Source organism: Equus caballus, chromosome 2 (genome assembly GCF_041296265.1).
Source record: "Equus caballus isolate H_3958 breed thoroughbred chromosome 2, TB-T2T, whole genome shotgun sequence".
Taxonomy (NCBI): Eukaryota; Metazoa; Chordata; class Mammalia; order Perissodactyla; family Equidae; genus Equus; species Equus caballus.
In genome coordinates this window covers 53,697,621-53,840,297 of record NC_091685.1, presented here as the reverse complement: position 1 = coordinate 53,840,297, position 142,677 = coordinate 53,697,621, and the positions used below count along the sequence as shown (strand labels likewise).

General features: G+C 46.1%; 3 protein-coding genes and 1 long non-coding RNA gene across 20 annotated transcripts in view; 2 read left to right on the top strand and 2 right to left on the bottom strand.

The window, feature by feature from the left end:
- The first annotated feature begins 32,622 nt into the window (after positions 1–32,622).
- On the top strand, positions 32,623–112,820 carry LOC138923253 (uncharacterized). Of its 17 annotated transcripts, none has more exons than XR_011436618.1 (10): positions 32,623–32,771; positions 33,858–34,029; positions 34,177–34,381; positions 34,935–34,990; positions 56,046–56,140; positions 65,389–65,661; positions 90,951–91,106; positions 92,351–92,476; positions 96,948–96,997; positions 111,982–112,820. It is a non-coding gene; the product is annotated as an uncharacterized lncRNA (long non-coding RNA). The 17 variants fall into 17 exon arrangements; XR_011436611.1 differs by lacking the exon at positions 96,948–96,997 and adding an exon at positions 52,423–52,895 and having other exon boundaries at positions 65,392–65,661; XR_011436610.1 differs by lacking the exon at positions 96,948–96,997 and adding an exon at positions 52,069–52,895 and having other exon boundaries at positions 65,392–65,661.
- Positions 83,408–89,710, bottom strand: LOC138923252 (spermatogenesis-associated protein 31D4-like). The gene is made up of 4 exons (XM_070261189.1): positions 89,482–89,710; positions 88,690–88,735; positions 88,034–88,094; positions 83,408–87,755 (listed from the first exon to the last, which is right to left on the bottom strand). The coding sequence occupies exons 1-4, from the start codon at positions 89,677–89,679 to the stop codon at positions 84,947–84,949; spliced, it is 3,114 nt and encodes a 1,037-aa protein (XP_070117290.1). The 5' UTR covers positions 89,680–89,710; the 3' UTR covers positions 83,408–84,946.
- Positions 112,821–117,122: 4,302 nt separating the features above from the next.
- Positions 117,123–125,829, top strand: LOC102149785 (ral guanine nucleotide dissociation stimulator). Its single transcript, XM_070261190.1, has 14 exons — positions 117,123–117,313; positions 118,186–118,379; positions 118,981–119,088; positions 119,753–119,943; positions 120,090–120,370; positions 121,154–121,369; positions 121,714–121,817; positions 122,346–122,415; positions 123,194–123,262; positions 123,706–123,780; positions 124,367–124,399; positions 124,773–124,894; positions 125,100–125,191; positions 125,526–125,829. The coding sequence occupies exons 2-14, from the start codon at positions 118,228–118,230 to the stop codon at positions 125,585–125,587; spliced, it is 1,575 nt and encodes a 524-aa protein (XP_070117291.1). The 5' UTR covers positions 117,123–117,313; positions 118,186–118,227; the 3' UTR covers positions 125,588–125,829.
- Positions 125,830–138,073: 12,244 nt separating this feature from the next.
- Positions 138,074–142,677, bottom strand: part of LOC138923251 (ral guanine nucleotide dissociation stimulator-like) — a 9,272-nt gene continuing 4,668 nt past the window's right edge. The window contains exons 7-15 of the mRNA XM_070261188.1: positions 142,534–142,677; positions 142,086–142,189; positions 141,488–141,557; positions 140,641–140,709; positions 140,123–140,197; positions 139,504–139,536; positions 139,009–139,130; positions 138,712–138,803; positions 138,074–138,377 (exon numbers count right to left, since the gene is read on the bottom strand). The exon at positions 142,534–142,677 is cut by the window's right edge and continues 72 nt beyond it. Of these exons, the coding sequence (XP_070117289.1) occupies positions 138,316–138,377; positions 138,712–138,803; positions 139,009–139,130; positions 139,504–139,536; positions 140,123–140,197; positions 140,641–140,709; positions 141,488–141,557; positions 142,086–142,189; positions 142,534–142,677 (771 nt within the window). The 3' untranslated portion in view covers positions 138,074–138,315. The remainder of the gene's footprint in view (positions 138,378–138,711; positions 138,804–139,008; positions 139,131–139,503; positions 139,537–140,122; positions 140,198–140,640; positions 140,710–141,487; positions 141,558–142,085; positions 142,190–142,533) is intronic.

The window sequence follows — 142,677 nt, the reverse complement described above, 5'->3', positions numbered from 1 at the left end:
GAAGCACACAATAGAATTCAATCAGTATTATTCCTGGAGTGTTTTCTGGTGACATTCAACACACATTTATGCAGATACCTAAAAGATCCTTGAATTTTCATTTAAGTGCCAGGTACTGAGTTCATTAATTTTGTAGGCTTAATTTTCTTTAATCCTTGATGACTGTGTTTTTCTGTACTTCAAATATGCCAAACTTGTTCCTACCTAAGGACCTTTGCACAAATGATTCTCCTCAGGTGTTCTCGAAGGGCTCTGTTGAAAAGAACATCCACTCCTACTGTCCCTTTCTCTTCTCTTACCTGCTTCATTTCCTTGGTGGCACTTTTCATCATCTGAAGTTGTTCATTTGTGGTCCATCTCTCCTACTGGAATGTGAACTCCCTGAGGGCAGGGACCTCGTGTTGTTCACTGCTGTACCCTGGGGGCCAGTTCAGTGCCTGGCACATGGTGGGCACTCCCTGAATACTTAGTGAATGGACGAATGAAAGTTCTGTCATCACCATTTTACACATGAGGACAGCATGTCTCAAAAAGGTGAAGTCACTTGCCCACTATATATAAGCAAAGGGAGAGAATTAGGATTTATAGTCATGATTCCGAGGTCCGGGCTATTTCCACCACACCTATGTGACTTAATGTGTTGGAAACTACTCCTGGCTGTTACAGTGAGCTAAAGCTCTTGAACACAGCCCTTCTCCCAAAGGAGCTATGCTGAGCCACCAGAGAAAAGATTTTTAAGACAAAATTAATAAAATTGATGGTTAAAAATAGATGACCCTATTACACCTGTACTTGGAGTTAGCCAAACGGGAGGTTAAGGATATAGTCTTCTAGATGCCCAGTCTGCCCAAGATTTCTGACTCCAGCCCCAAGTTCAGGGATCCTCAGGGCCACTCTCACTTCAGACCAGCTGGTTACAAATTTGGGGGTTCCCACAACTACCCTCGGGTGCAATATTTCACCAGAATGACTCTCAGAGCTCTGGAAAGTGCTATACTTATGATTGTGCTTTATTAAAGCAAAAATATACACATCAGAACCAGCCAAAGGAAGAGGCGTATAGGGCAGAATCAGGAAGGCAGTTCCAAATGCAGAGCTTCTGTCCTCCTCAGAGATGCCTCATCCTCCGGACATCAAGTGTGGCCATTCGCATGTGGTATTGCCAAGGCAGGACGTTCCTCCAAGCTTTGTTGTCCAGAGTTTTCATTGAGGCTCCATGACTTCGGCATGACTGATTGAATGATTGCCCATGTGGTTGAGCTCCATCTCCAGCCCTCATCCCCTCCACCCACGTCAGGCTGCTGCTGCAAAGCTCAAAGCCTCTGAGCACAGGGTTGGTCTTTGTGGTCCGGGCAGGGCCAGCCCCCTCTCAGGCAGTTGGGTAACAGTTTATAAACTATCTCTGGGCCCCGCTTTGAGGAACTTCATTAGCATAAACTATTCGGGTGCGGCCCCTCATGAATAACAGAGACATTCCAGTCACTCAGGAAATTCTCCCAAGAGCGAGGACAAAGGGCAGACCTCTCTCTAGAGGCCAAATTCCTTACTCCTCAAGCTGCCTCTCCAATTTTTTGGATTTAAGTTAAACCAACATTTCTCAGCTAAGAGTTCTTGGAATCCCACCCAGGGACATTGTCAGGTAGGAGAGACGTTTTTGGTTGTCACAACTGTGGTGGGAGGTGGTGCGACTGTTACCAAAATATGAACAGACCGATTTTGCCCTCTCACACGCTGTCTTGCTCCTGCAAACACAGCAACTCTGATGAGGCTGTCCTTATAGGTAAGGATATAGGAATCTGCCTACAAATGTGGTAGTCAGACCAGGCCCCAAATATCTGATTCTGTTCACCTAGACATGCTCTAAGTCAGAGCAGCTCACAGGTGTGAGTACGGCTGGTATATACTACATCATTCTAGAAGCTACGTGGACAGGGTGTTAAATAACACTGAGTCACATAATTAGGACATTACTCACATTTTACTTCTCTTTCTGTCTGATTTTGCCAAGGAGAGTGTCTGAGTTTGGGGCTAGTGTATCTTTAACACCTCTCTATTGTTAGCTTACCTCCTTGTTTTTTATAAAGAAAGAGTGGTTTTCGACTTGGACCCTTTATTGACAATATCTACGTAAAATTTTAAAGTGTACTTCGTTTCTGTTTCTGATATATTTGTGCTTACCAGATCATCTATTTTTGGCAAATGATACCAGTTATGTTAAGTTTCCTTATACATATAATTTCTCTCAAGAAGTACAAGTTCTAATTTAAATGAGAGCTTTTTATGTAAAAGTCATTCAATTGAAAGACGATATTAAGTAAATGTGGTAGAAACTTGTGGTGCTCACTTATATCTGGTCCTCCCTTTGGGCATCCAAGGGGACTGTCCCGTTTTCCTGCAGGTAAACAGGGCCGGGACATTAGTCCTGGCTCAGAGGCAGGCTGAGGCAGGGAGTAGCCCGCGTGATCTCCCCACTGTCACTCAGCCACCATCCACCCAGAAGCCATGTGCTGAGAGGACCGTAAGCACTTTCTGGTGGAGCCTCCCTGAGGTGGGGGCAGAGCACAGCTCCTGCCAGCCAACAGTGGGCACGTGGCATGAGCAAGAAGTAGGCATTGTCTGCATTAGACAATTGACACCTGAGGATTCGTTTGTTATTACAACATAGCCTAGCTCTCTTTGCAACACAGAAATTAGTACCAGGAGTGGGGTGATTTTATAACAACAACTGAAAATATGCAGCATTAGCTTAGCAGTTGGAAGATGAGGCGCCTGGAAACTGCTGTCAGAGGCCACTGGCATGGTTCTCCCTGGTGGGCAGCAGCAAACATTTGGTCACACTGTCCCTTGTGATAACTTGGGAGGCAGACCATGCACCTTATTGACTGATGGCTCTAAGAAAGAATTGGAAAATAAGATACTAGGAGTGTGTGTTGGCTGCATGTGGCAATATATTGTGTGAAAGCAATGAGCTAGGAAAAAATTGGTCAGTTTGTAGTCAGAAATAAAAAATAAATGAATAAAGAGATTCCAGCAATTGTTTGCATAATCATAGTCATAGAACAGGAGGTATGTAGTTCTGGCAAAAACGGAAACCCTTCATGGCAGCACTGTCCGGAGCTGACTCTTTCTGTTGAGGAGTTACTGTTTAAATGAAGTCCCCTGTGTCAGGAGGGCACGTCTCCAGGATCAGTCATCAGCAGAATCATGGAGTTCATGTGAAATCAGAACTAGGGTTCTTCAAGTTGGAAAGAGTCTTCAAGGAACTCCCTTGATGAATAAGGCTAAGATATAGGTTTAGGATATTTAAGGCTGAAGGGCTGAGGGAGGCAAGAGCCTTGAGAAGAAAACACAATTTGGAAGGAAAGGCAGGCTCCATGGATGGTACCCAAGGGAGATTGGGACAGCCAGGATTATGCTGAGAAGGACTGTCAGGAGGGAGCAGAGAGGGACTTCTGACATGAATTTTCAGAAGTCAGGGAGCAGCACCAGGATTCTAGAATGTGTTTTCTAAGGTAGGATTATCGGTGAGTTAGACAGCTGAGTCAAAAAGATATGCCAAAATGGCTCCTTGCACACATCTCCACTAGAGAGTTGATCACATGGCATTCTTCTTCCAGGCTCACTTGTTATTTGACCTCTCTAGTTTGGGTGCTGCTTGAGAGCAGAGCTAAGGTCGTTGTCTCTATGCCCAGTGCCCAGCACGGGACCTAACCTAGGAGAGTGGGACTACGTTAATATTTCATAGATGAATGACTAAATGAGTGAAAGTGGATAAAGGGAAATATAAATTGAGCAAGCAGCAGAGTTGGGGACCAGGGTTTATGTCTTGGTCAACAGGACGAGGAGTTGCAGAGAGAAGACTGGTCAGAACTGACAGTAAGGAACCAGAAGACTGGATGTTAGGACCCTCACTCATTCTTTCATTTATTCAGTCATTCAATAAACATTTTCTGTGCACTAGCTATGCTCCCAGCATGTTGCTGTGCTCTGGGGGGATGCTGGTGAGCAAAAGAGACATAATAATTGCCCTCAAAGTTCTTACAGCCTAAAAGACTCTATTTTACAAATGAGGAAACTGAGTCCTAGAGAGGGAAGGGTAATACAGCCAGCTATTGACAAGGTCAGGAAAGGACACAATATCCTGACCTCTGCTTTTAAGTATTAGAAACTACACCAAAGACCGTAACTAGTGCCCCAGGAGCCATATCTGGTCCTCAAAAACATTGTATTTGGCTCACATAGTGTTTGGAAAATTGGGAAATTTAGACATACATCAAGTTTTCGACTTTCTCTTGAAAATCAGAAGATCTGGCAACACTGGGCCCATGCTTCCTTGTGGCAAAAAACTGACAGGAGCTGAATAGCAAGCAGGTGTTTACTTTCAACACTGTCACCCCATCTCCATTCCCTTTGTGGCGCCACCTGTCTCCCGTAGTCATGTGACTTTGCAACCCCTGCTCCACACTATCTTTAATTTCCACATCTTGGTGCTAAGGATTCTTCCAGCTGTCTAACAAAGGGTGGCAAACATCACATTCTTATCCTGCAAGTGGAAGCTGCCAGCTACTCAACTTTTCTTTCTCATCCGATCTCCCCTCCATCTTGCCTCTCAAGCCTGACTTCTACTCGAGCATAGGAGCAAAACGGCGGGGTGAGCTGACCCAGGATTCTCTCCCCTCCAAAATACAACAAAAGATTGGAAGAACTGAATTTCAGAGAATAAACATAATGCCAGCTCATTAGAGACCTACAATACCAAGAAGGTGGAGATCATAAACCTAGCTTTACCCCTTTGGAGGCGCTGGAACGGTAGGAGAGAACATCGCTCCCTCCCCTAGAGTCTGTGATCGCTGCGGGGTGGGTCGGGAGGGAGCGGGGGAGGGGCCGGGCGACCAGGGTATCATCCAGGACTCCTGCCAGTGATTCAGTGGAGACCCGCTGACGGGGGGAAAGCTTCCGTCCACAGGGACCCCATAAATCAAGGGCCTTGGGAGACCAGAGAACAGAACAGATCTGAACCCAGACCGGCGAGTGTGAGTAACAGCCTCTCCCCTCCGGCAAAGCCAGTGGGCGCAGCCATCTTGCCCCAAGGCGGAGAGCTAACACACCGCTCTCAACCCCCATCTAGTGGCGACAGGCTGTAACTGCAACTGAATTCTACCACCATGCGAAAAAACCGCTCCTCTACCATCCAGCAATTTATAAAAGCCCCAGACCAGAAGGAAAACAATAAAAACACAGAATTAAGTCCTGAGGACTTGGAATTAGGTAAACTAAGTGATAATGAATTCAGAGCAGCTATAATAAAAAAACTCAATGAGGTAGAGAGAAAGATAGAGAAACAACAAGCCGAGTTCTGGAGTTACTTTACAAAAGAGATTGAAATCATAAAGAAGAATCAAACAGAATTACTTGAGATGAAAAACACAATGGACCAGATAAAACAGAATACGGATTCCCTGAATGCCCGTGTAGACAATATAGAGGAGAAAATTAGCATAATCGAAGATAATCTGAATGACACCAGGCAGAGGAAGAAAGAGAACTAAGAATTAAAAAAAATGAGGAAAATCTCCGAGAGATAATGGATTCAATGAGGAGTAAGAACATAAGGATCATAGGAATTCCCGAGAATATGGAAAAGGAAAATGGAGCAGAAAGTGTGCTTAACGAAATTATTGAAGAGAACTTCCCAAATCTAGGGATCAACGGAGAAATGTGTGTAGAGGAGGGTTTTAGCTCTCCTAGATTTGTCAATGTAAAAAGACCTACTGCAAGGCACATAGTAGTAAAGTTGGCAAATAGGAAAGATAAGTAGAGAATACTCAGGGAAGTAAAGGAAAAAAAGAGAATAACCTATAAAGGAACCCCTATCAGACTGTCAGTGGATTTCTCTACAGAAAACCTACAAGCTAGGAGAGAATGGAGTGACATATTCAAAGCTTTAAAGGATAAAAATCTTCAGCCAAGAATACTCTATCCAGCAAGAATTTCCTTCAGATATGAGGGAGAAATTAAGTCTTTTCCAGACAAATAGAAGTTAAGGGAATTTGTAAGTAAAAGCCCTCCATTACAAGAAATCCTCAAGAAGGCTCTCATACCTGAAAAAAAGAAAAAAGGGAGAAAGGGGACACAATCCACAGACTAGGGAGACTGATGGATAGAACCAGAACAAGATAGCAAATATTCAATTATAGCATTAGGGTAAAGGTAAGGAAACTACCAAAGCAAAGACGATCTTAGCATTTGAACTACAAATTAGTAAGACGAGTTGGAATAAAAAATGAAAATAATTATTTAGGAGAGGAAGAGCAAAGGGTCTAAATCAGTATTGGTCAAGTAGGTAAGAGACCACCAGAGAATAGACTATATTATACACGAGATTCTAAATACAAATTTCAAGGTAGACACTAAAATAAAGTACAGAACAGAGTCACAAATCATACATAAGGAAAAATCTAAGAAACCCAGCATGAGAAATTGCAGTATTAAATGGGTAGTCTAAAGCAAACAGGAAAAGAAACACAGGAAAACAAGATAATGAGTGACAGATTAACAGCATTAAGTCCACATGCATCAGTAATCACTCTCAATGTGAACGGATTGAACTCTCCAATAAAAAGACACAGAGTGGCAAAATGGATTAAAGAACATGATCCAACAATTTGTTGCCTCCAGGAAACACACCTCAGCCCCAAGGACAAACACAGACTCAGGGTGAAGGGGTGGAGGACAATACTTCAAGCAAATAGCAAGGAAAAAAAGGCAGGTGTTGCAATTCTCGTATCAGACCAAGTGGATTTCAAAATAAGACAGGTAAAGAGAGACACAGAGGGACAATATATAATGATCAAAGGGACACTTCATCAAGAAGAAATAACGCTTATAAATATCTATGCACCCAACACAGGAGCACCAAGATTCATAAAGCAACTATTAACAGACCTAAAGGAAGATGTTAAAAACAACACAATAATAGTAGGAGACCTCCACACCCCACTCACATCAATGGACAGATCATCCAGACAGAAAATCAACAGGGAAATAGTGGAGCTGAATGAAAAACTAAAACAATTGGACTTAATAGACATATATAGATCACTCCACCCTGAAAGAGCTGAATACACTTTCTTCTCAAGTGCACATGGAACATTCTCTAGGATAGACCACACGTTGGGAAACAAGGCAAGCCTCTACAAATTTAAAAAAATTGAAATAATAACAAGCATCTTCTCAGATCATAGTGCTATAAGGCTAGAAATTAATTACAAGAAAAAAGCTGAGAAAGGCACAAAGATGAGGAGACTAAACAACACACTACTGAACAAGCAATGGATCATTGAAGAAATTAAAGAAGAAATAAAAAAATACCTGGAAACAAATGAAAATGATAGCATGCCATACCAACTCATATGGGATACAGCAAAAGCTGTGTTAAGAGGAAAATTCATCGCAATACAGGCACATCTTAACAAACAAGAAAAATCCCAAATAAGCAAACTTAAAGCACACCTTACTGAACTAGAGAAAAAAGAACAAGTGAAGCTCAAAGTCAGCAAAAGGAGAGAAATAATAGAAGTCAGAGCAGAAATAAATACTATTGAAACGAAAAAGGCAGTAGAAAGGATCAGTGAGACAAAGAGCTGGTCTTTTGAGAAGATAAATAAAATTGACAAACCACTAGCCAGACTTACAAAGAAAAAAAGGGAGAAAGCTCAAATAAACAAAATCAGAAATGAGCGAGGAGAAATAACAACAGACTATGCAGAAATACAACAGATTATAAGAGAATACTACAAAAAATTATATGCCAACAGAATGGATAACCTAGAGGAAATGAATAAATTCTTGGACTCCTACAATCTCCCAAAACTCACTCAAGAAGAGGCAGACAATTTGAACAGACCAATCACAAGGAAAAAGATTGAAACAGCAATCAAAAACATCCCAAAGAATAAAACCCCAGGATCAGATGGCTTTCCTGGGGAATTCTACCAAACTTTCAGAGAGGATTTAATACCTATCCTTTTCAAGCTATTTCAAAAAATTAGGGAAGATGGAACACTTCCTAACACATTCTATGATGCCAACATCACGCTGATACCAAAACCTGACAAGGACACCACGAAAAAAGAGAACTACAGGCCAAATATCACTGATGAACATAGATGCAAAAATTCTAAACAAAATTTTGGCAACCGGCATTCAGCAATTCATCAAAAGAATCATACGTCATGATCAGGTGGGATTCATACCAGGGACACAGGGATGGTTCAACATCCGCAAATCAATCAATGTGATACACCACGTCAACAAACTGAGGAATAAAAACCACATGATCATCTCAATAGATGTAGAGAAGGCATTTGGCAAGATCCAACAGCCATTTATGATAAAAACTCTGAACAAAATGGGCATAAGAAGGAAACTACCTCAACATAATAAAGGCCATATACGACAAACCCATAGCCAACATCATACTCAATGGGCAAAAACTGAACGCCATCTCCCTGAAAACAGGAACGAGACAAGGATGCCCTCTATCACCACTCTCATTCAATATAGTACTGGAGGTCCTGGCCAGAGCAATCAGGCAAGAAAAAGGAATAAAAGGAATCCAAATAGGGAGGGAAGAAGTGAAACTCTCACTATTTGCAGACGACATGATTTTATATATAGAAAACCCCAAAGAATCCATTGGAAAAGTGTTAGAAGTAATCAACAACTACAGCAAAGTTGCAGGGTATAAAATCAATTTGAATAAATCAAGCCTGACTTCTAAACAGTGATAGGAATGTCCAGGGGTCCTGTGGTCTTCACACATCCTTCCATCCCCAGATCCCAAGGCATGGTGTTGGTGTGTGAGGAAGGACACCATCATCCATCCTATCATAGGGCACCATCATTTTTATATCCTAATCCTTCTGGTCTGTAAGTTCATTCATTATGTATGCAAAAATGGTAATATGCTGGTACTTTAATGCTCTTAAGCATCAATATTATTTAAAAAAGTGCCGTTTTTTCATCCGTAATTGAATGGTTTGCTTTATTATTGCTTTATAGTAGTGACTTTCCATTTCCATTTTCTATAGAGTGCCTGATTTTACCAGGAGGGCACCCAGAATCAGGAGGGCTGGCTGTACTTATTGCCTTCATTATAAGAGCAGCTAGCATTCAGGCACCAGAGCGATAATGTTCCTGGGACCAGAGTGAAAACACACAAGGAGGGAGGTGGATCCCTCTGGCTCCTGGGAATCCAGTATGCCATTTCTTATCAAAAAAGATCCTGGATCTGCAAAATCTTTTCCTTAGTGGTGACAGTTTGAACATTAACATGGATCGAGGGTTACTTATATCAGTTTGTACATTTAATCAGGTATTTTTTGCAGTTTTCAGCGAGATGTGAACTCTATCTCTGTCCAAGGCGTTTGGTTCAAATCAGCTGAGACAGAGAATGATCAAGATTTATGAATCTCATTCTGACTCCCATCACACAGTCACTGCAATTGCTACTTGCCAGCTGCACCCTCCCCCCGCCATCCCCAGTCTGACTGACACCCACTTCACTTTCTCTCCATCAAGTGATTTAATGTCCATCTTGAAAACTGTCAAAACACTTCTGGTGCTCCAGATAACAGCTGTGTGGTTTCTGTGGTCCCCCGACACCCCGCCTCCAATTATACCCAGCTCCCACCAATCTTCCCTTCCAAAGGCTATGGACATCTGAAGCCAGGGCATGGGGGCTTCTGAGAGGGGGTGTCAAGCCCAGAGCACACGGTGGCAGTCACCTTTGACAGGTGGTAGTGGAAACAAACAGGTGACTTGAGTCAAACCAGGATAACTTCCTCTTTCTTGATCTTGGCCTGAGTGGAGGGTAAATGTGCAAAACAGAGACGTTCTAAGGCCACAGCCCCTGCTTCTATTTAAAGAAGTGCTGCTCTTCATGAGGCGTCAGGAATTATAGATACACTAAGAGCCATTGGCACTCTCTGCTGTGTCTGCGCTACCCAGGCGAGAGTCAAGGTCCTAAGAGAGGGAGATCTGACACGGGTTACTTCCACAGGCAAGCTGGGCTCATCTGAAAGGGTGGGGCTGTGGGAGCCCTATGACTGAGGCTTTGCATTTATAAGCACTCCAGCTTGCATCAGAACCATCTGGAGGGCGTGGCAAACAGATTGCTGGGCCCCACCCCAAAACTTCAGGTCTGGGGTGGGACCTGATGAATTGCATTTCTAAGGGGCTCCCAGGGAGCGGAATCTGCCCTTAACTAGATCTTCAAATGATCCATGTCCACATTAAAGGGGGAGAGTTTCCGCTAAGAACACAAAGTCTGGACCCACGTTGCCTGGGTTCACACCCTATCTCTACACTTATGGGTTTTGTTATCTTTGGTGAATTACTTAACCTGTCTATGCATCAGTTTCCATGTCTGTACAATGGTGTTGGTGAAGATGGCCCTTGCCTCGTAAAGGAATAGATGTGTTCACATATGTAAAGCTCTTACAACAGTGCCCAGCATGTGACAAGCACTCATTAAACGTAGTTGTTAATATTTATCTGAGTGTCTGGAGCTTTAATACTTTGAAGTAGACCTTGTGTAAGGACGTGAATATCCATCAGGTATTCAAATCCATGTCTGTCAGGTATACGTCTAAGATCGTTGCGAACTCACACATTTGTGAATTTAATTTTAGCAGACTTGGACAACTTTTCAGCCTACGGACCAAACTGGTCTGGCAAATTTCTATTGTTCCGTGTGGTGATTTAAAAAAATAGTTGCCAAGTTTTGAATATGGGGAGATTTTATGTCTCCTAATATCTGGATTTTCAGCTTCCTTAGAAACATTAAAAGATCTGGCCACTCTGGCTCTTCATTCCCACCGAGCAGTGACCAGCCGGGGGTGGGCAGCAGCCTCCGTCATTAGACGGATGGGATGGGCATTTTCTCCCATTCACCTCTGTGTCTATCACTGCCTGTTGTCTTACAAGCAGCCCACTTTCCTCATTTGCATGATGTGTCTAGCGCCTATAGACATTTGAGTTAGCAGTGCCTGCACTTTATTATATGAGTTTCACTGACAGTGATATAAAGTGGCCATTCCTGAGTCTGCAGCAGAAACCCACAGAGCTGCAAGGCAGTGCTCGAGGCCTCTGAACACAACCCATGGAGGTTCTCATCTCAGTAAAACTGGGAATACACACCTCACAGGTGAATCTCGGCTGGATTCAAGAAAGCCAAATCTAAATGTGTCAGTGGGAGGTGATTTCTAACGGTACTGATTTCTACTCTTTATCTACTGTTCCCACAGGACTAATACTGAGCAATGGGCAAGGGGACATGTTTATAATTGCAGCCCTCTAAGTCTGGGGTCAGCACACGTTTTCTGGAAAGCACAGATAGTAAAGATTTTTAGGCTTTAGGGGCTAAGAGGCCTCCTGCTCTAAACCTTTGTAGCATGAAGGCAGTGACAGAGTATACGTAAAGGAAGGCACGTGGCTGCATTCACACGCTCTACGAAACAGGCAGCACGTCAGACCTGGCCTGTGGATCTCAGTTTGTTCATCCGCTCTAAGTCGATAAGAAGGCCCTGTTTGCAGAGTCCTTTCTAGTCTATGAAAATGCTTTCTAAATCACTGTGGTCATTTCAGTGCACATACCTCTTGGTATTTTTTCTTTTTCGTTATCTCACTTTATTTCTCAAGCATTTTCCTATGTTTTTAAAACATCTTAATGATTTTCATGGTTTATGGCTACAGATTATATCATATTGATGTAAGATTTGTGCCACGTGCTTCCCTATAAAGACAATGTATATCCATGGGTCATATGTATGCGGACCAGATATATATATGTGGGTTTTTCTCCTGCCTCAAACATTGGCACAGCTGTTTTGATAAAAGGAAAGGTATTTAAATGAACAGAAGGACAGAATTTTAAAAAACAATTTTTTTTAAGACTTTATTTTTTTTCCTTTTTCTCCCCAAAGCCCTACAGTACATAGTTGTATATTCTTCGTTGTGGGTCCTTCTAGTTGTGGCATGTGGGACACTGCCTCAGCATGGTTTGATGAGCAGTGCCATGTCCGTGCCCAGGATTCGAGCCAACGAAACACTGGGCTGCCTGCAGCGGAGTGCGTGAACTTAACCACTCGGCCACGGTTCCAGCCCCTAAAAAACAATTTTGATTGCATTGAAAGTCTAAGATGCGTAATAAAGGAGCCATCGGACTTCCTAGTTGATATGGCTCAATAGAGCAGAATGAACATGAGGTTTGCAGCTGGTCATGTAAAAGTCTGCACCCTGGCTTTGTCACTTACAAGTCGTGTGATCTCAGCCAGTTGTTCAACCTGAGTCTCCATGTCTTCATCTGAAAATGCTTTTCCTGCAAGGTCATTCTTGGTATTAGAGGCAGTGTATAGAAAACACTTGGCTCAGTGCATGGTATCCAGAAGGTGTCTATAAATGAGATCTCTGAGTATTATCATAGGTCACTCAGTGTTATATCATGACCCAATTTAATAGTCCATCTTCCCTTTAGAACTATGACACAGTCACATGTAAGAAGAGCGCCCTAGAACTATTTTGTCTGTTTTTGTTTTTTTAAAACACGTCTTGTTTCACATAGTGCTTCATGGTTTATAAAACACTCTCAGTACCTCTTTAATTGATCTTCGTATAATCCTAGCCTTAGCCAATTGACAGAATATAATCTAGCACAGGCCGCAAGTCAAGTGCAGCATTCCCATTTTTGTGGGTAAACCAAAGGCCAGATTATCTTAGTGACCTGCTTAGAGTTGTGTGGCCAGCTAGGAGCTTATCTGTAGGATACGACTTATCTTGATTTTGTGGACCCCCCTTTCCCCTTCCATTAGTAGTAAAGTTGCTAATGGGTAAGATTCTAATTTTATTTTTTTACTTAATTCCATCCTATCCATTCCAGACTGTGGGGTTCATGTTGCTCTTTTATAGATTTGCAGAGAATAAAAGTGACACTCCTAAGCCACCTCTGATATAAGAAACTACGTGTAGTGTTGCTTTTTAACAAAAAGGTCAAATTTTTCCAACAGGAAAGTACTACCCTATCACCTGGTGTTCAGATCGACCCCACTTGTGGGTGTGGTTGGTCACCAGGTTTCTCTGATTGTCTCACTACCTGTTACTATTTCATTCTCACCCCGAGTTCCACATCTAATATCCAAAATGCTCCCCAGGACTCAAAGTGGTCTTTGGTCACCTGGCGATGTGCCATTGGGTCTTCAACTGTTAGCTAGCAAAGAGAGGGTGGTGAAGTCAACTCTTTAGCAAGAGTTTAAGGCTAGGATTGACTACTACTGCCTCTGTAGTATGGATGGATGTCACATGCAGGATGGGCAATCACAGGGAATCAAGTTTCCTAAGTAATGAAAGGCTTAGAAACAACAGTTTTTGTTGATAAACTTCCTTATCTCTCCTTACGTTTACAGCCAGGACCAATTCTTTGATTTCAAAAGCAGCTATATTAGAGCTTCATCAGAAAGCGTGCTTTTAGCCACACGTAACAAAGAGCTTTGATTCTTTCAGGTTACACAATAAGAACAGTTCGTTACTGCACATAAGGAGAAGTTGGAAGGTAGGGTGGCACCAAGGTTGGATAATTCAGCAGCTCAATGATGTCACGGGTGATCTGGTTATTCTTGGCTTTCTCCTCTCCTGTTGTGATAGGTCAGTTTTCTGTACAAGCTAGCTTTTCTTCATGGTCGTGAAGTAGATTCAGTAATATTAGGCATCACACCCAGAATCAACACCATCCAAAAGAACAAGAACGTGAAAAACAAGATATGACACCACATTTCTGGTGCCATTTTTTTTTTTTTTGTCAGAGAGGAAACCTTTCTTGGAAGCCACCCAGCTGATTTCTGCTCAAGTCTGTTCTCCAGAATTGGGTCACATAGCTCCCCTGCATGAATCACTGGCAAGAGAAATGGGATCATCATAATTGTTTTGGATTAATCAGATGTGTCCTCTAAGGCAGATGGGGAAATGGACACTGGTGCTCAAGCCATTAAAGAAGGAGCCACAAGAACCTGCTGCCAAGGGCAAAGGGGGGAGTAGATGTCGTTATGGGTCACTTCAATGATAAATGACAAACCTTTTTATGTGCATACATCTGTGGGCTAAGCATTTAGAAAATATCCTGCGACACATGATAGAATCCTTACTCCTAAGTCATTGTCTTCCCTCCTCGTTCAAAGGGCCCCTGTTTATAAATTTCTACTGCCTGAGTCCCAACTATAGACCTTTGGAATATGAAAAAATACCCTTTTTAATTTCAGAAGTAAAATCTGTTTTACCTTTTCAAAAGTGAAAGTCAAACTCTGAGCTGGAGAATATTTGCATGCAGCCATGCCGTCAGGGAACTATAGAGAGGTCCATTCTTAAGAGGTAGTGTGGCTTTCATTGGCCGGTAATTGAAACACTACCTACTGAGTGCTTACTGTTCAGTCTAACAGCCCAGCTTAATATTTCCTCTTCCAAGAAGACTTCCTTAGTTCACCCAGTCTGAGGTCCTGTTTCCAGTTCTCTGTGAACATTGTCTTCTCTGTAGTCTAGTTATTTAGGTCCATGTTTACCTCCTCCTTGCTGACTAGTCTGTGAGCTCCTCTGGATCTGGGCCTCAATCTCATTCTGTTTCTGCAAACTGTGGTGCAGAGCTGGACATAGGAAGTATGCAGCAATATTTCTATATGTTGATAAATGAATGAATACGTGACTGAACCAGCAGAGGAGTTAGCTGAGAACAACTTAATAACACTACTGCCAATCACGCCACTACTAATTGTTAACACCCATGAAGCACGTTACCAATATGCTGGGCACTTAAGAGTCGCAACCTTGTGAACTGGGCATTCCTTTATTACATGATGAAGAAACTGAGGCTTAGGAGAGGTTTGATACTCGCTCGAGTTGACACATCTGGTAACACGAGGGGCTGGGCCTAAACTCAGTTATGCCTGACTCCACGGTCTTAAGCACTTTGCACATCTAAGGATGTGGTTGGATTATGTTCCATCACACGGGAAAGAAACGACCTGGATAACAGAGTCTTCTTAATTTTGGTCTAAATGGACTAAATAGGGTAAAAGAGTGAGTGGGTGTGAACTTGGGGTTCTGTTTTTAAACCCCCTTAAAAATTGTGATAATTGAATAGAAAACTCTGATGCCTTGAATGGATGTGTTTGGTTATCAAGGAGAGAAGCTTCTCGATCTGCTTGTTGAGTGCAGCGTGGAGGCCTGGTCCCTGGGATAGCCCAGGGATGAGGTGGCCTTGGCAGCAACAACAGTTTGTTAAGAAGTTCAGGCTACCCGGCGTCTCCACTTGGGTTTCCTCTCTAGGCTTTGGGAAGATGTTCATGGCACTGGATCGTTGTTAACATGTGTTGATTCCATCTCTCAGCAAAGCCTAACTGGTCCAGGCCCTTTTTACAATCCAGGCACAAAACCGTCTGAAGTCGGGATTAGACACAGAAGCCCTGAGCTGTGGGCAGGAGGCACAGTAGCAGACTGTGTAAGAACATGGGCTTTGGCGTCAGAGGATCTCAGCTTTGAGCCCTGGGACTCCACAAATGTTATGCATTAGTTGTCATTTCATTATTATTCTGATCTTGACATGGTTACTAATTCCGAGAACTTGATCAAGTCATTCTTGGCCTTACAGATTTAGTTTCCTCAGCTGGAACTTGGGCATGACAATACTCAGTTCCCAGAATTGTCATGAAGGAAAAATGAGATAAGGGAGGTGATGTTGTAGCTCAGGGAGACCAGGGGCAGGCCTGGCTTTGTGGGCATGTGGCCTGTGCAGTTGCACAGGGCCCTGTGCTTAGGAGAGCTCCATGCTTGGTTTAATGATCTACTGTCGCCATCTTGAAATTCTTAATAATTTCTGAACAGGGGTCCTCACGTTTTCATTTTGCACTGGGCCCCACGAAGTCTGTAGCTGCTCTGCCTGGAGATCCCCTGGACATGTTACAGCACCAGTCCCAGGAGGAAAAAGATGCTCCCCAGAAGGAGCTGGCCAGGGAGGGGCTCTTCCTGGTTGGGAGAGCACCGTTTCCACATCTGGTGTCAAAAGGATTGAGTGATCATCTGGCCCATTTTTTGGGGAACCAGGATGTGCTCTTCCTTACCCCTGGACCTTTGCACACCCTTTCCTCTTGCCAGTAACACTTTTCCCCTGCATGCCTGTCAAGACTGAACTCTTAGTCCTCCACATCTTTTGCTCTTTATGAGAAAAGACCTTTCAAACTTGCGAGCAAGTGGCATGATAGTATAGCCCTGGGGACGTTTAGGCTTCCTTTAATGCAAAATCAATTTGTATCTCATCTTTGAGGAGTGAGTAGACATAGTGGGGAGGAATTGGACCCGGCACCAGCCAGCCTGGGTTCACATCCCAGCTCTGCCCCTTCCTAGCTCCATGACTTTGGGGGAGTTTCATAAACACTCAATCCTTCAGTCTCCTCATCTGTAAGAAGGAAATAATACTAAAATTACCTACATTCATAGGTCAGCTAGGAGGAGCAGATGAACCCATGCAGACACAGCAGCTGGAGCCATGCCTTTGCAGAGTGGGTACTCTTGTCCATAAGCTAGAATTATGATGCTTTTCCACGCTCTGTGACCTGATTAACTGAAAGACCTTTAGAATTAGTAAGAACCAGTTTGCAACTGCCCCTGGGAACTTGCTAGCTGTGCAAACCCAGGCACAAGCTGTTATATCTTGATCTTACCCCTTCAATCATAGGAATTCTGGGAGTAAGACCTGCGATCAGCTGCAAGAGGTAGGATGTAAGGGAAGGAGCATAGGTTCGGGTCTTAGAAGCCAGCACTTACATTTCATCTCTTCTCTTTACCAGCTGTGTGAAATTCCAAGTTATGAAAACTCCCAGAACCTTATTTTTCTCTTTTAAAATGGGGGTAGCAGTATCATTTAGAGAGGTGCTTCTCCACAAAAGAACACGAGTTCCACAAGGAGAGGGGTTTACTTGCTTTGTTCTTTGCTGCATCCCTCGGACAGTGCCTAGCACTCAGGAAATGCAAAATAAATATTTGAAGAAAGGGATTGTTGAGAGAATTAAATAGCATGATTTATGTAAAGTACCTAGCATGGAGACAGGCCCCTACATAGCAGACACTCAGGAAAGCAATGGCTGTGGATATTTTCAAGTCAGGTGGGTGGGAACACTGTGGGTCTAGCCAAGGGCTCCATTTGGAGCAGGACTGCCTGTCCCTGCTCCTGCCCAGGCGTGCTGCTGGGATTGAGAAGAGGGATCTGCCAAAGCAAGGATGAGCAGAGTTGCTGAAGTGAAAACCAGGTGCATGGACCTCTCCAGCAGAACAAGGGGAATGAGATGGCTGTAGGTCACGTGGCAGTTTCCACTTACGCAGCAGCAGGAAGAATGCCCCCCGACTCCCTCAGGCAGAGATGAGGCTCTCATCTCACTCTTTTCTATCAGAGTAAGCTTAGAATCATGGTAGAGCTTAGCTTACCTGAGGAAGGTGTTTGTATTCCAGCCAGGGAGGGGCTGGGGAAGGCTGGCACCCACTGCAACACGCTGCACAAAAGCAAGCTCTGATTATCACTCCATTTGTTTTGACTAGGCAAGTGTTAGATCCTAATCAAGCAGAGAGGAGCAAATTGGTTCCAAATTTAAAAAATGAAAGAGAAGAATGATCATTTAGAAAGCGTGTCAACAAGGGGCGCTGGCCTGATTCACCGGCAGCATGGCCCAGCGGAGAGTAAGGTGTGGTTTGAGTTCTTATTTCGACTCTAAGCCAGAATATCCTCATAATACATTAGGAGAAAGTGGCTCTAGCTCAGGTGTTCTCTTTACACTCACTGGAGAGTGTGTATGAGGTGAGACCCCCTCATCAAGACCTTGAAGAGAGGCTGTGAAGTTGAGTGGAATGAACACAGGCTGTGGAATTGGGCTGGTCTCGATTTGATGCATGCTCCACTGCTTGCAGGCTGGACAATCTCAGCCTCTCTGAGCCTCAGTTCCCTAAGCAAAAGTAATAAGAACGCCAGTATGCAGTGAGAATTAAGTGGACATTACATATAGTCTTGCTTAATAAATGTTCCCTGGGTCCATACCCCCGCAATCCAGAATCCCAGGTTCCACAAACAGATTTCAGCTCTGGCTGATTCTAGGAAAGCCAATGAGAGCTGCAATAAATGATTGAGAGAGTCTCACCCCTGATCGCCTCTTCTCTAGGACCTTCCTGGAGTCTCTGGTGTCTGACTGAATTCCACAGGTTCTTGGGAGGAGGGTAGGGTGAGGGAGGTACGGCGGGAGGCAGGCCCATGGATATCTTGATATCAGGGGCAAGACTCTGCTGGGTTCTAAGTGCAGATGCCCAACCACCGAGGCAGCACTTAAGGGTAATATATGCCAGGATGTCTGAATGACATCTTCAGCATCCTCAGCCAGGCCTCATCACTGCTCCATATATTCATCATCTGCAGAGTTATTAACACACATTTATTGAAGCCCGCTTTGTAACAGGCCTGTCCTGGCCCAAGAACACAAGAGGTGTAAGTCATGGATCCTGCCCTTATTCTTGGGACCACATGGAATAAGTCAGATAATATCCCCAAGTTACCTTGCTCCCCATCCTGCATGGCTTCCAGCCTGCTCTCTGTGCCAGACCCTTGTCCACAGGACATAAACTAGTTCATCCATTCCTGTTCTAATGTGTAATCTCCCAAACTGGAGATGCTTCATGAAGTATGGAATAGGAGGTCTGGACGCATAGAGTACAGGGTTTCAGATTCCAGATGCCTGGTGTCTCCATTTCAAGAACAAATAAAAGACAAAATAGAATTAGCCTCATCGTCTGCCCAGATCTCTTTTGCCATCTCTATGCAAGGCATTGCTATGATTCTGCCATGAAAAATATTTAACATAGTCAAAATACCATCTGCAGAAATTAGCAGGGGGGGAATATTGGGTTTAAGTAGGAACAAGTCATGGGTGCGTGCATTTTGAGAGGTAGAAAAACCAAGAGCATAAATGTAAGATGGAAAGAGTTGTCGGAGGGAACACAGAGGGGACAGTTATGAGGTTGGTCTCTGGCTCGCTCTTCTCCCCTCACTGATATAATGCACGTCTTTGGCTTTCTACGTGGACTGGCAAGTTAATATCTCCAACTCAGATACATCCTCAGTGTTCCATATTTGTATATCCAATTGCCTCTTAACACTTTCTCTTAGGTGTTTCAAAATACTCCAAACTGAAGCCATGCTCTTCATGACTCCCTTCCTCGAGTCTGCTTCTCTTTCTGATTTCCCTCTATCGGTGAAGTCACCATGATCCATTCACTTGCACAAAGCGCAAACTTAGGAATCATTTGTGACATCTCTTTCTCCCTCCATCCCCCATATCCAATTCATCACCAGCCTGTTGACTTTAATTCCTGAAAGTCACTTGAGTCGATCTACTTCTCTTCCACCTCCTGCCAATATGCTAGTCCAAACTGCCATTTCTTTCCTCAAAACTCCCCACAGTCTTCCATCTGGTCTTCTTGCATGCAGTTTCTTCCTCACCCTGCACCCAGAGGGATTCTACCCAGATGCATCTCTGATCACATCATCCTGCCATTGACTCTGTCCTCATAGGGACATACTAAAACTCTTCAGTGGCGGCTCCTTGCTCATATGACAAAGATAGGCTCTAGAGCTGGAGACAAAGTGAGCTCCCCCGAGCTGAGCACGGAAGTGGGAGTGGAGGAAGGGTCCTTTATCAAGGCCAGATACGAAGCTGTTACACAAGGGGAAGTGGATGCTGGTCATGGAGAGACAGCAGACATCCACCCCAAGGGCAGTCTCTCAAGGGAGAGTTTTCTCAAGGAAGAACTTTGCAAGGGATTAACAGGATTTCAAGACCCTGTACAGGTGGGCTGAGATAATGGTTTCAGCAAGAGACTAAGAGACCTTATAGGCTTAGGGAAAAGCTGACTGAGTGGAATCAGGGCACGTATATCAAGTTTAGGGCAGCGTTAGTAAGACCACACTAGTGGTGAGGCCAAGGCACCTAATATGCATCTGACTGCTGAAGACTTCCAGTTCATGGAGCTATACAGGAGCAGGCTGGGGCTGACAGGACTCTGGCATGACTTGGTCATACTGAACCTCCGTTGGCTTCTCCCTGCTCAGAAACCATCTGTTCTATAATGTCTTCTAGAATTGAACTGGGATTTGATGTTGTACTGCCCGATCTCTAATTCCTGGGAGTCGGCCTTGAATCTTTGTTCTTGCCTGAAAATGAGCTCAATTGCTCATCGCCAGTCTCCTGGTGTCTCTCTCACCTACCTACCCTGAAGATTTCTTCTTTCCTTCTTGAAGTTGAACTTATATTTCATAATAGGTGCCTCTGTTTAATCCACCGTTTGAAGTGCTGGAGGAGCAAGGAAGGCCAGACAGAGTTTCTTCCCTTTCAGCCCATCTTCGGTGTCTCTCTAGAGACATTGAAAAAAAAAAAAAAGCCAGCTCTCTGTTTAAAAGCCTCCAATTTTCTGCAGACTAAAGTTCAACCACCCTAATGTGGCACATGGAATTCTTTGTAACACAGCCTGCATCTTGTGGGGTTTCTTGGTTACAGGCACAGTAACTATCTCTGAATGGTGCAAGCCTTAGAAAGCTCATGGAATGGAAGGCATAGCTGATCAAAGAAGCCTAAGAAAGGACTGGAACCAGGAGACCTCCAATAATCCAGAGAATAGGACTTAAGCGACAGTCTCTTCAAGACCCTGTGGCTGGTACAAACCAGCTCCAAGACATTTCCCTCAGCCCCTCTGTTCATGATTTAAATTCCTAAGAACCACCTCCCACCACCATTGTGTGGCTTCTTAGAGGAAATACCAACCAAGGTGTCCCACATCCCTTGGGTAAGCAGCAGTGACCTAAGCTCAGCCAGCTTGACTGAGGAGGGCAGCGCCATTCTTAAGCCCATGCAGAAAACATCCCTGCACTGAGTCATCCACCCTAGAAGTCTCCACTCTAGTCCTTCTCCCATCACGTCTTCCCAGGGGATAAGGAGGCCACAGGCCAAGGGCACTTGCCCACCTCAACCTGCACCCTCCCTTCTGGACCATTCTTTTGGTCACAGAGACCCTGGACTTCCCTGCCCAAGTTGGCTCTTCCCTGGATCTGTCCTCCCGAGGGCACATGGCACATTAAAGCCAGAGGGGATGTAAAGACTGCTGTCCACCCATTTTCACTGTGCAGATTATGATGTACTCACACACGTACAAAAAGCCACTACAGTGATGGGCAGACCTGGGAGTAGGAAGAGAAGTGGGGAACAGGCTGAGGGTAGGGATCCGGGAGCCATAAGCCAGGAGCCAGCTCTCCCCATGCTGCTATATTCTGGCAAGAAAATCTGAGAAGTCAGAGGATTCCAAATTTGAACTTGGCCTTCCGAGTCATTATGAAGATAGGAAGATAGTACATATTTTAAATGACACTTTAATAGATTGCTTTATAACTTTCAAATCCCTGGGCATGTGGTATATGGCCCTTCATTTGTACTCTTCCTCTGGGTCCTGCAAGGGTATAGGCAGGTCGGTCAAAGAGCATCAGGATGCTGCTACCCGAGGAAGAGGCCAGTGATGTCCACGTGCTGTTGAGATTCCGTGTTCCCACCCCTGTATGTAGTGACCCAGTGCCCCGTGACTCAGCTGCCCAGGCCCTGAGCAGACCCTGCAAATGCCAGAGGCTCCCAACTGTCTCCCTGCCTCCACGTTAGCCCCCTGGAGTCTTCTCAGTCAAGCATTCAGAGGTATCTTTGAAACATATAATGAATCAAGCCACTTCCCATTTTAAAAGCCTACGGTGACTGCTCCCCACCCCCACCTACCCCGCCCAGAGGAAAAGTCAAAATCCTTTCCACATTTCACAAAGCTTTGCACGACACCTCCCAGCCTCCATCCACCATCTCTCTGTCCTCTTGCTGACCCACTCCAGCCATGCTGTCCTTCTGGTGGTCGCTGGGACACGTCAAGCTCAGCCCTGCATGGGGTCCTCTGCACCTGCTGTCCTTGTGGCTGGAACATTCTTCCCTTGGTTGTCCCCATGGCTAGCTCTTTCAGCTCCTTCAGCTCTCTGTTTATGCTACTTCCTAGCACAATCTTCTCTGGTGACCCCAACTAAAGTAGGGGACCCCGTTCCCACCGCAGCATCTCCCACCTCCTTTCCCTGCATTATTCTCCGCACAGCACTCCCCGTCACGCTATGCGTCTTGATTGTTTCTTGCATATTATCTATGTAGACAAACTAGAAGAGAAGCAACGTGCGGGCAGGGACTTTTGTCTGTCTGTTCCCTGCTGTCTCTCCAGCACCTGAAACACTCCTGAGCTCAGAGGTGACACTCCACAAATGTTTGTTGAGTGAATAATGGGATGAATGAATGAAAGCATACATGCCATGCCCCTGAGCCCCTGCATATGGTCCCCTCTCTTTCTGGGATGCCACCATCATCTTCTCCTTCAAGGCCTAGCTCAGCATTACCCTATCTCTGCGGCACCTCCTCCTCTCCATCCCACCCCAGCAGCATTGTTTTTGGTAGCCCCATCATACTTTACACATACTTCTGTAATAATGCTCACTGCATTCAATTATTGTCTGGTGGTTTTTTTCTTTTAAAAGATGTACATAAGCAGTACATGAATACATTCACTTTATTAAATATTCAAACAATATAGTAAGTGAAAGATCTCCTCTAGGCTACTCTCAAAATCTACCTTTCCTTTCCAGAAGGAATCTTGTCTGGGAATTTACATACACATACATGGATAAAAAAGTAAAATTTTGTTTTGAGTGTGCATGTGTGTGCTTTATTATACCTATGTTCTGGCATTTTCTATGATTTGCATCTTTGACACAGAGTACTTTGTGTGATTGTCCGTTTTGTACCGGTATGCATTTAAATCACTTTAAAAAATACTTTAGCATTGAATTAGATAGAATGGAGGCAAGAAGATTTAGTTGGCCATTCCCCATCTTATGGGTATTTAGATGGTTCACATTGCTGCAGCCATGCCACAGTGAAAGTTCCTACACAGGTCTGTTAGAGCATATGTGTTTCTCCAGACTACATACCTAGAAGGGAAATAGAGGATTTGAAAAGTGTGCAGATTTTAACCTGCCAATTCACCCTTTAAAAAGCCTGTAAAAATTATGCTTCTGTGAAGGTGGGATATTTTTAGTATTTGCCTATTTGCTGGGAGAAAATGTCTCATTCGAGTTTTGTTTTTCATTTCCCTGATTATTGCTGAAGTTTACATGTTTGTCTATATTTATTAGAATTTAGTTTCTCTTTTGTGACTCGTTTTTCCATCTTCTTGGCCCGTTTTTCTTTTCTCTTGCTGTCACTATCTTAGGTACCTGTTTGTTTTACTTGACTGTGAGCTCCTTCAGGTGGTCATCACATCTTATTTATCAAGGTTTCCCCTTCCAGAGCACACAGACAGTGCTTAATGAATGTATATCCAATTGCATTATTGAAGCCATAGGCATTACCCTCTATCGTGGTTATCATCATTATCATCCTCCTCATCACTGCCAGTACCATTTATTTAGTCTCACAGGATGCTAAGCCCTGTCTCGGGAGGTGTGCATATATTGTCTCTCATCTTCCTAATACCTCGCCCAACAAAGTGACTATTGGTAGCTCTGTTTTACAGATAAAGCAGTTGAGACTCATGCAAGTTACACGGGCTGCCCAAGGACACTCAGCCGGATTATGAAGGGAGGGATTACGGAGCAGAGTCTTTTCAGCCTGGTTCCAAAGTATGTGCAGTCTCCCTTAGAGCAATTGGCCTCTTTCTGGCCACGCATTAGAATCACCTGAACAGGCTTTTAAATGATAGCTATATCCAGTCCTACCCCAGGCCAATTGATTCAGAAACTCTGGGACTAGGTCTGGGGGAGTGGTGTTATAAAAATCCCTACATGATTTTGATGTGCAGAAATGGTTGAAAACCTTTGGTCTACATTGGGAGTGAACCAGCTTTTTTTGTAAAGTGCCAGATAGTAAATATTTTAGACTTTGCCTGCCATACAGTCTCTGTGGCAACTATCCACCTTTGCTGTTGTAGGGTCAAAACAGCCAAAGACAAAAATGAACGAACATGACTGTGTTCCAATTAAAACCCATTTACAAAAACAAATGGCAGCCAAATTCGGTCCATGGGCTGTAGTTTGTGGACCCCTAGTCTATATCATAATGCTTCGAAGATCTTGGAATTTCGGATTGTCCCAGTCAAACCACGACATCTGGTCACATTAATTACCTTGCTAAGTCTCAAGGACAGTGGCATGAGAATCCTTGCCCCACCTCAAGAGATTCTGCTTCAGTAGGTTGGGGCCTGGGCATCTGCATTTCAACAAGGGATGCAGCTGATTCTGATGTAAGCAGACTTCGTGGGTCCTTACTGCAAGAATCACTGGGCTACCGAAGCATAATGTTCTTGGCAAGTAGCGAAAGCTTGGCTGGAGAAGCAGAACTGGTTCTTATCCAAAAATTCTTTAAGCTCACAGATAGACATTTTGTGCGTCCCTGCCTGCCTTATGTTCCAGCATCCTGCCTCCAAGGTTCTGGAACCTTTGATGCCCCAGCATCACATCTTCCCAGTCTGCACGTTGGCAGAGAAGGAAGCCGTCCTGCCGCTTCAACTCTGAAATTAGTAGAAGACCAAAGTCCTTGTATATTTCAAAATATTGAAGAAGAAAGTGACTGTTTAACCACCTACGTGATAAAACTGATACTGGCATTTATCAGTCTGTGTGTGTGTGTGTGTGTGTGTGTGTGTGTGTTTTAATAGTTCAGTAGTTAGAAAATGGAGCCTCCATTTTCCCCTCATCCGCTTTGAAGCTATGTAGTGGGTGAATGCCATCATTTCTGTTTCCGACCTCTTTAGCATCCATTATTTCTCTGTTGGCCACATCTAATAGTCTGGATCCTTTTAGTTGTTGATGGCGCAGCGATTACTGGGGCTGCTGCTTTAGGATGACATCCAAATGCCTCTGAACAGTTGAATTTACTTACTGCTTCCCTCCTGAAAGCTTTTCAGCATGATCCAGCTGGGGTGGTTTCATCGGGAAAACCATTATTTGTGGCTCTCTTGTTTTGAGGAGTAGAAATAAATTTCCCAAAAGATGAAAGTGGATGCTGTTCATTGTGGATCTGCAATCTTACTTTTTCTTCTCTCTCCTTCTTACATTTCATTTGCACAGTTTTTCTCAGGAATGACTTCTTTCTGGGGAAATGGAATGTTCTAACTTGCATGATTGAGTCAAATCAATGTTTAGAGTGGTTTGGACTTTTAAGCCTTTTGCTGGATTTTGGCAGTATCATTTTATACTGTAAAACCCCTTTTTCCCAGGTAACCTATAATATTCATATTGAACATTATACACAGCTTTCTAACACCCCCTCATTTCACTTAGCTATCAGCTAAGCAAATAGTGCTCAAGAGTTAAAAATATGCCATTCTTCCTCTACAGCACGTGCACTTTTATGTGAAAGGGGAACCGCTCTATGTTCCTAATCTCTATATACATATCTATCTGTGCATGTAGTAGCTTTCAACACTGTAATTAGACACAGAAACCACACCGTGCCAACACAGTGCACACATGCAGGTTTATAGATCAGCTGTGACAAATATATAATATGTTAAAACACCTTTTCACTAGCTGGGACAAATTCTAGAGTATACAAGGAGAGTTTCAAATGAAAATTAGGTAGAAGAATCTGAACTATTTCATGCAGGAGGACTGCACAGATGAAAATATCTAGGACGCCTCTCTGGAAGAGTGTATTTGAGAGGCAGTGTGCAATACTGGAAGGCTGATAGCTCAAGGAGTCCAATCCTCCTGGATTTAAATCCCAGCCAAGGTGCTGTGTGATCTTGGGCAAGTTGCTTTACCTCTCTGAGACTCAAGTACCCTGTTATGTCACAGAGATAATAGCAGCACGTTTACCTCATGGGGCTCATGTGAGGATTAAGTGAGGTAACAAATGTCAGGCTGCAGACACACTTTCGTCATCTGAGGATCGGAACCACAGTGTGGTGATGAAGATGAAAGGAGATATGTCATCATTACAACAGAACTCTCTGGAATATGCCCCTCCCTGCCACACACACAGCAAATATGAGTCTCTTTTGTGAACTGTCAATGTTAATAGCATCCACATTTACTCAGCTACCCTCATAAAAAAATTAGGAGCTACACTTAAATGGTTTCTCTCTCCTCCTACCTGTCCCCTTCTTCTCGTGCCTGATCCCCCATGGTCACTTGGTACCAAATTGTGCCATTCAGCCTCCGAAATAACTTTCTAATTCGGTCTCCTCAGCTTCATCCTCCCTGTCACTGCCTCAGTTCAGACCCTTATTGTCTTTTGTCTGGATTAATGCAAGAACCTCTTAACCAATTTCAGTATCTTCGGCTTGGATCCTCCATGATCCATTAGTAGCCCCATTTTACAGATTAGAAAATTGAGACAGAGAGAGGTTCAATCAAGAGCCCCAAATCACACAGCTAGTAAGTGGTGTTATAGGGATTCCAACCTCAGCAGCCTGGCTCTAGGATCTCTGCCCTTTCCTACCTTGGAGCTTGGTGCAGTGCATTATTTGGTTGTGGAAATCGGCAGTACCTCCTACGTCTGGTAATTGCCTCGAGTGAGTCCTGTTTCCCCCTCACCAGATGTTTCCTTAGAGCTGCTCTAACTGATACATCGATCCTGCAGGAGCTCCAAGGAGCAGCCAAGCCATTCTGCAGGAAGAGAGCGGGTGAAGGAGGAACAGGCAGAAATGTACAAATGAGTTCTGGTGGGAGACCATCAGTGCATCGTGGATGCTGTCCAGAGGCTGACGTGGGCCACGTATAAAAAGGGGAGGCTGAACTAGGGATGGAGAAAGTAGGGATTCAGGTCCATTTCAGCATTTCAGGAGTCTGGTCCAGTGGGTGGGGCCTGGCATGAAGAACTGCCAGGGGGGATGATGCTCGGATTCTGGCAGTAACAGAGGCTGCTGGTTTAGAGCAGGATCGCAGGCAGACGTGATGCTGTGGTACCACAGGGACAGATCATCCATGTTCCCGTGAAGCCACAGCCACTCTGAAGCCGTGGCCAGGGCTTTCCCACGCCCTGTGGTCATAGGCACTAGAGTGGCAGGAAAAGTAAACTGAGAAACTACAAGTTTCTCCTTGTAGAAACCTTACTCATTCTTTAAAGCTCACTTAAAAATTAATATTTATCTAAGGAATCCATACTTGTGCCTTTAAAATCAAATAGTACTGAAGGCTTTATAAAGAACTGTGACAGGCCCTCCCCAACCTCACAACCGCAGTCCTTTCTATCCCCCCAGTTCCATTCCCCATGGAAACCACTTTAGCCATTTCTATCATAGCTGTTCTTGTGTTTACCTCCATTTATATAACTAGTACGAATACTTGTATTTAAAAGTAATTTTAAAATATTAGATACTAACTTCTTGCCGTGGTAGATAAAATTTGAGTAGGTAAAATTGCAGGTGGATGAAATTTGGTCGACACCCCATTCCCCTCTTCACTCTTCTCAATCTGTCCTCACTTAAATCTTTATTCATGCAAAGTTCATCTTGGCATGGAAGGTGACCCCTTTCCTGGAACGTGTTCAGAGAGTGCTCCTCCCCTGCTCCCACAGAGCTGTGTATCTCTCTTAGTGCACTGTTCCCCTTGCCCTTCCACGTTGGGGTTATCCATAGAACAGGTCACACAACTGTGGTCTTTACTGCTGTGTGCCCGATATTGGTAAACCCTGCTCTTCTTCCCTGTCCCTAGCCATCTCTATATCTCTCTGCTTTGCCAGTCTCTGGGTGGGGGGAAACCAAAGTGGGTACTTCATGTGTGCCCTGAAAGGCTGGGATGCTGGTCGTTCACTCTGCTCTCTCTTTCCCTGAAAGGAGAGCTCTTTCTAGCTGAGGAGTTCCCTCTTAGCACTGAGTAATGCCAGCTTAAAGGACGGGGTGATGCAGGCAAAATGAAGCTGTTCTTCTTTCTCTTTATGTGTGGTTATTCTCACATTTTTTGTTCTGCTATGTTGCTAAAGTTTCTTAAGAGGGATTTAGAGCTCTCCCAGAACTCTTTTTGATCGTGGGTAGGTAGCAGTCTAATTGTTGATCTTTCTGGGAGGACAGAGGCTAAGATCTCCTACTCCCCCGTCTTGGTGACATCACTCACTAACACATCGTTAAGGATTTTTCATTTATATTCATGAGGGATAGTGGTCTTGTCTTTGCATGTGATGTCTTCACTTGCCATTGAAATCAAGGTAACTCTGGCCTAATAGAATGATGTGAGACCAGCTCTCTCCTTCGATATTTTCTGAAATAGATGGTGGGAGATTGGGATTATTTGCTCCATTAATAGTCAATGGAATTCACCAGTTGAGTCATCCGAATCTGGGCTTTTCTTCCCTGAAAGGGTTTTAATTACTAATTTAATTTTCTTGTTTGTTACAGATCTATGGAGATTTTCTATTTCTCTTTGAGTCAGTTTTGGAAATTTGGATCTAAGAATTTGCCAATATCTTATAAGTTGTCTAATTTGTGGCATAAAGTTGTTCATAATATTCTCTTATAATCCTTTAATTTCTCTGTGGGTGGCCCTTTATAATTTCTGATTTTGGTAAATTCTATCTTCTCTCTTCCTTGGGGATGCTAGCTAAGGGATAGTCAACTTTATCTGGTAAACAGCCAATTTCTGGTTTTATTGATTTTTGTGTTTTGTATTTCACAGACATGTGTTCTAATCTTTTGTATTTCCTTTCTTTTTCTTGTTTTCAGTTTGGTTTATTTTCATTTCTTTCCTTTCTTAGGGTGGGAACTTAAATTATTGATTTGAGACTTTCCTCTCTTCCACTATAGGTGTTTAATACTATAAATTTCTCTCTAAGTACTGCTTTAGGCACATCCCATAGACTTTGATATTCTATTTTTTAAATTTTCATTCACTTCAAAGTACTTTCAAATTTTGTTCCCAATTTATTCTTTGACTCATGTGTTATTCAGATGGATGTCATTTAAGTTCCAAATGTTTGTGGATATCCCAAATATATTCCATTCTTGACAGCTCACATTCCATTGTGGTTGGAGAACATATTTTATATTATTTCATTCTTGCTAAATCTGTTGAATTTATTTTATGGCTGAGTACACGGTCTATCCTGGAGCATGTTCCATGTGCTATTGAAAAGAATGTGTGTTTTGTAGTCATTGAGTGCAGTGATCTATACACGTCACTTAATTTAATTTGGTTGATAGTGCTGTTCAAGTCTTTTATAACCTTGCTGATTGTCTTTCCTCTTTTTAATCCATTATAGACAGGAGGCAGTTGAAATTTCCAAGTATTCTTGTTGAATTGTCTCTTTCTCCTTTCATTTCTGTCAAATTTTACTTCACATATCTTGAAGCTCTGTTGTTAGATTTGTAAGCATTGATAATTTCTATATCTTTCTGATGTATTGACATTTTGTCATTTGGATATGTCCCTCTTTGCTTCTAATGATATTTCTTGTTTTAAAATCTACATTGTCCAGTATTAATACAACCCTCTAGCAATCTTTTGGTAACTATTTGTATGATATGTCTTTTCCATCCTTCTAGTTTCAACTTCTGTTTGTCTTTGAATCTAAGATGTGTCTTTTGTAGATCACATAGAGTTGGATCTTGCTTTATTATTCATTTTCCCAATCTCTGTCTTCTAATTGTTTTTTTTTAGATCATTCACATTTAGTGCAGTTATTGATAGGATCAGAGTTACATTTGCCATTTTGCTATTTGTTTTCTATGTCTTCAGGCTTTTTTGTTCTCTGTCCTTCCTTTATTAACTTCTTTTGTGCTAAATAAATCTTTCAGTATATCATTTTAATTCCTCTATTGAATATTTTTTACTGTTTTTGAGCTATTTTCCTAGTGTCTGTGCTAGGGATTCCAATATGCATTTTAACTGACTATGGTCTATTTCAAACGAATATTAACTTAATTCCTATGAAATATAGAATGTTTCCTCCAATGTAACTCTATTACTTTCCCCTTTTGTGCTATTATTTTTATATATATTATATCTATATATGTTACCAAACCAATACTACAATGTTACAATTATTTCTTTGTACAATCTCATGTCTTTTAAAGAATTTAACAGAAGAACTGAGAAAATATATTTATAGATTCTTTTTTTTAAAACCCAGAAATTTATTACTTCTGGCTCTCTTAATTTCTTACAGCTGATTCGAGGTACTGTCTGATGTCATTTTCTTCCAGCCCAAAGAATTTCCTTTAGTATTTCTCACAATTCAGTTCTGATATCAAGAAATTCTTCCAGTCTTTTTAAATTTAAGAATGTCCTTATTTCACCTTTATAATTAGTGGATAGTCTTGCTGGATAAAAAAATTCTTTGTTACCATTTTTTCTTTCAGTATTTTGAATATGCCATTTCTCTGCCTTCTAGGGTCTATCTTCTCTGATGAGCAGTTAGATATTATTTATGTTGATGCTCTCCTGTATATGTTCAGTTGTTTTTCTCTTTCTTCTTTTAAGATTTTCTCTTTGTGTGTGGATTCCAACAGTTTGACTATGATGTGTCTAGGTAAAACTATATCTTTGTATTTATCCTACTTGGAGTTCAGTAAGCTTCTTGGATGTGTAAATTAACATTGTTTCATCAACTTTGGGAAGTTTTGGACATTATTTCTTCAAAAAATTACAATAGCTATTAGATCCACAATTTGAGGAGGTATATTAGATGAGATTTGGGACATTTACTGGGAAAGTCTAGGAACCTGGAAATTGGAATGATTACATGTATTTGGATTCAGATATAGCTGAACTCATTGGGCACAATGAGTCTCCCTTGATTTCATAAGCAGTTGTTTCTCCCTGTGTGAGGCTGTTCCTTCATTGCTGGTATTCAACTATAGGATGAATCTCAAAATCGTTATCCTGAGTGAAAAAAAAGCCACACAAAAATACACTGTATGATTCCTTTTGCATGAAACCCTAAAAAGATAAAACTAATCTAATATTGACAGGCATAGAGAGAAACAGTTCCCAGATGGAGGTGTCTGAACACTTTGAAAAGTGATCCAATATACTGGGGCTCTCAATAGATTGCCTCAATTACTCAGATAAGGCTTGAATACAAGAATATCTTCAAGAGGGACATTAAGTTCCTCAATATTTTATAAAATGATCACTACCCATATGAGGGTGAATGCCAGGTAAGTACACCTCCCCCAATTACTGCTAGAATGGACTCAGTGTGAGGTCAAGATTAAGGTGAATAAATTGTATTCCTTCACTTACATGGATTTACTGAGCATCTAGGAAGCCCAAAGTTATTATCAGAGGAGAAGGATATGGTCAAACATATACTACTACTTGGTCAGAACAGATATTCTATACTCTGTGCACTTTGCCTGGCAGGTGTACACTTGCCTCTGCACAGCTTTGAGGCTTATTAGACAGTTCAAGTTTGTTGTACCTGCCACACTCTCTGCAATTTTAAGGCCTTTAAGGTATACTAAAAGTCACTGCTTTGAGGAGCTTAGGAAAAGAAGTGAAGAGTAATTGAATTCTGACAGTGTCTCTCTCACTTCTCTCTCTCTCTCCAAATCCTAAGGGGTGATCCTAGTATAAGTTACCCCTGAAGGAGATACACACTATCCTCAGGCCCTGTCCAAACTTCCTTACTGGCTCCAGGCCCATAATGGGAATAAAAAAACAGCTATGTTCAGAGTAGAATTGCAAGAAATCCAGAAATTAAAAAACCAAAAACACAAAAGGAACTCAAGATCTTGCCCAGTAAAGCAGAAACTAGGTAGCACATAAGGGGGTGGATCCTTACCATATTAGATTAGGAAGGATGAATTATGTTTGGATAGGCTCAAATTAATCAATATGAGTATACTCCCTGTGGACTCAGGAGCAGCCCATGTTGCATTTCAAAGCAATGAAATATGTATTTCCTCTAATGGGATACTGACAAATGTTTTCTAAGACTCTTAGAGTGTTTCTCATGTGCAGCCATCTTTTGTGGTGACATGGAGCACCTGTGCAGACCCTCAGTAGAATCTGCACGCTGGGCCCCAGGCGCGCCAGGATGGGGCTCAGGGGTTGGTGGGTCCGGCGGCTGTAAAGGAACAGGGTGGAGGTCCCAGGTTGAAAAATTGTAAAATTATAATTTTACAGCTATATAATTTAACTACTTCAGTCATCATGTCTTTTTCTTTTTACAAAGTCAATTTTCCTACATAACTCCAAATTTTTTTCACACCATCTAAGTAATATTTTAATATTTTCCATATCCAATCCGTATTCAAATTTCCCCAATTACCTCCAAATGACTTATGAAAAAAAATGCTATTTTAATCGGGAGCCAATAGCGGATTACCCTCTGCATTTGACAGCAGAGTTCAGGCTTAACCCTTAACCTCTTCAGGCTCGGAGGACCCTGGGCAGGAGAGATTTAAGGACACCGTCCTCCCGCTTTCGCAGAAAGGCCAAGAGTGACTTGAAATGTAGACGCGGAGGCCTATGGGAAATGTAGTTTTAAATAGGTGAGGTTCACCGCCTGGACTCTGGGAAGGGGACGCCACGCTCCTTCTGCGCATGTGCAGCCGTAGCCTCCTCGTTCGTCTTCTCAGGACTCCAGAGAACCGTTGGGGAACTTTGGCGTGTGCTCGGAAAATGCAGGGTGCGCACCTAGGGCGAGGGACTAGCTGGGAAGGGTGTGCCTGTGCTTGGGGATGGGAGCAGAAAGTGTCTGAGACCTCGTCGCCCCCCGCGGCGGTGTATAAACCCGGGCGGGCCGTCAGAGCGGGTAAGGCCGATGGGGGAGACCCCGGCCCTCGGGCTCCCGGGGCGCAGGTGTTCGGGGCGGTCCGGGGTGCCCGAGGATCGTGTGACCAGCCCGCCTGCAGCCCGACCGGAGAGAAGCCCGTGTTGGCGGCGGTGGGTGCGGGAGGGAGGAGTGCGTTTATCAGGCGGACGGTGACCGTTGGTCTGCGGTGGAGCCCGAGCTCTGGAGCACTACAGGCCCGGTCAGTGCCAGCTCTGTCACCTGTAAGCAGGGGCGACAGAAGGAACCTGGGCGAGAGTCAGGGTTCTCATCTATAAATATTAATAATGATTGTTTCACGGCGGCGTTTGGAAACATAGATCACTATTTTAGACAAGTGCCAGGTAGGAAGCCTTAAGTAATTGACAACTGCTGTTATAGTTAGAGGATGCTTTGTTTTTTTACTGGATAGTTTAATGTACCCTGACAACCACTTCACCAGAAACCGAGGCTCGGGTCGGTGGCCCGATGTGCTCGAGTGAGGAGCTCCCAGCCAGGGAATTTGGATTCGAGGGCAGGTGTGCTTCGCTTCAGTCTCAGGCTTTGTCTGATTGTCACACCTGCCCAAGACTGGCATTACAGCCTTCACCGCATTTAGGAACATGGCCTGTCCCTGTGTCCCCAGGGATGTAAAGGAAAGGATGTGGATGGAATCCCACCGTATGTCACATGTATCCTGGGATCTCTAGTGTCTCTTCAGGTCCCTTGGGTCAGACAGAGGTGCCTGGCCCCCTCTGCATTGTCAGGCTTTCTGTCCTTGAAGTCTAACGTTATAATGAATTCCAAGAGTCAGGCTTTTTGCCCCTAAAGTGAATTTATTTCTCAGATCCATGTCCCAGTTGCCTTGAAACAAACCAGCCCTTGTGAGGCAGGAAGCAGGGGGCCTCTGTGAGGGAGTCTTACCTGGAAAGAGCGCCCCTCTGACCTTAGACCTCTCTCCAGAGCTTCAGAGCAGAGACAAGAGCCCAGAAAGGAGCAGATGCTAGATTTGCAAGATCAGAAGCAGGTCTTGATCCTCCTGCCCAGAATGAACCAGACTTGATGATGATGCCACCTTCAGGAGCCACCACACTGTGTGACAGTGGGGCATTTGGGCCGTCCCTGGGAAGTACAGGTGAGCTGGGGTGGCCCACGGGCAGGCTGCTCAGGAAAGGCTGCTTTGTTGGAGAGCCGTGAGGGCAAGGTCTGGGGGTAAGGGACAACCAGGCAGAGGGAGGAAGTTCTGTCTCCAGTCCCCTTAAATGGCCCCCGCTATTTACAGATGCGCTGCTGTCACACATGTCCACCACCACATGTGACATTAGTGACGTTATCCTGATGTCACAGGATCCAAGAACGATGATCTGTGAAGAGTTTTCCGAGGTCACCTACTTCTAACTCTTTTGAAAGATTTAAAGACATTGGGCCTGAAAATTTCAGTGACTTGTCCAGGGAAACACAGTTTGTGACAGTTCACTCTCTCACAGGTAAGTTACCAAAAGCATCTATCAAAAGGGCCTTTTGAGAAATACTTCCCAGCTGAAATGAACAATTAAAAATTCCTGCCTTAAATCCTCCCATCTCTTTTACTAGGCTTTCCGTGGATTGTGTATACCAGGGGTTAAATAATATTACTGAGAAAAATAGATAAATGATGCATACTGAGTATTTTTCTGCTAAGTTAACTTTAATGAAGGAATAGTGTCTTGTCGTTTGGCGTACTTTAATTCAACTAATCGGTTGCTTTTATTTCTTTCTGTTATTCAGAAGGACGCATGCGTTATTGTTAAATCAATCGAGTAAAGTTTATGTTCACTCAGTAAAAAACTGCAGATTTCAGCTCCATGGTCATTTCAGAATCACACAAAGACAGGTGTTGCTGCCTGTCCATGATCCTTCTTGTGCCTTTTCAAGGCCCAGAGGGCCCTGTGCCTATGGGGAGGATGATCCCCAACTGGGGTGCTGAGATTTGAGGAGGTGAATCTAAGAGCTGTAAGACAGCTAAATCTCAGGACCCCTGTCTTCTTTCTGTCCCCTCAGCTGAACCACAGTCCTCTGTACTCGCCCAGGAGCCACAGAGAGTGAACATCCCTCAGGTGAGCTCTTTATTCATTCCCCATTTTATATTGTAGTGGATTTATAAGGTTTAGCAGGATCCATGCATTAAAGGAAAAGGAGAAGTAGAAATAGTAGAAATCAAGTCAGTCTTGAGGAAAAATATACCATGTTTTACTATTAATTGTGATGTTGGCTGTTAGCTTTGAGTGGGTAACTTTGTCAGGGTAAGTAGTTTCCCACTAAGCTACCTGTTTCAATCTCTTTACTTGTGATTGGGCTATTCAGATTCTCTGTTTCTTCTTGATTCAGTTTTGGGAAGTTGTATGAGTCTTAGAATTTATCTGTTTCTTCTAGATTGTCCAGTTTGTTGCTATATAGTTTTTCATTGTATTCTCTTATAATCCTTTATATTTCTGTGGTATGTGTTGTAATTTCTTCTCTTTCATTTCTAATTTTATTTATTTGAGCCTTCTCTCTTTTTTTCTTAGAGAGTCGGGCTAAGGGTTTGTCAATTTTGCATATGTTCTCAAAGAACCAGTTCTTTGTTTCACTGATCTTTTCTACTATTCTTTTTTCTTTTTTGGTTTCAATTTAATTTATTTCTGCTCTGATTTTTATTATTTCCCTCCTTCGGCTGACTTTGGGCTTTGTTGGTTCTTCATTTTCTAACTGTATTTTAAGATTGCTTATGTGAGATCTTTCTTGTTTTTTAAGCTGGGCCTGTATTGCTATGAATTTCCCTCATAGGACCACTTTTTCTACATCCCATATGAGTTGGTGTGGTGTATTTTCATTTTCATTTGTCTCCAGATATTTTTTGATTTCTCTTTTAATTTCTTCAGTGATCCATTGGTTGTTCAGTAGCATGTTGTATAGTTTCCACATATTTGTCACTTTCCCAGCTTTTTTCCTGTAGCTGATTTCTAGTCTCATAGCATTTTGGTCAGAAAAGATGCTTGATGTGATTTCAATCTTCTTAAATTTATTGAGGCCTGTCTTGTTTCAAAACATATGGTCTGTCCTTTGAATGCTCCATGTGCACTTGAGAAGAATGTGTATTCTGCTATTTTTGGATAGAATGTTCCATATATATATCTATTAAGTCCATCTCGTCTAGTTTTTCGTTTAATTCCACTATTTCCTTGTTAACTTTCTGTCTGGATGATCTATCCATCGATGTAAGTAGAGTGTTGGGGCCCCCTACTATTATTATGTTGTTGTTAATATCTCTTTTTAGGTCTGTTAATAGTTGCTTTATGTATTTTGGTACTCCTTTGTTGGGTACACGTATATTTATAAGTGTTATGTCTTCTTGTTGGAGTGTCCCTTTTATCATTATATACTGCCCCTCTTTGTCTCTCATTGCCTTTTTTATCTTGAGGTCTGCTGTGTCTGATATAAGTATTGCAATAACTGCTTTCTTTTGTTTGCCATTAGCTTAGAGTATCATCTTCTGTCCCTTCACTCTGAGCCTGTGTTTGTCTTTAGAGCTAAGAGTGTTTCCTGGAGGCAGCATATTGATGAGTCTTGTTTTTCAATCCATCCCACCACTCTGTCTTTTGATTGGAGAATTCAATCCATTTACATTTAGAGTGATTATTTTTATATAAGGGCTTAATGCTGCCATTTTATCACTTGTTTTCCAGTTCTGTATTTTCCTTGTTTCTCATCTTGTGTATTTTGGACTGCCAGTTCAGTTTGGTAGTTCACTATGATGGTTTTCTCAGTTTTCTCTTTTTTGTGTGTGAGGAAGACTGGCCCTGAGCTAACATCTGTAAGCAATCTTGCTCTCTTTTAGCTTGAGGAAGATTGTTGCTGAGCTAACATCTGTGGCAATCTTCCTCTGTTTTTTGTATGTGGGATGCCAGCACAGCAGGGCTTGATGAGAGATGCATAGGTCTGTGCCTGGGACCTGAAGCTGCAAACCCTGGGTGGCTGAAGCAGAGCATGCGAACTTAACCATTATGGCACTGGGACAGCCCCTCAGTTTTCTTTTTTTTGTATCATTTGTGTCTCTGTTCTGATTATTTGTTTAGTGGTTACCATCAGGTTTGTATAAAAAATCTCGTAGATGAGATATACCATTTTCTGATAGCCTCTTATTTCCTTGGTCTAAGCCAGTTCCATCCCTTTCCTCTTCCTCTGATTTGTTGGTCATAACATATTCTGTTTTGTGTTGTGATTTTGTGGTTAAAATCACAAGATTATAGTTATTTTTGATGTTTTCCTTCCCTTTATCTTTAATGTCATAATTAAGTTTTTGCTAACCTGTTCTGGTAGAGAGCTGCAATTTTCTGACTTTGGCTGCCTATTTATCTCCTTGCTCAAGGCTTTGTGAACTCTTTTTGTTCTTTTTCAGGTATGAAGGTCTTCTTGAGCATTTCCTGTTTGGGGTGTCTTGTGGCGATGAACTACCTCAGCTTTTGTTTATGTGGGAAAGTTTTTATTTCTCCACCATATCTGTAGGATATTTTTCCCTGGATAGAGTATTCTTGGCTGAAGGTTTTTGTCTTTCAGAATTTTGAATATCTCATTCTACCTTCTCATATCCTGTAAAGATTCTGCTGAGAAATCTCCTGAAAGTTTGATATGGTCTTTGTAAGTTATTTTCTTCTGCCTTGCTGCCTTTAAAAATATTTCTTCTTTGTCACTGACTTTTGCCAGTTTTACTACTCTATGCCTTGGAGTAGGTCTTTTTACATTGATGTAATCAGAAGTTCTGTTAGCGTCTTTTACTTGTAATTCCAGCTCCTTTCCCAGGTTTGAACAGACTTTCTGTTCCTTTCTCCCTCCCTTCTCCCTCTATAATACCCATAGTTTTTATGTTGCATTTCCTAATTGAATCAGATATTTCTCAGAGAATTTCTTCGTTTCTTTTTAGTCTTAATTCTCTCTCCTCCTCCATCTGAAGCCTTTCTATATTTCGGTCCTCCAGATTGCTAATTCCGTCTTCCATAATGTCAGCTCTGTAATTCAGGGTATCCAGATTTTTCTTTATCTCATTGTGTTTTTCATCTCCAATATTTCTGATTGGTTTCTCTTTATAGGGTCAATCTCTTTTGTGAAGTATTCCCTCTGTTTATTAATTTTATTCCTGATTTAATTGAACTATCTGAATTTTCTTGTAACTCGTTGAGTTTTTTAATGTTAGCTATTTTGAATTCTCTGTCGTTTACATTGTAAATTTGTGTGCCTTCAGGATTGATTTCTAGGTGCTTTTCATTTTCCTTCTGGTCTGGACTATTAATATATTTCTTCATACTATTTGATGGGGTTGGTTTGTGCCTTCACATAGATAGTATCTGGTTTCAGATTCCACCTGCCACCACTGGAGGAGGTTCAGGAGCTGTGTATTCTGAGCCTGCTGTGATCCCTGGTGTCTGTGCTTGTCCTTTGGAATCTATGCTGAGAGGACCCATCTGCGATTGCCTGCTTGTAGCTGCTGCTTTGCTAATGTATGCACAGGCACTCTAGACGGGGTCCCTTGCTCTGGCTGACTGGCTGAGCTTGTGAGCCCAGCGGGGGGGGGCACTTCTTTTGCATGTGCCATCCCGTGAGTGTTCTCACTTTGCCCTCGCTGTCTGTCCTCCTGGAATGCTGGCTTCATGAAGACAACCCCACAATAGCTTAGCCTCCTCTGTGGAGCTTTCCTATGGGATGTGAGGGAACTTGGAGAGCGAAGGCATTCCCACAGAGTCTCCCCCCAGGCCCGTCTTTTCTCAGAGCTGTGCATGGTCCTGTGCCCTAGGTCATTGCTGGGGCGGGAGAGGAGATCCCCTTACTTCCTCCTTCTTCCTCCTGGGGGGTCCAGCACCTCCACCTTCAGACATATGGCTGCATGGGTCTCTCAGATGTCTTTTGTGTTGTGTGCCTGTCCTGTGTTGGTTTATGAATGTCCTTTTCATTGTTTCTTAGGGAGGAGAGTCTAAGGGAAGAGCTCACTCCGCCGTGATGCTGATGTCATGCCTGGTCATTCTATTTTTAAGTTTTTGAGGAATCTCTATACTGTTTTCCACAGTGGCTGCACCAATTTACATTCCCACCAGCAGTGTATGAGGGCTCCCTTTTCTCCACATCCTCTCCAACACTTCTGTTTTCTTTGTAAAGATTGGCACCTGAGCTAACATCTGTTGTCTATCTTTTTTTCCTTCTTGTTCTCCCAAAACCCTCCCAGTACATAGTTGTATATTCTAGTTGTATATCCTTCTGTCTGTGCTGTGTGGGATGCCACCTCAGCATGGCTTGATGAGTGGTGCCGTGTCCAGGCCCAGGATCCAAACCGGCAAAACCCTGGGCTGCTGAAGTAGCGCACACAAACTTAACCACTCGGCCATGGCACTGGCCCCTCTCCAACACTTCTTATTTCTTGTTTTTTTAATAATAACCATTCTGATGGGCATGAGGTGATATCTCATTGTGGTTTTGATTTGTATTTCTCTAATGATTAGTGATGTTGAACATCTTTTCATGTGCCTGTTGGCCATCTGTATATCTTTGGGAAAATGTCTGTTGAAATCCTCTGCCCATTTCTTGACTAAGTTTGTTCTTTTGTTGTTTAGTTCTTCATATATTTTGGATAGCAACCGCTTATTGGATAAATGATTTGCAGATATCTTCTTCCAATTGCTAGGTTGTCTTTTCATTTTATTGGTGTTTCCTTTGCCATACAGACGCTTTTTAGTTTGATGTAGTCCCATTAGCTTATTTTTTCTTTTGTTTCCCTTTCCTGAGGAGACATATTCAAAAAGATACTGCTAAGAATGATAGCAAAGAGCTTACTGCCTACGTTTTCTTCTTTGGAGTTTTATGGTTTCAGGTCTTACATTCAAGTCTTTAATCCATTTTGAGTTAATTTTTGTGCATGGTGTAAGATAATGGTCTACTTTCATTCTTTTGTGTGCGGCTGTCTGTTTTCCCAAAAGTGTTTATTGAAGAGACTTTCCCTTCTCCATTGTATGTTCTTAGCTCCTTTGTTGAAAATTGGCTGTTCCTAAATGTATGGGTTTATTTCTTGGCTATCAATTCTGTTCCATTGATCTGTGTCTGCTTTTCTGCCAGTACCGTGCTGTTTTGATTAATACAGCTTTGTAGTATACTTTGAAATTAGGGAATGTGATGCCTCCAGCTTTGCTCTTTTTTCTCTGCAGTGCTGTGGCTCTTTGGGGACTTTTGTTTTTTCCAATAAATTTTAGAATTCTTTCTATTTCTGTGAAAAATGTCATTGGGGTTTTGATAGGGATTGCATTGAATCTGTAGATGGCTTTAGGTAATATGGACTTTTTCACTATGCTAATTCTTCTAATCCATGAGCACAGAATATCCTTCTATTTCTTTATGTCTTCTATAATTTCTTTCAACAATGTCTTATAGTCTTCAGTGTATAGGTCTTTCACCTCATTGGTTAAATTTATTCCTACGCACTTAATTCTTTTTGTTGTGATTGTAAATAGGATTATATTCTTGATTTTTTATTTCTGCTAGTTTGTTTTTAGTTTTTTGATGGCTTCTTTAGCGTTTTCTATATGTAAAATCTCATCATCCACAAGTAGTGAGTTTTACTTCTTCCTTTCCAGTTTGAATATGTTTTATTTATATTTCTTACTTGATTGCTCTGGCTAGGACTAAGAAGGGTGAGCGTGGGCATCCTTGTCTTGTTCCTGCTCTTAGAGGGATAGCTATCAGTTTACACCATTGAGTATAATGTTAGCTGTTGGTTTGTCATATATGGCCTTTATTATGTTGAGGTACTTTCCTTCTATAATTATTTTATTGAGCGTTATTATCATAAATATGTGGTGAATCTTGTCAAATGCTTTCTCTGCATCTGTTGAGATGATCATGTGATTTTTATTCTTCATTTTGTTAATGTAGTTTATAACATTGATAAAGAATACTGTTGTAATCCTGTGTATTTCTGTTATATTGTTTGTGATTTCTTCTCTTTCTGATTTTATTTATTTGAGGCTTCTCTCTTTTTGTCTTATTCTACCTAAAGGTTTGTCAATTTTGTTTATATTTTCAAAGAACTAGCTCTTAGTTTCGCTGATCTTTTCTATTTTCTTTTTACTCTCCATGTCATTTATTTCAGCTCTGATTTCTAGTAGTTCCTTTGTTCTCCTGACTTTGGGCACTTCATTTTTCTTCTTTTCTGATTCTTTTGGATGTATTGTTAGATTGTTTATTTGAGATTTTTCCTGTTTCTCAAGGTAGGCCTGTGTTGCTAGGAACTTCCCTCTTAGTACTGCTTTTGCTATATCCAATAGATTTTGGTACACTGTATTTTCCTTTTCATTTGTCTCCAGATATTTTTCCATTTCTCCTTTAATTTTGTTGTTGTTCCAATAGTTAATGAATAGCACGTTGTTTAGGCTCCACATATTTGTGACTTTTCCAGCTTTCTCCTTGTGGTTGATTTCTAGTTTCATACCATTGTGGTTGGAAAAGATGCTTGATATCTTTTCAGTCTCCTTAAGTTTATTGGGAGTTGTTTTGTTTCCCAACAAACAGTGTATCTTTGAGAATGTTTCATGTGTACTTGAGAGAAAATGTATATCCTGCTGCTTTTGGATTGAATATTATATATGTATCTATTCAATTCATCTGGTCTAGTGTTTCACTTAAGGTCAACGTTTCTCTGTTGATTTTTCTCTCTAGAAGACCTATCCATTGATGTAAGTGGGGTATTAAAGTTCCCTACTCTTATGGTGTTGCTGTCAGTTTCTCCCTTTAGATCTGTTAATAGTTGTTTTATAGACTTTGGTGCTTCTACGTTAGGTGCATATATATTAATAAATGTTATGTCTTCTTGATGGATCATCCCCTTTATCATTATATAATGCCCATCTCTGTCTCTTGTCTTTTTTGGCTTGAAGTCTATTTTGTCTGATAGAATTATGGCTACATTCACTTTCTTTTGGTTGTCGTTTGGTTGGAGTATCATCTTCCACCCCTTCACTCTGAGCCTATGTTTTTCTTTAGAGCTGAGATGGGTCTCCTGGAGGCAGCACATTTTTGGGTCTTTTTCTTTTCTTGTTTTTTTTGGGGGTTTTTTTGTGTTTGTCTTCATCTTTATTTTTTATTTTATTTTTTTAAGGGGCCTTCCCCCCTTTTTTTTTATTGAGTTATTGATTGGTTACAATCTGGTGAAATTTCAGTTGTACATTAATGTTTGTCAGTCATGTTGTAGGTGCACCACTTCACCCTTTGTGCCCACACCCCACCCCACCTTTCCCCTGGTATCCACTAAACTGTTCTTGGTCCATAGTTTTAAATTCCTCATATGAGTGGAGTCATACACAGATTATCTTTCTCTCGCTGGCTTATTTCACTTAACATAATTCTCTCAAGGTCCATCCATGTTATTGCAAATGGAATGATTTTGTTCTGTTTTGCAGCTGAGTAGTATTCCATTGTAAATATGTACCACATCTTCTTTATCCATTCGTCTGTTGATGGGCACTTAGGTTGCTTCCACGTCTTGACTATTGCAAACAGTGCTGCAATAAACATTGGGGTGCACAGGACTTTTGGGATTGCTGACTTCAGGCTCTTTGGATAAATACCCAGTAGTGGGATGGCTGGATCGTATGGTAGTTCTTGTTTTAGTTTTTTGAGGAATCTCCATACTGTTTTCCATAGTGGCTGCACCAGTTTGCATTCTCACCAGCAGTGTATGAGGGTTCCTTTTTCTCCACAGCCTCTCCAACATTTGTTACTATCAGTTTTAGATATTTTTGTCGTTCTAACGGGTGTAAGGTGATATGTTAGTGTAGTTTTGATTTGCATTTCCCTGATGATCAGCGATGATGAGCATCTTTTCATGTGCCTATTGGCCATCAGTATATCTTCTTTGGAGAAATGTCTGTTCATGTCTCCAGCCCATTTTTTGATTGGGTTGTTTGATGTTTTGTGGTTGAGTTGCGAGAGTTCTTTATATATTAAGGATATTAAGCCTTTGTCAGATATATGACTTGCAGATATTTTTTCCCAGTTCGTGGGTTGTTTTTTTGTTTCAATCCTGTTTTCATTTGCCTTGAAGAAGCTCTTTAATCTGATGAAGTCCCATTTGTTTATGCTTTCTATTGTTTCCCTTCTTTGAGAAGGCATGGTGTCCGAAACTGTCCTTTTAATACTGATGTCAAAGACTGTACTGCCTACGTTTTCTTCCAGAAGCCTTATGGTTTCAGGTCTCACCTTTAGGTCTTTAATCCATTTTGAGTTTATTTTGGTGAATGGTGAAAAAGAATGGTCAGTTTTCATTCTTTTACATGTGGCTTTCCAGTTTTCCCAGCACCATTTGTTGAAAATACTTTCTTTTCTCCATTGTATGTCCTCAGCTCCTTTGTCAAAGATAAGCTGTCCATAGATGTGAGGCTTTATTTCTGGGCTTTCAATTCTGTTCCATTGATCTGTGCACCTGTTTTTGTACCAGTACCATGCTGTTTTGATGTATGTTTTGAAGTCAGGGATTGTGATGCCTCCCGTTTTGTTCTTTTTTCTCAGGATTGCTTTAGCAATTCAGGGTCTTTTGTTGCCCCCTATGAATTTTAGGACTCTTTGTTTTAATTCTGTAAAGAATGTCATTGGGATTCTGATTGGGATGGCGTTGAATCTGTAGATTGCTTTAGGTAGAATGGACATTTTAACTATGTTTATTCTTCCAATCCATGTACATGGAATGTCTTTCCATCTCCTTTTGTCATCATCCAATTCTCTCAGAAAGGCCTTGTAATTTTCATTATATAGGTCCTTCACTTCCTTAGTTAAATTTACCCCAAGGTATTTTATTCTTTTTGTTGCGATTGTGAATGGTATTGTATTCTTGAGTTCTTTTTCTGTTGGTTCATTACTGGAGTATAGAAATTCTACTGATTTATGCAAATTGATTTTATACCCTGCAACTTTGCTGTAGTTGTTGATTACTTCTAACACTTTTCCAATGGATTCTTTGGGGTTTGCTATATATAAGATCATGTCGTCTGCAAACAGCGAGAGTTTCACTTCTTCCCTCCCTATTTGGATTCCTTTTATTCCTTTTTCTTGCCTGATTGCTCTGGTCAGGACCTCCAGTACTATGTTGAATAAGAGTGATGATAGAGGGCATCCTTGTCTCGTTCCTATTTTCAGGGAGATGGCGTTCAGTTTTTGCCCATTGAGTATGATGTTGGCTATGGGTTTGTCGTATATGGCCTTTATTATGTTGAGGTAGTTTCCTTCTATGCCCATTTTGTTCAGAGTTTTTATCATAAATGGCTGTTGGATCTTGCCAAATGCCTTCTCTGCATCTATTGAGATGATCATGTGGTTTTTATTCCTCAGTTTGTTGATGTGGTATATCACGTTGTTTGATTTGTGGATGTTGAACCATCCCTGTGTCCCTGGTATGAATCCCACCTGATCCTGATGTATGATTCTTTTGATGAATTGCTGAATGCTGGTTGCCAAAATTTTGTTTAGAATTTTTGCATCTATGTTCCTCAGTGATATTGGCCTGTAGTTCTCTTTTTTCGTGGTGTCCTTGTCAGGTTTTGGTATCAGCGTGATTTTGGCCTCATAGAATGTGTTAGGAAGTGTTCCATCTTCCCTAATTTTTTGGAATAGCTTCAAAAGGACAGGTATTAAATCCTCTCTGAAAGTTTGGTAGAATTCCCCAGGAAAGCCATCTGGTCCTGGGGTTTTATTCTTTGGGATGTTTTTGATTGCTGTTTCAATCTCTTTCCTTGTGATTGGTCTGTTCAAATTGTCTGCCTCTTCTTGAGTGAGCTTTGGGAGATTGTAGGAGTCCAAGAATTTATCCATTTCCTCTAGGTTATCCATTCTGTTGGCATATAGTTTTTTGTAGTATTCTCTTATAATCTGTTGTATTTCTGCAGAGTCTGTTGTTATTTCTCCTCGCTCATTTCTGATTTTGTTTATTTGAGCTTTCTCCCTTTTTTTCTTTGTAAGTCTGGCTGGTTTTGGGTCTTTTTCTTAACCTGTCCAGCCTCTCTGTCTTTTCATTGGTGCATTCAATCCGTTTACATTTAGGATGATTATGGATATATAGGGACTTACTATTGCCATTTTATCTTTTGTTTTATGGTTGCTCTATATTTCCTTTGTTTCTTTTTCCTTATGTTTCTCACTACAATTTCAGCTTGACGGTTTTTGGTGATGTGTTTTTCAGTTTCCTCTTTTTTTATGTTTCGTGACTCTGCCTTAATTTTTGTTTTGTGGTTACCATGAGGTTTGTATAAAAGGTCTCACAGATGAGATAGTTCTTTTTCTGCTGATAGCATTTTTCCTTCATTTGACTAGGCAAGTTCTGTCCTTTTCTTCTTCCCTTGCTATTTTTGTTGTCAAAATTATTTCTTTCTTTATTGTGAATTTGTTACCAAATTGGAATGGTTAATGTTATTTTTAATGCTTTCTTTCCCTTTAACCTTTGCATCACAATTGTTTACTAACATGTTCTGATACAGAGTTGCAGTTTTCTGATTTTATCTATTTATCAACTTGTTTAAAGCTTTGTATCCTTTGCCTTTTCATTTCAGACAGGAGAGCTCTTTTTGACATTTCTTATAAGGCAGGTCTAGTGGCAATGGACTCCCTCAGTTTTTGTTTGTTCTTCACACTTTATTTCTCAGCTGCAGCAGTGGACCCCCAGCTGTCGCAGCACCCAAGGACACAGAGCTGATTATTACAGTGTTGATTAATACAGTCCCTAAGTAGCTCTCAAATACTTGTACTTTTCTGCATCCTTTCTGAAACCACCCTAGTCGAAATAAGCAACTAAGTAACTGGATGACTTTAATGACCTCATGTCTCTGATCCTCAATTTCTTGGTTTGTGAAATGAGGCAGTTAGAAGGAACACCAAGTTTCTTCCTTCTCTTTCTTCTGTGATTATCAGAATCTACAACTATGGAGAGACTCAGGGAAAAATCAATTCCAGTGCTTTGGGAAACCATCTCACTTTCTCCATTTAAATTAACTCTTGGGGTGACTGAGATTGTGCCTCATATCCTCTCATAGCACTGCTCTTAAGGACAGTCTCAGAATCTTCAAGACAACTTAAAAGAAGGCCCTTTCTCTTAAATAGGAATCTGCCTTATGCCATGTTTTGAGCTGTAGAAAATATTTTAGAATGAGATTCTAGTGTTGGTAACAAATTTATCTACATTGTTAATTCATCTGAAAGCTCCTATTCTTGAAAATGTCCCATGTAGAGGTAGAGAAGTTCCATGCAAAGGTTTAGTCCATTTTTGTTGACAATCTCTTGAGTGTATGTTAAAAACCTGGATAACAGGATAATGTTAATGGAGATTGGGGGGAGGGACAGTGATGAATGAGTTTGGTTGATTTTCAGCAGTAGTAAGGTCAAAATGAAAGCATTATAAAAGAAGCGTAGAGATTTAGGTCAGGGCTTTCTATGAAAAAAAAGTAAAAACCATAAGCAGATGGAAAAAGTTTAAGTGACACAGTATGGCAGATTCCACTGATGAGTTTAATAGGCAGCCATTTTAGTCGCAGAGAGAGTAGACTGGAAAGTGAGGAGAAGTTTGGAAAATTCACGGGACAAGAACCAGAAAAGCAAGGGGTCCCATCCTGCCCTGAGGATTCTTTTGCTCTGAAGTGTGTTAGCCCAGCTGAGTGAAGACCTGGGGAGGATGTTGTAGATCCTCTAAAAGGGGCATCCATCAGCTGCAGGAAGATGTGCCATCTCTCCCCAAAGCTCATTAGCAGATCGAAAGTGGGATGCTGCATTACTCTGATTAGCATTAATTTTATAATTCTAGGCAGAGAACTTTCCTCCACATGAGTCAGCCTTCACACAAAAACACAGATTCACATGGTGTGGATAAAACACAAGTAACCTTACTGCTGCTTCCCATCTTCCAAGGACCCAGTGGGAAGGAAAACGTGGTTCCCTAGCAAAGAGGGGAGTTAAGGGCTGGAGTTTTCCAGCTCTCCAAGCTGGGTGCAGGTCCCACAAATCGGGGAGAAGTGCAATGCCATCTTTCTGGCAGACCAAGACTTTGGGAAAACTGGGTCCTTCTGATCTGGTTAGGGAAGATGCAGTATTTCCAACAGCCACTGCAGCAGGGCAACAGCAGCATTACAAGTGAGATGAGGAACGTTACCTCAGAGCCTCCCAGGGAGAGAGCATTTAGGCCCCTACCATTTATTGGGATAACTGGTTCCTGGCCCTTTGGAAAATACCCAGTCATCCCAGGGCTAGACTTCTCAGGAAAAGTAACTTGCCAGTCCCTTTTAAATTTGCAACTAAAACCTATCTACACTTTTATTTGTTATATATATTGTTGGGGCTTCATTTCAAAACGCTATATTACAAAACTGTTTCAGATAACTTTAAATCCATGGCAGTGACTTTCAAATTCTTTTGATGGCAACTCACAAAATAAATCTATAAATTATTTTTTATCGTAAATCAGTATATACGCACACACACCAAAAGAATATAAAAATTTTATGAAACTGTTCTTACCTTTTTACGTGTAATACACTCTAATATTATCTATTCCATTTTGTTTCATTGTTTTTTAAGTGCTTGTCACACCCTCTAGAATTATTTCATAATCCACTAGTGGGTCAGGACCTGCAGTTTGAAAAGCACTATTTTAAAATTATTGCTTCCAGGTACCCTAGCCAGTAGTCTGGTATCCAGATTTTTAAAAGGCTTATTAAAATGCATCATCAAAAAGCAATATTTGCTAAAGGATCCTCAGTCTCTATGAAGAGCACTGTCTTGGGGATTCCAACCACAAGTTACCAGATAAATAACCAGCTTTCCTTTGCAGAACTGAGATGTGAGCTCAACACCAAGTAAAAATGACATAAAATCAGAACAAAGTTGGAAAAGGAGGACCACCTCCAAATGCAATATGTGGTCCTTCTGGGAAACATGAAGCAGCCTAGAGTGAGGTGAGGGGGACAAAACAGAACAAAAACATTAATGGAGAAAAATTCAAGCTCGTAACTTCTGTCTCCAGGCTTCACAAGGTGCACTTGTACTTCCAACCGTGAGAGACAGAGTGATGTTCAGCATGACTCCATAATCCTGGGGCCTTGAGAACCTCAGCAGACATCAGTTAAGTCATTTAAGGATAACTGCAAATTAAATTAGTTCATCCTAATTATGCAAAAATGATAAATTCAAATAAGCAAGGTAATTCAATTCTGAATTAAAAATTTTTTCAATCACTTGACATCTCAAATCAAAGCAAATGGGTAATGTTACCAATTATATCAATTCGACTCTATATTTCAATACATAAACATATGATGAACAATTAAAATTCTTATGTGATATGCATTTAACTTGTTAACATTTATGCTACAGTAGGGAACCACACTCGAGAAACAGGGTCATGTCCTTGAAAACCAAAGAAGGTTATCACAAAAGAGTCTTTGTAAGAATCCAGCAACAGAATGAGTCCCCAAAATCTATTAAGTAAACTATCCCACAGGAAAAGTGAGGCAGATCACACTAGTAAAGGCAACACTATGGAAGCTTATGAAATAGTTATCAAGGGAAATACTTGATACATAATAAAAATATTTAGTTTTAGGAAGCAGTATGATAGGCTCTGATATGGTTGCACTTATGAGTACAGGACTTTCATAGGAAGGAAAGAAATGGAAATTCACTGAATGTCTGTGTTTTGTCATGCATCCCTAAATACCTTCGATTACATTATAGCATTGGAAACTAGGAAGCAGAAATGTTAAATAACTTGTTGTAGGCCACACAGTAATAAATGGCAGAACTAGGACTTAAACTCCATCTTCTAATTACACATCCATTATTCTTGTCACATCAATACCACTTTATCCTGAGCTAGTACTCAAAATATGATAGTGCTTAAACTATTTGCTTAAGCTTTTCTTAGGATTTCTGATCAAGGTCAATTCAAATTCCAATTTCAAGGCTAATGAATAAGAAAGTGACCTTTAAAAGGAAAAAAAATACGTAAAAAATATACATGCATTCCGGGTGGCATTATGAATCTTCAAACTTTCGATATTCTTTGTGTCTCATGTAAGGATGAAAAAAGTTATCTATTGCTGTATAACAAACCACAACAAAGTGGAGTAGCTTGAAACAGTAACTTATTCTTGTCTCTTATTGTTCTGTGGATTCGCTGGGATTCGCTGGGCAGTTCTTGCTTGGGGTTTCCTAGGAAGTACAGTCAGATGTCATCTTGGGCTGAAATCCTCTTTGCCTCTATTGTGCTGGATGTCAAGATGGTTCATTTCTGTGTTTGCTGAGGATGCTGGCTGTTATCTTATTCGGGGCTGCCAACTGGAGGGCCTGCATGTGGCCTCTTCATGTGACTTGGGCATCTCTCAGAGTGGTGGCTGGGTTCCAAAAGAAAGCATCCCAAGAGGAAATATTCCAAAAGACCAGGCTTCTTACAGCCTAGCCTCAGAAGTCCCAGAAAGTCACCTCCACAGCATCCTATTGGTTGAGCCAGTCACTGAGGCCTAGGGGGAGGGATGTAGACTCCATCTTTTGATATGAGAAGCGGCAGGCAATAAGGGAGGGAGGGAGACTGCCCATGTCACCTTAGTCTTTAGCCTCCCATCTGGCATCTCTACTTTACCCAACTGAGTTAGAAGGGGAAATAGATGATACAACTACAATAACACAAATTATTGTGTGGTGTTTCTCTATCTCTTTGGCACCCTCTCTTTCTCTGGAAACACAGCACTTCTTGAATGAATGGATAAATGGGTCTCTCCCTTTTCCTCTCTACTCCTTTTTTGCCTCCTCACCTTTCTTTTCTTCTTTTTAACTGCAGATGAAAGGTTAAAAAAATGTTTTAAGCAGCAACATACTCTAATTAGTAAATCTTATAGTTAGTTTCTACTCAGATCTCCCATTTGATGTCTACCTGCCTGATTCAGTCATCGTCCTATCAGGGAAGGTGATAAGAACGCAAGCAAAGGAGAGAAGAGAGGGAAAAATGGGAAAGCAAAAGTAGATTATCAAGGGAAGAAGGAAAATATAAATGGGAAGGGAAATAAATCAGGAGCACTGAACACCGTTAAGCCCAAATGGCTGAAAAGACAAAGGGAAAGAAGCAAATTTTTCCCTTATGATGCTGCATCCATCCTTCCTTCCTTTCCAATCCATGGCCGCCATCGCCAGCCTAGTCTAACCTTATTTCTTAATGCCTGAATTTTTGCTATATCATCTTACCTAATCTCCCTGCCTAGTTTTTACCCGTTAGAAATCACCAAAAATGGGGCCAGCCCAGTGGTGTAGAGGTTAAGTTTGTGTGCTCCTCTTTGGCGGCCTGGGGTTTGTAGGTTCCCATTCTGGCACAGACCTATACACTGCTTATCAGGCCATGCTGTGGCAGGCGAGCCACGGATGAAATGGAGGAAGATGGGCACGGGTGTTAGCTCAGGGCCAATCTTCCTCCAAGAAAAGAGAAAGAAATAAAATAAAATAGATCATCAAAAACACTCCTTTCCTCCTGGTGCTCTCAATTACAAAAAAAGAAAAGAGAACACTAAATGACTTCTGAAGGATTAAGTCCAATATAAACATTTTAAGAATTTTCATAATCTGACCTAACTTTTCTTGCCACTCTTGTTTCTCAAGTCTCCCATATGTGAAACTCTTTACTCAGCCAGAGCACTCTACTCAATGTATCCAAATACACAGAAAAATGAGACTAGATCTCACTATTACATCATGAAAAATACAAAACCTGAATCAAGGAAAATAACAGACAACAAAAATATTACATTACAGAAAGCAGTGTGGTGACATTATAAGCTTATAATTATAGCGCTTATGGTCCAGATCACTTCTCACGAATACAGCCTTCTCCTTTTGTCTTCTGTCCTTTGCTCTAAGGATCCTATCACCAGGAGCATTCCCCGCCACTCTCTGCCTTCCTAAATCCTGTCTCATCAGGACCCACAATATTAACTGACTAATTTGGAAGAAGTGTGATTAACAGAATTATTCTGGACCTGAAGTCCCTTGTTAACACTACAGCATCAGATTTGATTCTCGATGGACACCAAGTCACTCAAATTCCATCTCAGTTTTTACTCTGTAGATTTGTTCAGTATACGGTTGATTAAAGGACCATTCACCCCAGTTTGGTAGATAATTCAACCAGCCTCGAATCCAAAGTTTGTATAACTTTGATTTGTAGTAATTACAAACAGTAATTACAGAAACAGTTAAAACATTCATTGCTAATATTGTAACTCTTTGGGAACCTCATATAAATGCAGTTTTAAAGAAACAGGATATTTGAAGATAGTAACATACACCGTAATTAACAAGATTTTGTGGTGAGAGTAGTTTATTGTCAGGTATAATTAAAGCTGTAGATGCTATTCTGAAAGTACAGACTTTAGGGGGCAAGGGAAGAGAGTTTTTGAAGCAAAGTACAAATTAGGAATAATTACAATGATGGTTATGGAATGTCAACATCCATTTCATCATGATGAGCTCAATCTCCTTCAAAATTCACTTGAGTCCGGGAAAGCATTAGTGTAAGACAAAAGGCAGCTTTGGGAAAAATACCTTTGAAGTATTAAGGAGTAGAGTGATTGGCAGTCAGCAAACATAAAAATGGACGAAAGAGTAAATGTCTTGATCACCTACGGAAAGTGTACACTTCAAGTATCTTATTAAAAAACCAGTTTTCTTTTTCATGTCCAATGTTGAATGCACCTGCAATTGTTGTTTTTTAATCTATTTTGATCCCCAAACTGGATATAACTAAATGTTTTATGGGAGTTTATAAAGGTGATGAAATTATAAAGAAAAGTAAGTGAAAGATTATCAGACAGGAGAGTGGAGGCTTCTGGGGTGATATCAACATTGTATGATTTGACATGAGTGGTGGGTCTGTGGGTGCTCACTTCATTCTCCTTGTTTATGGTTTATGCGTGTTGCTGTTTACAAAGCAGTATGTAGAAAATCCGCTGACACTAATACCTTCGACAGTTCATTAGCCCAAGGGTGTCTGTTATGCTTTAACCAGGGCTTTGCTCACGTTCCCTTTTGCCCACATGAAGCCAGTTGTGCATTAAGAGATGACACAAACATGTCTTGAAACAAGAGATTTCTTCTTGTTTTCTAGAAGAAATAGCGAAGCTGGTCTAGCGCTTGGTGATATTTCCAAACAGTCCTTTTGTGAATGGCCATGAGAAGATGTCCTTCTTCAGCCAAGGATGAAGTCTTATACTTTGTATTATTTAAAGTACCTGATGCCATGCTACACAACTAGTGTGTGTGCATCCATTCATCTGACAGATATTTATTGACTCACCTACCAGCTGACTCCCTGGGAAGCCAGAGCAGTTTGCCAACTAATATGGTTAATTGGGATTTGATAAGTGCTATAAAGACACCAGAGATTCAGCAGTTTCTCCCAGCTATCGAACTTATTTTGGCTAATGGATATCACTCTCACTCCCATGTCAATCTTACAAAGGGATGCTAGAAGAGGATTGACCAGTCAGAAGGTGGAAACTTAATAAAAATTGAAAGTCAGAGACGGGAGGGAATGAAAGCAGCAGAGGAAGAAGGAGGCAGAGACTGGACGGCCAGCAAGGCCTCAGTGCCCTGCACAGTTTAAGCTGAGCCAGGTATTCTTCCTGTTTCCTTGCTTGATCTTTGCTTGATCCTCCCTCTTGCCGACGCCCTCACCTGGAGGAGTCAAGCCCAGCACAGATGCCACTGAGACAGGTCAAAGCCAGGGAAAGGTCCTGGGATCAAAACTTGGCTAAGTGTGATCCAAACTTCCAAGCAGTCAGAAGTGGAAAGAGCCAGAAGATAAACCTAACCCATTTTTGAAGGGGTGCCAAAGGTGAAAAGCAGGAAAACCAAAATTACTCATCAAGTCTAAAGGGGGAGCACAGAGCCAGAAGCTGAGAGGAGAAGAGGAGTCAAGCAAGTCAGTGCCAGGTAAAAACAGAAATAGAGAGTTGAAAAAAAAAAAAAAAAACAAAGCAAAGCAAAATGAAGGGTCCAAGACAATAATTGGGAGCATTCCTTGGGGTTTGATAATGGATTTTATGGGTTAGCTTAAGTTAAAAGCAAAAGATGTGAGCGGGTACCTTCCTTCCTTCTGACATTATCTCCCACCTTATCAACAGTCCATTGTTACCAAGGCATTAACAGCACTTACCAAACAAAGTCTAGAAGCCCTTTGGGCAGTCTTGCTAAAAACCATCTTAGTCTAGACTGATTTGGCCTTGAGGATGACCACATCTCCTCAGGACAGTTCTCCCTGGATTCCTTCATTGGCTGTTTTGAGAAATGATGCACTTGGACAAATGGTCTACCTAAATGAATGACTCAGGTCTGAGCAGCATGAGACACTGGCAGATAGGAATGCCTCCCTTAGCAGCAGAAAATTCAGCACTTACCACGTCCCATGCGGCATGCTCTCCCAGAATACTTTTAATATGATATCCCAGTGTATTTAACATTTTAAAATTACTCCATTTGGTTAAAATCAATTAGATATTTTTGAGGATCTTGGTCTTTCTCCAGCCCAGTTTAAACCATAATTTCCTGAAGACTAGGATTATCTCGCCATGTTCTTTTTCACGTCCCCGTCGTTTCTAGTCAAGCCTCAAAACATGAAGTCTGCACTGTGGGTTCATAGCACCTCAGAGATCATCTCGATTCTCCCCATCCCACAGTGGGAAAGTGACCTCAGTCAACGTGGAGTAGAGTGTTTAGTCTCAGCCTTAAAATAAGTGTTTTCTTTTTTATTGTCTTTTCTTCCTGTCTGCTTTTCAGAGTAGAAGCAACAGTAATTTAAACTTTTCTGCTATGTGACCTACACTCCACAGGTACCTTATAATAGCTGAGCCAGGGCTTAACAAAGGAATTGGGTGTGTGTGGTATTTGTGTGAGCATGTGCTTGGGTGTGTGTGGTATTTGTGTGAGCATGTGCTTGTGTGTGTGTGTGTGTGTGTGTGCGTCACAATCTGATTGCCGATGTGGGATGGGAGATGGGAAAGAATGTTTAGGCACTTGTGTATTTATATCAAAGAGATGGTAGGACCCACAAAAAAGAATTCATTTTTTGTGATGTTAATGTTATATTTTGGGGGGAGGTTTTGGGGGAGGAAGATTTGCTTCTAAGGGGTGGACTCATATCTCTGTGTGGGGAAGCTCAGTTATAACGACAACTGAAGTCTCTCCTGGCGTTGGGATATTTCATTCTCATAGGGAGAAATGCAATGCTCATTCCTCCTCCCTCACACCCCCCCCCACCACTTCCTTGGTGCCCTTCCAAGGTAGGGTCCTTGGTGCTGGCTTCTCAGTCCTCCCCCGGGGGTGGCTTTCCAAGGCCAAGAGGGCCAGAGAGGGCTGCTGCCAGAGATGCTTCTGTTCTGGCTCCTTCTCACTCCCCTTCCTGTCTGCTGGGGCTTTTGGTGGCAGCACCTAGTCCTGATGGGGTTAGAATACCACCCTGGAGTGGATGGTGTGTGCACCAGCAAGCATCCAGTCAATTCATGAGTTATCCTCTGCGTGAGCTGGGCTGTGATGTGCCGTTATCTTCCTGCTCCCATTGTACACTTCACACACCAGCTTTCTCTCCAGACAGTTGTTTGATCACTAACTACTTCGAATATCATGACCATAGGCTCATTTATTTTTTTCTGTTTTAAAGGATGGTGCTGGTGTGCACAGGGAGCAGCCACGTCAATTCACACATTTGCCAAGGTATCCAATTGTGAGCTGCCTATCAAGGTGCTGACTTTAATAAAAGCTTATTACCATGAGCATTATTTAGCATTTATGTGGCTCCTCACAATTGTTTACCCATTATTTCTCAGTGCTCCCCTGTCCAGGTGATCAGTGTTAGCAACTCACATTGTAGAGGCAATAAATCCGGGGTCCTGGAGAGGTTTTAGTAATATCCCCAAAAGGACACAAAGTGAATAACCACAGAACAGTGACTTTCCTGGAACCCCTTGAAACTGGCCTGGACCCCTCTCCCTCTAGCATACTTGGCGAGTTCACTCATTCCATCATCTGGTTTGCAGACCTGCACAGGGTGGGCTCTTCTCGCAGATTGCAGCTCAGATACCCTGAGGCCTTCCCTGGTGACCTTATCTACAACAGCATCCCCTCCCCAAGGCTCTATCACATTCCTGTGTTTATGGACTCCACAGAGCTTAGTGCCACCTGAAGTTATCTGTTTATGTGAAGTTGTGTGTCTTTGTGTTTGTTGTCTGTCTGCACCATTCAGGAAGGTCATCACTATGAAAATACCAGTCTTGCCTGGGTTGTTCATTGCTGTGTCCATCCTCTTTGTTGAAAGTACCTGTCATTACAGTAGGCACTCAATAATGCTTGTTGAGAGAATGACAAGGACAGACCCTGTAAATACTGTTACTCACACGTCATTTTCTTTGCCTTTTCATCTCTTTCTGGATTTTCTGGCCATAGTCACACATACAGTCAGTTATTCTCAATTACGCTGGAGCTAATGATCCAGGCTGTGGATGGCCCAGGTCCTTGGCTTCCTTCCCTCTCTGGCTTCCTCTCCTCTGGAGATTCCTCCAGATCTTTCGGTCTTTTCTGGCCTTAGTTGAGAGGGGTCAAGAGGAGAGTAGGGCAATGAAAGTCCTATTAGACAATTTTGCAAGTTCTAATAGCTTTTGACAGGTACAAAGTTGAAATTATTGATCTTAAGATTTATTTTTTACCTTATTTGTGGATTTAAAAAAATGCCTCTGTTTTATATATGCAGTACAGTGAAAAGTGCTTTGAAGAAGTTAAAAGCACTGTATAAATGTAAGAGAGAATTATGTATGCATGTAGTCCCATTAACCTTGGTAATTGAGACTTGGTTGTAGATTTAAAATATAATTAGTTTTGATAGAACAGTAGCTCACACTTTTCTAATGGGTAGAGCCAGACAAGGCTTAGAAAATGTGCCTTTGGTAGATTTTATTTTTGAGCCATCAAATCAAGACAAAGCTTACAATCCCTTCAGAGGCTAAAAGGGTGGCAGTAGTGGTGATTTCTCATCAACAAGTCAGAATAGGCAAATGGTCTTAAATGATTGAATTTTCTTGCTTCAAATTTCAGGACAATGAGAATACAGTTTCCTCCGAAAAAATCTTAGGCTGATCTTGGAAGAAAGACCCCCTGGATCATCTGAAAATAAAGTTTTCTACTTAAAGGTTGGTTTTAATGCTCGTTATAGCCCGATGTGCTACCAGAAAATGGTTTGCCTTTTTGTTTTAAACATAAGGAATCAATGTAATGCCTTATACCTGATAACCTGTGCTGTTGTATTTGGTCCTCCCTACAACTCTGTCCATAGATATTATTGTTGCCACTTTATAGATGAAAAAATGGAAGCAAAACCATTAAGTGCCTTCCCCAAGGTCTTAAAAGAAGTCACCAAGAAGGTGGTGTGGCTCAAGTCTCCTGACTCCAGTTTATTATTCCCCACAATAATGTTGGAAAACCACATTGGAACGGGAAGACTCATTCCAAGTACTGCTGTCACACCAGCAAGCTTCAAAGGTCAGGCAGATATTTTACTTTACGGTTAAATTGGCCACGTTTGCTCAGTGTGTACTATATCCCAGGCCCTGTGCTTTGCCCTGGGAGGATTCAGAGAAAGTAAAAGACGGATTAGACTTTCCTGGCTCTTACAAGCTGGTGGGAATGGGAGACACATACATACAAACGTGGAAGGGCAAGGGGGACAGTGCACTAAGAGAGATACACAGCTCTGTGGGAGCAGGGGAGGAGCAGTCTCTGAACACGTTCCAGGAAAGGGGTCACCTTCCATGCCAAGATGAACTTTGCATGAATAAAGATTTAAGTGAGGACAGATTGAGAAGAGTGAAGAGGAGAATGGGGTGTCGACCAAATTTCATCCACCTGCAATTTTACCTACTCAAATTTTATCTACCACGGCAAGAAGTTAGTGTCTAATATTTTAAAATTACTTTTAAATACAAGTATTTGCGTATTAGTTATATAAATAGAGGTAAACACCAGAACAACTATGATAGAAATGGCTCAAGTGGTTTCCATGGGGAATGGAACTGAGGGGATAGGAAGGATTGGGGTTGTGAGGTGGGGGAGGGCCTGCCATGGTTCTTTATAAAGCCTTCAGTACTATTTGGTTTTAAAGGCACAGGTATGGATTCCTTAGATAAATATTAATTTTTCAGTGAGCCTTAAAGAATGAGCAAGGTTTCTACAAGGAGAGGGAGGAGGTGGGTATTTCTAGCAGAGGACCCAACATTAACAGAGAGAGGCGGCAGAAGAGCAGACGGAAGAGCAGGTAACCCATTAGGATGACTGTGGAACACACCTCCCTGCGTGGGGACACATGAGCTGGTGCTTGATTGCAGAAGGCCTTGGATAGAAGGGCGCGCACAGACACACACACACACTCGTGTGGTTGTCAGCAGTAAAGCAATAAAGGGTATTGGGCAAAGGGGTGATATGCTCAGAACTGAGCTTTACATACAGCAGTGGTTCTCACCTTGGAGATTACCTTGCTTGTTAAAATTGCTGGGCCCCACATCAAAGTTTCTTCTTGAGTAGGTCCAGAGTGAGGCCCGAGAATCTGCATTTCTAATAAGTTCCCAGGCAATGCTAATGCTGCTGGTCTGGGAACCACAATTTGAGAAGCAATAATAGAGTAATCTAGCAACAAGGAGAAGTCGAGACTAGAGTAGTGGGAGAATGAAGGTCAAGGGACTGCTCCACTAGGACAGAGCAGAAGGAATGGGGCCCTGATGGGGAGTGACGGTGAGAAAGTCCAGAACAGCAATCAAGAAAACAGACTGACGGCTTCAAAGGATAGAGGACCATTGGGCCATGTTCTGGGTCACACCAAATCACAAATCACTGTTAAATCTCCAGTGCTTGGGCCAAGTATGCCAAGAAGCACCTGAAATTCATTTTTAAAGCAGCAATCCTGTCTAGAAATTAAGCTGTGAGTTTTACCTTACTTTCCCTTTCTTCCCCATCTCTAACCTCATGCTAGTGCAATTTAGGTTACAAAAGCATCTTCCAGGGAGAGCATTCATATCTGCACATGGTCAGAAAGTGTATCTGTCTGTATATATAAAATCGTATTAAAGCTGGTTTCCTTATTATTTCATTTTAGAACATCCCTGTAGCTAAATGGTGTTCAAAGTAAACATGGAGAACAGAAAGCATCCATCTCTACCTAGTGGGGCAAAAAATGACTGAATTCCCATACCATATAAATACCCCATGAAAACACAGAGGAATCCTTGTTCCACCCAGCATTCACTGAGTATCTGCCTCGTGGCAAGCACTGCGGATGTGCTTGGATACAAAGATAAATAAAACGTGGGCCCACTCCCAGCAGTTCAACATCTAGCAGTCTTTGTCCCATGCTCTTAAATCTTGCTAAGGATTGGGTTTTGTTTGTAATAGGAATTCTAAAGCAGGGACAGAAGAAGTTATCTTTCCTAAATTGCCCACCTCTGTTGTCTAATTATTCCACTGAGGAAAACACTTGGTCCTGGTATTGGTCCTTCGCTGAGCTCAGATATGTTTTGCTGACACAGAGAGTCTGGGCAGCATCCAGCCCCCCGTTTACTCCCTGGTCTTTAAGTCTAGTAAGTATTTTATCATTTACACCTTTTGATGTCCAAAGAGAGTGCCGCTCGGGGTTTAAAACATGCAATTTCCTTTACTACCTCCCCAAATAATGGGGTCATTTCAGGACCAGGACAGTTTGGCACTGGGACGTGTTTCCCAGAAGTACTAATAGTTCGAGAGAGGAGCAAGTGTCTTCACATCTGCAGGTCTGGGTGCCGAACTTTCTACTGTCAGTGAGAATCATGTCCCAGTGAAAATGTAGAAGTGAACCAACCCTCAAAGGGATAAGGTGACAGGGAGTGGTGTTTACTTGAGTCAGAGAGTAACTGAAAATGACTTCTGCAGCTGGAATAAAACAAAGGGTTGAAGGTCAACTTCCTCTTTGATTTTGGCTAGTCAGCAGTTCAAGCAGCCTTTTCAAATGTTTCGTGTCTGCTGACTTGTCCAGCTCTATAAAAGACCCCACATCTTGCACCAACCTGTTCCTCTTGGGCACTGGAGCGAAACAAAAGGAAAAATGTTCCATCTTATTAGAATTAATGAAGTCATGCCACTCACATCCGTCCACGTTACTCCACTTTGGTCACCACCATTGTGGTCCATGCTGACATCATTTCTTTCGTAGATTACTGCAGTGGCCTTCTCACTGGTCTCTCACATCCTGTTTACCCCATCCAAAGCATTCTTCACATTAAATCACTGTAATTCATTAATTCACAGTATTAATTCACAGTAATCTTTTGGAAACTCAAATAATACAACTAAAATCTGAATACCCTACACATATAAATAAATCCTAACTTAAAAATTTCCCCTGGCTCCCCATTGCTCCAAAGACTTAACTAGTTGATTTGGCCCAGAGAACTCTGCTGAATCTGTGCCTCCCACGCTTTTCCCTCTTCTTGTTGCATCACATTCCTCCCTCCTCACTCTCTCTGCTCTCATCACCCAGATTCCTCTGCCTGGAACACTTCTCCCTCCCTGCTTTGCCAAGTTGTCTCCTACTCACCTTTTACCTCTTAAGCCTCATCAGCTCCTGAGGGATGGGTGAGGAAGACCCTCTTCTCCTTGGTTAGGCCAAATCCCCATGTTTTAAACTCCCTTGGCACCGACAACCAGCTCATGAACCCTTCATAGAATGTAACATGGGACATTTACACAATCTTGTATAATTAATTTCTGCCTGATCTCCCCTCTAGACTGTAAGATCCATGAAGGCAGGGACTCTACCTTTTTGCTTACCATTGTATTCCAGAGCCTGGCATAGTGTCTGGCACATGTTAGGTACTAAATAAATTCATTCTGAAGGAAGGAAGAATGAATGAGTGGTAAATTGATACTTCTAAAATAATAAAGAGGAGGCCTAGCATTTTAAATGAGTGATAATAATGGGTAGCACATATTAAACTTCTAGTGTTAGGTAAACACTGTTCGAAACTCTTTACTCATTCATTCCAGTTCCGAGGACCAACCCTATCAGTACACATCAGTATCTGTGCATAATAGATGAGATCTGAGACTCAGGCTACTTGTGCAAGGCCAGGCAGCCAGTGTAAGGTGAAGCCTTAACAGTTGTCAATATTGTTACTCTATTTATTACTATTCTCACCTTGGTGGAGTTCCTAAGAGTGCCATCGTCAAAGGGGGTGGTGTTGGGCAGGCACAGCCCTGCCCCCAGGCCTCTGAGCACCTTCTAAGGCTGGGCCTGGAGTGAGAGTTTGGGGGCCCAGGGGCTGTGAGGGCCTGCCCACCGTAATGGAAATGGCAGATGGAGGAAAGGATCCTTCATGCTGGGCAGTGGGGAAGGTCACTCAGGCATCCAGAAACCTTCCTCAGAACCTGTCTTTGAATTAAATCTCAACTCATATCTTCCAGAAGGCTGAGGTGAGATGTCTGGCCATGTTGCTGGTGCTGTCGCCCTCAAGAAGCCAAACAGGCTCTCAGAGTCTCTCAGGCCCTGCCCCAAGACGTGGCCCCGCCCCAGAGCATGCTGGGCAGGACCTCCCCATAGATCCCTCCTATTGCCAATGTATTCCTCCAGAGGATTCTGAGCTCTGCTTGGTGTTTCCAGCTGTGATGAGGTAAATGTAGTCTTGGTCCTCTGGAAGAGTAGATAATTAAGGCAGATAGTCCACACATGTGAAAGTGTTATGACTTGGAAAGGGCGGGCAGATCCCAGGTTGGGAGGATTAAGGAAAGCATTGAGAGAAACCTTTCAGTATGGTGGGAAGGAAGGAGGAAAGAAGAGATGGAGGATCTCATTTTGGTTTTGGTTTTGGTTTTGGTTTTGTTTTGTTTTGAAGTTTTTATGAAGAAAAGTTCCCATCTGATGACTTCTCTGTTTCCCTCTGGTGGTCCAGCACATATGATCAATGAGCGAGGAGTGTGGACATGGTGTAGGAAAGTGGAATTGTTTTGAGAACTTAGGCAAGCGAGTTGACTGAGAAAACAATCACAGAAGCTCCCCCGAGACAGGGCCTCTGTTTGTTGCCTCCACTGGGTGTCCCAAGTGCTTGGAAGAGCGTCTGGCACATGGTAACACAGGAGGAATGACTGGATTCTGAGGCAGTGGTGGAGCTGAGCAACAAATGTAGAACAGAAGTTTATGGGGCACAAACACACTTGTGTGATTTTATCCAAGAGGAAGCAGGCCCTTATTTGAAGGCAGTTCTAAAAAAGGCAGAGTTGGATTTTGCTAGACAGGACTAATGAAAGAAGGGGGTAGGCTGTTTAGAGCAGAGCAGTATATTTAGGTTTAGGATTAAGTGATGCCCCATGAAGTTTTCCTTGGAGAGGGAGGAAATGAAGACAAAGGTTGTCAGGTGAGCAGGGGAAAGTATAGAGTGGCTTGTAGTTCCTGAATAGGTTGAGGAATTAACATGCTGAGGGCATAAGCTGAGAGGATAAAGGGTGGAATGTCAGACTGTATTTTTTCAGAACACACAAGTGTTGCTGGTGATAAGTTCTAGGATATGGCCATAACCGAACTGGAATGAAGGTAAAGGACTCTAAGATGAGAAGGAGCAGACAGTGAGAGATCAGATTATTGGATGGTCTATCTGCATGGATGTTGGGGCCTCTGATTGATTCCTTCCACTTTGAGTTCCTTTCCTGTCCTCCACAGAATTGGCATTTCCTCTAACTCTAACCTTCAGTCCATGGCATGACTCTGGACAAGAAGGCAGAAATGGGGTGGTAAGAGAGAGGGCTGAAGTAGACATCCGTTTTGTTTTTGTTTTTATTTTGACACTCAGCATTCACTCACCTTCTAAAAATAGTCCTTCTTTTGCCCTCTGGGGATCTAACCCCGTTGTCAGTTTCAGTCCATGTCAAGTGGAGTTGTTTATCACTAACGCTCTTAATTTAAAGGAGGGCATTGAAGTCAGGCTTGGCCAAAAAGATTGGTCCATGCTTTTGGCAACAGCGTTTGGTCAGGGATGGGCATGTGACCCAACTGGAGACAATAAGGCACAGTGGGACTTTTGAAGGGACTAGTGGGAGAAACAACCCATTTTTAGCTGTGCTTTTAGTTTGGAAGATGTAGCTACGAACTTGCCAGACAGACTTACAAGGTAGCCAGTCCAGAATCTAGAGCAGAGAAATGGATAGAAACTGAAACTTGATGACATCAGCTGAGCCCCAATATGAATCCTCCTGCCTGAGGGCAGCCTTACTCCCAGACCTTTTTCAGGTGCCTGAGTCAACAGATCCTGTTTTTAAAGTCAGTTGAATTGTACTTGCCATCATTTACATCCAAACAATCCCTCACAGCGTAAGGGGGCTCTCCATCCCTGGCTCCCTCTTCTGTGCTAGCACTCTGAATATATATTACCTTCTCTGCCCTTCAGGTCGTGCTCTTCTATAAAAGAGGGTAAAGAAACCTACTTCAAAGCATTGTAAAGTTTAAATGGGATAATATACATAAAAAGCATAAATTTGTTTCACAACATTGAAGTACAATAAGCAGTACTTAATTTTTCTAAATTAAATTAAATCTGGCTCAAAGACCCCATTTTAAAGGGTAGGAAGATATACAATAGTAGTCATTAATGGGAGCATTTTGCCTATTTAGTTAAGTATTCACCATCAAATATGTAGGTAAGAGCCTGTGATCTTGAGTCCATCTTGGTTGCCCCTGGGATTTTCATTGCCCAAGCCCTTCGGGCCCATTGAAAGGCCAGTGGCTGCACAGCCTCTGTGCTAAGTGTGAGCAATGCCGTGTCTTGCGACAGCTCTCAAGATGATGGGGCTTGATGATTAGTCATCTCAGCATCATCACTTCATCCCTTAAAACATTGTGCTGTCTCCTAGAGGACTTCCACACAGAACCCGTCCACCTAAGGGACTCGTGTCTACATCCTGATTCTCAGGGTCTTGGAGCCACTGCTACCTTTAGGCAACTCTCCTTCTCTCACCCCAGCACTTGTGTCAACCCCTATCTCCTCTCTCCTTGGAGCAGCCAGCTAAAGTCTCCTCCCACATGAGGGTCTGGACAGGTGTCCACAACTGTACGACAGGTGTCTCACAACTTCTCCTTGGGTTCAGGAAACATGAAAGCCATTAATAACTCCTGAACCCAGAAGCCCAGAACTTCCTGTAAGACAAATGAGGAAAGGTAACTTTTATTCCTTCTGGAGTCCCCTCAGGTGGAGGGTAGAAACAGCATTATCCTGCTTCAAATGAAGGTTGCCTCAAGCTGGGCAAGAATCCCTGCAAAGGAAAATTACCTACTCTTGTCAGCCCAACCCCCTCCCACAGTGAAGCATTGCTAAACTTGCATAATACTCAGTTCCTTCTCTACCTTCTGGCTCCCATAGAAGGAAGGAACAGACCCCGAGTCTCCTGGGAGAGATAGGGAGGCAGCCTCCACAAATCTCTGAGCTTCCACTTGGCCTCCCTAAGGAAGACCAAACATGTCCTTGCGACCCCAGGAAAATAGCCTAATTTAGGCTCTGATCCAGGGCCAATGGAAGTTCCAGAGGAAAGGCCTCAAGAGGAACCCCAGGGCCAGCCCCGTGGCCAAGTGGTTAAGTTCGCACGCTCCGCATTGGCGGCCCAGGGTTTCACTGGTTCGGATCCTGGGTGTGGACATGGCACTGCTCATCAGGCCACGTTGAGGCGGCGTCCCACATGCCACAACTAGAGGGACCCACAACTGAAATATACAACTATGTACTGAGGGGATTTGGGGAGAAAAAGAGAAAAAAAGAAGAAGAAGATTGGCAACAGTTGTTAGCTCAGGTGCCAATCTTTAAAAAAAAAAGAGAGAGAGAGAGAAGAGCCCCTTCTCATAGCCTTGGCCCCTTCATTGTGGCTGCAGATTAGGGCACAATTCTGAGTGTTAATCCATGTGAAGGCTGCCTCAAGAAAGCTGATCCCCTTAGGCAGCACCTGGTACCAGAGAAATTCACAGTACCTGAAGCTGGGATCTGGGGTTCCCATACCCAAGCCACATCAAGGTACCAGTCAATTCATGCATTTTATTGGCCCTGACATTAGGTTTGGAGTGTGGGCTTGAGGGTATAAAAATTCAGGTAACCCATTCCCATCACATCCTATGTCACTGAAAATTCTTCAGGTGCCACAGAATATCGTGAATATGAGACCCCCACCCCCACCCCCACCCCCCATGCCCCCCAAGCTGCACAGCACTGATCTCTGGGTATAAGCAGCAAGCCCATGAAATCTGTTTGTAGAGAAATTCATCCTCATCTCTCCAGTCACTGTTCAGCTAATACGTTTTCCTTCTTTTGGTAAGAGTCCTGCTTTCCCATAGGAACTGGAATCTGGGAAAAAGGAAAACAGTACTAGAAGCAGAACAAGAGTGTGGGATCACTCCTGGGTGGTACTGTCACCTCATTTGGACAGTTCACTGCCTAGATGTGCTGAGTGTGCAAATTCTGTCTCGTTGCCTCATCCAGTGTTTCTCTGAATAGAAGCAAATATCTGGGCACCAGGAATGACTTGTTTTGTGACCCCAGCCAGTAAGTCAGCCCTTTTGAGCCACCACCTCTCCCTTGGTTAGAAGCTCTTTGGCAATGGGTTCATGGAAAACATCCCAGAATGGGAGCTACATGCTGAATTCCCTAGTACTGGCTTTGCCATCGATTGTGTGATTCATCCTCTCTGATGTTCAAGCTGTGAGAAGCAAATTTGAAATGATGGATGTGCTATATTAAATATATCAATAAGAGCAGAAGTTAAACCTTGCAAGCTGTAGGGTTTGCTTCCTGTATAAGCCTGGCTATCTCTATGGGAACTGAAGGTTGCTTCTTTAGGCCTGTATCGGGGAGCTAGAGCAGAGTGGAGATACGGTGGCGGAGTGAGGATGAGCCGTCTTGCACCTAATTTTTCCTCCCCTCTAAGTCTGAATACTGGCAGTGGTGAGGCAGGTGGTTCTAAGGGCTCCTTTCACTTTACCGTTCATGATGACCCCACACCGCCTTTACCTCCATGCCACCTTTCCCTCCTTCTTTGGATGCTTCAATCTCTTTGATGTTTTTCTTACCAGACGTTACTCCGCTTAGCCATTAAACAGCTTTAACTTTGATGACGTGGATATGGATGAGCACAAGGATCCACTTGGTCCCTTTGGTCACTTTTGCTTCAGTGAACTCAGTGGGATGTCCAAGAAGAAACCCTTGTGTTAGGAAGAGTTCTAAGAAGGTTCCAAAGATCCCTTCTTTTGCTAGTCACACCCTTGTATAAACTGCTCCCCTTGAGTGTAAGCTGGACCTCATGATTTGCTTCTGACTAATAGGATAAGGGAAAGGTGATGGGATATCATTTCCCTCATTAGTTTACAAGATTGTGACTTGTGTCTTGCTAGCAGACTCTCTCCTGGCTTTGATGAAGCAAGCTGCCATGTTGGAGAGGCCTACATGACAAGGAACTGAAGGTTGCCTCCAGCCAACTCCAGCCAACAGCCATCCAAGAATTGAGGCTCTCAGTCCAACAGGCCTTGAGGAACTGCATCCAGCCAGCAACTATAGAAGTGAGCAAAGAAGTGTGTATTTCCCCAGTCAAGCCTTCCGATGAGACCCCAGCCCCAGCTGACACCTTAATTGCAGCCTTGTGAGAGACCTTGGAGCAGAGAACCCAGGTAGGCCTTGCCTACATTCCTCACCAACAGAAACTATGAATTAATAAATACTTGGTTTTTTAAGCCACTAACTTTTGGGGTATTTGTTATATAGTAACTAACACACCCCTAAATTACTGTAACCTTGGTGTAAGATGTAGCATGGCTGGGAAGGCAGGCACCAAATGAGAGGACAGCCTCCTTGACAACATTCCTGGAGATACTGTCTTCAATCTCGAAGACTATCCCCAATTCTCTTAGCTGCAGTGGTATCATTGTGCTCCCCCCAGCCCTGATTAGTCTCCAGGAGGTGAGGCCTAGGTAAGGTAGTGCTGGGTGGAATGGATGGCCAGGATGTGGGGTGTTAATCTGTCTAGAAGGGACATTGTGAGCTCGAAGTGACCCTCAGGGATCATGAGGAGTGATGATAAGGTCATTCTTCCCCTCCTCATTTTTTCCTTCCTTTTCCACTCACTCCACCATTCCTTTTTCCCTACTTGTTTTGTCCTTTTGCCCCAAATTCTGGGTGGCTGCCCGACGACCATTCCTACAAATGATAGCCAGGTGATCTCTTGGTCTTGCAATAATTCTACCAAGCTGGGCCTCCTGAGGAAGTTTCCCTTGGGAGCGGCTCCTCCCATTCCTTGAGGTGTCCTCACATGCAGGGAGACCTCATTGTCGAGCTCAGAATGTGCCTTCCAGACAGATTACCACCCCACATATAACAGATTCTTCGGTGGGACCCACCCAGTTCCTAGACCCTGCCCTGGCCACTCTAGTGTCCACAATCGCAAAACCCACCCATACACACACCTGCACTGACTGCTCACCTGTGAGATACTCAGGAATCAGCAACTTTTTCTAAATGAAGGTAAGTTACCGTTTTCAGGAAAATATTCCTATCTCTGGTCCTTTTCAGAGCTGCGAGTTCTCTCCTCCCTTCCGCTCCAGGAAGGGTAGAGGAAGGGGAAGGGTGAACTGCTCCCCATTTCCGTTAGGGTCAGCTGAGGCGTGGGGACGCGGCCCACCACCCAGACCTCCTGAGGGAGAGAAAGGCTCTTAGGAGCAGGTGACATTCATTCCTCACCAAGAGATCCAAGAGCAACATTTCCCCCTGCCACTCACCTCAGGGCCTAAACACCCCCACACTTCCAATTCCAAAACTTTCTGAGGCAACAAGGGGAAATTCTGGCTGTATCCTTCCAGAGGAACGCATCCCACCCCGCAGCTGTGTATAGTTCAGGATAGTGAGGGAGCAGATGGAAAGACAAGTTGAGCCAAGTTCTGGACTTGAAGGGTTTTTCTCATTTTGAAAAGGCCCGGAAGTTTTTAGAGTAAACTTTTTGTACTTTTTATGAAAAAGTAAAGTGTTTTAAGTACAGGACATCTGAATAAGGTCAAATACAGGACCCAAGATAAAACTGAGAAAGCCACTGTCAGGCCCCCTACAAGGGACTGGTCATCTTGCAGAAACCGAAAGAGGAAATCAGTCAGAGCTGACTTCCCTCCTTCCTTTCCCTGAGCATAAGCGCTGGGAACCCCAAATCCACTCCCCCAAAGCACCACACAGAGAACACTACTCTCTCCTAGCAGAAACATTTATTGAGGACGATCAGTATCCTTGGTTGTGCTAACCATGGTTCTCATCAGAGGATGTGTTCTCATGAAAACTGCAATGCTTTCTCAACAAGGACTGAATGATTTCTTTGGGGACATTTTTCCTCCCTGGAAGTGTTGGAGAAGCATTTCCTGTTTGAATAGAAGAGTCAGATCTCTGAACACAGTGCTTTCATTAGAGGTGAGGGTGGCCGGAGGGACGTGGCATACATCATGCATGCAGGTGGGTCTTGGATGGGGCACAGACTCCCTGTAGAGTTGGGAAGGGGGTTGACTCTGGCATAAATGCTGGTCCTTGAAGGCCACAACTTTCCAGGGCTGTCTGATCCTGTCTCATTTCTGTCTAACCCTTGTACGAAAACTCTTGTCAGGAGGGACAGCATCTTGGCTGCAGGATGTGGTCCTTGCCCATTGCCCTGGCTGTGGGTCAGAGAGAGCCCCGTAGTTGGAGGGATGCCCCTCGTCAGGCTCTACCTGGGCCTGCAGTTCCCCCTTCTGCTGACTTAACTCTGCAGCCTCAGGTTCGTATCTACATGCCAGTTTCTCCTCTAGGATCTTCCCGATGGCTGCCATGAGCTCATGAGCTTCAGGAGGCCCACAGCTCACGAGAGCTTCACTTTGAGCTGGGTCTCAGAGCGGTGCAAAGGTTGACGTGAACTTGGCTTTTTGCTGGGGACTTTCCTGCCCTGTGATTTTTTTCTTGGAATTAATCCACTGAAAAAACTGCCTCATTATTTTTCTGAAGTAACTTTCAGGAGGAAACTGTTCATTCTGTGACAGATACGGGGAAGTGCCCTCTAATTCTCTGTCCTCAATAGAGTGGCTCTTCTTTCTGGCTTTAGACGTCCCAACTCCTGAATCCTCGCTTCCAAATTCTCCTGCTCTGGCGTCCAGAGGTCTCACTCTCTTTGCAGCTGGTGGGAAATTCCTATCCTGGCATTTCCATGAGACATGCTTAGAGGCCCAGGGTTCCCGCTAATCTCCATTGTCCTCCAAGTGGACTTGCAGCACCTGGGAAGCTCCCATGTCCCCACTGGAGACGCTCTGGGACTGAGTCAGTGAGGAGTCAAAGGCAAGCTATCTGAAGTAAGGGATATGTCAGTGGGAGAGCCTTTAGGCTGGCTATGTTCCTTGCTCTTCAATTGAAACTTCAACTCGGTAGGGAGCTGTTTTTTAATGTCTGATGGTTTGGAATCTTGGGGAACTGGTATTTTTGGTGAGGGACATTCACTAGTCAGGGTAGTTTCTACTTTGCTCACATTGATATTTACCATTTGGGAGCTTCCCAACTTGTTGGTTGTCAAGATGTCACAAGATTGTGATGTAAGAACGCACAGCTCCTCAGCCTTGAATATCTCCCTGAAGTTCATGTGGATGTGGAAAAATGTTTTCAATTCTTCTCCACTATCTTTTGGCCCTGAATCATGTCCTCTCTATCACTGGAACTCACATTCTCATCCCTTGGCACACGTCCAGCCCCAGCTTGCCTTGTGGGCACCTCTCAGCTGCATCTGTTATTGTCTAGTGCAGTCTTACTGTGACTCACTTTGTCTATAAAGCTGTGTGTGAGGATCTCTGAAGTCTGTCTGCCATGCTCGATTGCCTGGATGTCCTTGGCAAGCTCCTGGTCGATATCAGAGTGGGATGGTTTTAGGGCCCCCTGTCCTTCGTTGCCCACAGATGAGGTAGCAGGGAGTGGAAGATCCAGGATGGGGACTGAATTCGTTGTTTTCACCTTATTTCCCTGAAAACTTTTAGAGCTTCCCTCAGGGGGCTTGGAAACCTCAGCTTTGGAATCCACCCCAGAAATATAGGTGGCTGAGGAGAGAAAGTCAAATTGGGGAAGAGGCCATGTTTTGGCTTCTCTCAACTTATAGGATTTTATGGATTCAAGAACTTTGAGGGGTAGGCCCCACCTCTGACTCACACGAAACCTTATAATATGGGCTTCTAGCACCTGTCGGGTGTTGGGATCCAGAAAAGAAAGCTCTGGAGTGGTCATCTGGGGGTGGACCCCACCTACTGTTATGTTTTTCAAATTTCTGTTTTCCATATTGTTCTGGGAACTCCCAGAAGGAGGGGATGGGTTGTCCTCAGCCAGCCATGAATGGCACACCCCAAGGGGGCTCCTCCCCACAGTGATCTGCCAAAACTTCTGGCTTAGATGTAATCTAAGAATGGTTTTCATTTCATTCTGGTCTGTGTCCTTCCTTGAGACATTTAAGAGTTCATTCCCTGAGTAATTCCTTGAGTGACACACACAGCTACTTTTTGTCTCTGAGGCAGCCCTCAGACTCTTTAGTAGGTAGCATTCTGAGACCCTTGGAGGACTATCTTCTGGGCTCTTCTCTAGGATATATCCAAGATTCCTCTTCATGTCCTGCCTTAGTTGAAACTTTGTTGAGATCGTCTCATGGAAGCTTCCTGGGAAACTCAATTCAGTCTCTGCTCGATCCTTGCTACTCTGGCCCTGAAGCTGATGGAGCTGTGAGTGAGCATGTCTGCCTTTTTGCTGAGATGTTTCTGTGCATTTACACAGAGACTCTAGATTCCTACTGGCATAGAGGCAGCAGTGTGAGAATAGCCTCCTTGGAATGTGGAGCTCCATTTTATCCTGGGGTTCACTGGTGATATGAAAATGGCCAGGAAGGACAGAGACTGGTACATAGGCATGGGAGGACTGGCTGACCAAAGGAGGGGTGACAGCTTGAGGACAAGTGGCTTCTTGAGATTTTTGGAATGCAGGGACTAAACCCCACAGACTTTCTTGTTGCTTCTGCAACATGTGCCATTTCAGGTGTTGATTTTCAGTTGAGATATGAGAGTCTGACTCAATCTGGGATCTATGGAAAGACACTCCATGGTCCCTAATCTGGGATGGAGAAGAAGATGGTAGGATTGAGAGTGGGGATTGAAGGTGGGCATGGGGCTGGACCTGAGTGAAAGGTGGGGGCTGGGATTGGGGGTTGGTCTGAGAGAAGGGTTGCAGAATGTACATCGGGGAGGGGAGGAGGGTGAGAATGGGGAAGTGGTGGAGATTCTTGATCCCACATCTTGACTGCAGAAGCATTACAGATTCCATTGAATAAGACAAAATGAGACCCTAGTGGGGCACTACTACTAGAAACCAGGAGAGTGGCCAGCAGGGACTCACTGTGAAGAGAGGGAAGACCCCAAAAGAGCTGGGTATATTTCTGCTGCAAGTTTTCTCCCAAAGTCTTCACATACAGTAGCTGTTGACAAATGCTCAGCTGCTCTGGTTTGCCTGTGATGTCCCAGCCAGTTTAGGGGGCTGTGGTGTCTTGTACGTCAAGTGGCTGCAATGAATTCCCTGAAGACATCCGTTGGTTTTCTGAGCACATTTGTTTTGAAAATAGTCCTTCCTCCTTTTCTTTCTTCTCTAATATCTGGAAATCCATTCTCTTTTTTATTTGTCTTGCCAAGAATGCCTGGCCGTTAAGGCCAAGGAAAGAATGGCTGCTGGCCTCCATGTGATTGGTAGCAGAGTCTCCCCAGAGACAGATCTCTGGTAGACGGAGGGAAACTTGCTCTCGTTGAAAATCAGAGTGTGATAATGTGGGGAGGAACATGTTCTTGGCAGGAGCCTGACAACAAGAGAATTCTGAAATTGACAGACTTGAATGGTCAATGCCTCTGACTGTTGGGACATAAGTGGACAACCCACCAGGGCTATCTGGAGATGAGTTCTCTGGAACAGACTTAAATAAGATGGAAACCGATTTAGATTGAGTCACAGTTAAAGGGTGGTCTGTCGGTGGTGAGACAGACAGGCTTGGTGCTGCGTGATGACAAGCCAGTGAATCATTGGGATTCATTATTTGGGACAAATTTGGTAAGGGGTTAATATCTTGGGAAAGGGTGTGGTCAAGAGAGAAGATCGTATTCAGAGACAGAGTGGCCTCTGGTTGGAGAATAGGACCCGTTGCCTGGGTGTCATGTGGTGGCAGAGGGGGAAGGGCAAGGGTTTGGGGTGGGGAACGGTCTGCTGGGAAGTTGGACTCCAAGGGAGGAAAAGGCTCTGGTGGCATAGAGTGACCCGGTGGTGAGGGTGAAAGAAAGTCAGCTAAGGGTGTCATTGGGTTAGGTGAGAGAACGGAGGGGTGCGGTGGGGAAGGGTCAGGTGGAGGGGATGGTGTTAGGTCTCCTGGAGGGACTTCTGAGAAGGCAGAGGACAGAGTGAATGATGACTCAGTCCCAGAAGCTGTGGAAGCAGAGAGGACACAGAGGCAGTATCATCTTCCAGGTCCTCCAGGAACAGCAGCCGATTGACCTCCATGGTTGTGTTATTACACACCTCACAGGAGGGGTCTGGACATAGCAGTTGATGAAAGCAGGTGGTATCGTGATACTGGCCCCGGGGACTGAAGGAGACAGGATATACATAGCTGCAGCCAGGACCAGAACAAATATATGGGGCCCTGGTCTGACAGAGGTAGGGGCACCCATTGCATACTGTCCTTTCACATCCCCCCACTTCCTTGAGCTCACAATCTATGTTGTTTCCTTCTCCCTAAGACTTTCACAATCTGGATTTCAAAATCTGAGGATTTTCCCTCCCTTATCAATCTCACGTTTCACTGAGGCCCTAGAAATTCTTAGACCCTGCTAAGAAGCGGGATACAGGAAAGAAGGATTGTATTTAGTCACCTTTGCAGCAGAGAAAGCACCTTCCTTGCCTCCTCTGCTTCACTCTGGCAAGCTCTCCAACCTGGGAAACCAGCAAAGTGATGAAGACAGAAGCAAAGAGATATTTTAGGAGGCAGAGTAGAATGTCCTGTATGGTACCCTTGGTAGATTGGACTTGGAGAGCTCCAAGAATTGGGATTCAAGATCACACGGTTAATGATAATAATAAAGCTCACGTATGTATGTTGCTTTATCATTCACAAAGGGCTTTCATTCATATATGTATGTCATCCTATGTGAGGCTCAAAAACACCATGTGAGGAACATAGGTCACTGGTTACTTCAAGGAAGAATCTGATCATCCAGGAAGTCAAAGTACTTTCACAAGGTCAGGAGTCAGAAGTTCTGACTCTTGACATCTCATATGGCCACTTATTGGGAAACGCCCATTGCCCAGGTCCATCACTGCTTCATGCCCAGAGCTGGGCAGAGCAGGAATCTGAGAAATGTTTCAGGTTCTGACTGCTTTCCCAGGAGCCTCTCCTCTGAGGGCTCTGTTTTCTGAGAGGGACTGTATCTAGTGACTGATATCCTCAGAGACCATGGACCTGGGACCTCATGGAAAGGACAGGAAGGGTCACTCTTGGAGAGCTCAGGTGGGATAGGTGGAACCTTACCACTTGGTGTTCCACCTTTTCTTCTCCTCTTGGCTCTGCCCTGACGCTGAGAACAAAAAGAAAAGAAGGAAGGGCTGGGACTCATTGGTCTCACTTCTCTGTTTAGGAAAGTCAGATATTTGTTATCCAAGAATAATATGACTCTCTATTTTAATTCCTATAATTTTGCATTCCTTCCTTTTATTAATTTTTAAAGGTGATAAAATACTTTCAGTTTTTCCTGCTTTGAAAACCTCGAAGGAGGATTTTTGGCTAGAGTCCACACTTGATATTCTCAGTCAGAAGTCCTCTGCTCAAGGAGGGCATAGCCTCTGAGGCCCACAGTCACATCTGTGCTTCCTCAGATAGGCCCCTGTATCCTGGGACAGAGCTCTTGCTCCAGCATCTGCTCAGAGACTCAGCTCTGTTCTCCTGATCTGCCCAACACGAAGGAAGGCTTGGCAAGTGGCGCCTGACATGGCAAGATGACTCATGATCAAGTGCTGGGAACGGTGTTCTCCTACACAGATCTGAAACGCTAAATAACTGAATCAAGGACTACAGAATCACTGTTTGGGATTTTATTTGGGAACCTACCAGCACACCCAGATAGTCTGTGAGCTTTAAATGGAATCCTTAGTCCTCCCTGAAGCCCTAGTTCTGCCTGTTCTCTTCCCCTAAGAGAGCAATGGTCTGTCCTCTCCTCAGACTTCCCATTTTAGGTGTCTCTCTGGCCCAGCCAAACTCATTTAAAAATGTGAGAAAGGGAACAGGAAAATAAAGAATTATCCTTTGAGGAGCGACTTTTGGTTCCAGCTCCAACACTTAAAGATCTTGGGAGTCTTTACTATGGTACTTAGGAGAAGCAAAAGCTGAGCAAACTGAAAATCAATGGCTTTTCTTGAAGTCACCAGAGAATTGAGGTTGCAGGGCAAACTACTACCCAAAATCTTCAGAGAGGGTGAATGCAGAGAATCACAGTTAAGATAGCTTACCTGGAGCAGAAGCCACTAGAGCCATAAACTGGTAGAAACACGTAAAAGACACTGACAAACTGCTGAGGATGCATGTGGGCTAGCATGAAAGTGAGAAACTCCTGGAGGACCATTTAAGGGGAGGCCCCACCTACTCGTGAGTTTTACTTCCAGGAACCCTACTAAGTTCTCACAGTGAAGAACCATGAAGAAACTCTGATGTTTCTGGCACGGGAGGGTGGGGGAGAAAGGTTACCATTTTGAAAGGATTTTGAAATATCCCCTGAGTGTGCTCCGTAATAGAAGCCTCCTCAGCAGGGGAAAAGAGTACCAAGCCTTATCCCACGTGGGTGAAGGGCAATTACCCAACTGCAGCCCTCTGTAGCCTTCCTGTCTCATCTAAAGAGTTCAAAGAAAAGAAAAAAAAAGCTTAGAAACACTTGTGAAGGTCACAACCCAGGGACACAGGCCCACTAAAAGATTTAATTATATCCCCTCCCTTAACACCTTCCCACCGTGTCCCCAGGGCTGCAGTATAGTGATGGGATCATAGCTGAAAGAGTTGCAAGGCATAGGCTCTGTTTAAGGAGGAGATTTAGGGGAACCTAAAGACACAAGAAACACAAAAACAAGGACACTAGAGGAAATTGAAGCCTCTGACATGCACAGCTACGGTAAATATTAAACACAGCCCAACACCTAGCCAGATGAGCATAAAACTTCACACTAAAGGTTTATTTATTTCAGTTCCTATTTCCTAATACAGCATGTCTGGCTTTCAGCCAAAAATTACAAGGCATGCTAAAAGGCAAGAAAAAACAGTCTAAACAGACAAAGCAAGTATCAGATCCACATTCACATTGACACAGGTTTTGGAAGTATCACACATAGGATCCAAAATAACCATGATTAGTATGTTAAGGGCTCTGATGGAAAAAATAGATGGCACACAAGAACAGATGAGGAATGTCAACAGACACAGGGAAATTCTGAGAAAGAATCAAAAAGGAATGTTAGAAACCAAAAACACTACAAGAAATGGAGAAGGCCTGTGATTGGCTCATCTGTAGATTGCATATGGCCAAGGAAGGAATATGTGAGTTTGAATATATGTCAATAGAAACTTTGCAAACTGAAATGCACAGAGAAAAAGAAAAAAATTTTAAAGCCCAGACTATCCAAGAACTGTGAGACAGTTTCAAAATATGTCGCATGTGTAATTGGCATACCAGAAGGAGAAAAGAGAAAGAACAGAGTAGACAAATATTTGAAGTAATAATGGCCAAGGATGTTCCAAAATTAATGACAGGTTAACGATAGATTGTAGAAGCTCAGAAAAGACCCCAACAAGATAAATACTAAAAAAGTCTATACTTGGACATATCGTCTTCAAACTGTAGGAAACCAAAAGATAAATCTTGAAAGAATCCAGAGGAAAATAAACACCCTACATCTAGAAGAACAAGGATGAGAATTGTGGGATTCTCATCATAAACCATGCAAGCAAGAAGAGAGTGGAGTGAAATATTTAAAGTGTTGAAAGAAGAAAAAACACCACCCACCTAGAATTTTATATCTAGTGAGATTATCATTCAAAAGTGAAGGAGAAATAAAACCTTTCTCAGACAAACAAAAACTGAGGGAATTCATCAGCAGCAGACCTGCTCTGCAATAAATATTTGTTAAAAGTTCCTCAGGGAGAAGGAAAATGATAACTTGGATCTTCATTAAAAAGAGGAAGAGAAGGAATAAATTAAGGTAAAATGAAACTTTTATTTTTCTTATTCTCAATTGAGCTAATAATAATAGTGACAATGTATTGGGTGATTATAGTATATGGATAAGTGAAAGGAATGAAAACAATGTTACAGAGGACTTACATTACTTATAAACGTATATTACAAACTCTACAGCAACCACTGAAATTTTTTTTAAAGAACAATTGATATAGTAAGAGATGAGAGAACATGGAATCATAGAAAATGCTTGTCTAAAACCAGAAAACGCAGAAAAAGAGAAGAAAAAAGAATAGATATAATGAATAGTAAACAGTTATAGACATTGTGGTATGAGTCCTACCGTATTTTTAAAAAATCGCTAAATATAAATCGTGTAAATCCACCAATTAAAAAACAGAGACTGTCAGTGGATAAAAAAACAAGACCCAATTAAATGTTGTATACAAAATGCCCACTTTAAAAATAAAGATACAGATAGATTACAAATAAAGACAGAGAAAAATGTACCCTGCTAACACTAACCAAAAGAAAACAGGAGTAACTATATTAATTTCAGACAAAGCAGACTTCAGAACAAGGAAAACTATCAGGGATAAAGAGGGGTATTACATAACCATAAAGGGTCCATGCTCCAACAAGACACACAGTCCTCAACATGTATACATCGAACAACATAGTGTCAAAATATGAGGCAAAATCTGGTAGAACTGCAAAGAGAAATAGTTGAATCCATTGTTATGTTTGGAGATTTCACCCTCTCTCTCAGAAATGGACAGATTCAGCAGGCAGAAAATCAGTATAGATGCAGTTGACCTGAACAGCACCATCAGTCAACGTGATCTAATTGACATTTTGTAGAGTACTTCATCCGATAATACACATTCTTCTCAAACTCTCATGGAACATTCACCAAGATAGACCACGTTCTTGGCCACAAAACACACTTTAACAAAAATAAATAGAGATTGGACAAAATATGTTTTCAGACCATAATGGAATTAAACTAGGAATCAATTACAGAAGGATAGCTGGAAATCCTAAAATGTCTGGAGATTAAACAACACGCTACTAAACACATTGGTCAAGGAAGAAGTCTCAAAGTATTTTAAACTAAATGAAAATTAAAATAGAACTTATTAAAATTTATAAGGTATAGCAAAAGCAGTACTTAGGGGGAAATTGATAGCATTGAATGCATCTATTTGAAAAGAAAGATTTGATATTTCTGAGGGACCTGATTTACTTACCTGATTGATGTCTCTCTCTTTCCGAAATTTTGGGAAACATGGACTCCTCTTTAGGTAGCAGAGTGACAGAAGAAGGAGCCCCACCCCACACAGGAAGGCAGGGATGGGAATACCTAGGAACTCAAGCTGGAGCTCAGCCGTGGTGCATTAACATTCCTCAGACAAAGAGGGTGATCTGCATCACCAGAAGTGCACTGCCACCTCAGGCAGCTGGGCGTTAAGAGTGCACATTCTAGACTAGAGTTCCAGGCCCACATCACAGAGCTTTAGCATAGACACCAAAGGTTCTTGATGGTCGGGGAGGGGAAAACACAGAAGTGATGAACCCACAACCCTTCCCCCACCATCCAGGCCAGCAAATCAGTCCACCCCTGAGGCCCTTTAGATCCTTCCAAGTTACCTTCCAACTCCACATATTCACCATAGCATATATTTCACCTTGGTGAAATTTTCTATTTATTCTGTTACCCAGCTATTACCTAAGAGCCTTTTATTGCTTGGTGAACTCCTTTTGGACCCCCACGTCATCTTTGAAAGTCGGTCCTGTGCCCAGGGATTTACATCCCCAAGATCTACTCGGCCTTCAACTAAAACTTCCCCTCATACATAATGTGTTTTTACCTGTATGAAACCAGAAATACACTCAGCAGCAGCCCCACCTCCCGTTATCTCCTCAAAAGAATCCACTATCACCAAAAAGCATGAGAGAACAGAGTAGCCTGTATCAACCAACAGAGAGCATGAGAAAGAGGGCCACAAGGGCGTGGCACATCCGTGGACCCAGGGCAAACAACTTGAAAATGTTTGGTAGTTCTTCTTTTCCCCGAATCCCTCTTAGGCTAGTCAGCCTCTAAAGGTTCTCAAATCTGGCCCCCTCCACCCATACGGTGTCTCACCCTGCTGCTCCCTCTTTTTCTCTGCCAAATCCCCTCCTCCCAGCAAAATTTTAAACTTTTCCATTATTTTACAGAGCAATTGTGCTGGACCATGACCTGCAGGGTCAAACTCATCTTGATTTAGGGACTAGGCTTCTCTTTAGCATAACTTCTAGTGAGCACAGTTGTAATCATATTTGACAGTACCTTTAGATTTTTTTTGAATCACACCTATGGTTACTTCTTCCATGAAAGGTTTTATGATTTTTTTCCCCATCTACTTTCTATCTTTTCCCCAAAATTCCCATTGACATCTCTGTACCTTTTTAAACAATAATGTCATTTTTGTTGATGGTGTATATATATTTATTTCATCTCCCCCCACGCTAGCTAGTCATTTAATAGGTATAACTTTTACAGCTTCATTGTTTAGTGCTAAACTGCTGGAATGAAGCCCTGTGTCATGTCCTCCCTTTGCCTGCCCGCATTCCCTCGCTGAGTCTGATGAATCTATCTTGGCCACAGACACCCAATCCTTTCCCTCCCATGTGAGAGGGTTTACCAGTAATGACAGCTCCTTTCTTTCCCTGTCTTCTCCCTCATCCACAGCTTCACCATCGTCTCTACCCAAAAGGAAGGTACACTTCAAGCCCACCCCTCTCATGTACCCTCCGTCGACTACAGGAGGTCTCTGTTCAGACAAATCCCTCTATGTATCTTTGCTTCTCTGGCATTGTTTTTTTTTATAGCAAGTCTGGTCCTGACTGCCCCTAAGGTCCCCAGGACTCATGATTGTAAAATCATCCTTTAAAGTCTGAGCAAGATAAGCTCCACCAACAATAGTTTCAGGTGGGGCCGGCCCCGTGGTCGAGTGGTTAAGTTTGCACACTCCGCTTTGGTGGCCCAGCGTTTCGCCAGTTTGGATCCCGGGCGCGAACATGGCACATTCATGGACATCCATGTGTGTGTGTGTGTGTGTGTGTGTGTGTGTGTGCTGATATAGAGAGAAAGGGGAGGGAGGGAGCGGAGACAGAGACAAAATGGAGAGATATCGAAAATGGGTCAAAATACTAATGGGTACACCTGGATAAGGGGGGGGGAAGGTTGTTTACCATCCATGCAACTTTTCCACAAGTTTATCTTTAAATAAATACATTTTAAAAATGGACTGTTGGCTGTTGTCCCAAATTTTGCCTAACCTTTGAAATTTCTGGCTTTTATTCCCGCACCTGCCATCGCTAGCCTACCCAGACCCCGGAAGTGTGCAATGGTGACTTTAAAACAGTTGTCGCAGGTTCTGTCCCAGGCAAGAAACCCTGGATCCTCTTTGCACATTTAAAGTGTGCTAACATTTCAACAGGGTTTCACAAAATACTGGAAAAGAGCATCCCCCCCCAAAATTTTTTTTAAAAAAATTATACATAATATAAAACAAGAACCAAAGGAAAGAACAAAATATTCAACATGTGTACAGCATGAAACCATTAATTTCTTCCTTATCTGGTGCCACTGGGTCGTCCGTCTTCTGGGGTTTTGTGGTGTGAGTTGGTTTGCCGGCACTTCCTCTGCTCTGCTAGTCAGTTACCACTCCTGCACCGGATTTCCGTCTTCAAAAAATGTGTTGACGTCTTTTGTCATATCTTCTCCCCTTCTTGTCATCCTCAAGGGCCTTATTCTTTTTAAATCCTTTACTTGTTTTAGCAGCTTTATTGAAATATAGTTGACATACTATACAACTTACCCATATAAAGTGTATAATTCCATGATTTTTAGTATATTCACAGATGGGTAACCATCACCACAGTCAATTTTAAAGCATTTTCATGACTTCAAAAAGAAACTTCATAACCTTTAGCTGTCATGCCCCTGTCCTCTCATCCCCCCAGCCCTAAGCAACCACTAGTCTACTTCCTCTCGCTCTAGATTTCCCTGTTCTGGACATTTTGTATGAATGGAATCATATGAGGTTATTTGTGACTGGCCTCTTTCACTTCTGCATAATGTTGTCAGGGTTTGTGCATATTGTAGCATGTATCAGTACTTTTTATTGCCAAAAAATATTACATTGTGTGGATATACCATAATTTATTTACCCATTCGTCAGTTGATGGACGTTTAGGTTGTTTCCGTCTTTTGACCGTTATGAATAATACTGCTATGGGCATTTGTGTACAAGTTCTTGTGTGGACATATGTTTTCATTTCTCTTGAGTGTATAGCTAGAAGTGGAATTTCTAGGTAATATGGTAATTCTGTGTTTAACTTTTGAGGAACTGCCAGACGGTTTTCCAAAACAGCTGCACCATTTTTCATACCCACCAGCAGCATAGAAGGGTTTCAGTTTCTCGGCCTTCTAACACTTGCTATTATCTAACTTTTTGATTCTAGCCATCCTGTGTGTGAAGTGCTATCTCACAGTGGTTTTGATTTGCATTTCCCTGGTGACTAATGCTGTGGAGCATCTTTTCATGTAATATTTTACTTTTGGGGAAGGAGAGGAGATAAAAAAGTGTTTGATCTCCTGTGTTTAACTCATCATACAGTAGCTCGTTTTAAATGTATTACAGGAAAGAAACTTTCTTCTAAATCTTTGAAAATACTTGCATGGTGATGTGAAGTCCTTATCACATGTACAGTTTTCTCCTTCTGTGCTCTCTACGTGCTGCAGTCACTGTGTGACTGAGGGACTGCAACACCGTGCACTGCATTTGCTTAGGAAGATTCCTTTCTGCGTGGGGTGGAGGGAGGAGTTAACTCAGTGACTTCTCAGGCTTGACTACAGGGCTGAGCAGAACTGATGGCCAGAGCATCGAAAGCTCAGTGCGTTTCCTCCCCATGGCTCTGTCCATCTGTTTTGGGTCAGTGAGCTCCACAGGTAGTAAATGTCAAAGAAACGTGAGAGCTGTGACATGGGCACAAAGCATACACCTGAGAGACGGGTGGCAGGATGTTCCCACGGGCTTTTGCCCCTTAACCGTAGTGTAGGAGACGGGCCGTATCACACGTGCCAGATGATAACTGTGAAAGTGGGGTGAGGGGTGCATGGGAAGTCCCACTGCTCTCGTGCGTGTTTAAACATTTCTGTAATAGAAGCTTAAAATAATGAAAGAAGCTGGGTGCCTCCTAAAGAGAGGGAGGGGACGAGAGGATACCTGGCAAGGGGGCTCAGTCCGTCAAGACGAGGGTTCAGCTCTCTCAATAAGGACATTTCAGGATGTGTAATCATTGAGGTTAGGAAGGAAACCTCTTTTCATATAACAGGAAAGAAGGAAAGGAGGAACGGGAAAAGGTTTTTGTGAAGGTTTATTGACGTAAAGTTCCTGTCTCCTGACTTCTAGTTCCTCTGTGATCAGTGGTCCAGCACAGCTACTGAGCAAATGGAGACAGCCTAAATTTGAGGAAAGTGGAGGAGATTTGAAATACATTTGAGTGTCCCTGGAGAGAGAATGGAATAAGGAAACAGCGACCTAAGCTCCATTTGTCTTGTTCTCATGTTAGTAAGCATGGGATAATTCTTTGTGGAATGAGTGAGTGATTTCCAGCTAGTGCTGGGGCTGAATTTACTGTGGCATCGGTAGACTCCATTGTGAGATTTAATCCAATAGTGATCAATTAGTTATAGGAAGGCATTTCTGGGAAAGGCAGAGAGATGGGATTTTGCCAGACAGGAAGGATTAAAAGGGATTGGATGGGGCCCATTAGTAGCGGAGCTTTTTAAATGTTGGTTAGCTGACAGACCATCGAGTCTACCCCGGAGAGGGAGGAAATGTAAACAAGAGCTTGACCGACAGACAAGGAGTAAGTGGAAAAATGAAGGGCCTGGAGTTGAAAAGTTAACAAGGGGCATATGAATCAGAAGAATGAGAGACGAGGCCAAGGGGTGGAATGTCCGACTGTAATAATCTGGATGGCTGAAGTGTTCCTGGTGATAAGCTCTGGAGTGTGGCAGTAACTACACTGGAATGGAAGGAAAGGACCCTAAGATGAGATGATGTAGAAACTGAGAGGCTGGTCTTTGGCTGGTCTATCCACATCGATGGTAGAGCCCTCCATGGCCTCCTCACCTCTTCAAGTCTCCTGCCCTGGGCCCCATCCCCCTCCCAGGACCTCCACAGAATCTGCATTCTTTCTTTGACCTCAAGTTTCAGACATTGTGGGTTCAATGGCATAACTCTGGACAAGAAGATACAAGTGTGGAGTGAGAGAGGCTGTAGTGGACACCGGTTTTGTTTTTGGTTTTTGTTTTAACACCTAGCATTCACAAGCCTTTCTGGGAAAACTACCTCCAGTGCCCTCTGGGATACTCACCCCATTTGTGTAGTGTGTGTGTGTGTGTGCGCGCGTGCGTGTTCGGTTTTGTTACAATAGTTACCATTATACTTGTATCTTTTCTAATGTCCTCAAATTCCTTTCCCTTACTCGGAGTCTTATTTCGTTTGTCACCTATATCTTGAACCCCTCTTATTACTTATAGAACAATCATTTTATTCTATTTTTCCCTTTTTCTCCTCCCTTCCATTTTTAAAATCATGTTGTTTTTAGAAAACAAAATTGGTATTTTATTTTTCCACCCTTGTAGCCATCTTTATTTTACTTAGACGTCTACAACTTAATGTATTTAACGCTCACCATCATAATGCTTTTTGAATTTTGCCCCAGTTGACACTCAGCCAATTTTTGAGTCCCAGACTGTCTAAGTGGAGTTGCCTTTCCTCCAAACCCCTATTGTAAGGGTGGGTATGTGTGCAGTCCATGGTGAGACCCCCATATATCTGTAACCTGGTGCATAGTCTGGGACTCACCTCTGGTTCATGAGCTGCAGGTGTTCTGGGGGAGACCAGCCATGGCTCCACCAAGGCCGTGAATATCAGAGGCGGCACTTCCATCCTGATAGGTGAACTGTACACACTAAGGGCAAGATCTTGTATATTCCTATTAAGCATAGATGGAAGGAAGGCAGCAAGATCACCTTCCCCAAAGAGGGGGATGCCATGCCTGATGACCTCCCTGCAGATATTGTTTAGTGTTCAAAGAACAGCCCAGTGCCTTTTTGGAATAAGGCATCAGTGTGCTGTGCAGTGCCTGGATCAGCCTCAAGGTGGTGATGCCTGGATCAGATTGAGGAGGGGGCGGGGGGGAACAGGACAGGGTCACCATATGGATGATGAGGCATAAAGCTTTGTTCTACCAGCAAGGTCCTTCTTTCCCCTCTTCATTTTTTCTTCCCTCCTTGCTTACTCCAAGTCATCTTTTCCTTACTCTCAGCTTTATTTTATCCTGGGAGGTAGGTGGCTACCTGGTCAACATTGTTACTACTGGCAGCTGAGTGATGCTTTTGCTCTGCAACAAAATATCATTTGGCAGTCTGAAGAAATACCTACAGAGGGGAACCACTTCCCCCAGGTGCCTTTCCAGTAGGGAAACCTCAATGTAAAGTTTAAAGTATTCTTCCCTAACACATTAATATGACTCGCATGACAGATTCTTAAGGCGTGTCTGTGCTGTTCCTAGCCCCTCCCCCACCAGCCCAGGATCCACTGCAGCAATACCCTCCCCTACCCCCCAAATCCCATTCAGGGTTCACCCACCTGTGGGGTCCTCTGGTCACTGACCTCTAAATCATGATGAAGCCACTGTTTTTTCTTCATTGTTGTTTTATGAATTGCATACCTATTCTTGACTGTCTTCGGATAGAGAACACCTGTCTTCCCTACTCTCTGAAGGATGTAAAACATTCAGTGAGCGGAAGGTGTGGGCTGCTCTACACTTTCGTTAAGGCTAAGCGAAGAGGCAGGAGGCAGAGCCCACCTCCTCAAACTTCATCAGGGAGGAAATGGGCTTTTGGGGGCACGTGATACCTCTTTGTCAACAAGAGCTCCAGAGCACTGGTGACCTTTTAGAAGCCAGAGGAAGCAATCAGTAAGAGCTGAACTCACTCCTCCTTTTCCCTAAGCACAAGCCCTGAGTTACCTGAAACCCATGCCCCCAACACAGGACACAGAAAAGACATCACTATTATTAGAGAATCATTTATTGGGGAGAATTAATATTCTCCACAAGAAGGAATTATTTTGCGGTGGGAAATTTTCCACTCTCGAAACGCTGGAAAAGCGTTTTCTGTTGACATAGAGACAGATCCCTAAATATAGTGCCTTTAGCAGTGGTGAGAACAGCTGGAGGCCCCTGGGCCGGCTTGATGCCTGCAGGTGGAGCTCGGATGGGGCACATGCTCCCTGCGGGGCACAGATAAGGGACGCTTCTGATCCAATAGCTGATCTTTAAACGCCATGACTTTCTGAGGGTGTCTGTTCTGGTCTCTGATCCGTCTAGAACATGTAGGATAATTCTGGCCAGCAAAGACAACTTCTTGGTGGCAGGACTTGGTGCTTGGCACTTTACAGGAGGGAGCCCTGTAGTTGGAAGGATGCCCCTGGACGGGCTCTGCCTGGGCCTGCTCTTCTGCCTTCTGGTCAGTTTTCACAAACTTCCTCAGGGAAGGAAGGGGCTCTTGAGGGCGGGTGACCTCTGCTGCACACTGCTGCCCCAGTTTCTCCACTGGGAACTTCCCAGGGACCCTCCTGGTCTTCTGAGCCGTGGTGGTCCCAGTAACGGCAGCTCTCCCTTTAACCAGGCCTCTGCTCTGTGCAGATGATATGGGGCTGCCCTTTTCCTGGGGATGTTCTTGGTTTTTGCCTTTTGTCCCAGGACGAAGCCATTGAAAAATGTGGTTCATCTTTTTTCTGAACAGACTTTCAGGAGGAGGCTGTGCCGTCTGTGATGAGGTCTGGGAAGACTTGCTCCCAAGCGTCTCCTCTGATGCTGTGATCTGAGTAGGGAAACTCTTTCTTGTAGGTTGGGATGTCCCCAACCCTGCATCCCCTCCACCAAGCTCTTCTTTGTTGGTGCCCGGAGGGCTCACTCTCATTGTAGCTGGTGGGAATTTCTTATCCTCGTACCTCTTTCGGTCTTTCTTAGGGACCCAAGGCTCCTGCCGCTGCTGCCTGCTGATCCCAGTGTCCTCCAGATGGACATGCAGCACCTGGGAAGCTCCCATGTCCCCACTGGAGACACCGCGGGCATGAGTCAGTGAGGCCTTGTACGTCAAGCTCTCTGAGGCAGGGGACCTGTCAGTGTGTTGGCCTTGGACCTGGCTCTGATTCCTCTTCTCTAGTTTCGACTTTAATTCCCTAAACAGATGTTCCTTAAGATCCGATGACTTCGGGTCTTGGGGAACTTGTCTTTTTGGTGCAGGGCTTTCAATGGTCCCAATAATTTCTATTTTACTGTGATTCTCACGTATCCTTTGGGAGCTTCCTGGCTTGCTGGTTGTCAACACATTACCAGTTTTTGACTGCAGAGCGTTGAGCTCCTTGGCCCTGAATATGTCCCTGGCCGTGCTGTGCACGGAAAAGGGTTCTGACTTCATCTTTTTGTCCTGTCGCCCTTCTCTTCTATCACTGGGACTCACTCTCTCATCCTTTGTCTTATGTTTGGCACCAGCTTGCCTTGCAGGCAGCTCTGGGGGGCATCTGTTGACTAGCTGAGTAAATTTCTAACTCGCTTTGCCTGTGATGCCACATGTGACAGGCAGATGAGTCTGCCTGGCACCCTTACTCCTCTGAACAACCTCTGCAATCTCTTGGTTGATACCAGAGGGTGATTGTCTCGGCACCCCTTGTCCTTGCCTGCCCATAGGTGAAGTAGCAGGGCAAAGACGATCCAGGACCAGGGCTGAATTTGTTGTTTCCGCTTTTTCTTGAAGAACAGATTTAGAGCTTCCTCTATGGGGCTCGAAGCCCTCGGATTTGGAGTCCACTTCCAAAGTTGGGTTATTTGAGGGGGAACAGTAGAAATAGGTCAAGGACTGGGATGCAGCATCTTCCAATTTAAACGCCTGTATGGATTCAAGGACCCTGCAGGGAAGGCCCCACTCCATTCTCATACGAAAGCTTTTAATATGGCTTTCCATCATCTGTTGTGCACTGGAATCAATGAAGCAAAGCTCCTGGAAGGTATTCAGGGAGGAGTCCCCACCCACTGAAGGTGGCAAACTCCTCTGTGTTATTTGGGTGCGGGATTTGTCAGAAAGCAGCAATGTCTGCTTGCTGGCATGCCATGAACTGCGCACCGTCCCAGGGAGCCGAGCCTCACTGATTTCCTCAAACTTCTTGCTCAAATGTGCTTTCAGGACATTTTCAAGTTGTTTCTGATCTAGACTTTCCTCCAAGGCCCTTGAATTTTTCCCTGACAGACTTGCCACATGACTATTTAGGTCTTTCTCAGAGTCATATGCCGGATCCTTATCTGAAGAGCTCTCTGGGTCACTCAACAGATGAGCTTTTGGGCCATTCTCTGGGCTATGCCCCTGATCCTTCCCCATCTCCTTCTCTACCTGAAGCAGTTCTGAACCCCTCTCATGGAAGCTTTTGGATTGGCTCAATCCAACATTTAGATCTTTGTTCACCGAGATCCGTGAGAGTCCACGATTGCTCTCTGCCTTAGCTATCTCTGAGAAATCTCTTGGAGGCATCATCAGTGACAGACACTCACAGATCCTGCGGGGCAGGCCCCACCGGTGTTGGATGAGCCTCTTTTGAAGGTGATGTTCCAGTTTCTTCCTTAGCTCATCACTGAGAGGAAACTCTACGGGAAGGATGGAGATGGAGGCATGGGCCTGGGAGGCCTGATGGTAAGGAAAGTTGGGAGCTGAAGAACAAAATTCTTCCTGAGATCTTTGGACTACAGAGGGGGAACCCCACAAACTTTCCTGTTGCTTCTGCAACACTTTCCATTCCATTTGTTGAATTTCAGATGAGGTGAGAGACTCTGATTCATCCTGGGGTCTATGGTGACACACTCCACAGATCCTTATCTGGGGTAGAGGACCAGATGGTAGGATTGGGAGTGGGGATTTAAGGTGGGCCTGGGACTTGACCTGAGTGAGAGGTAGGGGCTGGGATTGGGGCAGGGTTTGAGGCAAGGGTTGGGGCTGGATCTCAGTCAAGGATGGAGGTGGGCGATGGAGAGGTACTGGGGATTCTTGGCCCGTGGAGGCATTTGAGATGGTATTGAAAAGGAAGATTGTGGTGCAGTCACTTGAGTCATGGATAGCAGAGGGCAAGGACTCGCTGTGCAGAGATGGGAGACCCCAGAAGAGCTGCATACATTTTTCCTGTAAATGGTCCTCCAAGATTTTAGGATATGGGGGCTGCTCATGCATGTGCAGCTCCTTTGGTTTGCCTGCACTGCTCCAAAAAGGAAGGGAGAATGCTGAGTCACACTCATCAGCATTTGACTCTAACATTTTCCCCGAAGGATTTAGTGGGTAGTCTGGCCTAAGTTTTTTTGGAAAAGAACCCTTCTCCTTCTCATTTTCCTTCCACATCAGGAAATCACTCCTCTTTCGGACTTGTCTCTCCAGGAGTGCCAAGACATGAGGGCTGAGAAATGAGAGGTTACCAGGCTCTATAAGGGTAGCTGTAGGGTGTCTCTCCAGAGAGGACTCTGAAGAATAGAAGGCAAGAAACTCTCGATTAAACTCACATGGTGCCAAGGTGGAAGGTGCTAAGAACAAGTCTTTGGCACAAGCTTGCCACCAGGATAATTCTGAAATTGACAGGCTTGAATGGTCAGTGCCTCTGATTGTTGGGACATAAGTAGACAACCCACCAGGGCTATCTGGAGATGAGTTCTCTGGAACAGACTTCAATAAGATGGAAACCGATTTAGATTGAGTCACAGTTAAAGGGTGGTCTGTCGGTGGTGAGACAGACAGGCTTGGTGGTGTGTGATGACAAGCCAGTGAATCAGTGGGATTGATTATCTGGGACAAATTTGGTAAGGCGTTAATATCTTGGGAAAGGGTGCGGTCAAGAGAGAAGATCGTATTCAGAGACAGAGTGGCCTCTGGTTGGAGAATAGGACCCGTTGCCTGGGTGTCATGTGGTGGGAGAGGGGGAAGGGCAAGGGGTTGGGGTGGGGAACGGTCTGCTGGGAATTTGGACTCCAAGGGAGGAAAAGGCTCTGGTGGCATAGAGTGACCCGGTGGTGAGGGTGAAAGAAAGTCAGCTAAGGGTGTCATTGGGTTAGGTGAGAGGACGGAGGGGTGCCGTGGGGAAGGGTCAGGTGGAGGGGATGGTGTTAGGTCTCCTGGAGGGACTTCTGAGAAGGCAGAGGACAGAGTGAATGATGACTCAGTCCCAGAAGCTGTGGAAGCCATAGAGGACACAGAGGCGGTATCATCTTCCAGGTCCTCTAGGAGCCGATTGATCTCAGCAGTTGTGCTATTACACACCTCACAGGAGGGGTCTGGGCATAATAGTTGACGAAAGCGGGTGGTATCGAGAGGCCGGCCTAGGGGCCTGCGGGAGACAGGAAGTAGAAAACTGTAGGCAGGACCAGAACAAGGAAAGGAGGACCTGCTGGCCTGTCAGGGGAGGGGCCACCTGAAGCCTGCTGCCCCTTCACAATGCCCCACGTCTATGACTTCACCATACACTCAGCAGCCCTCACCCCAAGGCCTTCATTCACATACCCGTTCCTATGGCAAACCCCTCCCATGACTACTGCAGGCTGTACTGAATCCCTGGAATTGCAGAGAACATGTTAAAGAGCGATCAGGAAAGAAAAGACTAGTCACCTTTTCAGAATAGAAATTAGCCTCCTTTTCTCCTCTGTTTCCCTCTGGTAATTTCTCCAACCTGGGAAACCAGAAGAGTGAATTACATGTAATAAAGGTAGAAGCGTAGGTGTTACACAGGAGTCCCTTTAGGGGAGACCCTTGGGATATTAACGGGATATTAACTCTGAAAGCCCCAAGAATCAATAGATGTGGTCAAACGGTCAATGATAATATTAATAAGGTTCACATGTGTTTGTTGCTTCATTTATAAAGTACTGTCACATACATTATCCCATGGGATGTTCAAAACCACCATGTGAGGAACATAGGTCAATGGTTACCTCAAGGAGTCTGATCATCCAGGAAGTCAACGTAGTTTCACAAGGTCAGGAGACAGAAGTTCTGACTCTTGACGTCTCCCACGGCCACCCACTGGGCAACACCCATTGTCCAGGCCCATCACTGCTTCATGCCCAGAGCTGGGCAGAGCAGGAATCTGAGAAATGTCTCGGGTTCTGACTACCTTCCCATGAGCCTTTCCTCTGAGGCCTCTATCTTCTGAGAGGGACTCTATCTAACGACTGACATCCTCAGAGACTATGGACCTGGGACCTCATGGAGAGGACAGGAAGGGTCACCCTTGGAGAGCTCAGGTGGGATAGGTGGAACCTTACCACTTGATGTTCCACCTCTTCTTCTCCTCTTGGCTCTGCCCTGACGCTGAGAACAAAAAGAAAAGAATGAGGAGCGAGGACTTAGTTGGCTTGCTCCTCTCTCTAGGAAACTCAGATATTCATCCAAGATTAATGTCACTCTCCATTTTTATTACTAGCACTTTGTGTTCTTTCCCTTTCTGAATTTCTAAAGGTGATAAGATACTTTCAATTTTTCCTTCTTTGAAAAACTCGAAGGAGGATTTTTGGCTAGAGTCCACACTTGATATTCTCAGTCAGAAGTCCTCTGCTCAAGGAGGGCATAGACTCTGAGGCCCACAGTCACATCTGTGCCTCCTCAGATAGGACCCTGTATCCTGGGACAGAGCTCACACTCCAGTGTCTGCTCAGAGGCTCAGCCCTGCTCTCCTGATCTGCCCAATACAAAGGACGGTTTGGTCGAATGACGCCCGACATGGGAATGTGACTCATGATCCAGTGTTGGGAACAGTGTTCTCCTACACAGATCCCAAACTCTCTAAATAACCTAATGCAGGGCCGTGAAATCAGTGATGGGATTTTATCCAGGAATCCTCCACCACACCCAGATGGTCTGTGAGTTTTAAATGGGAAACAGTCCCAGCTGAACCCCTAGTCCTGCCTGGCCTATTCCCCTAGAAGGATGATGTTCTATCCTCTATTCAGACTTGCCATCTTAGGAGTCTCTCTGGACCAACTCATTTAAAAATGTGGGACTAGAAATGGAAACAACAATAAAAAATCCCTGTTGGTGGCTTGCCCAGGGATCCTTACCTTTTGGTAGATTTTGGTTTTCCAGAAGGTTGGTAAAGATGGAATCCCCACCAGGAAGCACAGGAACAGAAGAAGCAACCACAACCCACACACGATGGTGAGGTTGTGGTCACTATCTAAGAATGTTGAGGAGATGCTCAAAAACAACTCAATATGGCTATTCAGAAATGAGAGAACATTCCATTGACTGAACTCCATTTTCTGAATCGCAAGGCTGCCTGAGGCAACTGAGCTCTGAGAGTGTCCACACTTGCCTATAATCCCAGGCCTGCATCACAGAGCACTGAAGAGTCACAAAGGGTTTCAGAGGGTGGGGGAGGGGACATGAAGAGGGTGTGCCCATGGCCCCTTCCCCGCACCAGCCCAGCTGATCTCTCCATCCATCCTGGGCCCTCCAGGTCCCTCTGCCCTACCCTGCCATCCTATTTTCCAACTCTGTCCGTTCATCATATCATACAATTACATTAATGGAATTTTCTGCCTGTTCCACCTGTACTCCAGATATTACCTGGGCCCCCTTTACTGTTTGGAGAGCTTGACTTTGGTTTCACCAATTCCACTGCCTCGAAAGTCTGAAATGCTCCCTGGAATTTTTGCTTGTACCCAGACATTTACACTCAGAATCATATATGTCCTCAAATCCATCTTTCCTTTAGAATGTTTTTGCCTTACATGAACCCTGATATAGAACTTAAAGTTCTTTACTCATTTGGTTTTGTGAATGTTGAATAACAAATTTTAGTTTTTTGCTTCAGTCAGCCTTTACCGTCTTCAGCCAGTGGGGCTGACTCAAATAATTGAAATGAATGATTCATTATTCAACATTCACAAGACTAAAATCAGTACGGGCATACCTCACTTAATGAAAGGGACATGTTTTGAGAAATGCATCATTAGGCACTTTCACTGTTGTGTGAACATCACACAATGTACTTACACAAACCTAAGTGGTAGAGCCTACTACACACCCAGGCTATGTGGTGCTACCTGTATGGGACCACTGTCATATATGTGGTCCATTAGTGACCGAAACATCGTTAATATTGTTACATGGTGTGTGACTGTGGTGGATGACAATGACAAAATGGAGTACCATTTTCAAGGCTTCTAAAATGGAGCTGGGAGGCCATTAAGGAAGTGGGTCTTATGCTTGTACACCACATCCACCACCAGATGTTAACTGAACTTTTGAGCTTTACCTGACAGCAGAGGTCACATCTTGAAGTGTTTCCTCATTCCAAGAAGGGGCAGTCTGCCTAGGACCAACTATGTTCTGGCAAGTCAGCTCACCCCATGCCAGAACCAGTCATTAACTGTTCACTGTAGACCTTTGTAAGCCTGTGTCCTTTCCTTTTATCTACCCCTGCCTCCTTTGTCTTCCTAGGAGCACATTTGAGCTTCTACTCGAATCTACATCTCCTGAATTGCAATTCTTGAGACCCCAAATAAACTTTTTGGTTCTTTTGCAGTTTATGCCTCTTATTTGCTGACTTTACGTGGTGACAGAAGTGGGATCCCTAGCTACTGACCTTCAATTCTGGTGCCACTTCACAGACACAAGCAAGGTGTCTGCAAAGAATCTTTTGTGCTCTGTCGTCTCCTCCTGGTGGCTCTGGTTCCTGGTGGTAAGTCCTCCTGGGCCTGGACCTCCCATTTTTGGTAGAGGTCCAGACTCTTTATGTAGGCGTCCTTTGATAGTGGTTCTGGCCATCCTTCCATTGTCAGCTTTGTTAGAAACTCCTGTTTCTTTCACTCCTTTTTTGGGCCTTTGATCCTTTGGTAAGTTCATACAAATGAGAAATCCATTTTCTAAGAGGACCACCAAAGAACAGCCCCACTCTGGGACTCCTGCTGGTTTTGTCTTTAAAGAATACAGACCTACATGTAGATTTGTGTCCCACTGGGCTCAGATTACTCAGGGTGATTTAAAGCTTCACTGGCCTAAATGGGGCTCCTTTGAAATTCCTAAATTGGTTTATCTGTGCACTCAATTGGAAAAAGCCTATCAAACCAAACAAATAAAATGGGAAACTTTTTAAAATTGGTATCTTGAGGCCTCTAAATGAAACACTGAAAAGGACACTTCCTTGCAAGCCATAACAATGTCATAACTAAGAATTTCAAGTGATTAAATGTAAATGCCATCGATAAAAGAATATTAACTCCTCCTGTATTTGTCAGGGTTCTCTGGAGAACCAAGGAGATTATCTATATATATATAATATATATTAATAGTGATATATAATAGAATATATAATCCATTGTATCTATATTTAAATTCATTTATTTAGTTCTATAAATTACATATATACACATAAAATTTATATATAAAAGAAACTTTGGCCTCGCCCCTAACTGCCTAAAAGAATTTAAGACAGAAGGCCTGTTCCAGGAAGGAGCTGTCAACGTAGGGAACTCTAGATGTGGTAGAGAAGAAGGTACCTAGCCGGGCCCATTTTACACAAGTTCTCTCTCATTTGTTTAGAGATGGCCCAGCAAACATTTGGTTTTCTGTCTCCTTGTGAATTGGCTTCCTCCTCTTTGAAGTCCCAAACCATGACCCCCAACCCCGCGCCTTTATAAAATATCTAAACCCTAACCATATACCTGGCAGACACGCTGTAGACTGAGCAGCAGCATGAAGACCAGGGTCAACCTGATGACATTGTGGGTGGGACTACTGGCTGTTTGTCCACATCCTTGTCCTGGGTGCCCAGGAAGGCAGTCACCCAGCAACTTGCAGTGAGGTGTGGCGTGTGACTATGTTTCAGCCAATGCAATGGGAGTGGAAGTGGTGTGTGCCATTTCCAGGTTGGAACTTTTGAAAGCAGGTGTGTCTTCTCCGTGTTCCTTCTTTCTCCTTGTGCAGATTGGTTGCAGACAATGATACAGGCATCAGGAATGGCAGAGCCAAGAGACGGGAATTCATGGGTGACTGACACACCCTGTGGAAGAGAACCACCTGCCCAACACGAAACCCACCTTGGCCTGTAAGGTAATCACACATAAATTTCTACTCTCTGGTTATTCTTTTTCGGGATCTGCTTGTTATTTTCTTAACTATTATGGAAATATTTCAAATATGCAGAAGAGTACATAGTATGACCTCTATCTCCGGCCCCAATACCCAGAAAGAACAGACGTTCAATTCTGCCCTATTTGCTTCCGATGTTGCATTCATTTGCTGGGGCTGCCATGACAAAATACCACACGTAGGATGGCTTAAACAATAGAAATTTATTTTCTCACGGTTCTGGAGGCTGAAGTTCAAGATCAAGGCGTTGGCCGGTATAGTCTCTTCTGAGGCCTCTCTCCCTGGCCGCTTCTCCCTGTGTCCTCACACGGTCTTCCCTCTGTGTGTGTCTGAGTTCTAATCTTCTCTTCTTACGTGACTATCAGTCACATTGGATTGGAGCCTACCCATGTGACCTCACTTTACCTTAATTACCTCTTTAGAGGCCCTCTCTCCAAATACAGCCCTATTTTGAGGTCCTGGAGTTAGGACTTCAACATATGAATTTTCAGGGACATGATTCAGCCCACAACGATATCTCTGTTTTTAAGAAGCAAAATGTTGCTGTCACACCTAAAATTCACATTTCCATCCCGTTCTCCTCCCTCCCTCATCATAGGTATCAATACCCTAAAATTAATTACATTCTTTATGATTCCAAGAATATCCATGTGCATGGCTCCATTAACAAAAGATTACATTTTTATGCATAGTCAAGATATACATGTGTATGTCTCCGTTAACAAATTCTTACATTGTTATGCACTTAAAAAATGTACAGGAACAGCATCACACTGCACATGTCCTTCTTTGATTGGCTTTGGGCTATAAATGGGGAAGGAAAAACAGCAGCTGAGGGTAAGAGAATAAATAAACGGCTTATGCATAAAAACCCAAAAGGACAGATTTCCAAGAGCATCCAGGTTGGTGACCATGTGCAGGTTCTGGGAGAGTGGTTACCTGGAGAGGGCGTGGAAGCTCAGTGCCCTTTCCCCATGTCTTGCCCTATGCATCTGTTCCATCGAGCTATTCCCGAGTCATATCCTTTTCTAATAAACAGGTAATCTAGTAAGTAAAAGGTTTCTCTGAGTTCTGGGAGCCGCCCTAGCAAATTCGTCGAACCGGAGTAGAGAGTCTTGAGAACCTCCTACTGACAGCCAGTTGCTCAGAAGCATAGGCGACAACCTAGACTTGCTCTTGGCACCCGCAGTGGGGGCAGTCTTGGGGACTGAACCCTTAACCTGTGGGATGTGATGCTGTCTCTGGGTGCATAGTGTCAGAATCGAGTTGAATTGTAGGACACCCAGCTGGTGTCCCAAGAATTGCTTGTTGGTGGGGGGGACTCCCCCGACCCCCAACCCCACACACATTGGAATTGGTACCAGAACCTAGGAACAAACTGTGAAAGATAAGCGTCTTAGCTTGGGTTCCCATAACAAAATGCCATAGCGTGGGTGACTTAAACAACAGAAATTTATTTTCTCACCATTCTGGGGGCTGGAAGCCTGAGAGCAGGATGCCAGCATGGTCAGGTTCTGGCGAGGGCTCTCTCCTCAGCTTGCATAAGGTCCCCTTCTCACTGAGTCCTCAGATGGCGGGGTGTGTATATGCGTGTGAAGAAACAGAAAGAGAGATCTCTTCCACTTCTGATGAGGCCACAGTCCTATCTGATTTAGGTTCCACCATTATGACTTCATTTTCACCATAATTACTTCCTAAAGACCTTGTGTGTGGACATGGTCACAAGGGGGGTCAGGGCTTCCATATATGAATGGTGGGGAGAGAGAATTCAGTCCATAGCAATAAATAAAGAGCAAATAAATAGAAACAAAGGTTTGGCATTTCTCTTCCGCATTTCCTTTCTTCCTGACTTTACTGTCTTGCTCTTTGTCTAGCTTCTTGAACAAGTAGCTCATTGGTTTCTAATTTTTCTTTTTAGATACATATGTTGAAGGTATCTTTCTTCTAAGTATTGTTTAATTCCATCCACCAGATTTTGCCATGTAGTGCTTTCAGCTATAAATATTTCCTGAGTTCCATATGAGATCCCTTTCAATGCAAGGTTCTATAAGTTCCCAGCCATTATTATTATTTTCTCATCTGTCGCTCCTTTTACAAGTATGTAATGTTCCTCCTTGTCACCATGTTGGTTTTGTCTGGAGCTTTACCTCCAGATTTCTATAGATATACTTTTTTATTGACAGGTAAAGGACAAAATGAGGAAATATTTTTGCTATATATAAGCATGGTATCTGTCTACACTCCTGGGACAGTGTAGACTTCTAATCTGTCACTTATCCACCTTTGTGAAAAGGAATTCTAATATTGGCTCACTGAAGTCATTTTGGTCAACAGCACAGGAAATTGGTAATATGTATGTGTGGGGACCTGGAAATGGCCACCCCAAGATATGTCTCTTTGGCATCAGGATTATTTGAGGCTGATTGCTTTTGATAAACTGGGACAGGGAAGGAGGAATGGAACTTGCCCTTTGTTAGGGCACATTTACATTTGTAAGGTAAATCTCTATCTGTAAAAGTTGCCTCCCTCTCTGTACCAGGAAGAAGAAAGGAGATGACCTTCTCTCTAAAAACTCTTAATCAATACCAAAGGCAAGGACTTAAATCTGCATTTTATTGTGCTAGTCTGGTAACTTCCTGTAACTGACTTTCCTCCCCCTCCCAACGTTGGCATTTCTTAAGGATTAAGCATCTTTCCTTAGGCTCGGAACTGATTGCTGAGCTCACCTGTGACCGCCCAGCTCCAGACAATCGACTTGAGTCCTGCTATGCCCACTGAGATAGCAGACCCACTACCTGCTGTGTCCATCAAGTGCCGACAGGGCAATCTTGTGACTATTGTGGGAGGGACATTTCAATCACATGTGAAACACCCCATTTGGTGGTATATAACCACTATGTGCACCCCACTTCTTTGGTGCCCTTTCTTCCTTCAGGAAGAAAGGCACTGGGCCACGGTTCCTCATAAAGCTTTGTTTAATTTTCTCTTGCTTTTCTGTCTCATGTGAATTTAATTCGTTCTCCAGCCAGACGAACCCACATTTGGGAAGAGGAAATGTCTTCCTCCCCTACATATGTTTTCATCAGTCAGATAGTCCATGTTGTGCTGTATTCACAACAAACTCCTAAGTCTCAGGTAAAAATAACCAAGGTTTATTTCTCGAACATGCTCCATGTCATCAGGGGCTGGCTCTGTATTATCCTTGCTCAGTCTGGAGGATTGAGTAGATGGCAGCTAAAAGATGCTCGATCCCACTTCTTGCACAACTGCCAGGCAGGAAAAACACACTCCTACTGTTTGCCAAAGGTTTGTCTGGAAGAGACAGCCTCATTTTTGCTCAAGTTTCATTTGCCAAAGGCTCACAAAGTCACATTTGACTTTAAGGGGCCAAGAAGATACAACCCTTCTGTGTGCCAGAGAAGAGCCGACAATATTTGGTGAACGGCAGTAATAATAACTATACACTGTGCTCTATTGTGTCTTCCAAAGCTTATTTTTGCTTTTTGTTTGTTGATTTTTTCAAAAATTCCCTTCAGTTATGTGAGTTACCGTAAATCCTTCTAGTCAATTTCTTCAATAAGAAAACTGAAGTTAGCCAGAGTTAGCTTCTTTTGCTTAAAAAAGAAACCGATCTAACGCATTAGACTTTGCGTTATAAATGCTACTGAGCAGCTTAGGAAAATGAACTTCAGTTTACACCTTGGGCTGGTTTTCAAGGAAGGGTACACACCGATTTTTGAAGGATAAGGTTTTAATAGGAAAAGAAGCAGGGCATGGCATGAGCCAATATTTAGATCCGAATAATTATTGGTGACTGCAGCATGTCAGGCAGGGAGCCAGCTGTTTTTGCATATGCTCTCTAAGTCAATTTTAATTCTTTATAAGAACAATATGAGGTGAATCTTAGTATTCATCACTTATATATGCAGAAACTGAGGGTCAGGGAGGTGAAATGACCTGTGCAAAAGTCACGTAACTAGCAAATGATGGCTTTGTTTCAAGTCCATCATCTGATCAGGCAGAGGTGAAAGAGAAGAATGCAATGTGTGTTTTTGGGTAGTGGGTACTGTTCGGTTTGGCAGGACTGTGGGATACATGAAAGGCGGAGGGGCCCTTGAGTGCTAAGGCAGAGAGTTGGAGTCTATCAGGTAGGCAGTGAGAGGTAGGTTTCTGCATCAGAGAGGGCACTGGTGGAGCCATGCCTCAGAAACATTGATCTGCTATTGTCCTCTACGATGAAGAGAAATGAGGCACGCTGGAGGCTTGGAGACCAGTTGGAGGAGCATTGTAAAAACTCACATAGGCCTGAATGGGCATGGGTGTTGGCAACGGAAAAAGAAAAAAGTATTCTATCGAGTCTCCAGACGCCCAGGGAATTGCTGAACGAAGTCTGAGTTCTCCCTATGTAGATAGCTCATACTTTTCATTATAGGTTTCTCAAGAACTTGCTCCCAGAAAAAACCTGGATGGAGAACAAAACAGGTAAGTGCCCAAGTGAGAAATCTACAAAGCTCCTCTCCCCCAAAATCACCTCTTCCCCATCTGGCATGTCTGGTTCTGGCATGTCTTGCAGGTGGTCAGTCATGTCCATCACCTGGTTTTGGTGTGTGCGACACCTGTATCTGGTGTATCTGGCAGGTGGTTCTCACAAGACTTGTAGGTGGTTCAGACGTGTCCAGAAGGTGGTTCTGGTGTGTCGGGCACCTGGTTACAGTGTGCCTGGCATGTGGTTCAGGATTCTCCATCTAGTGGTTCAGGCTGGTCTAACAGGTGGTTCAGGTGTATCCAGCCGCTGTTTCAGCTGTTTCTGGAACCTGGTTCTGGCCTGTGCTGGACCTGTTTCTGGTGTATCCATCATATGGACCTGGCATGTCCAGCACAGTGTTTGGGCGTGTTCAGCAGGTGGCTTCAGCGTACTGGGCACCTGGTTCCATCGTATCTGACCATTGGTTCTGTGGTGTCTGGCAGGTAGTTCCTGTGTGTCTGGCATATGGTTCCAGTATGTTCTGAAGGTGGTTCCGGCGTGTCCGACTGGTGGCTACCATGTGTCCAGACCCTGATTCCTTCGTGTTTGGTTGGTGCGTTCAGTGTGTCCAGGTGTTGGTTCCGGCGTGTTTGACAGTTGGTTCCCGCATGCCTGGCGGGGGATTCCAGGCTGTCTGGCAGGTTGCTCTGGCCTTTTCTGGAAATTGGTTCTGGCGTATCCAGGACCTGGTTCCGGTTTATCCAGCAGGTGATTTTGGCATGTCCGGCAGGTTGTGCTGGCGTGTTAGGCTGGTGGTTCCGGCTTGTCTGGCAGGTGTTTGTGGCATGGCCAGCACCTGGTTCTGGTGTATTTGGGAGGTGGTTTCAGTGTATCTGGCACATGGTCTCGGCATATCCAACAGGTGGTTGCGAAGTGTGTGACAGGTGGTTCCTGTTTGTCTGGCATGTGGTTCTGGTACGTTCGGAAGATGGTTCCAGCATGTCCTTTGGGTGCTTCTGGCATGTCTGCAAGGTGGTTCTGGCGTGTCAGTGTCATGGTTCCAGTGTGTCCGGCGGGTGGTTCCAGGTGGTTCTGGCGTGTCTGGTGGGTGCTTCTGGTGTGTATGGCGGGTCATTCAGGCATGTCTGTATGGTGGTTCCAGAGTGTGCGGCAGGTGCTTCTGGCATGTCTGTTGGCTTTTTCCGGCTTCTAAGGGGCCTGGTTCCAGTGTATCCGGCAGGTGATTTTGGCTTGTCCAGAAGGTGGTTCCGGCGAGTGAAGCAGGTGGTTCAGGCGTGTCCAGCAGGTGGTTCATGTCTGTCAGTGATGTGGTTCCGGCATTTCCAGCACATGGTTCTAGCACTCTGAGAGATGGTTCTTTCATGCCCGTCATGTGATTCTGGAGTGTCCATCAAGTGGTTCTTGTGTATCCGGCAGGTGATTTTGGCGTTTGAGTCAGATGGTTCTGGTGTGTCCTGCAGGTGCTTCTGGCACGTTTTGGACCTGATTCTCACATCTGCGGTAGGTGGTTCCACCGTTTCCAGATGATGCTTCTGAAGTGTCCAACAGTTGGTTCCAGCATTTAAGGCAGGTGCGTCACACAAGTCCCGCCCAAATCATTCGGCTGAGGCACGAATGATTGTCCTTCCACATGCTTAGGAGGAGAGAGACAATAGGATTTTAACCAACCACTCTTTGGAAGTTAAGAAAAACTCGCTTTCCACAGTGCTCTTACAGCATACTGGCAACCTCTCATGCCGCCCTTGTGCATGGGTGGAGAGAGTGTTCAGAAAGCAGCTATGGAAGAAAGGCCAAGTTTGCTCAGCAGAGTCCTACATTGCCCTAAAATTGCAAGGCACAAAACACTGCCTCCAACCCTCAAGGGGAGATGAGCAATAATCCATCTTGCTTCCAGCTCTTTAGGAAGCTGAGAAAGAACTCACTTGCCACACTGTTCTTATAGTGTACCTTGAACATCTCATACAAAGGCACCTGAAATGCTGTTTATTTGGAGCCCTTAACTCATTGCTTTAGAACTTCTGCTTTTGGGGCATTTCCATCTTGCCAACCCGGCTCAGACAAAATGCCTACATCTTCTCCTTAAGCAAGGAGGCTGAGGCCCGAATGATTGTGCTTCCACATGCTTAGGAGGAGAGAGACAATAGGCTTTTAACCAACCGCTTTTGTGCACTGGAGGAGAGAGTGTCAGAAAGCACCTATGGAAGAAAGGCCCCTTTGCTCTCAGCCATGCCCTACATTGCTCTAGAGGTGGAAGGCACAAAGCACTGCCTCCATCCCTCAAGGGGAGACAAGACACAAACCATCTTGCTTCCAGCTCTTAAGGAAGCTGAGAAAGAAGTTGCTTTCCACAGTGCTCTTACAGCATATTGGGAACCTCTCATACACAGGCAGCTGAACGCCATTTCCTCCCAGCCCTTAACTCGCTGCTTTAGAACTTCTGCTTCTGCCACATTTCCCTCTTGCCAACCCGGCTCAGGGGTAATGGCTACATCTTCCCCTTAAGCAATGGGGCCAAGGCCCGAATGATTGTGATTCCACAAGCTTAGGAGGATAGAGACAAGAGGCTTTTAACCAACTGTCCTTGTGCATTCGTGGAGAGAGTGTCAGAAAGCCCCTATGTCAGAAAGGCCCATTTGCTCTCAACCATGCCCTATATTGCTCGAGAGGTGGATGGCACAAAGCACTGCCTCCATCCCTCAAGCGGAGACAAGCCACAAACTGTCTTGCTTCCAGCTCTTTAGGAAGCTGAGAAAGAACTCACCTGCTGGATATGCTTGAACCAGGCACCTTAGAGGCTGGAAAAACCCGACAGGCATGCCGAAAGCACCCGGCGAACACTCTGGAACCACCACACAGACATCCCATAACGAACCAGCAGACTCACCGGAAGCACCCACCGGACACACCAGATCCACCTGGAACCACCCACTGGACACACTGGAAACATGAGTCTGACATGCCAGAACCAACTTCCAGACATGCTGGAAGCACCTAACGGACAGGCCGGAACCATCTTCTGACCCTACCAGAACCACATGCCACACACTTCGGAACCACCTGTTGGATATCCCAGAACCAAGTACCAGATACACTGAAACCACCTCCCAAATATGCCAGAACCAGGTGCCAGACACGCCACAAACACCTGCCACACAAGCTGGAACCACCATCCTAACACGCCAGAACAACCTGCTGGATACGCCAAAATCACCTGCCAGATACACCGGAACCAGGTCCTGGATACGCCAGTACCAATTTCTGGAAAAGGCTGGAAAATCTGCCAGACACGCCAGAATCACCCACCAGACATGTGGGAACTAATTGCAAGACAGGCTGGAACCAAAGCCAGGACACTCTGAAAGCATCAACCGGACAGGATGGAATCAGGTCCCAGACACACTGTTGCAACCTGCTGGACATGCCAGAACCACCTTTCGAATGTACCAGAACCATAGGCCAGACACACAGGAACCACCTGCCAGACACCATGGAACCAACTGTCAGATACACCGGAACCAGGCTCCCAGTATGCTGAAGCCACCTACCGAATATGCCAGAACCATGTGCCAGACACGCTGGAACCATGTGACGGATACACCAGAAACAGGTCCAGCACAGGCCAGAACCAGGTGCCGGACACGCCTGAAACAGCTGCTGGACACACCTGAACCACCTGCTAGACCAGCTTGAAACACTTGACAGACAGTCTGGAACCACATGCTGGGCACACCAGAATCAGGTGCCCGACATGCCAGAACCACCTGCTGGACACGCCTGAAACACCTGCCAGTCTTGTGAGAACCACCTGCCAAGAACTCCAGAAACAGGTGTTGCACACGCCAAAACCAGGTGCTGGACATGAATGAACCACCTTAAAGAAATGCCAGAACCAAGTCCCAGACACGAGTGAGTCACCTGCAAGACATGCCAGAACCAGGTGCCTGACATGGTGGAACCACCTGCCGCTCACGTCAAAATCACCTGCCGGATACGCCAGAACCATGTGCTGCACAGGCGGGAATCACGTACCAGACATGCCGGGACCACCTGTTGGATATGCCAGAACCAGGTGCCTGATTCACTGAAACTACCTGCCAGGCACACAAGAACCAGGTGTCAGACAGGCCTCGACAACCGACAGGGCACGTTGAAATCACCTGCATGATACCCCGTAACCATGTGCCAGACAGAACGGGACCACCTGCCGGACACACCGGAGCCACCTCTCAGATATGCCAGAACCACATGTTGGACACGCCGGAACCATCTCCCGGACAGACCTGAACCACCTGCTGGACACGCCAAAATCACCTGCCTGATACGCTGGAACCAGGCACCTTGGATGCTGGAAAAACCTGGTAGACATGCCGTAACCACCCGCCACACACTCTGGAACCACCACACAGACATGCCAGAACGACCCGCCAGACACACTGGAAGCACCCACCAGACAAGCCAGAACCACCTGGAACCAAATGACAGACATGCTGGGACGATGACTCTGACACGCCAGAACCAACTCCCGCACATGCCTGAAGCACCCAACGGTCACGCCTGAGCCATCTTCCGAACGTACTAGAACCACATGCTAGACACTTCGGAACCACCTGCCAGACACTTCGGAACCACCTGTTGGATGTGCCACACCCAGGTACCAGATACTCTGAAACCACCTGCCGTATACGCCAGAATCAGGTGCCAGACATGCCACAAACACCTGCCACGGAGGCCGGAACCACCAGTGTAACACATTGGAACAACCTGCTGGACACGCCAAAATCACCTGCCGGATACACCAGAACCAGGTCCTGGGTACACCAGAAGCAATTTCTGGAAAAGGCCGGAACAATCTGCCGGACACACCGGAATCACCCCTGGACATGCGGGAACCAACGGCCAGACATGCTGGAACCAACACCTGGACACTCTGAAAGTACCAACCGCACACGATGGAATCAGGTCCTGGACACATGGTAGCCACCTGACGGACACGCTGGAACCACATTCAGAGCATACCGGAACCACATGCCAGACACGCAGGAACCACCTGCCAGAAACCATGGAACCCACTGTCAGATACGCCAGAACTAGGCACCCAGTACGCTGAAGCCACCTGCCGAATATGCCAGAACCATGTGCCAGCCACGCTGGAACCATGTGATGGATACACCAGAAACAGGTACAGCAGAGGCCAGAACCAGGTGCCTGAAATGCCAGAACCACCTGCTTGACACACCTGAACCACCTGTCAGTCTTGTGAGAACCACTTGCCGGATACACCAGACGCAGGTGTCGCACATGCCAAAACCAGGTGCCAGACACATCTGAACCACCTGCCAGTCTTGTGAGTACCACCTGCCAGATACACCAGACACAGGTGTCGCACATGCCAAAACCAGGTGCCGACATGACGGAACCACCAGCAAAACATGCCAGAACCAGGTGCTGGACATGCTGGAACCACCTGCCGGACACGTCGAAATCCCCTGCTGGATACACCGGAACCACATGTCGCATGTGCTGGACTCGCCTACCAGACATGCCGGGACCACCTGTTGGATACGCCGGAACCAGGTGCCTGATTCACTGAAACTACCTGCCGGACACGCCAGAATCAGGTGTCGGACACGCATGGAAAACACACAGGATATGTCGAAATCACCTGCATGATATCCCATAACAATGTGCCAGAAAATAAAGTACCTAGGATGTGTGAAATCCTATTGAGGCATATTCATATAATGCATTTATTATCATCTTTCTCGCTTTTTCTGTTTTATTGTTATAATTTTTTTTTTTTGAGGAAGATTAGCCCTGACTAACATCTACCACCAATCCTCCTCTTTTTGCTGAGGAAGACTGGCCCTGTGCTAACATCCATGCCCACCTTCCTCTACATTATATGTGGGACTCCTGCCACAGCATGGCTTGATGAGTGGTGCATAGGTCTGCACCCAGGATCTGAACCGGTGAACCCCGGGCCACTGAAGGAGAACACGCAAACCTAACCACTGTGCCACCAGGCCGGCCCCAAGTTTTCTGTTTTATTAAAGCAATTTCAATTCTTGCATTGGTTTCACAAGCAGTGGTATCATCATCTTGGACAGTTTCCTCCAGAGTCACAGTATCTAAAATTTGGAGCATTTCTGTTGCTTGTTTGGATAAGTGATGTCGGAATGTCTAGTAAATCTTCCCTAGGAGAACTATCTAAAAGACATCTCAATTTAGCAACTGCAGGCACATGTATATTCAACATTTCAATCGATAGTAGTTCATTTTTGTAGAACTCTTCTGATAATTCAACCAGCTTCTCTTTAGTTTTACAGGTGTTGAAAAATCCCTCAAGTCAGTCCAACAGTTCCACTTTAACAGCAGGATATGACTTCTCTTTTAAATCTGTACCATCTGCAAACAGCACAGGCGTGTGGTCAACAAAAGTGAGTGGGAATTGGACTGGGTACTGCCCACAATCTGAACCATCAGTGCAGCTGCCCCAATCCTGTGCAGTGGTGGCAGATCCTGAGTATTGCTGGCCAGGTAGGTCATGCTGCGGATGAGACTTAGGATGGTGCTCTGCAGCCCTCGAGCAGGCAGCTCCACACCAGCTGCCAGTTGCAAGTCCAGTCCACACTGGGTGCACATGGGGGAGCTTGGAAGCAGGAAGCCATCTGGGTGAGCAGCAGCAGGAAGTGGCTGAAGAAAAATTATGGGAAGATGAGGGGAGAAAATGTATAATAAATAAAGCTTGCCTTGTTATGCAGATAAATCTCTCAGTTAAAAAAATTCTCTAGGGGTTGGCCTGATGGTTCACTGGTTAAGTGCGCACGTTCCACTTTGGTGGCATGGGGTTTGCTGGTTCTGATCCCGGGTGCAGACATGGCACTACTTGACACGCCAGGCTGTGGCAGGTGTCCCACACATAAAGCAGAGGAAGATGGGCGTGGATGCTAGCTCAGGGCCAGTCTTCCTCAGCAAAATGAAGAGGATTGGCAGCAGTTAGCTCAGGGCTAATCTTCCTAAAAAAAAAAAAATTCTGTAGGTGCTGGCCTGGTGGCACACGGGTTAAATTCACACATTCTGCTTTGATGGCCTGGGGTTCACCAGTTCAGATCCCAGGTGCGGACCTACACAACACTTATCAAGCCATGCTGTGGCAGGCATCCCACGTATAAAGTAGAGGAGGACGAGCATGGATGTTAGCTCAGGGCCTATCTTTTTAAGCAAAAAGAGGAGGGTTGGTGGGGAATGTTAGCTCAGGGCTAATCTTCCTCAAAAAAAAATTCTCTAAGAGTCATTCTCTTTCTGGTGCAGATGCTTTTACTAATGGAAATTTCCTTTGTAAACATAAATTTCCTTTCCAAAGAGGAAGTCTATCCTTCATTTAAAGCAGTCAAGGTGGAGATCAAGAGTTTTTCCTGCATCTGCTGGCTCTCGATTGCTTTTGGGTCCAAATAATTTGTATGTCAAAGTACCATACTTTGGGCATCTTCAGCATTCCTTCAAGAAGAAACAACTTGTTCTTGGAAGTCTCTGTCTCCTCCCCAACCCAGATGCACTCAAGCTGTTAGGGGCCAACAGCAAACAGGGTTCTGCCTCAAGAAGCTTTGGGGAAGCCTCTTCACCCTCAAAGGCCTGAGACACACTAGAGGGATAGATCACTGCAGGTTCTTCAGCCATTGAAAATAATATAAACAGCTCCATTCTCATAAATTTAACAACTTGAAAACAAGGAACAACTTACCAAAAATTTCAAACTAACAAAACTCAACCAAGGTGATAGTATTTTCCTCAGTCGGGCGCTGCTAGCCAAGCTTTTTGCCACAAAACTCAAGACTTGGATTCATGCGACACACCTGAAGAAAGCACAAACTCTGGGGGGAACTGCACATCATTTGGTGACTTAAAAATAAAGATTTCTCCAAATGGAAGCAGACAGTATCTGATGCGAAGGTTTCCAAGGTGTCTGGACCAGGTCTGTTGGAAGTTTGTCTGCCAAACCTTTGAGGATGACATGACACTTCAGATCATCTCCAATGCCTCTGATCTTGATAGCGTGCAAACTTCAGGTAAAAAGTGCCAGAGAGTTCTGCCTCCTCTCACTCCGTGTTCCTCTAATGTGGCCACAATAGGTTTCCAATCTGTGTGTTTTTCCTCCAACCTGGGACATGACTCCCAGAGAAGCTCCTTCCTGGCATCGAGGGACGAGAGGCTACTGAAAGTGGAAAAATCTGACTGCAGATCAACAGTGCTTTCAGAGAAAGATCGCAATCAAAATGGGGACATGTGAAAGTTAATAAACGGAAACGTAGTTGAAATAGTGTTGGAAGGCTAATAGAGGGAGTTCTCATGCCCTATGTCAAAGGCGCAGTGCAACAGGAAGAATAAAGACTTTCTCTTCCTGACCAGTCAGAAACTAAGCCAAGGAGAGACAGTCACAACTCTGCCGATGAAAAGCCACTGCCCTCAAGACTGTGTCCAATAGCCCCCACAGTTTTCCCCACTCTGAGATAAAAGAGCTTCTCCTCTCTTCCTTGCTGGGTGCTCCTGCATGGCTTGCCATGGTTGCACACTCCAAATGGCTATTCTTTGCTAATCCCAGATAAACCAATTTTTGCCAGAGAAATAACTGGCTGTCTATTTGTTTAAGGGCAAGACTTGTTAATAAGCCAGAGATGTAGAGAAAACATTTGATACAATCCAACTCCTGTTTGTCATAAAATTTTCTAGCAAGTTTGAAATAGATGGAAACTACTTTCACTTGTTGAAGGTCATCTACAGAAAATGCACAGTTGACTTCATGCTTAACAGGGAAAGACTAAATGATTCTCCCCACAATAAGGAACAAGGAAAGGAATACCACTTTCACTACTCTTATTCAACAAAATACTGAAGCTTCTGGCAATAACAGAAGTAAAGGAAATAAAAGCCATAGAGTTTAGAAAGGAAAAAATGTAACCATTCCTAGTTTCATTGTTGTCTGTGTAAAAAAACTCTGGGAATCTCCAAAAAAAGAAAAATCAGAACTAATACATAAGTACAAAAAGTTCACCAAGTCCAAAGTACAAGATCAACACACAAAAGACAATTTTATTTCTACAACTAATGATGAACCTGCAGGTGATAAACTTGAAAATGCTGTATTATTTAAAACCACTCCAAAGAACATGAAATATTCAGGCATAAATTCAAGAACATGTGTACAGGATCTGATGCTGAAAATTATAAAATACCGATTACAGTGATTAAAGAAGATGCAAATAAATTGAGAGCCTTACTATTGTCAGAGACAAATGCAGCAGAAATTAGTTAAAGTGGTGAAAGCAGATTTTATTCAGTAACAGCTGACAGAAGCTGAGCTGCGCTCAGATTTGTACGGAGGTGAATCTAGAATTTTAAAGAGGGAATGAAGGAGCAGGGTTCAGGGGCTCAGTAGAGTCAAAGAAGTGGAAAAGTACAAAGGTTGGTCAGTGTAACTGTGATTAGACCCACTGTGTTCGTTACTTTGCAGTTATCAAAGCTAGGATTCTATCCTCACTCAGAAGTTGAGAGAAAGAGGCTCTATCTGTCTTAATGATCGTATTTCAAAGGAGTGGCTCTTAGGTCCTTTAGAGAATTGTGAGAGATACATATCTACAGTTGTAAGCCCTCTTTAGTAAATACTCTAAGAAGGGGTATCAGAGGCCTATAATTGGGTGTTGACTAAAATAAATAGCAAATTTTTCTGTCAGCTTTGAGCTCTCAGGAAGGCATTTTAATGGTGGGCTGGAGTCACTCCGGTTACACAGACTTATGCAGCTAGAAGCCACGCCAGAGTTTGGTTGAGTCTCCTCCTGGTGTGGGGGTTTGGAAGGAGTTGTTATGTGCTGAGAATTCTGCAGTCCTCACCATGTTACTGGATAGAATAATGAGTACAGGTCTCAATTATCCCCAAATTGATCTATAGGTCTAATATTATTCTAATAAAAATTCCACCACAGTTTGTAGACAGAGACACCTTTTTCTAAAATTTATATAGAAAGGCACATAGCTGAGAGTAGCTAAAACAATCATGACAGGAAGAATAATGAGGCAGTAAACACTTTAACAATATTTAGTATTGCCTTGTACATACTGTAATCACAGCATCATCATTTTCATTGTAGGACAGCTACATAAATCAATGCAACAGAGTAGAGAATACAGAAATGGACCACAGAGTTATACCTTAGTGATCTCTGACACCAAGAGTGAACCTTAACGTAAATTATGGACTTTGAGTGATAATGATGTGCCTATGTATGTTCATCAATTGTGAAAAGTATACTACTCTGATGAGGGATATTGACAACAGAAAGGTTATGCATATGTGGGGGCAAGGACTATATGAGAACACTGTGTATTTCATTAAATTTTGCTGTAAACGTAAAACTGCTCTAAAAAATAACATCCATTGATTTTTTAATAGGCAATACAAGAATACCTTGTAGTGATAAAACTGGTCATTATTTTAGCTGTGTTGGATACAGAAACTTGCACATCTGATAAAATTGTACAGAACTAAATACACAGGAACAAATTAGTACAAGTAAAACTGGAGAAATCTGAATAAGATAGTGGATTGCATCAATGCCAACAAGCTGGCTGTGGTATCGTCCTATAGTTTTGCAGAATGTTATCATTGTAAGGAACTGGGTAAAGTGTACACTGGAACTTTTGGAGTTATTCCTTACAGCAGTGTAGAATCTACAACGATCACACTATAAATTTCAATTAAAAATAGTTGGCAAATGGAAAGTCAGTCTATGTTTTAAGTTAGGAAGTTTCATTAAATGGTCAGTCCCATTACTTTATAAATTGAAGACAATGCCAATAAAAATTTTAACGAGCTTTTCTGTTGAGTTAGATAAATGATCCTACATGGAAAAAATAAACGCATAAGCTAAGCTAGGAAAATATGGACCAGGAAGAACTCTGAGGGAGGAGCTGTTCTATCACACGTTAAAAATATTGCAGAGACTGTAATGCGACAGGAGAGGATTGTTGCATGCACAAGAAGAGGAGAGAAGGGAAAGGGAGGGGAGAGGGTGGCAGAGGTCAGGGGAGTGGGGGAGGGGTGGCCTGATTGGAAGTTGTTGACATGGGGAAGCCGGAGGTCACTAAGTAGAAGGCAGGCATCCTATGTGATGGTTTAGGGAGCATACGTGGCTTTCTCTGGAGGTCCTGTGTTGAAAGCAGAACGAGAGTTTTGGAAACTGGCAGTTACTGACCAAGTGCTGACTGTTCTGTGCTGAATGCTGCTGGGGCTGTGATTTGGCTTCTTGGGATGTTTGCTTCCCACGTTGGGGGTCAGAGTTATACTGTCATATATGATCTGGCCTTTGTCCATTTGTATATTCAGTCTCAAAAAAACAGTTGGTGCATAAATTCATCAGTTAGCTCGTCATTAAAAAATAGTCTCTTGGAAAGTTAAACCTTCGAAAGTTAAAAAGATGAAAATGGTAAAAAGATGAAAGATGACAAATAAGTTTTATAGATAAATATGAAGAAATTGAGTAAGAATCTCAAAATAAAATGCCCAGCAGTTAAGTATATTTACTTGAGAATATATCATGCAAACTATGTTTCAGTAGAGTGTCATTTTTATTATCAGCATAGGAGAAAAGATGAGTTATGGAAGGGATTCTGCTCATGCTCAGTTATTTCCTTTACTTAACATTAAATCTTGAATAAAGTATAATGTCAAGCTGACTCATTGACTCCTTCATTTTAAAAGCTGAAGACTATTTCCTTGGTTTTTAAATAAAGAGGTGTAAAGGAGGGGGTGAGGTGTTGAAAATAACTTCCACTGAGATTGACAGTAGCAATTGCTCTTGATTTTTTTGAGAGTTGTGGGGTCACCCATCAAAGCAGGAATGCTATTTATGTTCAGAAATTAAGAATCTGAATTTTATTAGAAATTTTGACTTTTATACACCCTCAAAAAGTAAACTTAGGAATTTATTTGAATTTTTAGCTCTGTTGAGGTATGAGTAATAGACAAAAAATGCACACGTTTTCTATATGTGTATTGATTAGTTTGGACATATGCATACACCCATCATATCATCCCCACAACCAAGTGCTGAATGCATCCATGACCTCCAAAATTTTCCTTGTGATTTTTGTGTGTTTTTTTAAGCTTAGGAATTTCATGGATTTTAACCTAATGCTCAGATAAAAGAGGGAGAAGATGAGGTGTACATTGTTTCATTATGGTACCTTAAGACATAGACTTTCAACATACACATGACTTCTGAAAAGCAACATTTATTACTTTCACAATGAAATATTTTCTATTTCCTTCAAATATATGGCCTTCTTATTCTACCCCCCACCCACTTCCTTTTTGAGTAGGGACTCAGGAGAAATTTCCAATGGTACTAACAAACAGGGTCCAAGGGGTGGCTGCCCCTCAGCCCTGCAGGCTTTTCCCCTGTGAGAAGCGCCCACTTTGCACGTGTGTGAGCCAGTGTGGAACAGGACAGAGTATGTCTGCAGACTGGTTCAGCCTGCTGAGCCCCTTTGCTGCTTCTAACCTATGGCCACGAAAAAGGCTAAATGGAGGGAAATTAAACTTTGATGTGTTGATGATTGAAAAGGAAAGTGCCTTGCTCTCTAAGGGATAAAGTCATTTGGAGGAAAATCAAATAACTATCATAGTTATTTTTTCCTATCTTATTTTTCCACTGAAGCCACTAGATATTTCAATCTTTCTGACTTCCTAACAGAATCCAGTAGTACTTTCCTTTTCTAAGGCCAATGAACTGTTATGTAAGGGGCTTCTCTTGCTTTTTCCAAACCCTCCTGGGATTCTGTTTATCTACTGTTCGTTTTTCACCCCCTGCTTTTCAGATTGCTTTGTTCACTGTCCTTGTAAAATAAATGTGGCTCATTAAAATAACCAGCATTAATATGTATCTCTTTCACTGCATTTTATCTAATAAATATGCTGAAGATTTTCTGTATTCTGCATGTGAATCCTTTGTTGAATATTGGAACTGGGACAATCTCTTCGCATCCTGTGACTTGCAAATTCCCTCTTGTAATGTGTCTTATGATGAACCGAAAGCCTAAATTTTAATGAATCCCAGTTTACCGATATTTCTTGTATGGAGAGTGTGTGTGTGTCTTCTTTGAGAAGTTTTTTCTACCCTGTGGTCCCGAGGATGTTTTCTTATGTTGTCTTCTAGAAGTTTCATTATTTTACCTTTCCCCTTTAGGTCAAAGTGTCCAGGAATTGAGTTTTGTGTGTTGTGAGGGTAGGGCTCAAGGTTTCTTTTACATCCATATGCTCATCTCTACGAGTAATAACAGGCAGCATTGGGACAGGTGGACACAAGCCTGGGAGTTAGGGGTCCTGTATTCTCAGCCTTACCCTCCCTTTAAAGCACCCTCTGAACTTGGGCAGGTGATTTTCCCAGTTCTCCCTCCTCTCAGACTCCTTCCTTCCTCTCTTCCTTCTATTCTTCATTCCTCCCTCCCTCCCTCCCTCCATTCTTTCCTTCCTTCCTTCCATCTATCCACCCGAGCATCTGTCCAGGTATCAATCTGTCCAACTGTCCTCCTGCCTGTTCGCCTGTTTGTCCTTCTTCTCTCCTTCCATCCTCTTTCCTCCCATGTCTCCAACTTCTCTTCCTTGTCTTTGTTCTTCCTGCTTTCCCTGTGACCCTCAATTTGTCCGCTCTTCCTCTGTCCATCCAGGTATCCCCTCTATCTGTGCCTCTACCTGTCTCTTTGTTGTGTGTCTCTCTTCTTCAAGCACACTGTCTCTCTTGGGTTCATCTCTCTCCCAGGCTCGAACATCCCTCTACTCACACAATCCCTCCTTCTGTCACTCACATTTATGGCTCACCTGTGAATGGTTGTCCCGGGACAGCCACTGTTGGAGTGCAGATGAGCCTGTGGGGCTTCACCCATTGTGTGGGGTCTCTGTGTCTCCCAGACGACAGCCCTTTCCACAGCTCCTGAGCTGGGCAGCATGTTCCTGCCTACTTCCACATTGCTTGAGCAACCAGAAGACACCACAGGCCTAGGGGGCCCCTCTTCCTTCCCCAGAGGAGCTCTCCAGCCCCACACCTCAACTGACCAATTCTTACTGGGCAGCTGGGAAGCCGAGGTGTGCAATTCTGCTTTGAGGGCAAGCATGCTGATCACAAGGATTATACCAATATTTCAATCTGATTCAGCCCTCAGAGAGCCCCTGGTCTTGTGAAAGTCACAGAAAATTCTAATACAAGGTGGGATGTTTTGAGGAGAAGCACCTGGCATCCTTTGGGTGGGAAGGGCTCTCTGGAGGGAGTTTTGCCCAATTGGGGTCTTTAAGAAGGAGTAGGAGTTATATAGGGAAATAAGGTGTCGAGCGTGTTCCTGGCAGAGGAAATTGCATGAGCAATGGCCCTGTAGGCAAAAACAGCATAGTGTACGGGAGAAGTGACAGGAATTTGGTTTGCCTGAAGCACAAAGCCTAACTCAGAGTGAATGCATCAATGAGGCTGAAGAGTCAGCAGGAGCCAGATGTGCAAGGGCTTTGAGTGCCAGGTCAAGAAGTTTGAACTTAACCCTGAAGGCCTTAGGGAGCCATGGGTGATGCTAGAGCAGGAGTGTTCTAGTGAGATCTTCATTTCAGAAAAATGCTTCTAATGTTCAAGGCAGAGAACATCCTTTAGACAATGCATCCAGTGAGCATGTTAGAGTGTTGGTTCCGGTGAGAAAAGATCAGACCTACCTGGGACGTGAATGAACAGAAAGAATGCATTGAGGAGCAATCTGTAGGTGCAATTGGTGTTACTGGCAGGGGAGGGAGGAGGAGCTGAGAGATATGCTGGCTTCGACTTGGATGAGCACAGCGTGGGGTGGTGGTTCCACTGGGAGCAAAGGCAACAGATGATACTGAGTTCAGGCTTCTGATCTGGTCTCAGGCCAGCTCTCAGTGATGGCCATCTCTCTCCCTCTCTTCTTGCAGCCAAGGGGCACGACCTGAAGGCCCTCACACTCAATTCCACCATCTCCAACATCCAGTATTTGACAGACATGAGCAAGGGCTCAGCCACATTGAACTCCACTGAGAGAGTCCTGCAGCACCTGATGAGACCCTGGTGCCAGCAGCTCCCGGCAGGATGAGTCCCAGCCAGCCGCACCCCACCTGCTGTCTCTCCTGCTCGTCCTCCTCCTGCCTCCTCCCCTGCTTGGATCCTTGTTCAAGAAGAGCAGCCTGGGCCCCTTGTCTTGGGCTGTAGACTGATCTCCCTCAGGGAAGTCCCTTTTCTGAGCATTTGAGAGTCATGAACACTTTCGGTGACCACCCCAATTTTCACTCTTCCCACTGACTGCCAATTTGCTCCTCCCTCCCTCTGGCCCCCATTATCAGAGGATTCAGGACATCTCTCTACAGTCCCCACATTCCTCTCTCCCCGGGCCTGCGGAGGAAGGGGCTGCCTCCAGCATGGAAGCTGTCTGCACCTACCACCCTGACCCCATGGCTCATGATGGAGAGTGTGACAGAGACCCCATGTGACAGAGAGCAGCATTCCTGGGTGCTGAACCAGCTGATCCACCATGTGACCCCGAGGGACCTCTACTCTCTGGTCAGGGACAGCCTTTTTGTCAGTTGTGAGTGTTTGTGCTGAGCTGGATTGACAGTGATCGTTACTTATGCCTGTTCTGCTTTATTTCCTCTCTAACAAGTCAGCCCAGGTTCTGAGTGGGGGACACAGAAACCACATATGTAAAAAGTTTCAACTTACAAACGGAGACTATGTAAATGGATTTGTTGATCCCAATAAAAAAAAGTGAACTACCTCACTATTAATTTTTATATAGATTGCCTGGACAAATGGTAATATCTTGGTTATAATGGGTTTAAATATACCATTAAAAATTAGTTTCACTTGTTTATTTTTACTTTTTTAAATGTCAGTATTTAAAAAAAGTTTAAATTTGATTAGATAGAGTGTGAAATTCTACTGTTGGACAGCACTGTTCAAGACGTGAAAATAAAGCCCAGAGAAAGTGGTTAGGGACAATTTTTCCAAGGAAAGGAGTCAATCTGACCCACGTGGCAAGATGCAGAAAACAGTCTCATACACACATACATACACACACACACACACTTAGTAAGCAAGACCAACATCATCATAGAGTTGAACCACTACTTCTCAAGTGGCAAGAGGTTGCAGTCCTACATTGTTCTAAGTGGACGAACCTCAGGAAAGGAGCCAGGAGTCAAGAAAATTTACCAACCAGGAAGATCTAAAACCAGAGAGTAAAGGTCAGGATCTTTTGTGAAGTTCCCAGCGGTGGATTCTGTTAGAGACTCAATACGTTAATGAGAACTTTGCAAGAAGGGTTGTTACAGAACTCACCTATCCTTTCCTATGTAAAAATACACAAGTTTTATAAAGAATACTAGCTCCTGCCAATCAACGAAAAGATGGTAGAACACGAATATCGCCCTTGTAAATCACTCCTGGATTAGTGAGCCAGTCAGGGAACAGATGACAGTGGATTGAGCTGGACCTCATTAGGCTGATTCTGACTTCATGACCATCCTGTGGATTGTCTCATGCCAGGAACTCTAAAACATGCTGTCCCCACCACTCTTTTGCCACCAAGGTCCACCAACCAGACCTTGCTGACAAATGCCCTGGCTGGGCCCCTTCTGACCACACCTGGAGGACTCTCCCCAAATCCTACTCTGTCACGGCGCTCTTCCACCTGCCACTGGCCAGGGAGGCATTTCCTCCAAGGCTGACACTCTGTGTGCCCAGCTCTGGGAATGACACGTCTCCCTCAAGTGAAGAAAAGGATCTGAGTTCAGAGCCTGTGGGTTGCAGCCATTAGGACAAGGCCTGGCATTTGCTGCCAGACAGAAGAGAACCTGTGGTGGGTGTGGGTCCCAGGGTTCAAGAAGCCCCCGTGATTCCTGGATAGAATCCCAGAAGACGATGCAGGACGGAGGAGGGATGCTTGGGTGTGATTGTCCTTGGGAATGTCCATAGGGAGGCAGATCTGCCATTGGTAATGCCTTCAACAGTGTTGTTCATTCATCAATTCATCCTGTCTCAGGGAGTGCTGTCTACATCCTTCCAGCCCCTAGTCTCCCGTCTGGAGCAAACAGACAGCGTCAGAAGAACATTTACATTTCATTTATAATGTATGCGTACAGGGCATGCAATGTGCTGGATGTTGCAAGTGTTTTGAAACATTAACTCCTTTAGCACTCTCCATATCCTCACAAATTAGGTATGCTTATCCTTCTTGCCAACAACAGATGAAGAAACTGAGGCACCAATGAGGTAAGTACTTTGCCCTCTACCAATATCTAGGAAGTGATTGAGGTGGAATTTGAACATAAGTTGTGGCTCCATATTCTCTGCTCTTAACCATGTTCTTTGCTCCCTATGACTTCACACCATGAAGACGTTGGCTCAGTGTATCCATTTTCTTGTTACACCTGGTAGCCCCACTCTTTGATCTCTGTCTGAACAAGATGCTATTCGCATCAAAACTGTTGCACATACACAACCAAAATGACTTCTCCCCATACCCCATGTCCTGGAAAATACATAGAGAACATTTCAAAACATTTCTTGCTCAGGCTGGGAGTGCTTCTGGGAAATCCCACTGTTCCTGTAAGAAGCCAAGGGCAGGCTGGGAGCTGGGTCTTAGGGGAAAGGTGAGATCAGGAGATACTATGGGCTTACAAAATGGATGGGGGACCTCAGCAGGAATTGACTTCAGGATCTGGTGGTGTTTCAAGCTGGGTGCTAATTTTCTGGCTTTGGGTGTAGGGGCTGGTGCCGCATTCCAGGGAGATGGGAGTCTCCCTGTGTTCTTGGGGAAACCAGACCCTTGAAAGCAAGGGAATGAGAATTTCCTTTCACAATGGACTTGGGAGGGGAAACATTCAGCCCAGAAGAGACAGTCATGATCCTGAGGAAACCAGAAGAAGCTGCCTCCTCGTCCGCCAAGCAGAAAGCCCTCCTTCATGGACTCACTTTATCCAGATGAGACCAAGAAGGAGGACATCATGTGATGCCCTTGCAGGTGGGAGACCTGTGACAGTGGAGCCTGTGCCTGGGAGGCTCTGAAAGGCATCATAGGGGTGACATTTGCTGTCAGCAGGGTGCCAGATGAGAGGCACGCCTGCCTGTGTCTGGGAACAGTTTGAGTGTCAGGGAGAAGGCACCGCTGGCGTAGAGGCTCACAGGAAGAAGTGGGTCTGACCAGACAATGTCCGAAAGAAGGCAGTGTAGCTGGAAGGAGCCTGAGAAGAGAGAGGAGGGTAGAAGGGGACAGGCAGGGCCAGAGGGCAGGAACTGGCAGACTGTGCTTTTCCCGTCGCTCTCTGATGACACTGCTCTAAGACATTGCACCTAGAAAATACAAATCCTTAACATCTCACAAATTCTGAGTGCCAGGAATGGGGCACAGCTTAGCTGGGTGCCTCCGCCTCAAGGTCTCTGTGAAGCAGGGGCTGCGGCTATATTGCGGCTCGACTTGTGGAGGGTTTGCTCCCAAGTTCACTCACATGCATGTTGACGGGTTTGTTTGGACTGAAAGTCTGAGTTCCTGCCTGGCTGTTGGCCGATCATTCCCTCCATTCTCTCCTATGGAACATCTTCATAGGGCAACTGAAAACATGCACACTTGCTCCCCCAGTTCCAGAGATATAAGATGCAGAGAGAGAGAGAGATGGAAACAGAAGGAGGGAAAGACGGAGGGGACTAAAGCCAATGAGTAAGAAGGAAGGGCCAGGCTTTATGTTCTTAACCCTGGGTTGCAGGCCATCCCATCACCTTGGCTGCGTTCTATTCAGAAGGCAGTTCCTGACCACTTGTGGTTCCACAAGGACATGCACAGCAGAAGACAGTGAGCACCAGGAGCCATAGTGAAGGCTGCCCACTACATAGGCTGACACGAGGCACTTGGGTCTGATTCTAAGTCAAACAGAAGACCCTGCAAGGTTTCATGCCAGTGAATGGAAGTATCTGAATTTCCCCTAATTTCCACCTCTTAAAGGTGCAGACCTGGAAACGAGGCCCAGAGGGGCAGGGACTTGCTCAAGGTCACAGAGCTGGAACCCAGTCCTGTTTTGAGGGGTACTCCACACTACATCCCACCCCTTCTTGTCATTCTTTCATCTCTAAGTGTGTGCATCAGACACATGGAAACCAGACCACAGGTGTTGTCGCTATTGTCTGTTCTACACTTGAGGATGTCCCAAGGGAGATATTTCTGGCCTCGTCCCCATCGTGCAGGTTGGGTGATGGAGGAGGCCCTGGGAGGCCAATTGGCATTTCCAGGACACAGAGCTTGTAGGAAAAAAGAGGTCTGAACTCAGCTGCATGTCCTCAAGCTGGAACCCTGGTTCCATCTTAAGGTCCTGTGTTGGGATCTGTGCTGGCTATTTGTGTACAGTTCTGGAGGTGACATGGGCAAGGAGGGTGAGCAGCCAAGATCCCAGAGGGGTTTTGGGTGGGTGTGATTGAAGGAAGGGGCCCAGGTAAGGGAACCTTGAGGAAGTGACCTCACTTCCTTGGAGACAGACCCCAACAGAACTTAGCACACTGGTCTCCAGGCGCCCACATTCTAGACATAGCATCCTATTGAGCCCACTTGAGTGGTGACACTGAAGACAAGAGGATGTTCTCCTGCTGTCTCCCGAGTTGTGGAGGCTCCGGCTTCAGGAAAGCCAAGAAAAAGAGCCTTTTCAGTCACTATAGACACTGGCTTGGCCCTCACCTGCACCGCCTCTGTCCAATTGGCAGGAGGAGCACTCAGGTAACACAGGGAAAGCCAACCGGGTTAGGCCACAGCTGGATGCCACCCGCACACCACTTTGAGGCTCCTTGTATGTCGGAGGGGAGTGAGAGAGGCACGGCAGGGCTGAGCGGGGACCCACCCTGGGCAGGAGCCATTTGCTCAGTGTTGGAAGACTGGCAGTGTGTCATGTTCCCAGCCTAGGTGGTGGCTAGCAGGATGGGAGAGTGGGTGCTGGGGACCAAGCTCCTCTACCCATAGGTTAGTCCCGAGCCCTCCGGGTGTCATCTCATTCCCTCCCTGGCTGGAGGTCTATGCAGATGCTGCACGGTACCTGATCTGTGCTGGGGTTTCCTCCTGTGGCCAAGTCGAGGCAGGCCCCTCAGACCTCCCGGCCCGGCTCTCGGGCACTGTCTTTGCAGAGCTGCACGCAGGAGGTGGTGGAAGAGCTGGCGGATGGCTTCGGGTACTCCATCTCCCTGGACAGGGACCAGCTGCACCGCGCCACCATCAATAACCAGGGCTGCTCTGAGGTGAGAGTGGGCACGGAGGGGTCTTCCCACCCAGGACCATGAGATGACGAGGGCCAGCCCAGAATCCAACATCCCACTGCCGTTCTCCTGGGACCCTAACAGGGCTGTCCTCCATGAGTGTCCCACAGTCCCATTCCCAAAGGAATCTGGACTTCTGCTCCTCCGCACCAGCTGCATAGGAGGGTAGGAGGGCACTCTTAGCATTTCCCTAGGAAGATTAGAGAAAACGTTGATGTCGTTGTCACTTCCCAATAGGCCCTGAGTATCTTTGAATTTTGCCTTTTTTGGAAAATGAAACCTCGATAATGAGGATCTCCAAACTCCCTTTAATGTAAAAGAAATAACCATCAGCGTGTTTGGAAGTCAAAGGGATTCTCAGAACGTGTCACTGCCTTGTACACTGTTAACAGACTGGGGCGGGGTGGGGCGGCCACATAACATTTCCCTCCAGGTGGGGGCCCGATGAAGCCTCAGGCAGTTAGAGGGGCCGGCCCTCAGCCCTCACTTTGGGCGGTTCTCAGTTCTGACCCACAGGACCTAGAGAAGCCACTTGGCATGCCTAAGCCTCTGTTCTCCTCTCTAGAGAGAGGGTGTCTGTTGAGGATTCACTGGGCTGGTGCTCTTCACAGAGGGAGCTCTGTTGTCCCTCAGCGAGCAAATGGCCTCGAGGGAGGTCAACGTGGAATCCTTCGCACGCCCAAAGTCAGATTGCACTTTGAGAGGCCAGAACCTTGCTGAGTGTGGGAGCTCCTGTGTCTCCTGTTGCAGATGTGTGGGAGGGGCTAGGAGTTCCTGGGTCAGCTGCAGACCTCGATAACGCTGGTGGTTCGCAGTGGTGACCCTGACTCTGTATCCCTCCTCGTCCCACCCAGAGTGAAGATGAGTCCACTCTGTCTGTCACTGAGGCCTGTAGGATGCGTGCCCTCCAGGCAGGCATGATGCAGAGGCTCTCAGAGTCTGTGCTGCCAGCCTTCCCCAGCAGAGTCCTCTGCAGTGTCATCACCTCCCTCTGCAGCGACTCAGGCTCCAGCACAGCCCACCAGGTGCTGGACCAGCTGTTTCCCAGGTGACTGCCCTCCTCCTCCTCAGCACAGTGGTGACTCTGCCCACTGCCAGCTGTGTGTCTTGCCTTGGGAATGTCACCACATCTCTCTGAGCCTGAGTTGGCTCCTCTGAAACGTGGGGTGGGAGAGGATGAACTTGCTAGGCTTCTCCCAGGGATGAATGGGATCAGCCCTCCAGGTGCTGCCCTGGTGCCCGGCTCTGCAGAGAGGGTGGTGGGCCATGCTGTGGTTGCTGGTGGTGATTATTTCTCTGTCCCCCACGGAAAGTAGTCTTCCTCTCCCTTCACTGGCTTGTGGCTTTTTGAGTTTGGAAAAGCACCTGGAGAGCACCCTGTCAAGGAGTTTGAGATGCCATCCAGCTGGGCCTGGTGCTCGTCCTTGGTGTAGCCACTTAGGGATCTCTAGGGCCACAGAGGGGCCACAGGCCCACTCAGACACCTGGGGTGGTTCTGGTTGGAGGTCATTCAACAATGTCTATGAAGGACCTACTCTGAGCAGGACTTCTGGACACACTAAGTGTCACTCAGTGAAGGAAGCAGACAGCCTCGCTGGGCCTCCCCTCTATTCTGAGAGTCAGACAGTCACACTTGACATCATTCACAGGTCCCATCTACCCTCCATCCCGGGCGATGCCCTCATCCCCTTTGGGACACATGGAGGCAGCTTGGCCCATTGCGTGCGGGATGCTGGAGGACAGGACCACCTCCCAAAGTGAGTGGTCTTTGGGTCGAGAAGGAGGGCCTCCTGTCTCTAGCAAACAGGGTGTGGGGAGAGGATGGAGGCTGTGGCCGGGTCAGGCCTGGGAGAACCCTGCATCTCACCCATCTTGTGATTCCCATGGGAGGGCTGAGTTCTGGTGGCTTCCACTCCGGCAGGACTGGACTCAAAGAGAGCTGTGCATGGGTCCCAGGCCCCCTGAGAACCGGAAGGGAGGCTGGGCTGCGTTGTCCCCTAGAGACCCACTCCCAGCAGAGTCCCAGCTCCTCCTGCCTCCCTTTCTCCACATGCACACCTTGTGAGCACCACCGCCGGGTCCATAGTAGGAGGTGTGTGAGCAAGCTGCTCCCAAATCTGCTGGAGTCTTCATTCCAGTGGCCCACATGCATGCAGGGCTTGGGTGGGCTGTGTCCAGACCCTTGGGGAGGAGAGTGTCGGTGGGAACAAGAGACTCTCACAGACTCTGTATTCAGCCTGCTGGATGAGCAGGCCTGCCACAGCCAGGACAGCCAGCCAGGGCTCAGGGCTGGGATGGGGCCCTCCTCTGGAGGGGGAGGGTCTGGCAAAGGGGCGCAGATGCTAACAAGAGTGCCTTGGGAGGGCGGTGTTTAAGGAAAGGCCAGGCCACTGACTCTCTGGCCCATCTGCCTCCCCGCAGTGCTATCTATTTCCTGCTGGGAACCTGGCTGGGCCAAGGGCAGGATTGCAGGGAGCCCCTGCGGTTTCCCTCTTGGACCCTGCAGCTGGCCACTCTGCACGTCAGCTTTGGTGGCTCCCATGTGGAGGGCCATGCCTACCTTCTGCCAGGCCACCTGGAGCATCTCAAGGCCATTGAGGCCGAACGGAAAGGTGAGGGGACTGGAGTCTGGGAAGACTGTCTGTGTTGAGGTTCACGGGCTAGCGTTCCCTTAGAGGCAGTGGAGCCCTTCCTATCTTTGGAAAGGCACAGAAACCGTGAGGTGTGTGGGTGAAACTTTCTCTTTATCCTGCTCCAGAGCCAGCTCCAAAGCTCCTGCCACTTCCAGAGCCAGAGCCAGTGCCAGCCCCCGGGCTGGAGCCAGCTGCACCTCCAGTCTCACCACGTGTGGTAGAGCTGGAGCCAGCAGCCCCTGAGTCGGCCACTCCAGGACCAGAGCAAGGGCCACCATTAGAGGCAGCCCCAGAGCCCAGCTGCCCCTGGGCCGTGACCACCGAGGACCAGCTGCGGGAGGAGAAGCTGAACATCTTGGACTTCCCTCCCCAGCTGGTGGCAGAGCAGCTGACGAGGATGGCTGCGGTGAGCAGAGGAGCTTGTGGGGCGGGTGGCCCCTGCCTTCCCGGTGCCATGAGCCACCCCACACCTGCCATTCCCTGCTCGGGATTCCGATGATCTGGGTCCAAATCCCTGCTCCCTCTCTTATCAACACTGTGACCTGGGCAGCTTTCTTTCTCCCCAAGCCTTAGCTGTCCCCTAGCGAACAGGGGACGGTAGAGACGGACACTCAGCACCTGCTGTACAGGGTGGCTGTGCCGATGAATGAGGTGGGAGAGAGTGGAAGGTGGGCAGAGTCTGGCCCTTTGGTGGGGGATGGGCACTCACTGAAGTGCTGCCAGGTCCTTGGGTGGATCCCCCATCTGCGCAGGTGGCCCGGAGAGCCTCAGCACTTAGCAGGAAGGTGATGTGTATTGACTCCAGTGGAGACAGTCAAACAAAGCTGGGGGTTGTCCCTGCCTCGGGGGAATGTGCATGGGAATGGGGAGTGGGACCCGAGGGGCACTGGGATGGGTGGATGATGGCCCTTCTGGTGGGCATGTGTGGGCTGCCTTCTGGAGCTTGGAGGAAGTGAGATGGGGCTGGGAGCAAATGTCCCCTCCCTTCCCCACAGTACTGTGTCCGGGGTCATCCTGGACTGGGTGCATTCAGTGGACACAGACAAAACCCAGGGACTCCCACAAGCCTCAGGCCACATGCTCTGCTTCCTGAGCTCCAGTTCTGATCTCACCCTGCTGGGCCTATGGGGGACTGTGGACGCCGAGCTGGGGTGCGGCAGGACCGGGTGACACTCCGAATCTTCTGCAGGAGCTGTTCAAGACGTTGGTGCCCGCCCACTGCCTCGGCTCCATCTGGTCCGAGCGCGACAACAGGGAACGCGAGTCCCTGGCACCCACCGTCCGTGACACTGTGATGCACGACAACACCGTGGCCAATTGCATCCTCGTCACCTGCCTTGGGGACGCGAGCATGACAGCGCAGGACAGGGCCAGGGTGGTTGAGCTGTGGATCAGGGTGGCTGAGGTAAGCCTTGGCACGCCCTGTCTGGATGCGTGGGAATTGCCTCTTGTTTCTCAGCTCTCAGGATTGAAGTCTGGGGTCTTAGTCCCTGGACTGTCCCTTGACCCTCATGCCAGGGCCACGTTGACCTTGACTTGAGGTCCCAGTGGGGACAAGCTCACTTCCTTCCTTGTGTTGAGCTACAAATCCTGTGCCTGGCAGTGTTGCTCGTCGGGTGGCAGGTGTGCCCTCCCTGGCTTCCCTGGGCATGTGTCTCCTCCAGGACAGGGGAAGTCCATGAGGGGACAGAAACCAGAGGCAGCAGAGCTTCAGCTCCCCCTCACGGCTCCATCTCTTCGCTTCCCCAGGAGTGTCGAGGCCTCGGGAACTTCTGTTCCCTCCACACAATCCTTTCTGCCCTGCAGAGCCCTGCCATTGCCCGTCTCCAAGACACCTGGGGACAAGTTTCCAGGTGGGTAGTGGGTGGTCTGCTCTCCAGCCAAGCACCATGAGGGTGAGGTGGCCCAGGCAGCCTGATTTGGGCCGGCATGTCCCCCAAAGTCAGCTGAGACCACCTGGGAGACAGCGAACGCCGGGCACAGGGACTGACCTGGGTGCTGGGTCTCTGAGTCTCTCAGCGCCCTTAGGCCAGCAGTTCCGTCCCAGGGATTCATTTCCTTCCAGACCAGATCCTGGCTTGAGCCCAGGTGGAGAATCTCAGGTGTTTCCTTTGCAGCAACAGAAGCCTCTATGCAGCTGAAACCAACACTGTTCCAAAGAGATCTGTTTGGGACATCTGGGAATGGAGGCCCCAAGGGACAAGAGGAGAGGCCCCTCCGCAGTCCCATGGGGACCTTAGAGCTCAGAACACCCCAGCAAAATCCCTCATCCAGGCCCCAGGCAGTTTGGATCTGCTGGGTTCTCAAATAAATGGGACTTGCCTTCAAGCATCCCACAGTTTTTCTTTCTTTCTTTCTTTCTTTCTTTCCCCACCCCGCAGGGAGAGTTCTCGAACCTGGAAGAAGTGGGTCAGGAGAGAGAAACGCGTGAGCAGGGAGCTGCTAGTGCAGGTAACCTGGAGGCTGGAGATCTGGAAGGAGGCCAGAAGGAGAGGGGAGGGGAACATCCCGAGGGGATCCTAGGAGGTGAGGCTATGGCAAGGCTCGGCCCAGGCTGGGGGTCAGAGAGCCCTGTGAGGGTGGGGCAGGCCGGGGCCACTCGGCCAGGTCCCCCAAGACACCCTGCCCTCCCCCTCCCTGTCTGTTCAGCTGGGGTCTGGACGCACCCCTGGAGTCCAGAGGTCGGGGCCTTGGTCAGATTTGGAGCCAGGGCTGGGGTGAAGGCAGCGGGGGCAGGGCCTGTAGCTGGCACGGGGAGCAGCCTCTCCCAGTGGGTCCTTGAGCCAGTCACTGCCCCTCTGGGGGCCTCCGTCTCCTCCTCTGGGAAGTGGAGGGAAATGATCAGCGGTGCAGGCCTCCCAGCGGGGTGCTACCATCCAAGGGAGGACAGGAACGCAAGGAGATTTGTGCCGGCTCCTCCTCGAGAGGTGAGGGGAGAGCAGTGATGACACGCAGATGACTCTGAGTCCTCAGGAGACTCCTGGAAGCAGGTGACGTTCTCCTCACACTTTTCAGCTGAGGAAAGAGGGCCAGGGAGGCCTGGGCAGGCCCAAGGTCACACAGGGCTGAGTCCTGGAGCTGGGACTGGTCTAGAATCAGAGCACCCTGGAGGTGGGAGCAGCAGAGGCAGCAGGGGACTGGAGCCGATGGCCAGGGTCTGAGATCAGGGGCCTTGGGGGACATGCGGAGGGGAGTATGGGCGCACTGACCCTGTCCTCGGCCCCGACAGGAGGCGACCTCCGTGTTAAAGACTGCAGAGAGGGCCCGCCAGGGAGCCCAGGAGAGGCAGCGGCAGCAGGTGAGGGTGACTGTGGGGGAGGGGCCTAGGAGTCAGAGGAGAGGGGGCTCCCCCTCCCAGCTGGAGACCTCCTTCAGGAGAGGGGCCTTCCTCCTCAGGTGAATCTGCTGTGGCTGCCAAGCATGACGGGCCTGCAGTGGCAGTGAGCAGGAGGAGGCCTGGAAGGGCTGGCAGCAGGGCAGATTTGGGGTGGGGAAGGGCAGGGGCCACTGCCCCTGGGAGGGGCCAACAGCCAGCCCTGGGACTTGACTGATGGAGTTTGGTGTTCCTGGAGGGGAGCGGGGGAGGGAATTGTGTGTGTTGGGGTGTCCCGAGGATCCTAGGCTGCTCTGTGTGGGAGCGTGGGGTGGGCAGGAGGCTGGGCTGAGGGGTTTCAGGGGAAGGTTCATGGGGGCACCTGAGAGCGGGAGCTCATCACCATGCCCATCCCGATGGCGGCACAGGGTGTCATCCCCTCCCTGGTGACGTTCTTCCGTTCCCTGGAGCTGCTGGACGCTACGATGGAGGATTATGTGGAGGTGAGTGAGCCTGGAGGTGGGTCCGGGGGCTCAGGCTCCTGAGGGTGGGGAGGAGAGAGTCCTGTCCTGAGCCCTGAGCTCTCTGCATTTGGCAAAGGTCCTCTCAGCAGGGCCTCCAGCCTCGTGTGGGAGTTGGGGTGTCAGGCCCATCTCCCCAGTGGGTGACGCAGGCTCTGCATAAGCCACCGTCCAGGTTCCTTGGGCTGCTGAGGCTCAGAGCTGCCTGACTGTGTGGCCGCAGGAGGTGGTGTCTGAGCTGGACTCAGCCTCTCCCTCTGGCCCTGCCAGTGAGGGAAGAGAAGTCGGGCCCCTCCCAGTCAGGAAGCACATCAGTGGCTGAGCTGTCCCTTCCTGCCTGAGGCCTCAGTCTCCCCACGTGTCATCAGAGAGGGTTGGGTCACAAGGTCTGTTGCCTCAGTTGCTCTGCGCCCCCTGCTCTGGAGCCCAGAGACTGGCCCAGGTCCAAGTCCGGGCTCTGGATGGGCCTGCCCACTGGCAGTAGTGCAACATTGCAAGAGATGTGGACGGGGGCTAGTGCTGGCCCAAGGGGGCTGTTTCTGATGGACTGCGGCTGTCTGCTTTCCAGGGCAATGTGCTCAACTGTCGGAAATGGAATGAGGTAAGCGGCTGCGGCCTCCCGGTGGGGAGGGTGGGGGTTGGAAATCAGAGACCCCCCCGCAGTGGGCAGGACCCCCTCTGGCCCAATCCCCAGGGTGGAACATTTATTTGCACAGTTCGATATACAGAGCTAGGGATCCTATGGCATTGGCGGGTGGGGGAAGGGCTGGCATCAAAGACTCCTTCCTGGAGGAGGAGCTATTTTGGGCCAAGTGTGAGAGCAGGCAAGCCCTGACTGGAATCGCAGGGAGGGAGGGTTCCCAAGTGGGCAAAGGCCCCAGACTGGCCCCTTGCCCCCTTCCTCAGCCCCTCCACGAGCCCTGCAGGGTCCCCCACTCAGGCCGTGTGGGCATCCTGTGCTTGCTCTGTCCTAGCAATTCAAACTGATGGACGAGATCGAGCTGCTCCAGGAGGCTGCAAATCTGTACACCGTGCAGCCCGACGAGCACTTTGGGGCCTGTTTCCAGGCCGTGGAGCCCCTGAGCAAGGAGGAGAGGTGAGTCATGTCAGGAGTTGGGGGAGGGCAGGACAGCCTCTCTCTGCTGACCAGCTCCAGAGCCCATGGCCGTTGCTCCATGGTCAGCCCCTGATCTGATTGCATGGCGACCCCTGGGGCCCTTCGACCCCAGCTGCTGGCAGGCTCCAGGACGCACATGTGATGTGTGGCTCCTGAGAGCTCCCAGCTCCGCTCTGTCCTGTAGCTACAGCCTGTCCTGCCAGCTGGAGCCCCGATACCACTGGGTCAGAAAGATTCGACTCTTCTTCAAAGGCAAGAAGAACCGCTCAGGCCAGAGTGAGTGTCCAGACCGGCAGTGGCTGAAACCATGGGCTCAGGAAACATTCAGGCTGAGCGTGGGCCTGGGGAGGCAGACAGCTGGCCCTGGGTTCCAGCTCCACTGCTGAGCAGTCCCGTCCTGGGCGGTTGCACTCACGTTTCTGGGACTGGTTTCCTCCTCTGTGAAGTGGGTGACGCTAAATATCAGCCCCTGTGTCAGGGACAGATGGGGTGCTGTTGGCTGACTGAGCACTGAGCACAGGGCTGGAGCACAGAGCGCAGGGGGGGCCGGGATGGGGTGTGCACTGTGGTTCCAGGGCAGGCCGCTCAGGAAATGCCTCTCTTTCTCCAGACACCAGACCCCCAACCAAGGGCCCAGTGGTGGTGGTCGATGACCCTCCTGAGACCAGCTGAGCTACAGCGGGGACACAGCGTTGACACTCAGGGTGCACAGGGCCACCTCCCCTGATTCTGATGAGGAGAACTTTGTGATCCGTTTCTTGGGGTCCCCTGTTGGCCGCGAGGGAAGGCACCAACCCCTCTTCCCCCTCCCCCCTTTTGCCCAGCACCTATTTCCCTATTTGGCGGGGCCATATTTTGTTGTCAATGGTAAATGCTCCGTTTGAGTATTATATTAAATTGTTGCTTCTTTCTAATCCTGGGAGTGGAGGTGTGAGTCTTTCGCTCGCAGCGCTCATGGAAACCAGATCCAGAAACTCACATTCCTCCTCGAATTTAGAAATCTCCCAGAGTGAGCGGCTCAGTTTATGTGGAGAAGGGAGAAGTGCCAGTCCCCTCCCTGGCTACTGAAGGACGTGCCCAAGTGCCCCTCCCGCCGAGGACAGGATCATTGCAGTGTGGTTCACCCTGTCCAGGAGCAGAGATGGCCCCTCCGACCTCTTGGGACTAAGCGGTTGGAGGCGTTTTCTCAGGCAGAGCCACAACCACTAAGCTGGGTGTGTCTGTCAAACTAGCACGTGCCTGTCCCTAGCACACGTCCTGCCCAGGACAGTGGCTGCCTTTCGACACTCTGCCGGAAGAGGGAACATTTTCCCGGTTTCTCTTGCACACAGATTAGGACCTTGTTTTCTGATTCAGTCTCCGCAATGGCTTCAGCTCTAAGTGGGGAAAATACCGTCAAAAGCTCAAAACGTGCACATAGAGAGGACGAGGCCAGAGGAAGGTCCTGGGGACATGGACCATGGGCAGGCAGGACTCTTCCTTCTCGGGCCCACTAGGGGCTCCCTGTTCACCTCTGACCTAGACTGGATCCCCCTGGGCTTCTGGTCCCTGACTCCCAATACCATTTCCTGCTTGTTGTCTATCCAAGGGGAAAGCTGTGGGATGCAGCTTTTAGGGCTTCAGCCAGGTCTCCCTCCATAAACCTAGTGCTCCCAACAATCTGTTCCAGAGAATATAACCAGAGACAACACTTTCCTACTCATCTTATGAGCTCAGCAGTACCCTAAAAGCAAAACTAGAGTTTAAAAGTCGGGAAAACTTGAGAACAGCAAGTCTCAGAAATGAGCAGTTACTGTCTTCTACAAATATTAGAAAACTGAAGCCAACAATGTAAAACAATCATATACCAGGACAAAGAGGAAATTTATTCAGGTATGCAAGGTTGTATCAGCATTCCAAAATCAAATCAATGTGATCCACCCTGTCAAAGGCTAAAGGAGAAATTTATACATATCTGTCAGTTGATATGGGGGGGCAAGCCATCAAATAGTACATATTAGATATGTCAGGTTCTTTTTGTATCAATTGCACCTCATTAAAGCTCTTACAAAAATGAACATAGATATAGAATTTACACTTTCACAAACTTTTAGAAAATGGAACAGAGACCTAAATGTAATGCAAAACAATAGAACTTCTAAAAAGATTATGCAACAAACTCTAAGTGGACTAGAATCTGGAATTATGTTATTAAGATACAAACTGCAAATGTAATCTATGAAAAAAAACTGATGTTAGACTTTATTTATTATTTTGGTAAGGAAGGTTGACCCTGAGCTAACATCTGTGCCGATTTTTCTCTATTTGGCCTGTGGGATGCTGTCACGGCATGGCTTGACAAGCTGTGTGTAGGTCTACACCCAGGATCCGAACCTGTGAACCCCAGGCTGCCGAAGTGGAGTGCGTGAACTTCACCACTGTGCCAGCGGGCTGGCCCCAAGTTAGACTTTATTAAATTAAAAACTCCTGCTTTGTGGAAGGCAAAATCGATGAGTCAAAGGACAAATTACAGACTGGCAGACGATATTCGCAAAACAGATATATGATAAAGAAAATATGTCCAAGATATATGTAAAGAATTCTTAAAAGTCAACCACAACAGGGGGCTGGCCCCGTGGCCGAGTGGTTAGGTCCGCGCGCTCCGCTGCAGGCGTCCCAGTGTTTCGTTGGTTCGAATCCTGGGTGCGGACATGGCACTGCTCATCAAGCCACGCTGAGGCAGCGTCCCACGTGCCACAACTAGAAGAACCCACAATGAGAAATATGCAACTATGTGCTGGGGGGCTTTGGGGAGAAAAAGAAAAAAATAAAATCTTCAAAAAAAAAAGTCAACCACAACAAAAAAATAAACAACCTTATTGAAAAATGGGCAAAAACCTGAATATATCCCTCACCAAAGAAGACATACAGATGGCAAACGAGCCTGAGGACAGACAACCACCGCCACAGGTCATTCGGGAATTTCAAATAAAACCTCAATGAGACACTTCTACACACCTATTAGAACTGATAAATGCAGGAAACTGACAATACCAACTGCACCTGAGGATGTGGGGCAAAGCAAACTCTCATTCATTGCGATCTGGAAAGCAAAATGGTACAGCCATATCCGAAGACAGTTTGGCAGTTTCTTACAAAGATGAGCATAGTCTTACCACACAATCCAGCAACTGCATTCTTAGGTATTTACCCAAGTAATTTGGAAATAGGTTTACAAAACACCTGTGGGCTAATATAGATAGTAGCTTTATTTATACTTTCTAAGCACTGGAAATGACCAAGATGTTCTTCAATAGGTGAGTGGAGAAAGAACCGGGGTACGGCTATAAAATGGATTATTATTATTTAGTGATAAAAGGAAACAAAGCATTAAGTCACAAAAAGACATGAATGAATTTTAACGCTTATTTCTAAGTGAAAGAAGCGATCTGAAGAGGCTATTGTAGAACACCAATTTTATGTCATTCTAGAAATGGCAAATGTATAGAGACAATAAAATGTCAGTAGTAGCACGGTCTTCATGGAAGAGGAAGGAGAGTCAAATGGATAAAGCACAAGGGATTTTTTAGTGCAGTGAAACTCTTCTGCATAATACTGTAAATATGGACAAAACCTTAGATAGTTATCAAAACTCTGAATTTTACAGCACAGAGAGTGAAACAATGTGTGCAAGCAAAAAGCCACGTATGTGTCCAAGAAAATTCCCGAAGTGAATGAAAACTGTGGAAAAAATCTAACTGTATTACAAATGTATGAAACAGTCTGAATGAAGGGAGTGGGTGAAAAGGTGCAGAAATATGTAATTTGGGAAGTGAGTCGAGTCTGTAAAACTGAAGATGAAAGAAACTGTGCAGACGCACTGTATTGTAGCTGATAAAGTTGTGACCCGGGGGGTATTGTTAACAATGCTGATACTTCTGTCCATGTGGACTGAAAATGAGCAGATAAGTAAATGGACAGTGAACAGTGGGCACAAGGTTATTATTTGGAGTAGGAGTTTACAGATAAGCAAGGAGAAGAGGCTAGAGTGATCCACGTGGTGATAGAGTTGGAGACATCAGTGTGAACTTACTTTAGCTGAACATAGACACAGAAGGCTGTGTATAGATATATTTATAGGTGTTTGAATACACACAGGCTACCACACACAGATATATTTCCCTGCTATGTCCGCTGAAAGAGCCTAATGCCCTGACAGCTGCAAACACACCTGGTACCCAGGTCTTAATTCTAATACCACAGTCCAACAAAAGGAAACAGGGTTCCTTGTAGAAATAACCAATTCTAGGATTCGGGAAGGAAATGTAAGAAAATGAGACTAAGGTGTCATTCAACATAAGAAAGTCATGAAATGCTACTCAAAAAAAGCCAAGAATGCTGGGGGGACGCCAAAGGGACACATCGGCTAACTGAAGGAGCTCTTAATCGCCAAAGCTGGAACAACCTGAGCAACAAAATAAATAAAGTTGTTGGATTATAATCCGGAGAATGTATGCATATCAATACTGTACCAATGTAAATAACTGAATAATAAGGAAATGAAAAGACACAAATCTCCTGTGTGGGAGAATACCAATGATTCACTTGGACATTCTGCTCTAAAGGAGGTCGAGGCTAACTCTCCGCTTCTTAGGCGAGGGCTGCACAGACAAAAGTCCCTACAAAGGGCACGGTGTGGACAGAGGGGACAGAGTGACTGCGCAGGGGAGACATCTGACAAATGCTGCCTCAGCCAGGTGACCAACATTAACATCAATGGGGGGAAGTCACAGGGAGAGCATGGACCCTTGAAATGATGAGATGTAAATGGCAATTTATCTCTCTGATCTTCTTGCCCCAAATCCATAATCCCAATCTAATCATGAGAATAAAACAGACAAATTCTGTTGGAGAACATTTTACGAAACACCTGACCATTACTCCCTAAAACTACCAAGTTCTTCAAGAACAAGGAAAGCCCGAGAACCTGTCACAGCCAGGGGAGGCTAGGCAGAAAGGACTAAATGTAGTGTAGGATAACAGACAGGATGTGTTCATAAGAGCAGAAACTGCGAACGGAGCTGAGGGAAACTCTCTGTACTATCACAGCAAGTTTTTGTAACTGTACAACTGTTCAAAAAATAAAGTGAATTAAAAATCAGAGTACTAGTGAAATGCAAAATACCTGGAAACCATGAGTTCTGAACATGTCTCCAGACTCCATTATGTGCCCTGCACAAGCACTGTCACTACAGTCACATTCTTCATGAAACAGGATAATGATACCAAATTCATAGTTTCTGGGAGATTTAAATAATGAATATAACATTTCTGGCATTGTTTCTAGTAAAAATTCACTACTTAATGGAAAAATTAATCGGAATTTTGGGATACGTTATTTTTCACCCCTCAGAGACCCGCTCCTCTCCTTCCACTCCCAGGCTTCCCGTGCTGTTTCCGTCCCTCAGTCTCTCTTACACTTTGAAAGCAGCAACAGTCTGTTCCTCACATTGACCTGGGTGACTTTTCCACAGAGCAGACCTGATCACGGCTGTCCCCTCTCATGAAACCTGCACTTACCGTCCACTAATTTCAGAATCAAACCACAATCCTGTGGCCAAAATATAAGGCTCTTTCTTAACCTGACTGTGTTCTCTCTGAGCAGGCTCATTTCCCACCCTCTGCTATGCAGTATTGGTCAGATAGGAATAATCTGCATCACAATTACAATGTCGTATTGCAATTTTATACACACACCTTCCAGTCTAATTACCCCCTAAATGTCCTCCTCTCCCGGCTCATCCTGGAGTGCTTCCACCTCTCAATTACCTGGGAGAATTCCAACACCTTGTTCAAGGCTGAGCGCAGTCACAAGCTTGTCTGTGAAGCTTTCACTAGACTCTCACTGAAGAGTCAACTTCTTTGGATAGACTTCACCAGAGTTCAATGTCACCTCCGGACATTACAGTTTTTTTACATCTCCCATCATGTTTAGCCAATGAGTGCCTTGTGAGAATAAACAGTGTCTTAGTCATTACTTAATATCCAGAATAAGATTTAGTGCCTACCATACATCAATTGCTGAGAAAAAAAAGATTTTTTTAATGACTGCAAAAACAAACTATTGAAGGAGGATAAACAGACATTCCCAAAATGGGAGACAAAGAATAAACCATGAAAGACGGAAATACTATTGAGGAATGAAGGCCCCGTGATGAAGCACAGACACTGGAAAAGACAGAACAGAGAAAGAAGTTTGATTCCCGAGTTTCCTTCCAGAATCAGTCTGTACTGGCAGGGCTTGGTGTTACTACATTCTCTCTAACTTATTTTCCCTAGCGATGCCCCCAAAGTAACTGCCAATAAAAAGACTCCCTCACACCATCACACGTCCCCTCAGCACTTGTGAAAATGCTGTGCTCACCTGGATGTCATCACAGAACAGCCTGAGAGCACCGATCCACCTTCCTCCGTGGACGAGTCATCGTGTTGGAAGTCACGCCTCTACGAAGGTCAGATGGCCCCTCCTGGGCCCTTTCTCACTTGCTGTCAGCCAGGTTCTACGCTTGACACAGCCCTGCATCATCTCATCAGCTTAACAACTGCTGCAGCGCTGAACACAACAGCAAGCCGTTACCCTGTAAATATCCGTGCAGATCGTTCACGCAGATGCTAGCGCTGAAGTGACAGGAGTGCTTCACATGGTGACCTGTTATTAAGTCCAAAAGTTTGGTCACTGTGCCGACCCGGAATCTGAGCGGCACCGTCAGGAGGCAGAGAACACCACCTGCGGCCCCTTCTGCAGAGAAAGCCTTTAAGCGACCTCCCGAGACACCTTCCCTTCTCCAGGGAGCAGAGGAACATCGCCTCATCTACCCAGAAACTTAATGCCAATCACGACACGCCAGTTGCAACAGCATAAACACCAGCAGGACCCAATGGTGACAGGAAATACCTCTGCTTTCCTCTGCAACTGCTTTATGATCATAGACCAAATCCTTCCCCAAACCATCCTGCTCAGCATGGCCTCAAAAGCAAGGGGCTGTCGCTCTGAACTCCTACAAAGAAATGTCGCCCTGTGTTTCCTCCGACGCTTGCAAATTTCAGCCTTGACAGGCGATCCCAGTAAAACAGAGAACAAGAACAAGAACTCAGGAGGCCCTTCGACCGTCCCCCAACCCACTGCCCTCCCACAGCAAAGCAGGGCGTCCAGGTCGTTCCAGGACAGGGAGCTGAGGGGAGACGGGAGGCGTCCACACCAGGCGACACACAACCAGGTGAGTCGCGGGGAGGCAGGTAGAGAACCAGGCGGCCTCCCGCTCCCTCCGCCCGGACTCAGCCGGCTGTCCCTCCCTCGAGCCCCTGAGAGCTGGGTGCTCAGCAGGCTGCCTCTCTGAGCCTCAGACAGCCGCCAGGACGGCCCCGCCATCGCCGGGGAGCGGGGACGGAGGGGACGGAGGGGACGGAGGCCCCGAGGAGCCCTGTGCAGCCCGCGAGCCCCGCGCCCCGGCCCTCGAGGACAGCCCCCCGCAGGCCTCAGCGGACACGGCGGGCCAGGGCCGCGCCGCCGCCCGGAAGGCTGTCCGGGACCCGTGCCCGGGCTCAGGGAGCGTCTCCCCTCGGAGCGGCCCTCCCGCCCCGCTGTGGCCCTGCCCGCCGTCCTCCGAGGGCCTCCTCGTCTCCGCGGAGCCCCGTCAAAGCGCTCCCGCCCGGGTTCCCCGCGGAAGCGACGCCCGGACCCCGGCGTCGCGGGCCAGGGCGGCACAGACCGTCCTCCGCCGGCCGAGCGCCCGACGCGCCGCGCGTTGGACCGGCCGCCCCCGCCCAGGAGGGACGAGGCCTGGACGGGACAGCCCCGCGCGCACTGGGCTCAGGGGAACCGGATCGTCGCGGACGCCCGCGAGGCCCCAGCTTGCCGGCTCTCCGCGTCAGGCACGCCCCTCACGCCGGTCTGAACCTGTAGCCCCTTTCACCGGCTCCACACGGTGGCACCGCCACGCCTGACGCGGATGTCTGGGGCTTCCCCATTGGCTCAGGGGCGGGGGGCGGAGCTAGTGAGGAGGCGTGGCGAGCGGGGAGGCGCGGAGACAGAGGAGCCGGGGCTGCAGCCTGCAGCCTCACAGGGGAAGGCCAGAGAGCATAACTCTGAGTGACAGGCAGAGCGGGGAGGCGGGGCGAGGGGGCGTGGCGAGCAGGGGGCGTGGCCACAGAGGGGCGGGGCAGTCGAGCTGCCCTGAGTGGGGAGACAGCAGGAGCGCGAGGAGCAGTGTGAGCGGAGAGGCTGTGCCAGCTCGGGAGCAGAGCGTGTGAGGAGGCGTGGCCAAAAGGACGGCCCCCGTGGGGGCGGAGCCCAGGCTGGCCAACTGCCTGCTCACAAACGCCTGGAGCCGCGCCCCTCCCGCCAGCTGCCTGCTGGGAAATGGAGTCTTTTTTTACTGGAAACAGAGAAGCTGCGTGTCTCTGCCCCTTGGCCTTTGGGAAATGTGGTCCACAGTCGGACCTTCGGGTCAGATGCCACAGCCCTCCATGCCAGAAAATCCCAAATGAACGTGTTAGGTCATTGATAACTCTATGTTTAATTTTTTCTAAGCAAAATTCACCTTGAGGTGGAAAGTGGCTCCACGAAGTTGAGTTTCGTCACCCAAAATAACTGCAACATTTTCCGTATTCTGCCTGCAGGAACCAAAACACACTTGTTTGGGTAGGTTTCCCAGGTTTTCCCTGTAAATCGAGATGAGGCAGTAGGTACAGTCCCGGACAAAGACAGAAGAAAAGAGACAAATCCATTTCCGGCATCCATGGCCTCTGACTCTGTCTTGACCCTGAAACAGAGGTTTTCAGCATATTGCTGCTTAGGAAGACAGAGGCTCGACACAGGAATGTGAACAGCAACAACCAGAGAAAGCTTTCTGTGCTCACCCCGAGGGCTTCCTCAGGGGCCCCTTCTGTTCTTAGATTTTTCCTAGGTAGGAGCCATCCTTCTTTGTCTCTTTGTATGCCCTGGGACTTTTGGCAGAAAACTTACCATTTGAAATATTATGACGTGACAACTAGGGAAATCAGGTTCTCCCCTCCCCAGCATTTCTGGAGGATGCTGACTGCAATCGATGGTGATAGTTTCTTTAGGGATATTCTGATCCAACCCTGAAAGTTCTGTAGTGTTTGTCATGTGTGGCCACTGAACACTTGGATCTGTTAGCCTAAGGATCTTCTAGAGATCCTGAGTTCAGTGGGTCTTAGGATGTCCTGCTGGCGAAACAGGGCGAGGGAACACTGTATGTGACAGGGAGAGCGACAGGGAGTCTGCTTTGGTGTAGAGAAAGAGCGTGGCAGGCTGCATCCAGTTCTCCTTTCATTCTGGCACACAGAAGACTAGGTTTTCTAGCCCTCTTGGTTTTCGAATGGACGTGTGGCTACTTCTGCCCAAGGGCATCACTTTTAGGCCAAAGGAGAAAGGAGGATGTGTAAGGCCCCAGGTGCTCTTTGTGTCCTTCAGTGGCAATGGAAGAATGCATGAGTTTCAGATGGTGTAGCAACAAGGTCATGGGGTCTCCATCAGCCTTGCCCAACGAGACTTGGGAAGCAGGGTTCCCTTCACCCCGGCGACCAATGTTTGATGTAAATCTGAGGAGAAATACATCTTGAGTCATGGATTTCTTAATCATTGCATTTAATTTCTTACCAGAGCATTACCTAAGGTTGTCCTGAAGATTACGATGACCTACCCTCTCAGATTGTCTAAAGGGTGATTCTCCCAAAGCAGAATTTCCCGAATTTCATATTGCTATGGTCAGAAGTCGTGTCTGCTGACGGCTGCTTGTCACATATCAGGGCCCTGCCAAGAGACTCTGAGTCTGATGGGGAGTATTGCATGGGGAAAGTGTATGGAAGTGTTCTGGAGAGATATCCCTATGGGAAGGTAGCAAAGCAGAGATGGTCCCAGGAGAAGCTGAAGCCCAAGCCCGCTGCAACTGGGTCTCAGCCAACCCTCAGGGATCTCTGGAGCTGGGACGGCCCTTTGGTGTTGTCCCAAATTGAGACAAGGGAACCAGGCTTCTTACTCCCTTATCTGCCAGACATGGGCCCCTGGCTGTCCCTGGAGAGGGCTGCATCCTCTGGTTAGGCGCTTCCCTATGCTGTGGGAATGTCCTGTGAGGGAAAGAGCTGTGAGCTGTCCTCAGCCAATATTCCCAGGAGCTGTAGGATGGATGCCTTGGCCTTGAGCATGAGTCTGGGCTGAGTCTCAATGTTTCAACGGCACTTCTCCTTCACCGTGGTCTTCCTTCCCAACCCAGTTAACAAACTCCCCATGGGAGGATGTCCCTGGGAGGACTTATGTAGAGCTCTGCCTTTCCCTGTGATTGGCTGAGAGAAAGGCATGGGGGAAGACCAGAATCTCTCTCTCCAGCATTCAGACCCTCTTACCTGGGGGCTTCTGGAGAGCTCCAGAAGGGTTCCGACCTCGGCTGACAGTGCTGAAGTTGTTCCTGTAACAGTGGCCATGGATTTGCTGTAGTCGGGCGCTTGTAGTTAGGGAGAGTCCGATTCCCTCCAGAGAGCCAGAACAGTCTGCTCTCCAAGGTCCTGGGGTCACAGGGACAGGCCTGGTAGACATCGAAACCCAGGGGCAGGTTGGCAAGTCGAGGGGCGTCCTCGTTGGTCTCCTCAAGGGTGAAAGAAAGGCCAGTCTATGCTGGTAATTCTTCCAGACACACCTAAGCCAGGGGGCAGCATTCGGGAGAATGGTCGAGTCATGCCATTCAGGGACAAATCCTAAGCCAAGCCTAGAGAAAGGCAGGGTTCTGGACTCAGGTTACCCGTCCAGAGATGCTCCTGTCTTGGATAGATAGAGGGGGTGTGAACATGGTTCCCGGGGCTCTAGAACCCCCTGGCATGGCTCTCTCACTGTGATGAGGCAAATCGTGTCCAAATCAGCAAGATGGGTGTTCAGGGCACTGTGAGTGGGGGGAGACGGCATTAGGCTGGATGGTATGGCTGTCAACTGGACAGACTTTTTGTTAGCTCCCATAAATGGAAGATGCATCTGTGCATGGACCACACGGCAAGAAGTTCTCGAGGTCCGTGAGTGAGGAGTACAAACGCCGTCTCATCGACCACTTTGGAAAGACTGAGTTGAATCCCAACGTGGCCTTGTTTTTGCTTGCACTGGAAGCCAAGATGCAAGCATCCGTCCCCACCTTAGACCTGGAATAGTTTAAATGGCACCCAACTTACCAGTTCCTCAAACATTTTGAGCATTTCCTGCCAACACCATATTCACCTGAGGCATTTCAAGGGACTCACATTGTTACTTTCTCTTCCCCTAAGTCAGCTCCTAGGAAGCCAGTTTTGGTAACTTCTGTGTGCCTTGAACAAGAAACATTTCATCCAGATTTGCTAATTTCTTTCCTCGTGGACTTCCACAACCTACTTCCAATTTGGAAACCCAAAGACGGGATGAATGGTGCCTCCTGTGTCCACAGCTGTACTCCCACAACAAACTAAACATTGCTACCTGCCGGGTCGGCTCTCAGGAGCACCCCAGTCCCGGAGGAGACTCTCTTGGGACACCCATGCCTTCATCCCAGCCCTGGGCTAGCCCTGGGACCTGCCACGACTCTTTCTCCTCCTAAGGACAGCACAGCCTTCCCCACCTTCCTCTTGCAAGTCTCTTTGCTGGGTGGCTGTGCCGCATCAGCAAGGACCTGGGCTGCCGGGGACCAGGATTGATCCTCAGCTTCCCGCTGTGCTGAGACGGCCTCCCTGGCAGAGCCCAGCCTGCTGTGTGTCTGAGTGACACTTGCAGCCACCAGGAAGGAGGGGATAACTCAGAAGTGCCAAGCGCTTCACCCCGCCCTTGTCTTTCAGGCTCTTTCCAAGGGACGACATTGCAAAGGCTGGGTGGTCACGCTTTCGCTCCTGCTTCTGGACCCGGTGCTCCTGTTGAGCTCAGAGCAGTGTCTGTTTAGCACCCAGATGGGAAGCATTTCAGCATTTCCCTTGGTAAGGCTGTGTCCACGCACATCCACAGATCATCAGGTTGCTGACATTCCCCGCAAGACCCCCAACTCACACCCTTGTTAGGCCTCCTCTTTCAAAGCTCCCAACAGGAAAGGCACACATCCCCACGACAGAACCACAGCACAAGACTGTGGAAAAGAACACAGCCAACCGAAGGGCTGCAAGCTTGCTGGGCTCAGGCACAGCAACGACTTTAGGAAAGTCACTAAAAATACTCCAGATTGTGTAAATTTGGGACTGTCCGACACCACGGGCCTGCGAAGCACACAGGCCCAGAAGTCACCCTCGGCAACAGGGAGACTGTAGGGTCATTCCTGGTCAGGATGATGATTAGAAAGGCTGGGGGCATCTAGGGAATTTCTGCCCCAAGATACAATTGTATGCAGAAGTGCAGAGATGCTGAAAATCCTAGCTCACAGGGAGCACTAGGTTTATGGAGGGAGACCTGGCTGAAGCCCTAAAAGCTGCATCCCACAGCTTTCCCCTTGGATAGACAACAAGCAGGAAATGGTATTGGGAGTCAGGGACCAGAAGCCCAGGGGGATCCAGTCTAGGTCAGAGGTGAACAGGGAGCCCCTAGTGGGCCCGAGAAGGAAGAGTCCTGCCTGCCCATGGTCCATGTCCCCAGGACCTTCCTCTGGCCTCGTCCTCTCTATGTGCACGTTTTGAGCTTTTGACGGTATTTTCCCCACTTAGAGCTGAAGCCATTGCGGAGACTGAATCAGAAAACAAGGTCCTAATCTGTGTGCAAGAGAAACCGGGAAAATGTTCCCTCTTCCGGCAGAGTGTCGAAAGGCAGCCACTGTCCTGGGCAGGACGTGTGCTAGGGACAGGCACGTGCTAGTTTGACAGACACACCCAGCTTAGTGGTTGTGGCTCTGCCTGAGAAAACGCCTCCAACCGCTTAGTCCCAAGAGGTCGGAGGGGCCATCTCTGCTCCTGGACAGGGTGAACCACACTGCAATGATCCTGTCCTCGGCGGGAGGGGCACTTGGGCACGTCCTTCAGTAGCCAGGGAGGGGACTGGCACTTCTCCCTTCTCCACATAAACTGAGCCGCTCACTCTGGGAGATTTCTAAATTCGAGGAGGAATGTGAGTTTCTGGATCTGGTTTCCATGAGCGCTGCGAGCGAAAGACTCACACCTCCACTCCCAGGATTAGAAAGAAGCAACAATTTAATATAATACTCAAACGGAGCATTTACCATTGACAACAAAATATGGCCCCGCCAAATAGGGAAATAGGTGCTGGGCAAAAGGGGGGAGGGGGAAGAGGGGTTGGTGCCTTCCCTCGCGGCCAACAGGGGACCCCAAGAAACGGATCACAAAGTTCTCCTCATCAGAATCAGGGGAGGTGGCCCTGTGCACCCTGAGTGTCAACGCTGTGTCCCCGCTGTAGCTCAGCTGGTCTCAGGAGGGTCATCGACCACCACCACTGGGCCCTTGGTTGGGGGTCTGGTGTCTGGAGAAAGAGAGGCATTTCCTGAGCGGCCTGCCCTGGAACCACAGTGCACACCCCATCCCGGCCCCCCCTGCGCTCTGTGCTCCAGCCCTGTGCTCAGTGCTCAGTCAGCCAACAGCACCCCATCTGTCCCTGACACAGGGGCTGATATTTAGCGTCACCCACTTCACAGAGGAGGAAACCAGTCCCAGAAACGTGAGTGCAACCGCCCAGGACGGGACTGCTCAGCAGTGGAGCTGGAACCCAGGGCCAGCTGTCTGCCTCCCCAGGCCCACGCTCAGCCTGAATGTTTCCTGAGCCCATGGTTTCAGCCACTGCCGGTCTGGACACTCACTCTGGCCTGAGCGGTTCTTCTTGCCTTTGAAGAAGAGTCGAATCTTTCTGACCCAGTGGTATCGGGGCTCCAGCTGGCAGGACAGGCTGTAGCTACAGGACAGAGCGGAGCTGGGAGCTCTCAGGAGCCACACATCACATGTGCGTCCTGGAGCCTGCCAGCAGCTGGGGTCGAAGGGCCCCAGGGGTCGCCATGCAATCAGATCAGGGGCTGACCATGGAGCAACGGCCATGGGCTCTGGAGCTGGTCAGCAGAGAGAGGCTGTCCTGCCCTCCCCCAACTCCTGACATGACTCACCTCTCCTCCTTGCTCAGGGGCTCCACGGCCTGGAAACAGGCCCCAAAGTGCTCGTCGGGCTGCACGGTGTACAGATTTGCAGCCTCCTGGAGCAGCTCGATCTCGTCCATCAGTTTGAATTGCTAGGACAGAGCAAGCACAGGATGCCCACACGGCCTGAGTGGGGGACCCTGCAGGGCTCGTGGAGGGGCTGAGGAAGGGGGCAAGGGGCCAGTCTGGGGCCTTTGCCCACTTGGGAACCCTCCCTCCCTGCGATTCCAGTCAGGGCTTGCCTGCTCTCACACTTGGCCCAAAATAGCTCCTCCTCCAGGAAGGAGTCTTTGATGCCAGCCCTTCCCCCACCCGCCAATGCCATAGGATCCCTAGCTCTGTATATCGAACTGTGCAAATAAATGTTCCACCCTGGGGATTGGGCCAGAGGGGGTCCTGCCCACTGCGGGGGGGTCTCTGATTTCCAACCCCCACCCTCCCCACCGGGAGGCCGCAGCCGCTTACCTCATTCCATTTCCGACAGTTGAGCACATTGCCCTGGAAAGCAGACAGCCGCAGTCCATCAGAAACAGCCCCCTTGGGCCAGCACTAGCCCCCGTCCACATCTCTTGCAATGTTGCACTACTGCCAGTGGGCAGGCCCATCCAGAGCCCGGACTTGGACCTGGGCCAGTCTCTGGGCTCCAGAGCAGGGGGCGCAGAGCAACTGAGGCAACAGACCTTGTGACCCAACCCTCTCTGATGACACGTGGGGAGACTGAGGCCTCAGGCAGGAAGGGACAGCTCAGCCACTGATGTGCTTCCTGACTGGGAGGGGCCCGACTTCTCTTCCCTCACTGGCAGGGCCAGAGGGAGAGGCTGAGTCCAGCTCAGACACCACCTCCTGCGGCCACACAGTCAGGCAGCTCTGAGCCTCAGCAGCCCAAGGAACCTGGACGGTGGCTTATGCAGAGCCTGCGTCACCCACTGGGGAGATGGGCCTGACACCCCAACTCCCACACGAGGCTGGAGGCCCTGCTGAGAGGACCTTTGCCAAATGCAGAGAGCTCAGGGCTCAGGACAGGACTCTCTCCTCCCCACCCTCAGGAGCCTGAGCCCCCGGACCCACCTCCAGGCTCACTCACCTCCACATAATCCTCCATCGTAGCGTCCAGCAGCTCCAGGGAACGGAAGAACGTCACCAGGGAGGGGATGACACCCTGTGCCGCCATCGGGATGGGCATGGTGATGAGCTCCCGCTCTCAGGTGCCCCCATGAACCTTCCCCTGAAACCCCTCAGCCCAGCCTCCTGCCCACCCCACGCTCCCACACAGAGCAGCCTAGGATCCTCGGGACACCCCAACACACACAATTCCCTCCCCCGCTCCCCTCCAGGAACACCAAACTCCATCAGTCAAGTCCCAGGGCTGGCTGTTGGCCCCTCCCAGGGGCAGTGGCCCCTGCCCTTCCCCACCCCAAATCTGCCCTGCTGCCAGCCCTTCCAGGCCTCCTCCTGCTCACTGCCACTGCAGGCCCGTCATGCTTGGCAGCCACAGCAGATTCACCTGAGGAGGAAGGCCCCTCTCCTGAAGGAGGTCTCCAGCTGGGAGGGGGAGCCCCCTCTCCTCTGACTCCTAGGCCCCTCCCCCACAGTCACCCTCACCTGCTGCCGCTGCCTCTCCTGGGCTCCCTGGCGGGCCCTCTCTGCAGTCTTTAACACGGAGGTCGCCTCCTGTCGGGGCCGAGGACAGGGTCAGTGCGCCCATACTCCCCTCCGCATGTCCCCCAAGGCCCCTGATCTCAGACCCTGGCCATCGGCTCCAGTCCCCTGCTGCCTCTGCTGCTCCCACCTCCAGGGTGCTCTGATTCTAGACCAGTCCCAGCTCCAGGACTCAGCCCTGTGTGACCTTGGGCCTGCCCAGGCCTCCCTGGCCCTCTTTCCTCAGCTGAAAAGTGTGAGGAGAACGTCACCTGCTTCCAGGAGTCTCCTGAGGACTCAGAGTCATCTGCGTGTCATCACTGCTCTCCCCTCACCTCTCGAGGAGGAGCCGGCACAAATCTCCTTGCGTTCCTGTCCTCCCTTGGATGGTAGCACCCCGCTGGGAGGCCTGCACCGCTGATCATTTCCCTCCACTTCCCAGAGGAGGAGACGGAGGCCCCCAGAGGGGCAGTGACTGGCTCAAGGACCCACTGGGAGAGGCTGCTCCCCGTGCCAGCTACAGGCCCTGCCCCCGCTGCCTTCACCCCAGCCCTGGCTCCAAATCTGACCAAGGCCCCGACCTCTGGACTCCAGGGGTGCGTCCAGACCCCAGCTGAACAGACAGGGAGGGGGAGGGCAGGGTGTCTTGGGGGACCTGGCCGAGTGGCCCCGGCCTGCCCCACCCTCACAGGGCTCTCTGACCCCCAGCCTGGGCCGAGCCTTGCCATAGCCTCACCTCCTAGGATCCCCTCGGGATGTTCCCCTCCCCTCTCCTTCTGGCCTCCTTCCAGATCTCCAGCCTCCAGGTTACCTGCACTAGCAGCTCCCTGCTCACGCGTTTCTCTCTCCTGACCCACTTCTTCCAGGTTCGAGAACTCTCCCTGCGGGGTGGGGAAAGAAAGAAAGAAAGAAAGAAAGAAAAACTGTGGGATGCTTGAAGGCAAGTCCCATTTATTTGAGAACCCAGCAGATCCAAACTGCCTGGGGCCTGGATGAGGGATTTTGCTGGGGTGTTCTGAGCTCTAAGGTCCCCATGGGACTGCGGAGGGGCCTCTCCTCTTGTCCCTTGGGGCCTCCATTCCCAGATGTCCCAAACAGATCTCTTTGGAACAGTGTTGGTTTCAGCTGCATAGAGGCTTCTGTTGCTGCAAAGGAAACACCTGAGATTCTCCACCTGGGCTCAAGCCAGGATCTGGTCTGGAAGGAAATGAATCCCTGGGACGGAACTGCTGGCCTAAGGGCGCTGAGAGACTCAGAGACCCAGCACCCAGGTCAGTCCCTGTGCCCGGCGTTCGCTGTCTCCCAGGTGGTCTCAGCTGACTTTGGGGGACATGCCGGCCCAAATCAGGCTGCCTGGGCCACCTCACCCTCATGGTGCTTGGCTGGAGAGCAGACCACCCACTACCCACCTGGAAACTTGTCCCCAGGTGTCTTGGAGACGGGCAATGGCAGGGCTCTGCAGGGCAGAAAGGATTGTGTGGAGGGAACAGAAGTTCCCGAGGCCTCGACACTCCTGGGGAAGCGAAGAGATGGAGCCGTGAGGGGGAGCTGAAGCTCTGCTGCCTCTGGTTTCTGTCCCCTCATGGACTTCCCCTGTCCTGGAGGAGACACATGCCCAGGGAAGCCAGGGAGGGCACACCTGCCACCCGACGAGCAACACTGCCAGGCACAGGATTTGTAGCTCAACACAAGGAAGGAAGTGAGCTTGTCCCCACTGGGACCTCAAGTCAAGGTCAACGTGGCCCTGGCATGAGGGTCAAGGGACAGTCCAGGGACTAAGACCCCAGACTTCAATCCTGAGAGCTGAGAAACAAGAGGCAATTCCCACGCATCCAGACAGGGCGTGCCAAGGCTTACCTCAGCCACCCTGATCCACAGCTCAACCACCCTGGCCCTGTCCTGCGCTGTCATGCTCGCGTCCCCAAGGCAGGTGACGAGGATGCAATTGGCCACGGTGTTGTCGTGCATCACAGTGTCACGGACGGTGGGTGCCAGGGACTC

Bases quoted from the DNA above. Each gene is read 5' to 3' on its own strand.
- LOC138923252 (XM_070261189.1), bottom strand. From the start codon at position 89,679: ATGGAGTTCAGTCAATGGAATGTTCTCTCATTTCTGAATAGCCATATT. The intron at 88,095-88,689 runs GTAAGGTTCCAC...CTGGTTTCCCAG, and splicing joins AAGAGGTGGAACATCAAGTG to GTTGGAGAAATTACCAGAGG. The intron at 87,756-88,033 runs GTGACTAGTCTT...TGTCTCCCGCAG, and splicing joins CTAATTTCTATTCTGAAAAG to GCCCCTAGGCCGGCCTCTCG.
- LOC102149785 (XM_070261190.1), top strand. From the start codon at position 118,228: ATGCGTGCCCTCCAGGCAGGCATGATGCAGAGGCTCTCAGAGTCTGTG. The intron at 124,895-125,099 runs GTGAGTCATGTC...TCTGTCCTGTAG, and splicing joins CCCCTGAGCAAGGAGGAGAG to CTACAGCCTGTCCTGCCAGC. The intron at 125,192-125,525 runs GTGAGTGTCCAG...CTCTTTCTCCAG, and splicing joins GAAGAACCGCTCAGGCCAGA to ACACCAGACCCCCAACCAAG.